Source organism: Phoenix dactylifera, chromosome 4 (assembly GCF_009389715.1).
Source record: "Phoenix dactylifera cultivar Barhee BC4 chromosome 4, palm_55x_up_171113_PBpolish2nd_filt_p, whole genome shotgun sequence".
Classification (NCBI taxonomy): Eukaryota; Viridiplantae; Streptophyta; class Magnoliopsida; order Arecales; family Arecaceae; genus Phoenix; species Phoenix dactylifera.
This window is the reverse complement of record NC_052395.1, coordinates 19,947,161-20,091,339: the sequence shown is the minus strand read 5'-3', so window position 1 is coordinate 20,091,339 and position 144,179 is coordinate 19,947,161. Positions and strand designations below refer to the sequence as shown.

General features: G+C 38.7%; 9 protein-coding genes across 23 annotated transcripts; 6 read left to right on the top strand and 3 right to left on the bottom strand.

Moving 5' to 3' along the window:
- Positions 1 to 47,199: 47,199 nt before the first annotated feature.
- On the top strand, positions 47,200 to 48,925 carry LOC103712823 (scopoletin glucosyltransferase-like). Its single transcript, XM_008799462.3, has one exon. It carries the CDS (start codon positions 47,200 to 47,202, stop codon positions 48,640 to 48,642), a length of 1,443 nt encoding a protein of 480 aa, XP_008797684.2. The 3' UTR covers positions 48,643 to 48,925.
- Positions 48,926 to 56,087: 7,162 nt separating this feature from the next.
- On the bottom strand, positions 56,088 to 57,579 carry LOC103713974 (protein indeterminate-domain 11-like). Its single transcript, XM_008801039.2, has 4 exons — positions 57,453 to 57,579; positions 56,954 to 57,341; positions 56,759 to 56,867; positions 56,088 to 56,663 (listed from the first exon to the last, which is right to left on the bottom strand). The coding sequence occupies exons 1-4, from the start codon at positions 57,577 to 57,579 to the stop codon at positions 56,088 to 56,090; spliced, it is 1,200 nt and encodes a 399-aa protein (XP_008799261.2).
- Positions 57,580 to 69,894: 12,315 nt separating this feature from the next.
- On the bottom strand, positions 69,895 to 71,341 carry LOC103713963. Its single transcript, XM_008801029.4, has 2 exons — positions 70,412 to 71,341; positions 69,895 to 70,292 (listed from the first exon to the last, which is right to left on the bottom strand). The coding sequence occupies exons 1-2, from the start codon at positions 71,171 to 71,173 to the stop codon at positions 70,227 to 70,229; spliced, it is 828 nt and encodes a 275-aa protein (XP_008799251.2). The 5' UTR covers positions 71,174 to 71,341; the 3' UTR covers positions 69,895 to 70,226.
- A 2,733-nt stretch (positions 71,342 to 74,074) lies between these two features.
- Positions 74,075 to 80,196, top strand: LOC103713962. Of its 2 annotated transcripts, XR_605132.4 has the most exons (4): positions 74,075 to 74,901; positions 75,012 to 75,075; positions 75,184 to 75,262; positions 79,737 to 80,196. XR_605132.4 is itself a non-coding variant. In XM_008801028.4 (3 exons), the coding sequence occupies exons 1-2, from the start codon at positions 74,227 to 74,229 to the stop codon at positions 75,072 to 75,074; spliced, it is 738 nt and encodes a 245-aa protein (XP_008799250.1). In that variant the 5' UTR covers positions 74,075 to 74,226; the 3' UTR covers position 75,075; positions 75,184 to 75,350. The 2 variants fall into 2 exon arrangements, 1 of the variants encoding a protein (XP_008799250.1); XM_008801028.4 differs by lacking the exon at positions 79,737 to 80,196 and having other exon boundaries at positions 75,184 to 75,350.
- A 2,710-nt stretch (positions 80,197 to 82,906) lies between these two features.
- Positions 82,907 to 91,353, top strand: LOC103713961 (V-type proton ATPase subunit G). Its single transcript, XM_008801027.4, has 4 exons — positions 82,907 to 83,006; positions 85,019 to 85,119; positions 90,838 to 90,938; positions 91,021 to 91,353. The coding sequence occupies exons 2-4, from the start codon at positions 85,032 to 85,034 to the stop codon at positions 91,162 to 91,164; spliced, it is 333 nt and encodes a 110-aa protein (XP_008799249.1). The 5' UTR covers positions 82,907 to 83,006; positions 85,019 to 85,031; the 3' UTR covers positions 91,165 to 91,353.
- Positions 91,354 to 93,158: 1,805 nt separating this feature from the next.
- LOC103713960 (mannose-6-phosphate isomerase 1-like) lies at positions 93,159 to 96,025 on the top strand. The gene is made up of 3 exons (XM_008801024.4): positions 93,159 to 93,667; positions 93,796 to 93,962; positions 95,486 to 96,025. Exons 1-3 carry the CDS (start codon positions 93,404 to 93,406, stop codon positions 95,502 to 95,504), a joined length of 450 nt encoding a protein of 149 aa, XP_008799246.1. The 5' UTR covers positions 93,159 to 93,403; the 3' UTR covers positions 95,505 to 96,025.
- Positions 96,026 to 97,846: 1,821 nt separating this feature from the next.
- LOC103712806 lies at positions 97,847 to 111,158 on the top strand. 14 transcript variants are annotated; one of them, XR_005511650.1, is made up of 13 exons: positions 97,847 to 98,189; positions 101,990 to 102,182; positions 102,314 to 102,399; positions 103,688 to 103,772; positions 104,447 to 104,525; positions 104,720 to 104,847; positions 104,940 to 105,026; positions 105,171 to 105,283; positions 105,436 to 105,566; positions 108,216 to 108,329; positions 109,249 to 109,447; positions 109,531 to 109,616; positions 110,870 to 111,158. XR_005511650.1 is itself a non-coding variant. In XM_039125800.1 (11 exons), the coding sequence occupies exons 1-10, from the start codon at positions 98,140 to 98,142 to the stop codon at positions 108,326 to 108,328; spliced, it is 1,065 nt and encodes a 354-aa protein (XP_038981728.1). In that variant the 5' UTR covers positions 97,847 to 98,139; the 3' UTR covers position 108,329; positions 110,046 to 110,424. The 14 variants fall into 14 exon arrangements, 3 of the variants coding, with proteins under 3 accessions (XP_038981728.1, XP_038981727.1, XP_038981726.1); XR_005511645.1 differs by having other exon boundaries at positions 109,249 to 109,616; XR_005511648.1 differs by having other exon boundaries at positions 108,216 to 109,447.
- A 1,025-nt stretch (positions 111,159 to 112,183) lies between these two features.
- On the top strand, positions 112,184 to 117,582 carry LOC103712807 (universal stress protein A-like protein). The gene is made up of 4 exons (XM_008799445.4): positions 112,184 to 112,538; positions 112,888 to 112,979; positions 114,995 to 115,113; positions 117,328 to 117,582. The coding sequence occupies exons 1-4, from the start codon at positions 112,346 to 112,348 to the stop codon at positions 117,404 to 117,406; spliced, it is 483 nt and encodes a 160-aa protein (XP_008797667.1). The 5' UTR covers positions 112,184 to 112,345; the 3' UTR covers positions 117,407 to 117,582.
- Positions 117,583 to 142,590: 25,008 nt separating this feature from the next.
- On the bottom strand, positions 142,591 to 143,151 carry LOC103712830. The gene has a single exon (XM_008799470.1). The coding sequence runs from the start codon at positions 143,149 to 143,151 to the stop codon at positions 142,591 to 142,593; it is 561 nt and encodes a 186-aa protein (XP_008797692.1).
- Between the last annotated feature and the right edge of the window lie 1,028 nt (positions 143,152 to 144,179).

Below are 144,179 nucleotides of genomic sequence, written 5' to 3'. Positions count from 1 at the left end.
CTATCCATGAAACTGAATTTAATAAAATCTCTGCATGCTTATCTGCTAAGAAAATCTGGGATACTTTAGAAAATATTTATGACAAAATTCAGATTAGCTCACATGTGCTTCAATTACACACTAACAGTGAGCCTGCAGAAAAAGATGTTGAATCTCCCAATCCGGAAGAAAAAACAACAAATGAAGAATTCGGTGATGAAAACAAGGACCCATACCCAAACACCGAAAATGCAATTCCTAAAGACAAAGAAGAAGAGGAAGCAAGAAGAAAGGAAGAAAGAGATAAAAAGCAAGAAAGCCTTGACCAAGGAAGAGTCAAGCAAGAAAATGAAAGTGAGGAGCAACAATAATGATACTAGCTCCAAAGAACTACAAGAGGTAACTAACTTTTGCCTTATGGCACAAGAAGATAAGGTAAAATCTGAATCTGATTTCACACCTAATGAATTTCAGGAAGAATTCTCTTATGATGAACTATTAAATGCTTTTCATGATTTGTATGGTGAATGTAGAAAATTAGCTACAAAAAATAAAAATCTTAAAAAGCTAAATCTGGAAATGTCAGAAGAAAGAAATTCTTCCGCTGAAATGAAAGATAAATTAAATTATGAGAATGAACACTTAAGATTAAATTCGGAAGAATTGATTCAGAAAAATCAGAATTTAATTAAAGAAAATCAAAACTTAAGTGAAGAAGTTAACCAATTGAAATCTTTTATTAACAAATTCACTGTAAGTTCAGAAAGATTAAAAACGATGTTTGAAAGCCAACATACTGTTTTTGATAAATCAAGACTTGGCTGGATTCCTTTGCTCAATAATAAACCCCTAAAGAAAAAGGTTATCAATTCGCCAAGCAAACCATCAAATAAGATAACTTATTTCAAACATAAAAAGATTGGGCATAAAAACTTTACCTATGGTTCTAATACGAATAAATCAAATGGTAAAGTTATTACGATTAAACAGATTTGGATTCCAAAAGGAACCATATGCACTAACCCTCAAGGACCCAAGCAAGCTTGGGTACCCAAAATGAAAATATGAGGGTGTAGATGTAGGTGTGCCAAGCTACCCATGGAATAAATGAAATTTTCATACAAATGGGTGCGTTGACACATAATTAAAGATAAGTCTCAATTTATTCATTAAATCTAGTATAAGGTTTAACATTCTACTTCATGTATTGAAATTATCTTTTTATGAAATTACGATACTCTCTGCATCAAAGCTTTTAATGCCTCATATATTAAATCTTATCTCAACGATTTTAGCATGAAACTTTCTAGTGCTTGCATCATGATAAGAAAACAATGAATGGATATATATATATAATCTTCTTCTTCAAGTTTACAAAATCTAAATTTTCTCTCTAGTATAAATGATTGATGCTGATTTCATGCCTTCATGTTAAAACTTCATTGAGCATAATCATTGTATCCATGATTAATATCTTTCTCTAAAATTATCTCAAATTCTACTGATTAATTGTAACATGTCATGCTTAACTTGATCATAAAAATCTTTTAAAGCATGAATATTAATTCTTTTAAACTATCACTCATAAGTCAAAATAAAATCCTAATTGCTCTAAAAGAAGATTGCTCAACTCCCTGAAACATGATTATTAGTGTTGAAAACTAAATCATAATCAAAATTTTTGATAGAAACAACTGTTTAAGATAATTTGATTAAAACTCAACTTGTATATCTTATTGATAATTATCTTAAGCAAATAGAATCTAAGCTAAATTAATTCTGAAAATAAAAAAAAAAAATTTGATTTGACCTTGATGAATCCTTCTATTGCCTCACATGCTTGTCCTTGAACCATTTTACTTATTGAAGTTATCTCTTTAGTTCAAGTGACTTGTGCTTGCTTATATTTAGGCAATCTCTTGAGTAAAGTGACTCAAATTCAATTATTATCATGTCTCATGTTGAGTCATCTAGTTAAGAAATATGTTGTATGAATGTTTTTGTATCCTAGAGAACCTAATGAATTGCCTTCAAGAAAAGAAAAAGATTTAGCTAATGATACAGGACTTATGAGCAAGAAATTTCAACTTGAAGGACACCTCGATGAAAGATACAATAAACATCCCCTTGCAAACAAAAAAAAAGAGAGATTTTCTTCAGCCAAGGATGTAAAGAATTTAAAAGATATTTGGCTTGAAGAATGCTAAATGCATTGGTAATCTAAATCCTTCTCTTGTGAGTTAGTTGAGCAAAATTAATAGTCTGAAATTATATGGTAGCATGATTAAACATTTAATTGCTAATCTTCTTGATATCATGCTTCATTCTCATGCTAATGATAATTGTTTCATGGTATGATTAAATTGAAGTTCACTTTTGCCTGTATAATGCATAACCATGAAATACACAAGTTTATGCCTCAAGTTTCTAATTCAAAATAACTTGTGATAAGCTATGAATCATTGGGCATAATGAAAATGCTGTTTGCATGATATATATTTATATGCAGCATATTAGATTAATTCTTTATTCTGCTCTCTCATGTAACTACTTGAAAATGACAAAAAGAGAGAGAGATAAAGAAAAAGAAAATGAACATTGCTCAGAAGAAGTAAAAGCTAAGTAAATACTCCAATCTTAAGTAAAAGCAGCGCAAGCATAATATATTCAGCATATTTGTGAGACTTGTGTGAACATTCTTTTGGAAGGAATAAAATCCGTAATTAATTATATTTAAATAGGGAGAGTTTGGAGTGAATATCTTGTTGCTAAAGAGAACAGTTTAACATTTCTACATTGCTCATTATAGGGATGGTGCCAATGGGGAGGCTAGTGGTAGTACCCGGCACTATTTGACCCAACTATTCGGTGTAGGGTATATTAGGGACGGCACAAGAGGGAGGCTAGTGGTAGTACCTCGTGCCCCTTCCAACTCCACCGGATAGGGAGCAAATAGAGTATAGAGCATAAGAAGGTAAAAATGAAAGTATATAAGAAGAATCAAGTCAAATTTTTAATCACTTGAAAACACGCTTTAAGGATGAAATCAGTACAAGATTATATTTAAATAGGAGGAGTTTATTTGAAAAGAATTGATTTTGATCATTGACATGCTTGCTCTTAATATTTTAATGCATGACTTAACACATAATATATTTTGCATATGGCATGATGTCTTGAATTATGGGTTCTCAATATTTTGTAATGCTCCATGCTTGGACAATTTGATTGAATGTTTGAAATACTACATAAAATCTTTATTTAGTATTATTGAAAAGAAATTTCAGAATTGTCGTTCACAATCATCTTTAAAATCTGAAAGTTGAATAAATTTGTAAAAAGGAGAAGAGAAGGATATCTCTATTTAGGCAAAATGAATTGATTTTGTTTTATCCTTCAACTTGCTTAACTTTGGTATATAATGTTCAAATTCATACCAAAACTCAACATAAATACAAATATTCTGAATATGCTCTTATATGTTTGAAATATGTGTTTTCAATCGTAATGATTTAAGATGAGTTACAATGTGAAGATACATATCTCAAATTACAACTTTGAAAGCCTCCTTGAGAATCTTTATGAAATTCAGAATCTGATTTTGTATAAAAGCTTAAACTCAATATGAATTTCTAGATAAAACTACAGTTTAAGAAAAATAGAATAATTCTGATGCCTTGATTGCTTGCCCCGATACGCATCTGAAACATATCATTTCTTATTTTCAAAGTGTACTAATATTGGTCTGAATGATGTGTCTTTCGATGATCTTGATTGCAAACAAATATTTTTAAATATGTGATTTTATTTTGATATTAAAAAGATTTATTGTGCTTCATATATACATTGCTGAAAAACTTTGATTAAGAAATTGAGTTTTATAAATATATATACTTCAATGATCATCTATATGTTTTTTTTTCCTCTCCTACATTATTAAAGACTTCTATCAAAATATATATGTATATATATATTATTAAAAGAGTGAATGATCTTAAGTTTAGAAATATTTCAGCTCACTCAAATGATTCTTAAAAGAAAGAAAATGTAAATGCTTTTGAAAGAATTTGAGCTTCAAATGAATTATTTTCTGATTAATATTTCAGTACATTTTCTCAAAGATTAAGAGGAAGCATAACTTGTTCTTAAAAGATTAAAAAGAGTGATTGCTATAAATTTTGAATAATTCTAGATCACTCTACATTCTTGATATCATAAAGTTTCAGTTTTATTCACGTTTATCATTAAAATCTGAAATTCAACAAAAGATAAGAATAATTAAAGAAGAATGCATCTTTTAAGGGGGAGCTTTAGATATTCAGTATCTTATCCTAAAGTTACTTTAATTTGATGCATACCTTAAATTTTATGGATTGATTTTGATGAACCTCCTTATACTGCAAGACTTGCTTTAATTATATAATAAGTTTATACCTTGAGATGAGTTCTATAAAGGTTGTCTTATCTCAAACCTTGAGTCTTATGAAAATAAAATATATTTTCGAGATTGACAATTTTATTGAACAAATTCTAAAACTCTCAAATGGAATGATTAATTAAGGGGGAGAAAGAAAATTTCAGAGGGAGAGATCATATAGAACTTAATCATGTAAATTCACAACTAAAGATGAGAGAAAGAATACTAAATGTAAAGTGGTATTAAACTTTGTGCTTCATTGAATATCTTTTGAAAGTTGGATTTTCATCTGTACTTAATTGGTAAATCACTTGTTTTGAAAACTAAGTGAAAAGGATTCTATTTGTCTTAGTATTAGAAATTTACTTTGGAATCTACTAATGAGCTCTTATTGGCTTGCACTTTAGTGTTTCAATCATGAGCCAATTCATTTTAATTGATTTTGATGATATGATCTTTAAAGAAGTAAAAGAAAGTCTTTGAGAGAGCTTTCAAAGAACTTTCAAAGCCCTGAATTTTATATATCCTACATTGCATAAATTCATATTTTGGTATCTATGCTCCAATACTTTTATATCATGAAAGAACTTTGAAGTCATTAAGAATTAAGGATTCAACATAATCTTATGTTTTTCGAGTATATAAGTTTTAATCTTTATCTGCTCTTATACTATACTCTAAAAATTAATTAGATTGCTCTCATGTTGCTATATACTTAATATATTAAAAAAAAAAGCTATTGAAGTTGCATTCGTGCTTTCTTTGAATATTATTCTTGATACTCTTTGAAATAACTTGAAAAAGATTCCATCTACACTTGATTTCAAAACTATCTTTGGAATCTACATTTAGAGATCACTTCTGGCTTATATCCTAAATATCTCATTCCTAAAGCCAAACACATAGAAATAAGATATGATTTTATTAGGGATCATGTGCAAAATGGAAACATATGTATTGAGCATATATGCACTGAAAAACAATTAGCCGACATATTCACAAAACCCTTGAGTGAAGATAGATTCTGCACGCTAAGGAGAGAATTAGGTATATGTGATCCTTTTTATTGAAGAAATATAAAAGGGAGCAAGTAGTCTCATGATACATTCCTCCAATTTCTAAAAATCCATGAAACATGAGTCAAACTTGTTATCTATAGATTCCTTACTCACGTATCATTGTCCCAGAAAGAATTTATAAGGATTGGAAGCAAGGAAAATTTTTAGAAGCAAAAAGAAAGAGAAAAGAAAAATTCTGCACTTGGGTCAACCCAACCCAGAATAGGGTCGACCCAACGTTGAGTCGACCCAAGAAGTTTCTTGAGTCGACCCAACGTCGGGATCCCACTGTTAAAAGGGGGACCCGTGAGCTATCTAGGGCACTGTTTACCCTTTGTCCTCTTCCGAAAACCTTATTTTCCACTCTCAAATCTTCTCCAATCATCTCCAAACAGTAGATTACTTCAAGATCTTGGAGAAATAGGACCCGAGAGAGCCGTAGCCAAGCGATCCGGGAGAGTCTCACAATCTATGTTTAGAGCCTAGGCTAGATATCTAGTTCTCACATGTATCTTGCTTTTCTCATATGTATCTTGCTTTCTCTCATGTATCTTTAAATCTTGATTAAGGAACATTGTATCTATTTTTGTTTTTAATGTATGAAAATGTTCCTATTTTGATCAATGAAGATTGAAGTTTATGGTATATTGCATCTTTCCCATGTATCTTTTTGATGATAACAAAAAGGGGGAGAAGAAAAGAAAGAGTATTTAATTTGAGAAGTAAAGAAAGAGTATTAATTTTGGGAGAAGTAAAGATATTGTTTAGAGAGTAAACAAAGTAACAAAAAGGGGAGAAGTAAAGATGTCTTAAGAGTAAGTAAAGCAAGCTAAAGAAAGGATTATGTAAAGAAAGAGAAATAAGAACTTATGCAAGAAAAGAGAAATAAATGGGCAAACAAATTGAAAATCATATAAGAAAGCTTATACATCTAAGGGGGAGCAATTTGTAACAATGAAATTGATTAAATCAAAAATTTCTATCAAATTTCAGAATTTGGCACATATAAATTCAGAATTTGGCACGCACCTCTCGCACCCCGATACATAAGCTGAAACTCATATTTTATCTCAAATTTTTGAAGTTTCATCACTAATGAATTATAAATGAAAGGGGGAGCAATTCAAAGAGTCAAATTGGCAACATTTAAATGATATAGGGGGAGATTTCACTCTTATATATGAAAAGCTGAAATTCAGCAATTTAATCCCTTTTATAAACTGATTTTAAAGACAAGTATCAATAGGCTTATACTCTTTATTTTGTAATCATCAAAAAGGGGGAGATTGAGGATGATAGTGTTATTTTGATGATTAACAAGTAATTATCAAGAGTATGTTATAAGTTAAATTGATACTTCATTTATAAGTTCATTACTCTCAGTATATTTGTGTGATTGATAATAGATACATGCTTTGTTCATTTGAATGAATCTAACCTTGAGAATGCAGCAAAGTGTGGATTGAGTCGACCCAAAGATTGTTTGAGTCGACCCCGGCACATCAAGAAATCATTTGGCACACTCCTGCAAAAATGGCACAGATGAACAGTTGGTTGGGTCGACCCAAGGTAAGCATGAGTCGACCCAAACTTCAAGAACCTCAAAATATGAAGGAAATATGTTCTCTGGATTTACTGAGAGGGTCGACCCAAACAGTGGTTGAGTCGACCCAAGCTTGAGTCGACCCAAACTCTGAGAGGGTCGACCCAAAGGCAAGACAGAAAGACAGACAGAAAATGGTTCTCTGAAATTACTGAGAGGGTCGACCCAAGAAGAAGTTGAGTCGACCCAAGTGAACTTTGAGTCGACCCAAAGAAAGGATGGGTCGACCCAAGTGAAGGAAGGCTGAAATCAAAGTTTCTGTATTCTCTGAGAGGGTCGACCCAAGGAATGTTTGAGTCGACCCAAGGCAAAGTTGGGTCGACCCAAGGACAGGTTGAGCCGACCCAAACACGGGCTGAACAGTAACGGCTAGTTCTGCAGATGTACTTTTTTGTCCTTCCCAAGGTCAGTAACGGCTAGTTTTTGAATTCTAACCATTGGGGCTTGACCAAAGAAGGTGGGAAGCTATTTAAAGGGGCACTATTCATCAGAGAGAACAACTTTTGAAAGATATATCAAAGAGTACTCAAGAACAAAAAAGTGCCCTAATCTTCTTCATCAAGAGCTTCATTCAAGAATCAAAGAAAGGGATTGAGCAGATTCAAAGAAGCATCAAGAGCTCCATCCCCCCTTGAAGAGTGAAGCATCCTTGACAAAGAAGAGCAAAGCCACTTCAAAGCGATAAATACTTTCTAACTCTTCTTTGTAGTTTATATTGTTTCATATGCTCATTTAGGAGTTTGAATCTTTTCTTTTTGTTTGTCAAACACTTTGTAAAGGTTCGTTGGTTAGCCCGCAAAACCAACAAAGGTTTTTGGTGAACCCGGAAAACCAAAGTGTAAAGGTTCGTTGGTGAGCCCGCAAAACCAACAAAGGTTTTTGGTGAACCCGGAAAACCAAAGTGTATAGGTTCGTTGGTGAGCCCGTAAAACCAACAAAGGTTTTTGGATTGTGAGCCCGGAAAACAATCCAACTGTAATCCGCGGGATTATAGTGAATTCCCAAGGGGACGCTTGGGGAGTGGACGTAGGTGCTAAGGAGAGCACCGAACCACTATATATTGTTGTGTTTGTGTTGTGCTTGTGCTTACGTTTATTCTTGCATCATCTTCTATCTTTGCACTAGTTTAAATCATTCAAATAGTTTAAGGAAGCATCCACCGCACTTAATTGAGAAAATGTTTAAAGCACCAAAATTTAGAAGAAACCAATTCACCCCCCCCCCCCTCTTGGCTTGTCACCTTGGGCAACAGCTTGTTCATTTAAGATCTTTTGCCCAATATATTAAGTATTTTATCAACATGAGAGCAATTTAATTAATTTTCAGAGTATAAGATCAAAACTTATATACTTGAAAAACAGATCATCATGTTGGATCATTAATTCTTAATGACTTCAAAGTTCTTTAATGATAATAAGAGCATTGGGGCACAAATACCAAAATATGGATTCATGCAATTTTTGATATATCTTAGAGCTCTCTTAAAGATTTTCTTTTATTCCTTTAGAAAATAAGCACAATTTGATACATAAAAATAGGAATTGGCACAAAATTGAAGTTCTAAGGAGCAAGCCAATTAGAACTCATTAGTAAATTCCAAAAATAGATTTTCTAAGAGATACTCAAGAACATTCAACACATTATTCTCCCTTTTTTTCATTAAGTTAGAGGCTCTTAAGATCAACTGTTTGAATTGCAATTTGGTTCATGATTTATGCATAAGATATATTAACCAAATAACAAGCCTCAAGGTGTACCATAAAGATTTTCAGATTTAAATTTCAGATGATACATATTGGAGAGCATTAGGATCACTTTTCATTATGTTTTCTCTCTCCTTTAGTTATAGATTTATGCGGTTAAGTTTCATAAAATCTCTCCTTCTGAGATTTTCTTTCTCCCCCTCAATTGATCATTCCATTTAAGAGTTTAGAATTTGAAGATAATGTTCAATAAAATTATCAATCTCAAAACAAATATATTTTCTATAAGTTTCAGCTTATTTTCATAAGACTCAATGTTTGAGATAAGACAACCTTTATAGAACTCATCTCAAGGTATAAACTTATTATATAATTAAAGCAAGTCTTGCAATATAAGGAGGTTCATCAAAATCAACCAATAAAAATCAAGATATGAGATACTGAATCTAAAGCTCCCCCTCAAAAGATGCATTCTTCTTTAATCATTCTTTTCTATTGTTGAATTTCAGATTTTAGTGATAAACGTGAATAAAACTGAAATTCTATGATATCGAGAATGTAGAGTAATCTAGTATTATTCAAAATTTGTAGCAATTACTCTTTCTAATCCTTCAAGAACAAGTTATGCTTTCTCTTAATCTTAGAAAAAATGTATAGAAATATTAATCAGAAAATGATTCATTTGAAGCTCAGTTTCTTTCAAAAGCATTTACATTTTCTTTCTTTTAGAATCATTTGAGTGAGCTGAAATATTTCTAGCTTTAAGATCATTCACTCTATATATATTCTGATGGAAGTCTTTAAGAATGTAGGAGAGAAAAACATATAGATGATCATTGATGTATATATATTTATAGAAATCAATTTCTTAATCATAGTTTTTCAGCAATGTATACATGAAACACAATAAATCTTTTTAATATCAAAATAAAATTATATATTTAGAAATTTTTGTTTTCAATCAAGATCATCGAAAGACACATCATTTGAACCAATATTAGTACACTTTAAAGATAAGAAATGATATGTTTCGGATGCGTATCGGAGCAATCAACCAAGGCATCAAAATTAATTCTGTTTTTCTTACATTAAGATTTTATTTAGAAATCATATTGAGTTTAAGCTTTTATATAAAATCAGATTCTGAATTACATAAGGATTTTCAATAGAGGCTTTCAAAATCATAATTTGAGATATGTATCTTCCACATTGTAGCTCATCTTAAATCATTACGATTGAAAACACATATTTCAAACATATACGGGCATATTCAGAATATTTGTATTTATGTTGAGTTTTGGTATGAATTAGAACATTATATACCAAAATTAGGCAAGTTGAAAGATAAAACAAAATCAATTCATTTTGCCTAAATAGAGATATACTTCTCTTCTCCTTTTTACAAATTTATTCAACTTTCAGATTTCAAAGATGATTGTGAACGACAAATCTAAAATTTCTTTTCAATAATACCATAAAATAACTTCATATAGTATTTCAAACATTCAATCAAATTATCCAAGCATAGAACATTACAAAATATTGAGAATCCATAATTCAGAACATCATGCCACATGCAAAATATATCATGTGTTAAGTCATGCATTAAAATATTAAGAAAAAGCATGTCAAGGATCAAAATCAATTCTTTTCAAATAAACTCCCCCTATCTAAATATAATTTTGCACTGATTTCATCCTTAAAATGTGTTTTCAAGTGATTAAAAATTTGACTTGATTCTTCTTATATACTTTCATTTACTTTGTCTTTCATTTTTACTTTCGTATGCTCTATACTCTATTTGCTCCCTATCCGGTGGAGTTGGAAGGGGCACGAGGTACTACCACTAGCCTCCCTCTTGTGCCGTCCCTAATATACCCTACACCGAATAGTTGGGTCAAATAGTGCCGGGTACTACCACTAGCCTCCCCATTGGCACCATCCCTATGATGAGCAATATAGAAATGTTAAAATGTTCACTTCAAACTCTCCCTGTTTAAGTGTAATTAATTACGGATTTTATCCCTTTCACAAGTCTCATAAATGTGCCAAATATATTATGCTTGTTTTGCTTTTCCTTAAGATGAAGTATTTGCCTTTACTTAGATTTTTACATCCCTTGAATAATGTTCATTTCCTTTTCTTTATCTCTCTCTCTTTTTGTTATTCTCAAGTAATTTACATGAAAGAGCAGAATAAAGAGATAATCTTATGTATCATATAGATGTATATCATGCAAACAACATTTTCATTATGCTCAAGGATTCATAGCTTCTCACAAGTTATCTTAAATCAAAATTTTAAGCATAAACTCGTGTAGTTCATGGTTATGATATAGGCAAAGATATATTTTAGTTTGGGCAAACCATGAAATAATTTCTAAAAGCATAAGTCAATCAATACATATATAGACATGATATCAAGAAATTAATAATTAAAGACTTTAATAATGCCATAGTAAAATTTAAGTTAATGACTTTGCTCAGCTAATTTATGAGAAAGGTATCTAAAATTATCGAATTATTCTGCATTCTTCAAGTCAAATACCTACTAGATTTCTTATGTATGAACTTTTGGCTGAAGAAGGTCCTCTCTCTTGTTTGCATGCGAATGTTTATCGTATCTTACATGGAGATATCCTTCAAGTTGAAATCTCTCATTTTCTTGCTCAAAGATCCTGCATTATTAGTAAAATTCTTTTTCTTTCTTGAAAGAAAGTCATTAGTTTCTTCAAGATACAAAACATTCATATAGCATATTTCTTTTAACTAGATGACTCAATATAAGATATGACAATAGTTGAATATTGAGTCACTTTACTCAAGAGATTACCTAAATATAAGCAAGCACATATCACTTGAACTAAAGAAATAGTTTCATTAACCAAGATGGTTCAAGGACAAGCATGTGAGGCAATAGGAAGATTTATCAAGGTTAAATCAATTTCTTATTTTTAAAATCAATTTAGTTTAGAATTTATTTGCTTAAGATAATTATCAATAAGACACGCTAGCTCGGTTTTAATCTACTTATCTTAAACAGTTGTTTCAGATTATGATTTATTTGTTATCAATAAAATACGATTCATTAAAGTTAGAATGAAGTCTTTCACGAGGTCACATAATGAGCATACAATCTGGTCTACTAGCTGTATGATAAAATAATTATTCTATCATGCTTCAATACAGCTTTAAAACAATAGATCTACTTTGCTCATCCTTTTTAAATTCTACAAGATGGGGTCATAGACATACCTTCTTCATGCCAATCTTCTATAAGAGTTGTCTTGTGGACTAACTTTGGTCAATGAAGATTTCCTTTCTTGTTTGGCTTAATTTGGAGTTTGAGAGAAAATGTTAATTCATTCATCATACATATTTCAAACTCACCTTGCATGAGCTTAGTAAAATCTTCATATAAATCTCCATTAGTAGAACCAAAAATGATATCATCAATGTATACTTTGAGCAAGTAAGATATCACAAATTTTTCTTTTGATGCATAGATTTATCACTATTACTTTCTATCAAAAAGGTTGCTTAAGCTTTTATATCATGCTTTTGATGCTTGTTTCAAATCATATATTGCTTTATCATATTTGTAATGAGTGTTTTCAAATATGGTGGTTATTTAACATATATCTTCTTTAATAAAGTAAGCACATAGGAGTCCATTCTACACACTCATTTGATAGAATATAAAGCTCATAAAGCAGGCAAATGATAATGGTGATCTTTACTTCTAATCATGCAAGAATTTCATCAAGATCTATTTCATCTTTTCTTGATTTAGTCTTTTAGTAGTCATCAATTTTTCTTCATTAATTCTATTAACCCTATTTTACTTATGGTGTCCTTGGAGCTGAAATAATTGAATTTAATATTATTTTCTATATAAACTTTATCAGGATTTTAGTTTTCAACACTGTGCCATGATACTCTTTATCTTCACAGTTTGGAAACCTTTTTCATTTGAAACACTTTTACAAGATTTAGCAAATACAGAAAATACTTCAATTTTATTTGCCAAGAACAAAACCAATGTAAGCTTTTGAAAACTTAGTGATGGAAACAACATCTTTAGATTTAGAAATTGATTCTTGTTTGTTTCCTTAGTTAACATGCATAGCAAACTTTGACCTTTCAGAAGATAATCTAAGTAGGCCAATGGCAAGGTCTTTTGAGATTAAGTACATACTAGCATGAGTTGATTTTATATGCCAAAGATGGTTTCTTTAATCTTGGTATTCATAGTGCATATATTCAAAAGCATACCAAGTACACATTATCATATCTATGATCAATAAACAATAATACCATGGATAAAAACTCTCAATCAAGCATATAGAGAATTCATAGAGTTATTCTTAATAAATTGATTAATCATTTAGCAACTTATCCAATAGTGAGTAAAGTATACTATAAAATGAAGTGATATGATTATATTTCCAAAAGTATTTTCTATATCACAAAATTGATCAATACTTGCAATTCATATTTTAATCAAATCCTAAAGCAAAAATAATGATGAGATGCAAGGGTTACTGATTTCATTATTTCTTTCATTTAAATCATTCTTCTTAATTACATTTTAAATTTAATTCTTTAACACATGTCTAGAGCACCCATTGTTTAGATAACATCTTTCATTAGAACCTTGGATAGCTAGACATATTTGCTGAAAAATAATTATATTTTCAACTTAGGAACCCAAGCTCTTTTGGGTCCTTGTAGGTAAGCTATAATTGTTCCTCTTGGAACCCATATTTTCTTAATAGCTATTTTGTCTATGAGTTTACAGATTTTAGGATTACAAGGGATGTATTTCTGTATCCTCTTGTTGAATTTAACACACATAGATCTAACATGAGTAGTAAATAAACTTTCAGTTTTCTGTTTTTGCCTTTTAGGTTCATCAAATTTGTAATGTATAGATTTAGGAACAATAGAAGAGATTTTACTTAGCTTTTGTTCCTGTTTATTAGTATTATAAGAATCTGTTTTAGAATAATTAAAAACTGTTTTAACCAACATATTCTTGAAAGATTTTTGGGTGTACCAAGGTTGATATCCTAATTCAACTTTATCAAATTCAGCTCTTTGATTATTTATCATTAGGTTTAATTTTTCGGAGCTGAAGGTAAATCTTTCAACAACAGGTTTTAATTCGTCAACTTCCTTAGTTAATCTTCTGTTATCTTCTGAAAGTAATTCATTGTTTTTCTTAAGTTTATCATGACTTTCAGTAAGAAGTTGATTTCTTTGATTTAGTTGTTGATTTTCTTTAATTAAGATTTCAGTTTTACTCGTTAGTTTCAGTTTTTCATCTATTAGAGTTTGATTTTCTTTTGAAATTTTCAGATTTAGTTGCTTAAGATTTTTATTCTTCACAGCTAATTTTCTACATTCACCATACAAATCATGAAAAGCATTTAATAATTCATCATAAGAGAATTCTTCTTGAAAATCATTTGATGTAAGAGTAGATTCAGATTTTACCTTGTCTTCTTGTGCCATAAAGCACAAGTTAGTTACCTCTTGTAGTTCCTTGGAGCTAATATCATCATTGTTGCTCCTAACTTTTATTTTCTTGCTTGACTCTTTCTTGGTCAAGACTTTCTTCCTTTTTATCTCTTCCTTCCTTTCTTCTTGCTTCCTCTTCTTCTTTGTCTTTAGGAAGCTTTTGAATTTTTCTTCCTGATTTAGAGTGTTTCCTGCATGCTCAATGTTAGTCTTGCAATTATCCTCAAGTAAACTAACATGGGGTTCTTCGAAAATATCATAAGTTGCTTCAAGAGTATCCCATATTTGTTTGGCAGATGAACATATACAGATTTGGTTGAAAATATTTTTATTAAATGTACAGTAGAGAAGGTTCATAGCCTTAGCATTTAGTTCAGCCAAATTTTTATCGAACATACTTTCAATTAGTTTTGTGGGTGTGTGTAGGCCATTTGTTATGACATTCCATAACTCATAGTTTTGTGATTGAGTAAAGATTTTCATTCTAGCTTTCCATTGAATATAGTTAGATCCATCAAACAGTGGAGGTCTGTTTGTGGAAAGTCCCTCAGCAAGTAATACGTTATGTGGGGTTGTCATGATCTTTGGCTCTAGTCGGTTAAGACTACAAATAATATTTGAGCACCTGCTCTGATACCACTTGTTGCCCAGTAGATACAACCCAAGAGGGGGGGTGAATTGGGTCTTTTAAAACTTTTAGACTACTTCTAAAACTTTTCAATTAATTATGCTAAGTTGTATAGTTGCACAGTGAAATTTAAACTTAGCAACAGTTTGATGTATAGAATGTGACTTGATTGAATATGCTTGCAACTAAAGGATGCGCGGATAAGAGTTAAGCAAGCAATTTATCTAAGTAAGTAAGTGAGTAAGTTAGACAATGACAAGAGGCATTACAAACACAACAAACATATAGTGGTTCGGTGCACCCCAGCACCTACATCCACTCCCCAATACCTCTTGGGAATTTCACTATAATCCTACAGATTACAGCCGGTTGTTTTACAAGCTCACAACCCAACTTGTTGTTTTGCGAGATAACAACGAACTCGGTCGGTTTTCACAGGCTCACCGACTAGAACCAACCGATTGTTTTCCCGGGTTCACAATCAAACCCAGTTGGTTTTCCCCACAGGCTCACCAACCTCAACCTTACAACGATTGTTTTCCGGGTTCACAATCAACCCAGTTGGTTTTCCCCACAGGCTCACCAACCTCAACCTTACAACGATTGTTTTCCGGATTCACAATCAACCCAGTTGGTTTTCCCAAAGGCTCACCAACCACAACCTAACACCGTTGGTTTTCCCTTTGGCTCACCAACAAACCTTAACCCCTTGATTCAATCCCTTGATTGAATCAAGTTACAAGATATTAAAACTAAGGTTTAAAGACAAATACAAGCTTCTCACTTAAGCAGATATAGCAAATATAAATAAGTAAGGTAAAGAGAAGAAGCCCTCAAACTAATTCGTAGATGGAGGAACTCGGCTTCTTCTTCACTTGACCCTCTTCTGATTTTGCACGAAGTAGAGGATCACCGAGGCAGCACACAGTTGAAGAGAAAGCTTTGGGATTCACTTGGATGCTCTTCTTCTCTCTATTTTGCTTTGAATGGCCCTTTTGTGCTTATGGGAGATTTTCCTTGTAATCTCTTTGAAATCTCTTTCCTAAATGTTCTCTCCCACTTCCATTCCTTCTCCCCTAGCTCTCCTCTTGATTTTATAGCTTTACATGTCGTGGAACCAGAAATCTAGCCGTTAGAGACAAAAATAGAGCCGTTGTCCACAGTCTGCAACTCCTGACAAAGTTCCCGTTGGGATCGGAGTCGACTCGCGCGATCTGGAGTCGACTCGACTGTAGCAGGAGTCGACTCATGCTTTTCTGGAGTCGGCTCGGCAACTGTTCCAGATTTGAATTAAAGTGGTCTTCTCGACTGGGAGTCGACTCGACTTAACCCGGAGTCGACTCGCCAAAATCTGGAGCTGACCTTGCACTTTTGGAGTCGGCTCATCCCAAGGAATCCATGGATGCATTTTTCAACTTTGCTTACTCGAGTCGACTCGAAAATTCTGGGAGTCGACTCGGTGCTCAGAGTCCGAACTCCCGAGCTTCTGTCTTTTGGCTCGTGCTGTCTCGGAGTCGACTCGGCCCTCAGTATCCAAAAAACAGTCTTCTGTCTTTTGGGGTCGCGCTGCCTTAGAGTCGACTCGAACTATCTTGGAGTCGACTCGCCTCTCAGAGACGAAAATGCCGTCTTCTGTCTTTGGGGTTGCGCTGCCTCGGAGTCGACTCGGATTTTGCGGGAGTCGACTCGGCTCTCAGTGTCTGAAATTGGCTCTCTGACTTTTTGCTTGTTTTCCTCTGGGAGTCGACTCTAGCTTCCTTTGGAGTCGACCTGCCAACCATCGGAGTCGACTCGAGTTCCTCAGGAGTCGACTCGGCTCTCAGGGTCCAAAATAGCTTCTCTGTGTTTCTGCCTTGTTACTCCCTGGAGTCGACTCGTACTATCCAGGAGTCGACTCGAGGACTATTCTTTTGGATTTTCCTTTGAATTTGCTCTTCCAACTTGAGTCCTTTGAACTTGAAACTTGGGCCAATGAAGTGTAACTTTCTTTCAACTTTTTTTGAGAGCTTTGGAGGCCTTCTTGTGTTCTTCCAGCTTGCTATGTTCCTTGCAAAATGAATATTTTTCTCCTTGCAACACAAACATTAGTATTTATACTTCAAGGTTTTTGTGATCATCAAAATCAATCTTTAAATCAATCTTTGGGTCATCAGTGGGCATATCGTACGGCCTACAAAACACCAATTGGAATGTCCCCATACAGGATTGTCTATGGCAAGGCTTGCCATTTACCTGTCGAGTTAGAACACAAGGCCTATTGGGCAATCAAACGCTTAAATTTCGATCTCGACAAGGCGGGAGAACATAGAAAGCTTCAGCTCGACGAGCTTGAAGAAATTAGGAACGATGCTTACGAGTGTGTTAAGAAGTACAAGGATCGCATGAAAGTCATGCATGATAAAATGATTACTCGTAAAGAGTTTTACCAAGGACAAAAAGTTCTCTTATATGATTCTCGATTACATCTATTCTCTGGAAAACTTAAATCTCGCTGGACTGGCCCATACACAGTAGAGAAAGTACACCCGCATGGTGCAGTAGTAATATGCAACATCAAGGATGGTAGGACCTTTCAAGTCAATGGACATCGTTTAAAACCATACCTTGAGTATCTAAGTCCAGAAGTTGAGGAGACACTTCTGACCGACCCTATCTATTATGAGTAAATCGGAATTGTCTGGCTGAAGACATAAAACTTAGCGCTCTTTGGGAGGCAACCCAACATGTAAGTTTCTTTTATTAAAAAAAAAATCATCAATAAATTACTAACATGCAGGTTTGGGGGATTTTGCCCCAACTTTCAATTAACCCACCCATATAAGGTACTTCTCCTCTGTCCTCTTACTGCTTTAAATTTTCTTTAACATTGAAGACAATGTTAGATTTAGGTTTGGAGGTATTTTTACGCATTTTATAAAAAAAAATGTTTTAGTTAAAATTTTTGAAAATATATATATATATATACAACACACAAGGTATATAAAATCTAAGAGCCCAATGACTAGTTGGAAGTAGTGCAAAGTGAGTTCTTTTTATTAAGTTCCTTTTAGTGAGTTGTAAGCTAATTAGTGCTTTGAATTTCACAACACATCTGGCCTGCATTTTCTAAGGTATAGGTTCGACATTGTGTTGAGAATATGGTAGCAACCTCGAATCCTGATGAACCATCTTTTTCTGATCCAAAAAAAAAAATGGTGGATTTAGTCAGGTACATCGAAAAGGGCTACCTACTGTCAAAGGTCAGCGGGCCTGTGATGAGGAACCCGAGCATAGGTCCGTAGGGGAGTCTTGATGCCCGACACCTCATGCCAACTGGTGTGAGAATTGTCGACTAATTGCTCGCTACATGGAGGAATCATCACAGGAGTAAAAGTGCACAATATATACATTATCATTTCTCTTTAATGCAAAAAAAAAGAAAAAAAAAGAAAAAAAAAATGTATATTGACCTTAAGAAAGACAATAGTGTGAAAGCCGTCGTTGTAAAAATTCGAGTAAACTGGAATATTACAGATAAATCTCATGAGGTATTAAAGTAAACATCCACAGCTCTCGAAATCCTGCAGAAAAGATGATTTTGAATCAGCAAATAGGTCTTGTCCGACCAATTCTTGGAAACTACTAATATTAGCGATATTTTGGAGATCCAAAACCTTAGCTTGTGCATGGTCCAAACTTCACTGAGCACTCAAGTATAAATAAGTCTTACAACTTCCTAACGGAAAACCTAATAACTTCAACTTAAATTGCATACTAACCTAGAAATTGGGCTACTTAGTAATTAAAATCTTGTGTGCTTTTGAAATTCTTATCAGTTATGTACTTGAAATTAGACTTTCATTTCACAAACCAAATTTTATTTTGGGATTGAAGTTTGTGGGTAACTTCACTGCAAACCCTCACGAGACAACACTCGTCCACTAGGGTAACCTAGGGGTTTAACGGCTTGTTGCACGTGCTAAGTGCAGTCGTAATGCTCTACAAAAGTGAGTATTTATCTTAGTTCATGTATATTTATATATATATAATAAATAAAACTTTTGCACTCTCATTTTATCATTGTCGCACTAAATTGCTAGAGACTAGCAATAAGCTGGTTGGGGGGTGTGATGAGAGCACAAAAGTGCAATCGTCTGACCATTTTAATTAGTATTTTAGCTAATCATTAATAATAAAATTAACTAATTAACGTGGTATTTGTGTTTGAGTGCAGTAATCCAAGAAACCAATTAACATTAGGTTTGAGCCTAATGCCCGGCAGCCCGAGCTCAAGTCAAGCCAGCATCTTCCAGGGCCTGCACATCCTGACTTCATCCCACTATACATCACAACATCGCGAGCACCTCCATGTCCGCATCCAATGACCCAGATCAGCGTCATCCATGCCTTCCTTTCTTGCACCCAACGCGGCTCCAGCCCCTCAACCGCGATCACAGCAGCATCCCAGCACATTCCAGCTTCACCCCGTGCTAAAGAATGAAAGAAGGAAGTAGGAAGCTTCCAGCGGCTGTCCATCTCCCGTTCCACCGCGTGCTAGATCCCGCACTGTTGCCCAGAGATGGTCACCCAAGAGGGGGGTGAATTGGGTGTTTTAAAAACTTTTTGACTATCTAAAAGTAAAAACACACAAATATAAGAGCTAAAGCAAGAATAAAGCAATGAAGACAACCAATCGCAAACACAGGCTTTTATAGTGGTTCGGAGCCTCCACTGCTCCTACATCCACTCTCCAAAGCACCTTTGGGAATTTCCACTATAATCCACGATTACAGTACGGTAGTTTTACGAGTTCACTACCCAACTCGTTGTTTTACACCGGGCTCACAACAAACCCTAAAACTCCCAATTTAACCTAGGCTTGGGACGCCTTTCCCTTGTTCCAAGTCCCTTGACTGGAACAAGCACAATGTTAAAAGAGTTTTACAAACAATTGGAAAGCTCTAAATAAGCAAATATGACAATGATAAACAATAGAACCCGGAAGAATCCTTTTGCCGTTGGAAGCGTGGGAAATGGTGATTCTTCCGATGTGGATCGCGTAGGTTTGAGTGTGAGCTTTGAATGCACGAGCGGAAGAGAGTAGTTGAGCTTGAAATCACTTGGGAAGCTTGAAAGCACTTGATTTCTTCACTTGAATGCACTAACTCCCTTGAACCTCTTTTTCTTTCTTCTCTCTTGAATGATTTTGCTTTGGGTTGGTGAAGAGTTGTTTAGAAGCACTTAAGAGGTCCCTTTTATAGCCCAAAAAGCAAATATAGCCGTTAGAGATAAAGTGAAGGAGATTTGAAATTCAAACCAAACCTGAAAAGTTGTCAGTCGCGTCCCAGGCGTTCCGGGGACGTCTCCGCTTCAACGAGAGACGTCTCGGCTACAAGATTTTACTTTTTACGTTGTCTGGGGACGACTCGGCTCTTTACGGGGACGACTCTGGAATTGTACCATTTGAATCCTTGCCTTTCTGATTTGCTGAGAGGGTCGTCTCTGCACTTTACGGGGATGTCTCGGCTTGTTTGCACTTTTTGAATGGGGACGACTCCGCTCCCTCGGGGACGACTCCGCTTCTTTATCTCAGAAAAACATGTCTTCTGGAATTTTCTGAGAGAGTCGACTCCGCTCCCTCGGGGACGACTCCGCTTCTTTATCTCAGAAAAACATGTCTTCTGGAATTCCCTGAGAGAGTCGACTCCGCTCTTTCAGGGGACGTCTCCGCTGCCTTATCACCGAAAAAATCATTCTCTGGAAAACCCTGAGAGAGCCGTCTCCGCTATCTAGGGGACGACTCCGGAGATCTGCTTTTTACTTGCGGGGACGACTCCGCGTATGGTGGGGACGTCTCGCGCATGTCTCTTGAAAACTGCCTTTCTGCCGCCACTGAGAGAGTCGACTCCGCTACTGAGAGAGTCGACTCCGCTATCGCGGGGACGACTCGGCAGATGCCGGGGACGTCTCCAGACGTGCCAGTTCTTCCTGTTTGTGCCAGAGACGTCTCTGAGACTATCAGGAGACATCTCGGCTGTCCCTGAACTTTTTCTTTCATCTCAAAAAAATTCTTCAATAAATTCATAAAAATTATGGGAACTTACCTAGACATTTCTTAACAATATTCTTAATAAAACACATGAATTTCTCAATTAAATTGTTAAGATAAATGGAATTATACTCTAGTGTTTTGTATTCATCAAAATCCATTAGGGGGTCAACAATCTCCCCCTTTTTTATGATGACAAAACACTGAGTATATGCAAAATTCGAAATTTAAACATATACACAGTATTTGCTCAGATGTACAAGTATAATGTTTTGATTAGAACTAGATACAATGTGAAATGAAATATTGATGCTAAAGATAATTGAAAGCTAAGTTCTTTTTGACTCCCCCTTTCTTTTCCAGAAGGGCAATTATCTTAAAGCCAATATTCTTCAATTTTATCTCTTCTAATTCAACTTTTAAGCATGAATTTTGTATTTTGCATTCCAATGTATCCATATTGGTTCTACTCCCCTTATCCATATTGGTTCTATGGGTTCTACTCCCCCTTTTTGTCATCAACAATGAAGGGGACAAATTATCTGTAGGTGCTTAAAGCATACTTCCTAGTAAGATTCAGCATATTTCCATGAACCACTTAAGAATATTCAAGTTGTGCTCCCCCTGTCCAAGTCATTTCTATTAATGAATTCAGTCATTCATATCACTCCCCCTTTGTTTTGGAATTCATTTCAGACTCATCTTTTTGTTTAGTATAGTTATCACAAGATGTGCTCCCTCTGTTTTATATGCATTGTTTCTTTGTATCAAATTTGAACACTCAAGGTATGTGATAAGATTTTTATGGCACATCACAAAATCACATACACAATCACATACACAGAGTTAGAAATGTACACAGGGTTTCAAAAGAAATTGTATGTCATTCATATGTCATTGTAAACCTTTGAAGTCAGTACATAGTCAAAAGAAGAAATCATTACAAGTATTGATTTCTAATACAAAAAGTGTTTCAAAATAGCCTAGGGTTTACAAAAAGAAGATCCCTAGATGTTTACAAAACGTCCCTTATCGGCGACGTTGCTCATAAACCCTACAAGCTGCATCTATAAAAGCATTGATTGAATCCATTAGGGTCTTAAATTGATCTCCCTGTGACTTGTGGAAGGCTGCCACAAGTGCTTCAAATTCTTCAGTTGCCATTTCAATCCTCCCTCTAAGTTGGGCAACTAGAGTGCCCACATTGCCTCCTGGGCTTGTCAACTCTTTGAGACTCTTGGAAATGGTCTTCAAGCTGTCCTTGAGCTCAATTGACCTGCAGGTTTGGGTGGCACCCACACCAATTATTTCTTGCGTTGTAGCTTCAATTTGAGCTCTAACTTCCTTCAGCTCTTGTAGAAGCCCTTCATGTGAAGCTCTGATGGGGGCCAACTCAGTGGAGATCATGGATCTCATCTCCTCCCTCATCTGCTGGCAAATGACAGATGCTAAGGTGCGCATCTGATCCTCTGATAGGAAGGAAGGCCCACTGACTGGAGGAGGTGGTGGCATGGATGTGGAAGGTCCAGCTGAGCTGGAGGGTATATCAGGGATATCCATGTGGCTAGGTGGAAGAGAGTGATGGTCAGACTCGTGATGTGGGATCTCAGGCTCTAGGGTTTGTGCTTTTCTTTTTGGAACCTTGACCCAAGATCCATCTATCTTATGAAACTCCATTCTTCTCATTGTGCCCTCATTATAGTAGTCGGTGTTTCTCAAGGGCTTTGCAGGTTCATTTTCGGGAATGTGAACCTTAAAGTGTTTGAAAACTAAGGTAAAGATCATGCCATAGGGTAAACTAAACCTAGAATACCTATGACATAGGGCAATGTGGTTTAGCATGAGTCTAGGTTTAGAGGAATCCCTAGTAGGATATGGTGCATTATAACTAAATCTCGCTCCAAAACAAAATCGAAGCGACCGGTTTTGGGAAACAAGACCCGGTTGACAATACTTAAAAGTAATCTCATTTCGGCGTTTAGGTCTTGGGAGTTGACAACATCAAGAGGGCCGCAGTCCTCTCGTCCTAAAAGTAAATTTAGGGCTGACTCCCTTTGGGGATGTGAGGTTGGAGCCTCACCGTCCTCAGGGATTTGCAAGACAGTGGATAGGACATCTTCATTGACTTCTACTAATGTCCCCCGGACATATGCAGTGTACCCTAAGTCCCCTAATGCCATATTGCTAAAAAGTTCTCTAACTAGGCCGGGGTAGGTCGAGGTATTGAGGGTGCAAAGGTGCTCCCACCCTTGGGCTCGGAGTCTCTCTCCAATAGAGAACTCCTCATTATCTAAAAAGGCAAAATCTATGTACCTACCGGTCGTGACTGTGCGATTTGCACAGGAGATGGTCGTGGTTGGCGGAGCAACCGGAGGAGACGGCGCGGAAGGTTCTTCCCTCCGTTCCTCACCGTCGGCCGCTGCCCTAGGTCGCCTTCCACGGGTCGTCCTAGCTCTTTTGGGTGCCATTGAGTGGAAATCCTAAGGAAATGTGGAGAAGGAGTCTAGGGTTTGTGATGGAGAACAAGCGGAGGCTAGGATTTTTGGTTTTGGTCGGGAATGAGAGAAGATAGCTCGGGTCGGCTCGAGCTGTTTCACTTATTTTAAAAAACCCTAGTTCGGTCCCCGAGACGTCTCCGCGACTAAGGCGAGACGTCTCGCCTAGGGGGACGTCTCTGCGATTTGCCAGAGACGTCTCCGGCACTGAAAAAATTTCAGACTGAACTCTATCTTTTTCCAATTTTTGTTTAATCACCCTAATCAACATGATCTCTTTTGATAAACTCAGAGTGAATTTGTTTGTGATCCTCCCCCTTAATAATACATCCTATAATAATTTGATAATGATTTTTGAATTATTAATATTGAAATGAGGAATGTTTGACCAAATTTCGAATACCTATGAAATAGGCTCTGAAAATATCTCCATGAAGAGTCCAAGGGAGGGTAACCATCCTCCGGAAAGTCAAACAGTTCGTCATTTAGCTTAGATGAATTCATGTTTTCACTTATGTTTACTTTGAGGTGGATTACTAGTTTGAGTAGCAAAGCAATGCAATACAAGTTCAATTCATTTACTAGGATCATACAAGCTCAAAGCATTCCTTAAGAAGTTGAATCTATCTTTACAAAGGGGCTTTGTAAAGATATCGGCCAATTGATTTTCAGTGCATACATATTCAATCATCACATCATTTTTCAGCACATGATCCCTAATAAAATGATGCCTAATCTCTATATGCTTTGACTTAGAGTGTTGAACAGGATTTTTTGTTAAATTAATTGCACTTGTATTATCACACTTAATTGGTATATTATCCATTTTGATACCGAAGTCTTCAAGTTGTTGCTTAATCCAAAGAACTTGGGCACAACAGCTTCCAGCTGCTATGTACTCAGCCTCAGCTGTGGACAAGGCAACTGAATTTTGTTTCTTGCTAAACCAAGAAACCAAATTAGCACCCAAGAATTGACATGTGCCACTTGTGCTTTTTCTGTCGAGTTTGCACCCGGCAAAATCAGCATCGGAATAAGCAATTAAATTTATGTCAGATTGTTTAGAATACCATAAGCCTACATTAGATGTCCCTACTAGATATCTAAAAATTCTCTTAACAGCTTGCAAGTGTGATTCCTTAGGACATGCTTGGTATCTAGCACACATACAAACACTGAATAATATATCTAGTCTACTAGCAGTAAGGTAAAGTAAAGAGCCTATCATACCTCTGTACAATTTGCAGTCTATACTTTTACCATTTTCATCTTTGTCAAGCTTGCAACTTGAGCCCATGGGTGTGCTGATTTCCTTTGCATCCTTCATCTTGAATTTTTCCAACATTTCCTTGATGTATTTGGATTGACTGATGAAGATGCCTTCCTCTGATTGTTTTATTTGTAGCCCAAGGAAGAAGTTGAGCTCACCCATCATGCTCATTTCAAATTCTCCCTGCATAAGCTTGGCAAACTCTTGACAAAGATTATCATTAGTAGCATCAAAAATTATATCATCCACATAAATTTGCACAAGCAATAAGTCATTTCCTTTTCTTTTGATAAAGAGGGTTTTGTCTACATTTCCTCTCTTAAATTTGTTTTCAATTAGGAAATTACTTAACCTTTCATACCATGCCCTAGGAGCTTGCTTAAGTCCATACAATGCTTTACGCAATTTATACACATAATCTGGATGTAAGTGATTTTCAAAACCTGGAGGTTGTCCTGCATAAACTTCCTCCATTATATAACCATTTAGAAATGCACTTTTTACATTCATTTGATAAAGTTTAAAATCCATGAAGCATGCATATGCCAAAAGTAATCTAATAGCTTCTAATCTAGCAACAGGAGCAAAAGTTTCATCAAAATCTATTCCTTCCTCCTGATTATATCCTTTGGCCACTAGCCTAGCTTTGTTTCTTATTACTATCCCATCTTCATCTAGTTTATTTCTATATACCCATTTGGTGCCTATAATTGAAACATTAGGGGGTCTTTTCATTAGAGTCCAAACTTCATTTCTTTCAAATTGATTTAATTCCTCTTGCATAGCATTCATCCAATTGTCATCTTTTTCAGCTTCTTCTAGTGATTTAGGCTCTATTTGAGAAACGAAAGCAAGATAATTACTAGTATTTCTTAGAGAGGATCTAGTTCTTATACCTTGTGAAGGATCACCAAGGATTAGATCCTTTGGATGACCATGTGCATACCTCCATTCCTTAGGAAGATCTTGATTTCTTGATGGAGGTTGATCTTCTTCACCTTGCTGATTTGTATCTTCTTTGATCTCATCCTCATGTTGTTTGTCTTGAATGGAGAATTCCTTCATTCGATCTTCAAGTATACCTGCATCACCATCTTCTTCTTTTCTAGAAGAATCTCCATTAGCTTCATCAAAAACAACATGAATGGATTCTTCAACAACGAGAGTTCTCTTGTTGAAGACCCTGTATGCTCTACTAGATGAGAAATAACCTAAGAAGATCCCCTCATCTGATTTAGCACTAAATTTGCTTAGATTGTCCTTTTCATTATTTAAAATAAAGCATCGACAACCGAAAACATGAAAATAGCTTATATTTGGTTTCTTACCTTTTATTAGCTCATAAGGTGTTTTCTTCAAGATGGATCTAACTAAAGCACGATTCAAAATATGACATGAAGTATTTATTGCTTCAGCCCAAAAATACTTTGGTAGATCCGATTCGCACAACATGGTACGAGCCATATCTGCTAGTGTGCGATTCTTCCTTTCTACCACCCCATTTTGTTGGGGTGTCCTAGGTGCCGAGAAGTTGTGATTGATACCATTTTCTTCACAAAATTTTTCAAAATACTGATTTTCAAACTCGGTACCATGATCACTCCTAATTGCTTTTAGTTTAAGATTGAGTTCATTTGAAACCCTATTATGAAAATTGATAAAAGCGGGAAAGGACTCATCTTTGTGTGCAAGAAATAAAACCCATGTAAAACGTGAAAAATCATCAACGATTACAAGACCAAATTTCTTACCCCCTAGACTAGCAGTTCTAGTGGGTCCAAACAAATCCATGTGAATTAGTTCTAAGGGTTTTGATGTTGAGACTATGTTCTTAGACTTGAAAGAACTTCTTGTTTGTTTTCCTAATTGACATGTAGCACAAATTTTATTCTTTTCAAAGTCTATTTTTGGTAGTCCTTTGACTAGATCCTTTGTAATTAATTTAGAGATTAAATCCATGCTAGCATGCCCTAACCTACGATGCCATAACCAACTAGTCTCATTGACTTTGGGATTCATGGCTACAAGACATTGACCATCCTTCATGGTGAGATCATCAAGATCTACCATGTAAACATTTCCATGCCTATGTCCTGTGAGTATGATCTCATTATCAATTGGACTACTAATTATGCATAGTGATGATTCAAATGATACTTTAAATCCCTTGTCACAAAATTGACTTATACTTAATAAATTATGTTTTAGTCCATTAACTAACAATACATTATCAATAAATGAGGAGGGTGATATGGAGATTTTACCAACACCAATGATTCGGCCTTTAGCATTGTCTCCAAATGTGACTACTCCTCCTTCTTTTGATTCCAAGGTGACGAAGAGACTCTTGTCACCGGTCATATGCCTTGAGCAACCGCTATCAAGATACCACATTCTCTTTTTATTTCCGGCTGCAAGGCATACCTGCAAAATGATCATGTGAAGCTCTTAGGTACCCAAGTTTTCTTGGGTCCTTCGTGGTTAGTGTGGTTGGTTCCCTTAGGCACCCATACTTTAGTTATGTTTTTGGCTTTCACAAATGTACTCTTGTTAGTTTGGATCTTTCTTTGAATACAAGAGTAGGCTTTATGTCCATTCTTTCCACAATGAAAGCATGTAGGTTTTTCAGTTTTTACATCTTGTGCTTTTATGAAGAAATTCTTTAGATACTTTTGTTGTTTGTTAGTTTTATATCCTAATCCGGCTTTATTGAAAACAACTCTTTGATTTGAAAGAATAAGATTTAGTTTTTCAGAACTTTGTGTAAATTTTTCAACAATTGGTTTGTACTTATGTACCTCGTTCTTAAGATTCAAATTTTCTTTAACTAGTTCTTCCTTATCCTGTTTAAGAGATTCAACATTTTGTGCAAGTGAGGTATTATTATTGAGTAGGGATTTTATTTTTAGATTTAATTCCTTAATTAGTGTTTTTGCCTTTTCATTTTCAATGCTAAGTTTTGAATTTTTGATTTCTAGGTCAATAGTGTTAATATTTTTAATGCTCTCTTTTTCAATTAATAGGTTCTCAATATCTTCCTTCAGTTTTTGATTGGAGACTTTTAATTCTTTATTCTTTGCTCCTAACATACTACAATCACCCATAAGTTCTTGAAAAGCTTCATACAATTCTTCTAAAGTAAAATTTATAGTTGGGTTTTGACATACCTCGTCGTCTTCGAACGCCATGAAGCATAAATTGGCGGTCTCTTCCTTCTCTTCCTCGGAGGATGATGTGTCACTATCATCCCATGTTGCCTTCAATGCCTTCTTCTTCTTCTTTCCAAAGTACTTCTTTTGTTGAGGGCATTCGGAACGAATGTGTCCCGGTCTCTTGCAATCATAGCATATGATTGGGTCTCTTTCTTTTTCTTTTTCCTTTTCCCAATTATTTCTCCCTCCAAACTTTTTCCTAGGGAAGGGTTTCTTTTTCCTCATAAATTTTTTAAACTTCCTAACTATCAAACCCAAGTCCTCGTCCTCACTTTCTTCCTCACTCTCACTACTTTCTTCTTCACACACACTCGAAGTAGCCTTGAGTGCAATTGTCTTCTTCTTTGGCAAATCATCTTCATGTTGCTTCATCGTGAGCTCATGCGTCATTAATGAGCCCAAAAGTTATTCTAGCCCCAAGGTGTTGAGGTCTTTGGCTTCTACGATCGTCGTGACCTTTGCTTCCCATGCTTTTGGCAAAGATCTGAGAATTTTACTCACAAGTTTCGGGTTAGTATAAGATTTATCCAAACTTTTTAGACCATTAATTATATCGGTAAAGCGTGTAAACATGCATGTGATGGTTTCATTGGGTTCCATCTTAAACAACTCATATTTGTGAACTAGAATGTTCACTTTGGACTCCTTGACTTGATTTGTACCCTCGTGGGTAACTTCAAGCCTATCCCATATTTCCTTAGCGGAACTACATGTGGAGACTCTATTAAACTCATTTGCATCTAAAGAACAAAATAATGAGTTCATGGCTCTAGAATTGAGTTGAGCCATCCTATCATCATTCTCATCCCAATCCTCTTCAGGTTTGGGAACTCGAATGCCATTAACCATGTGTGATGGTTCTTGTGGTCCCTTGACTATAACCCTCCACAAGGCATAGTCTTGTGCTTGAATGAAGATTCTCATTCTAGTCTTCCAATAGGTATAATTTGTCCCATTGAAGAGTGGAGGTCTATTGGTTGCTTGCCCCTCGGCAGGAACATTGTTAAAGGGTGTTGCCATCTAGATCTTTGGCTAAGACGGTTAGGTCTTTCAAGAATTACACAGAGCACCCGCTCTGATACCACTTGTTGCCCAGAGATGGTCACCCAAGAGGGGGGTGAATTGGGTGTTTTAAAAACTTTTTGACTATCTAAAAGTAAAAACACACAAATATAAGAGCTAAAGCAAGAATAAAGCAATGAAGACAACCAATAGCAAACACAGGCTTTTATAGTGGTTCGGAGCCTCCACTGCTCCTACATCCACTCCCCAAAGCACCTTTGGGAATTTCCACTATAATCCACGATTACAGTACGGTAGTTTTGCGAGTTCACTACCCAACTCGTTGTTTTACACCGGGCTCACAACAAACCCTAAAACCCCCAATTTAACCTAGGCTTGGGATGCCTTTTCCTTGTTCCAAGTCCCTTGACTGGAACAAGCACAATGTTAAAAGAGTTTTACAAACAATTGGAAAGCTCTAAATAAGCAAATATGACAATGATAAACAATAGAACCCGGAAGAATCCTTTTGCCGTTGGAAGCGTGGGAAATGGTGATTCTTCCGATGTGGATCGCGTAGGTTTGAGTGTGAGCTTTGAATGCACGAGCGGAAGAGAGTAGTTGAGCTTGAAATCACTTGGGAAGCTTGAAAGCACTTGATTTCTTCACTTGAATGCACTAACTCCCTTGAACCTCTTTTTCTTTCTTCTCTCTTGAATGATTTTGCTTTGGGTTGGTGAAGAGTTGTTTAGAAGCACTTAAGAGGTCCCTTTTATAGCCCAAAAAGCAAATATAGCCGTTAGAGATAAAGTGAAGGAGATTTGAAATTCAAACCAAACCTGAAAAGTTGTCAGTCGCGTCCCAGGCGTTCCGGGGACGTCTCCGCTTCAACGAGAGACGTCTCGGCTACAAGATTTTACTTTTTACGTTGTCTGGGGACGACTCGGCTCTTTACGGGGACGACTCTGGAATTGTACCGTTTGAATCCTTGCCTTTCTGATTTGCTGAGAGGGTCGTCTCTGCACTTTACGGGGATGTCTCGGCTTGTTTGCACTTTTTGAATGGGGACGACTCCGCTCCCTCGGGGACGACTCCGCTTCTTTATCTCAGAAAAACATGTCTTCTGGAATTTCCTGAGAGAGTCGACTCCGCTCCCTCGGGGACGACTCCGCTTCTTTATCTCAGAAAAATATGTCTTCTGGAATTCCCTGAGAGAGTCGACTCCGCTCTTTCAGGGGACGTCTCCGCTGCCTTATCACCGAAAAAATCATTCTCTGGAAAACCCTGAGAGAGCCGTCTCCGCTATCTAGGGGACGACTCCGGAGATCTGCTTTTTACTTGCGGGGACGACTCCGCGTATGGTGGGGACGTCTCGCGCATGTCTCTTGAAAACTGCCTTTCTGCCGCCACTGAGAGAGTCGACTCCGCTACTGAGAGAGTCGACTCCGCTATCGCGGGAACGACTCGGCAGATGCCGGGGACGTCTCCAGACGTGCCAGTTCTTCCTGTTTGTGCCAGAGACGTCTCTGAGACTATCAGGAGACGTCTCGGCTATCCCTGAACTTTTTCTTTCATCTCAAAAAAATTCTTCAATAAACTCATAAAAATTATGGAAACTTGCCTAGACATTTCTTAACAATATTCTTAATAAAACACATGAATTTCTCAATTAAATTGTTAAGATAAATGGAATTATACTCTAGTGTTTTGTATTCATCAAAATCCATTAGGGGGTCAACACGCACCGCTTCCTCCGCGATACCTCCAGTGATTCCCATGCCATGAACGCCCCAATCCATTGACCCAAAGAAGGAAACCTCTCTTCCGCACCAGCCCGCCTCTCAACCAAGGTCCAAAGAAGGAATCCCGAGCTGGAATCCCAGCCTCCACGCCATCAACCCGTTCACATCCAGCAAATCTCAGCTCCCAGCATCGCGGCCGAGCCGGATTCGAGATCCCAGCGCCTTCCTTCCGCATCAGCCCGTCCGCGTTCATCACGGATCCAGCAACCGTCCGTGGGCCAAAGAAGAAGATGGATATTCTTCCATCTGTGAAGCATTCCTCCCGGCGATCCCGCACCGCGTCGCCATCTTCCTTCTCCATTTGAAGATCCCGTGCCAGCATCGCTTCCAATCCGGTGATCTCCTTCCTCCGCATCGGAATCCCAGCCGTGATCCACTCCTTCCATAATCCGAATCCCAGCTCATCCCGCCTCTGCACCCATGGATCCACGGCATCCCGTAATCCACATGCTCCCAGCGCCCGGATCTCGTCCGTGATCGACTCCTCCCCGCGTCCTCACCGCGTCTGCCATCTCCCTTCCGCATCAGGCCCATCCGCGGCTATAAAAGGAGAAGGAGGAAGAGATGAGGGGAGTGCTCGGTTGGGGGTTGAGGCCGAGAGTCGGAGGAGAAGGAGAGCTCGATTGGAGGTGGAGGCCAAGAGAGGAGTCGGCTGGGTGTTGAGAAGAAGAAACAGAGCAAGTGCTCTGTTCTTGGGAAGAAGAAGAACATAAAAAAATTATTTTATGTTGGAAGTCCACCGTGGGAGTGGGAGAGAAAGAGAAGTGATTTTTTTTTCTTTGTTTTCTTTTCTTTATTTTATTTGCAAAATAGGGGAGTATTAGGCCTCTAATCTCCACTTTTATTTGTAATCAGTTTTCTTTTTATGAAATCCATCAATTTTCTTTTATGCAATCTATGTTCTAAGTTTCAGTTTAATTCCCGCAATTTATTTTATTTGTACTGAAAATCTTATTTAAATATTTTTCTTTGCTGCTTGACCGCTACTCTGCATTACATTCTCAATTACAAAGTTTTCTTTCTTTTCTTTGTTTATTTTTCGAATAGAAAATATATTCTCTAATAGACTAGAGAATCATTCCACATCTCCGAAGTAATGTTTTTCTTTTATTATTCAAAAATCGATTTCAAAACCGAGTGAACGTTCTAATTTTTATGCAACTCCAATCGCCTCCCTGTGGATCGATCTCTTACAACCGCTATTTTTCGAGTAGGAAAGGTAAGAGTAAAATTAAATTTAAACTTTGTTTGTCGGTTCTAACAACGATCTGTTTAGCATATTTTTAGTTAGACAGGAAAGGACGAACAACCACCCAAATCAACTTTGTGAAGGATATCTCTTTGGCAAGCAATCAAGAAAAAGCTTTCCAAAAGAAGCCAGCACAAGAGCAAGGAAACCACTACAACTTGTTCATTCAGATGTTTGTGGTCCATTCAATCCACCATCTTTTGGTAAGAACAAGTACTTTCTCTTATTTATTGATGACTTTAGCCGGAAAACTTGGGTGTATTTTCTTAAAGAAAAATCGGAGGTGTTTGAAGCATTTACAAGATTCAAGGCACTTGTTGAGAAACAAAGTGGTTTTGATATAAAGGCTATACGATCCGATAGAGGAGGTGAGTTCACATCAAATGCTTTCAAAAATTTTTGTGAAGAAAATGAAATTCACCATCCTTTAACGATTCCAAGATCCCCGCAACAAAATGGGGTTGCGGAGAGAAAAAATAGAACCATCCTTAATATGGTTCGGAGTATGTTAAAAAGCAAGAATATGCTTAAAGATTTTTGGGCCGAAGCCGTTAATTGTGCAGTGTACTTATCCAACCGGTGTCCTACTAAGAGTGTGCCAAATCAAACACCACAAGAAGCATGGAGTGGAAGAAGACCAAGTGTCGATCATTTGCATAGTTTTGGAAGCATAGCTTATGCACATGTGCCGGATGAAAAGCGCTGCAAGCTAGATGTCAAGAGTGAAAAATTGGTCTTCATCGGTTATGATGCAATGTCCAAGGGCTACAAGTTGTACAATCCAAGAAGTCACAAGATCATCACTAGTAGAGATGTTGAATTTGATGAAGCAAGTTCATGGAATTGGAATTCTCCAAAAGAAGAGTATGACTTTTTTTCTTTCTTTGAAGAGGCAGAGCTGAGGATGATAGTGTTATTTTGATGATTAACAAGTAATTATCTAGAGCATGCTATAAGTTAAATTGATACTTTATTTATAAGTTCATTACTCTCAGTACATTTGTTTAATTGAAAATATATATATGGTCTTGTTCATTTGGATGAATCTAACCTTGAGAATGCAGCAAAGTATGGATTGAGTCGACCCATAGGTTGATTGGGTCGACCCCGGCATATCTAGGAATCATCTGGCACACTCCTGCAAAAACAGCACAAATGAACAGTGAGTTGGGTCGACCCAAGGTAAGCATGAGTCGACCCAACCTCCAAAGAACCTCAAAACGCAAAGGAAGAATGCTCTCTGGATTCACTGAGAGGGTCGACCCACACAGTGGTTGAGTCGACCCAAGCTTGAGTCGACCCAAACTCTGAGAGGGTCGACCCAAAGGGCAAGACAGAAAGACAGACAGAAAACGGTTCTCTGGAATTACTGAGAGGGTCGACCCAAGAAGAATTTGAGTCGACCCAAGTGAACTTTGAGTCGACCCAAAGAATGGTTGGGTCGACCCATGGGAAGAAAGGCTGAAATTGAGGTTTCTGTGGTTACTGAGAGGGTCGACCCAAGAAATAGTTGAGTCGACCCAAGGCAAAGTTGGGTCGACCCAAGGACAGGTTGAGCCGACCCAAACACGGGCTGAACAGTAACGGCTAGTTCTGCAGATGTACTTTCTGTCCTTCCCAAGGTATGTAACGGCTAGTTTTTCAAATCTGACGAATGGGGCTTGTCCAAGGAAGGTTGAAAACTATTTAAAGGGGCACTATTCATCAGAGGAAACAACTTTTGAGTGGGATATCAAAGAAAACACAAGAAAACAAAAGAGCCCTAATCTCCTTCATCAAGAGCTTCATTCAAGAATCAAAGAAAGGGATTGAGCACATTCAAAGAGGCATCAAGAGCTCCTTCCCCCCTTGAAGAGTGAAGCTTCCTTGACAAAGAAGAGCAAAGCGACTTCAAAGCGATAATTTCTTTCTAACTCTTCTTTGTAGTTCATATTGCTTTATATGCTCATTTAGGAGTTTAAATCTTTTCTTTTCATTTGTTTTAAATACTTTGTAAAAGTTCGTTGGTAAGCCCGCAAAACCAACAAAGGTTTTTGGTAAACCCGGAAAACCAAAGTTGTATAGGTTCGTTGGTGAGCCCGCAAAACCAACAAGGTTTTTGGTGAACCCGGAAAACCAAAGTTGTATAGGTTCGTTGGTGAGCCCGTAAAACCAACAAGGTTTTTGGATTGTGAGCCCGGAAAACAATCCAACTGTAATCCGTGAGATTATAGTGAATTCCCAAGGGTACGCTTGGGGAGTGGACGTAGGTGCTAAGGAGAGCACCGAACCACTATATATTGGTGTGTTTGCATTGTGTTTGTGATTTCATTTTCCCTTGCTTTATCTTCTATTCTTGTATTAACTTAACTCACTCAAATAACCTAAGAAAGCATCCACCGCACTTAATTATGAAAGTTTTTAAAAGCACTAAAATTTAGAAGAAACCAATTCACCCCTCCTCTTGGATTGTCACCTTGGGCAACAAGTGGTATCAGAGCAAGGTGCTCTAATAGTACTCATTGATCTCACAATCAAGAGTTAAAGATCATGACAACCCAAGTGGAATATTCTATGAGTGAGGGACAATTAATTGATAGACCTCCACTATTTAATGGCATAAATTACACATATTGGAAAGCACGCATGCGTATTTTCATTCAAGCACATAACTATGATTTATGGAGTATTATAGTCAATGGGCCACACACAAGCACTAATCATGATAATGAAATGGCTCAACAAAATTCAAAAGCAATGAAGCTGCTATATTGTGCATTAGATGAGAATGAGTTTAATTGCATATCTTCTTGCATAACTGCTAAAGACATATGGAATATGCTTGAAGTTAAGTATGAATGCACTAACAAATCTGAAACATCATGTGTAGAAGAAGAGCAGCATCATATTGCAAATTCATGCTTAATGGCACATGAAGATGAGATATATGAGGTACATGCTAAAACTAAAAACGATTTTACATTTGATGAACTTCATGATGTCTTTTCTGATTTGTATTTAGAACATAAGAAACTTATTTGTAGGAACAAGAACTTGAAGAATGAAAATCAAATCCTAATAGATGAAAAACTAAAACTGACTAATGAAATTGAAATCTTAATTAAAGAAAATAAAGAACTAAATCAGAGAAATCAACTTCTCACTGAAAGCCATGATAAACTTAAGAAAAACAATGAATTGCTTTCAGAAGATAATGAAAAATTAACTAAAGAAGTTGATAATTTGAAACCTACTGTTGAAAGATTCACTCTCAGCTCTAAAAAACTGAATTTAATGATAGAAAATTTAAGAGCTGTATATGACAAAGTTAGATTGGGATATCAACCTTGGTACACTCAAAAATCTTTCGAGAATATATTTCTTAAATCCTCCACTATTCATCCTAAAACAATTTTTCACAAATCTGGTGAAACTAATAAACAGAAACAGAAAACTGAAAATTCATTATCTGTTTTTGCTAAATCTATGTTGTTTAAATCTAGCAAGAGTATGCAGAAGTATATTACTTGTAATCCTAAAACCTGCAAACTAAGAGACAAAATAGCTATTAAGAAAATATGGGTTCCAAAAGGAACAATAATAGCTAACCTACAAGGACCCAAAAGAGCTTGGGTTCCTAAGTTGAAAATCTGAATATTTTCTGCAGGTGTGTCTAGCACTCAAGGCTCCAACAAAAGATGTTAATTTAGACATTGGGTGCTCTAGACATATATTAAAGAATGAGACTTAAAATATAATTAAGAAGAGTGACTAAAATGGAAGAAATAATGAAATTAGTAATCCTTGCATCCTCTCATATTGAAATTGTAGCTAGTATTAATCATTTCTGTGATATAAGTGATACTTTTGGTATGAAAAGAAAATATATCTAAATCACTCCATCTTTCTATATTATGCTTCAGTTATTGATGGATAATTTGCTTAATCAATACTCTTAGAATAACTCTTTGAATTCTCTATATGCTTGATTGAGAGTTCTTATCCATGGCATTATCTTCTATTGAATGTCTACTTGGTATATTTTTTTATATATGCATTAAGAATACCAAGATTAAAGAGTCTAGTTTTGGCATATAAAATCAACTCATACTAGTATGGACTTAATCTCAAAAGACCTTGTCATTGGTTCACTTAGATTAATTTTTGCAAGGTCAAAGTTTGCTATGTATGTCATCTAGAAAAATAAACTAGAATCGTTTCTAAATTTGAAAATATTGTTTCCACCTTTTAGCCGTTGAAAATTCTCCATAAGAACTTATTTGGATCTCTAGGATTGTGAACCTAGGAGATAAGCTCTCTAATTTTATAATTATGGATGATTTCTCAAAGCTAATGTTGGTTTTATTCTTGGCACTTAAATTGAAATATTTTCTGCTTTGGCATAAACTTACAAAAGGTTTCAAATGAAAAAGGTTTGCAAACTATGAAAATAAAATTGTATCATGGCATAGTTTTGAAAACCAATTTCTTATTAAGTTGTGCACAGAAAATAATATTGAATACAATTGTTTCTACACCAAGAACACCATAAATAAAATAGGGTTGATAGAATCCTTGAAGAAATGAAAAAGACAATGTTGTATGATAGTCATCTACTTAAATGATTTCTGTTAAAGGCTATCATCATTGCTTGTCATACATATGGTTTCTATTAGAAAACTCCTTTTGATCTTCTGAAAAATAGAAAATGATATATTGTATATCTTTTATATTTTTCAGTCATACATGTCATGCTTGATATGTTCTTATGAAAATAATGTCAAATCTGATAAAACAAATATTTCTTTGGATATCACTCTTCAAGCAATGTATATTGAAAATTCAATGAAAAGATACTAGTTGTAGAAATATCAATTCATACTATTCTTATTAAAACTAGATCCTTTATTGAGAATATAGTTTATTATTTTGATTCTATGTAACAATCTGAATTTTGATAGAAACAACTGTTTAAGATAATTTGATTAAAACTTAGCTAGCACGTCTTATTGATAATTATCTTATGCAAATAGAATCTAAGTTAAATTGATTCTGAAAACAAAAAAAAAATTTTTTAACTTTAATGAATCTTTCTATTGCCTCACATGCTTGTCCTTGAACCATTTTACTTAATGAAGTTATCTCTTTAGTTCAAGTGACTTGTGCTTGCTTATACTTAGGCAATCTCTTGAGTAAAGTGACTCAAATTCAATTATTGTCATGTCTCATGTTGAGTCATCTAGTTAAGAAATATGTTGTATGAATGTTTTTGTATCCTAGAGAACCTAATGAATTGCCTTCAAGAAAAGAAAAAGATTTTGCTAATGATACAGAATTTATGAGCAAGAAATTTCAACTTGAAGGACACATCGATGAAAGATACAATAAACATTCCCTTGCAAACAAAAAAAAAGAGAGAGATTTTCTTCAGCCAAGGGTGTAAAGAATCTAAAAGGTATTTGGCTTGAAGAATGCTAAATGCACTGGTAATCTAAACTCTTCTCTTGCGAGTTAGTTGAGCAAAATCAATAGTGTGAAATTATATGGTTGCATGATTAAACCTTTAATTGTTGATCATCTTGATATCATGCTTCATTCTCATGCTAGTAATAATTGTTTCATGGTGTGATTAAACTACCTTTTTCTATATAATGCACAACCATGAAATACACAAGCTTATGCCTCAAACCTCTAATTCAAAATAACTTGTGATAAGCTATGAATCATTGGGCATAATGAAAATGCTGTTTGCATGGTATATATTTATATGCAGCATATTAGATTAATTTTTTATTCTGCTCTTTCATGTAATTACTTGAAATAATAAAAAGAAAGAGAGATAAAGAAAAGAAAATGAACAATTATTCAAGGGAATACTCCAATCTTTAGGAAAAGCAAAACAAGCATAATATATTTGGCACATTTGTGAGACTAATATGAACATTCCTTTTGGAAGAGATAAAATCTGTAATTAATTACATAAAAAGTTTGAAGTGAACATTTTAACCCTTCTATATTGCTCATCATAGGGATGGTGCTAATGGGGAGGCTAGTGGTAGTACCCGGCACTATTTGACCCAACTATTCGGTGTAGGGTATATTAGGGACGGCACAAGAGGGAGGCTAGTGGTAGTACCTCGTGCCCCTTCCAACTCCACCGGATAGGGAGCAAATAGAGTATAGAGCATAAGAAGGTAAAAATGAAAGTATATAAGAAGAATCAAGTCAAATTTTTAATCACTTGAAAACACACCTTTAGGATAAAATCAATGTAGAATTATATATAAATAGGGAGAGTTTATTTAAAAAGAATAAATTTTGATCCTTGACATGCTTGCTCTTAATGTTTTAATACATGATGTTATGACTTAATGCATATTATGTTTTGCATGTAACATGATGTTATGAATTATGTGTTTTCAATATTCAAATAACAAAGATCTTTCCTAAATATAACTTGTAATGCTTCATGCCTATAAAATCTGATTGAAACATGTTATTACCAACAACAACATCATTTTGTTTTAATGAATATATTTTGAAAAATAAAAGAAAAGAATAATTTGAATTTGCAAATTAGGCAAAATGAATTGATTCTGATTTATCTTTTATCTTGTCTAACATTAGTACATAATGTCCTCCAATTCGTACCAAAATTCAATATGAATTACAAAGATTCTGGATGTGTTCTAATGTTCTTGAAATATGTGTTTTCAATCTTAATAATTTAAGATGAGCTACAATGTAGAAGATGCATATCTCAAATTATAATCCTGAAAGCCTCCTTGAAAATTTTTATGAAATTCAGAATCTGATTTTGTATAAAAACTTAAACTTAATTTAAAAAATGCTTCTATCATTGCATTTTTGTAACTTTCATTATATGCTTCAATGATTGCATCATTTTGAGGAATAACTCAATATGATTCCTAGATGAAAACTACGGTCTAAGAAAAATAGAATTAATTTTGATGCCTTGATTGTTTGCTCCGATACGCATCTGAAACATATCATTTTCTATCTTATAAGTTTATTAAAATTAGTCTAAATGATGCGTTTTTCAATGATCTTGATTGCAAATGAATGGTTCTAAACATATGATATTATTTTGATATTAAAAAGATTTATGGTGCTTCATATATACATTGCTGAAAAACTATGACTAAGAAATTAATATTTTGAATATACACTCCTACATAATTAAATGCTTCTATCATTAAAAAGAAAAGCTATTTTTAAGAAGAGAGTTAATGATCCTAAAGCTTAGAATATTTCAACTCACTTCAATAATTCTTATAGGAAAGAAAATGTAATTACTTTTGAAAGAAATTTGAGCTTCAAAAGAATTATTTTCTGATTAATATTTCCATACATATTCAAAAAAAAAAGAGGAAATATAATTTATTCTTGAAAGATTAAAAAGAGTGATTGATATAAATTTTGAAAAATTCTAGATCACTCTACATTCTTGATATTATAGAAGAACAAAAAAAAGGTTTGAAAGAAAATGCATCTTTTGAGGGGGAGCTTTAAATACTCAATCTCTTTATTGAAAATTATCTTCAAACTCTAAACTCTCAAATGGAATGATTAATTAAGGGGGAGAAAGAAAATTTCAGAGTGAGAGATCATATAGAACTTAATCGTATAAATTCGCATCTAAAGATGAGACAAAGAATACTAAATGTAAAGTGGTATTAAACTTTGTGCTTCATTGAATATCTTTTGAAAGTTGGATTTCCATCTGTATTCATCGGTAATTCATTTTAATTGATTTTGATGCTATGATCTTTAAAGGAGTAAAAGAAAGTTTTTAAGAGAGCTCTAAAAGAACTTTCAAAGCCTTGAATTTTATATCCTACACTGCATAAATTCATGTTTTGGTATATATGCCCCAATACTTTTATATCATGAAAGAACTTTGAAGTCATTAAGAATTAAGGATTCAACATAATCTTATATTTTTTCGAGTATATAAGTTTTGATCTTTATTTGCTCTTATACTATACTCTGAAAATTAATTAGATTGCTCTCATCTTGTTATATACTTAATATATATATATATATAAAGATGTTGAGTTTTCATTCGTGCCTTCTTTGAATATTATTCTTGATACTTCTTGAAATAACTTGAAAAAGATTCCATCTACACTTGATTTGAAAAATATCTTTGGAATCTACATTTAGAGATCACTTCTGGCTTATATCCTAAATATCTCATTCCTAAAGCCAAACACATAGAAATAAGATATGATTTTATTAGGGATCATGTGCAAAATGGAAACATATGTATTGAGCATATATGCACTGAAAAACAATTAGCCGACATATTCACAAAACCCTTGAGTGAAGATAGATTCTGCACGCTAAGGAGAGAATTAGGTATATGTGATCCTTTTTATTGAAGAAATATAAAAGGGAGCCAGTAGTCTCATGATACATTCCTCCAATTTCTAAAAATCCATGAAACATGAGTCAAACTTGTTATCTATAGATTCCTTACTCATGTATCATTGTTCCAGAAAGAATTTATAAGGATTGGAAGCAAGGAAAATTTTTAGAAGCAAAAAGGAAGAGAAAAGAAAAATTCTGCACTTGGGTCAACCCAACCCAGAATAGGGTCGACCCAACGTTGAGTCGACCCAAGAGGTTTCTTGAGTCGACCCAACATCGGGATCCCACTGTTAAAAGGGGGACCCGTGAGCTATCTAGGGCACTGTTTGCCCTTGTCCTCTTCTGAAAACCCTATTCCCCACTCTCAAATCTTCTCCAATCATCTCCAAACAGTAGATTACTTCAAGATCTTGGAGAAATGGGACCCAAGAGAGTCGTAGCCAAGCGATCCGGGAGAGTCTCATGATCTTGTTTAGAGCCTAGGATATGTATCTTGCTTCTTCTCATATGTATCTTGCTTTTCCCTTATATCTTTAAATCTTGATTGAGGAACATTGTACTTATCTTTATTTTGGGCATTAATGTATGAAAATGTTCCTATTGTGATCAATGAAGTCTGAAGTTTGTTCTTAATTGCATCTTTTCCCATATATATGTTTTTGATGATAACAAAAAGGGGGAGAAGAGAAGGAAAGAGTATATAAAGGAGAAGAGAAGAAAAGATAGAATATTCACTTTAGAATATATAAAGGGGGAGAAGAAAAGATAGAATATTCACTTTAAGAAAAGAAAGAGTATTTCATTTGAGAAGTTAAGAAAGAGTATTAATTTTGGAAGAAGTAAAGATAGTGTTTAGAATATGTAAAGATAGTGTTTAAAGAAAGAGTATTAACTTTGTGAGAAAGAGTGAGTAAAGAAGTTATGAAACGAAAAGAGAAATAAATGGGTAAACAAATTGAAAATCATATAAGAAAGCTTATATATCTAAGGGGGAGCAATTTGTAACAATGAAAATCATCAGATCAAAAAATTTCTATCATAATTCAGAATTTGGCACGCTCCTCTCGCACTCCGATACATAACCTGAAACTCATATGATATCTCAAATTTTTGAAGTTTCATTGCTAATGAATTATAAATGAAAGGGGGAGCCATTCAAAAAGTCAAATTGGCAAATTTTGAATAATATAGGGGGAGATTTCACAAGTATATATGAAAAGCTGAAATTCTGAAATTCAATCCCTTTTATAAACTGATTTTAAAGACAAGTATCAAAAGGTTTATACTCTTTATTTTGTAATCATCAAAAAGGGGGAGATTGAGGATGATAGTGTTATTTTGATGATTAACAAGTAATTATCTAGAGCATGCTATAAGTTAAATTGATACTTCATTTATAAGTTCATTACTCTCAGTACATTTGTTTAATTGAAAATATATATATGGTCTTGTTCATTTGGATGAATCTAACCTTGAGAATGCAGCAAAGTGTGGATTGAGTCGACCCATAGGTTGATTGGGTCGACCCCGGCACATCTAGGAATCATCTGGCACACTCCTGCAAAAACAGCACAAATGAACAGTGAGTTGGGTCGACCCAAGGTAAGCATGAGTCGACCCAACCTCCAAAGAACCTCAAAACGCAAAGGAAGAATGCTCTCTGGATTCACTGAGAGGGTCGACCCACACAGTGGTTGAGTCGACCCAAGCTTGAGTCGACCCAAACTCTGAGAGGGTCGACCCAAAGGGCAAGACAGAAAGACAGACAGAAAACGGTTCTCTGGAATTACTGAGAGGGTCGACCCAAGAAGAATTTGAGTCGACCCAAGTGAACTTTGAGTCGACCCAAAGAATGGTTGGGTCGACCCATGGGAAGAAAGGCTGAAATTGAGGTTTCTGTGGTTACTGAGAGGGTCGACCCAAGAAATGGTTGAGTCGACCCAAGGCAAAGTTGGGTCGACCCAAGGACAGGTTGAGCCGACCCAAACACGGGCTGAACAGTAACGGCTAGTTCTGCAGATGTACTTTCTGTCCTTTCCAAGGTATGTAACGGCTAGTTTTTCAAATCTGACGAATGGGGCTTGTCCAAGGAAGGTTGAAAACTATTTAAAGGGGCACTATTCATCAGAGGAAACAACTTTTGAGTGGGATATCAAAGAAAACACAAGAAAACAAAAGAGCCCTAATCTCCTTCATCAAGAGCTTCATTCAAGAATCAAAGAAAGGGATTGAGCACATTCAAAGAGGCATCAAGAGCTCCTTCCCTCCTTGAAGAGTGAAGCTTCCTTGACAAAGAAGAGCAAAGCGACTTCAAAGCGATAATTTCTTTCTAACTCTTCTTTGTAGTTCATATTGCTTTATATGCTCATTTAGGAGTTTAAATCTTTTCTTTTCATTTGTTTTAAATACTTTGTAAAGGTTCGTTGGTAAGCCCGCAAAACCAACAAAGGTTTTTGGTAAACCCGGAAAACCAAAGTTGTGTAGGTTCGTTGGTGAGCCCGCAAAACCAACAAGGTTTTTGGTGAACCCGGAAAACCAAAGTTGTATAGGTTCGTTGGTGAGCCCGTAAAACCAACAAGATTTTTGGATTGTGAGCCCGGAAAACAATCCAACTGTAATCCGTGAGATTATAGTGAATTCCCAAGGGTACGCTTGGGGAGTGGACGTAGGTGCTAAGGAGAGCACCGAACCACTATATATTGGTGTGTTTGCATTGTGTTTGTGATTTCATTTTTCCTTGCTTTATCTTCTATTCTTGTATTAACTTAACTCACTCAAATAACCTAAGAAAGCATCCACCGCACTTAATTACGAAAGTTTTTAAAAGCACTAAAATTTAGAAGAAACCAATTCACCCCCCCCCCCCTCTTGGATTGTCACCTTGGGCAACAAGAGCCACCTTCTCCACCTTCAACACCTCCATCATCCGCTCAAGTGCAATCATCTCCATCATCAAGTGAGGCAAGCTCAAGTGAAGGACCAAGAGGCACAAGGAGTCTTCAAGACATATATGATACCACGGATGAGGTAACGGAAAGATTAAGTGATTTAACACTTTTTTATCTTTTTGCTGGTAGTGAACCTCTAAGCTTTGAAGAAGCAACTCAAGACAAGAAGTGGAGAGATGCTATGAATGAAGAAATCAAAGCCATAGAGAAGAATGAAACTTGGGAGCTCACTACTCTTCCAGAAGGGCAAAAGGCAATCGAAGTCAAATGGGTGTACAAGGCAAAGAAGAATTCAAGAGGAGAAGTCGAGAGGCACAAGGCAAGACTTGTTGTCAAGGGATACAACTAAAGGCCTGGGATCGACTATGATGAGGTATTTGCACCCGTTGCTCGTCTGGAAACTGTTAGATTAATTATTTCTTTGGCGGCATAAAACAATTAGAGAATCCATCAAATGGATGTGAAGTCCGCTTTTTTGAATGGTTTTCTTGAAGAAGAGGTTTATGTGAAACAACCTTTGGGATATATTGTGAAAGGGCAAGAAGACAAAGTTTTGAAATTAAAAAAAGCCTTGTATGGCTTGAAGCAAGCACCAAGAGCTTGGAATACCAAAATTGACAAGTATTTTCAAGACAACAAGTTCACCAAATGTCCTTATGAGCATGCCCTTTACACAAAGGTCAATGATAATGGAGATATATTTGTGGTTTGCTTGTATGTAGATGACTTGATTTTTACCGGCAACAATTCTATTATGTTTGAAGAATTCAAGCAAGCTATGTCTCAAGAGTTTGAGATGACGGACATTGGCCTTATGGCTTACTACCTTGGCATTGAAGTGAAGCAAATGGAAGATGGAATGTTCATCTCTCAAAAAGGTTATGCTAAAGAAGTTCTCAAAAAGTTCAAGATGGATGATAGCAACCCGGTGAGCACCTCCGTGGAATGTGGAGTCAAATTATCAAGATATGAAGATGGAGAAAAGGTAGATCCTACATTCTTCAAAAGTCTTGTTGGAAGTTTAAGATATTTAACTTGCACAATGCCGGATATTCTATTTGGGGTTGGACTTGTTAGTCGGTATATGGAAGCTCCTACTTCATCCCATTTGAAGGTGGCCAAGAGAATTCTCCGCTACATCAAAGGTACCCTTAATTATGGCCTATTCTATTCATTTGTTGATAACTTCACACTTGTTGGATATAGTGATAGTGATTGGGCCAGAGATGTGGATGAAAGAAAAAGTACGATGGGATATGTTTTCTTTATGGAAAGTGCGGCTTTTACATGGTCTTCAAAAAAGCAACCTATTATGACACTTTCTACTTGTGAAGCGGAGTATGTTGCCATCTCAAGTTGTGTTTGTTAAGCTATTGGCTAAGGTATTTGTTGAAGGAGCTTCATATGTTATAAGAAGAACCAACGAAGATTTTTGTGGATAACAAATCAGCAATAGCATTAGCCAAGAATCTGGTGTTTCATGAGCGAAGCAAGCATATCGATACAAAGTATCATTTCATTAGAGAATGTATGGCTAAGAAGGAAGTGAAGCTCAAGTACATGAAGTCTCAAGATCAAATTGCCTATATTTTCACTAAGCCCCTCAAGAGTGAAACATTTTGCAAGTTAAGGAGTTTGCTTGGAGTTGCAAAACCAAGTTTAAGGGAGGGTGTTGGTTATTAAACTTGTTTTTTAATATTAGTAACTTATGGTTTTATTTTGTAATTGCATATTAGTATGGTGAGGAGTTACATGTCTTTTGGATTTTTAGTCATGTGGGAGTTACATGTCTTTTGAGTTTTTAGTCATGTGGAAGTTACATGGAGTTATAAGGGATTTATTTAGAGGGAGTTATTTGAGATTTATTTGGAGTTATGAATGGTGTAATGATCAATTCAATTAGGAAGGTTAAAAGACCATCTAATGATGCCTATAAATATCCATGTACTCTAGTTGTTTTAAAAAAATAAGTGGAATACAAGTTATTCATGTGTGCCTAAAATCCTCGCCACTTTTCTTACATAGAATAATTTGTGAGTGTGAATCCTCTTGATTTCCAACAAAGGTACATTGCCCATCATGCTTGGTAGTAAAATTTCAAGACAATGAAAGTTGAAGTGCTCAAACGTCTGATGTCCTAACAATGAGTTAAAACTTCTGACTTCATAGATATTGCTCTTGTTTATCACAATTGAATGAAAATATTCCTATTAGTCTAAATCTTTGCTTCAGAGCCACTTGATAAGTCTAATTCTGGTCATATATGATGCAAAATTCTCCTTGAAAGCAGTCCATTTTTCATTATGTAGCCAAAACTCAATAGATTCTGCTTCAAGCCTAAAACTAAAAAAACATCATTGTTGCTCCCTTCCTTTCTTGATGGCAATGTCATTGATCCTTTTATTTATTCACTATTAATGGGCAATCAAGTGAATTAATTGATATATTCATTTTGTAAAATATCGTATGGTTGATATAGCAGCTAGTATGGTTGATATAGCAGCTAGATATGTACCATTTATCATTGATATACTTTTTAATTAGTGCAACTTGACAAGTGTAGAACAACTATCACTATCATCATCATCATTTTTATTTCAAGAATAGTAGAACAAATGATTATTCTGAAATGGAAAGCATTTTTTACATGACTAAATCTTCTATAATTTTGGCATTGTGCCTTTCCACAATGCCAACTCTGCTTCTCTAGATGACTCGTCTTCTTGCATAAGCACTTGGTTGGAAATCTCTCTTTTTTTTTGGCCTTTCCTCTTATCTACATTCCAATATTCATCTCCATATTGTTTCAATTATGCATCCTTTATCTCTTGAATTTTGGGATTGTATCTTGAGCTCAGATCGAAAGACGCTTTCTATGGAGAATTCATTACGTCTAATCAATCTTTGTTCATGCGCTTATAGAGAGTAAAACAAGTTGATTACTAACAGAGTTGTTTTTTTGTTGAAAACTAGCAGAGTTGTTTTCCCCTTTGGCTCCTAAAGGCTACAAATTTGAATCAAATTTTTAACGAGATTAATTGATATTTTCCTGCAGTTCTATGATTACTGATATTTTCTACATGAACCCTTATTTAATTCACTGTCTTAATTGTTCTAGAAAAATAATCTACAGCATTCTTGAATTTTTGAGATTTTCAAATATTGTTAATTCACTAGTCCATTCCTTGGCCTTTCCGCTGGAACTCCTCCTCTAAGGCATTATTCTTTCTTTGCACTTGTAGCTCCAATAATTCGTGAAAATATAGTCCACAATAAAGAGAGACCCTTTCGTCCTTGTGTTTATTTTATTTTTATATCTTATGTGTTTTGGAAAGTAAATGGATTCATGAATGAACTATGTTTCATTGTTCAAACATGTTGATGCATGTTTTATTATTAGCTTGCTGTTATCTTACAAAAATGTCGTGCTATTAGGTTACTATTGCTTGTCACCGAGGCTAGCATTGTAATAAAATAGGGACTGTTCTAGATGCGGCTTAACTAGAAACAAGGAATGATAACGTCAAAAGACTCCAAATCCCTTGTTTCTTTCCCCCTCATGAGGGAGAAGGATAAGCAAGAATCCTGGTTCGTCGCAAGTTACTGATGCATGGAGACCTGGTCAAGAGATTCCTAAACGTACTCCAAGTATTAGATGTCATGCCTTTAGTCCTTGGGAGCCCATATTTCCAGGAAGACTCCCTGTAAAATCTCATGAACGAGTCGTACGTACGACTGATTTTTGGTGCCATGACTCTCCGTTCATACTCTCTCTCTCTCTCTCTCTTCGAATAGATTACAGAAAAACTCATCCAAGTATCAATCCCTAGCCCTTTAGATTTCTACAAACAAGGCATCAAATTTCAATAGATTCAACAAGGTCATTAACTCACCCCACCAAAGACACCCAATGGGCTCAGAAGCCGCCCCCCACCAGCTCCGCATGTTCTTCTTCCCCTACATGGCCGCCGGCCACTTGATTCCCATGCTCGACATGGCCAAGCTCTTTGCCTGCCGTGGTGTGGCCTCCACGATCATCACCACCCCCTCTAATACTGCTCTTGTCACCTCCGCCATCCAACGCGCCAACTCCAATTCCATCTCCCTCCTCTGCCTCCCTCTCCCTCCTCCAGCCGACACAGGTCTCCCCGACGGCTGGGATGCCTCCGCTTCGATCGGACGCCTCGATTTCCAAAGCGTTCACCACGCCATCGCCCTTCTGCGCGGCCCCCTCCACCACCTTCTTGCCGGCCACCAGCCGGACTGCCTCATCTCTGACATGTTCCTCCCATGGACTGCCGACATCGCCCATGAGCTTGGCATCCCGCGCCTCATCTTCCATGGCATGGGTTTCTTCTCCCTCTGCGTGCTGCACCTCCTTGAGCGCTACAGGCCTCAAGACAACGTTTCCAGCAATGATGAACCATTCATCGTGCCCGACCTACCGCACCCGATCGAAATGACACGATCGCAGCTCCCTACACCACTCAAAACCAACACTGACTTCAACAGGCTCTTGGAGAGGATGCATGAGGCCGAAGCCCAGAGCTATGGCGTGGTAGTTAACAGCTGCTACGAAATGGAGCTCCACTATGCCGAGCATTACACCAAAATCATTGGAAAGAAGGCGTGGTGTGTCGGACCGGTTTCCTTGTGCAACGGGAGCACCACCTATGATAAGGTGGAGAGAGCTTCTGCAGACCACCATGGTGGCTGTCTGGCTTGGCTGGACTCCAAGAAGCCCGGCTCGGTCCTTTATGTTTGCTTTGGCAGCCTTACCCAATTTACCACGTCTCAGCTTCGGGAAATCGCACGGGGCCTCGAGGCCTCCGGGCGTGCATTCATTTGGGTGGTGAGGGCGGACGGTGCTGAGGGGGTGGAGTGGCTTTCAGAGGAATTCGAGGAGAGGAGCGAGGGGAGGGGCATGATCATAAGAGGATGGGCACCGCAGATACTGATACTGAACCACGAGGCGGTCGGAGGCTTTTTGACGCACTGTGGATGGAACTCGGTGCTCGAAGGGGTGAGCGCCGGCGTGCCGATGGTCACATGGCCGATATTCGCCGATCAGTCGTTCAACGAGAAGCTGGTGGTGGATGTGTTGGAGATCGGGGTCCGAGTTGGGGCGAGGATTGCAGGAGAAGGGGAGGAGGTGGTGGTGAAGAGTGAGAAGATTGAGAGGGCGGTGGATTGGGTGATGGGGAGCGGAGAGGAGGCGGACAGGAGGAGGACGAGAGCGAGGAGCTTGGGGGAGGTAGCAAGACGAGCCGTGGAGGACGAGGGTTCATCTTTCAAGGACATGAGCAGGCTAATAGAGGAGTTGATGCTGGCACCCAAACGGGTGAGAGAGTGACTTGGTTTCTTCAGCCTAAGCTCATGATTGGCTGGGCTATGCTTCCCGTGCAACATAGAGCATGATAACCATTACACGTCTGAGCTCCTGCTAATGAATTAAGTGGCATGAAATTAGAAGTATAATTTCTCGCGCGGAAATGTTGTTTCTTTTGTAGACCAGTAGCATGTAATGAATAACTTGTGAACTTGTTACGTGCCTTGCCTCTTCATGCAAAATTATCCCTATGTAATATGTGATTCCTATGAAAGTATTTCAAGAAAGGAACTTTGTTTCACTTAAATATGTTGAAACTTCCTTTCCACCCGCAGGAGAAGGTACAATCCATCAAATTGATTCATGAAGACAGTCAATCTCAATGTGCTGGTGAAGCAAGCTATTACAGCGAGCGGCTGGAGCAGTAGGGATTATTTTAAAATTTGAAAAATCAAACATTTGACTTGGTCAACGATTAAGTGGCAAGCATCCGCCCACAAGTAAGAGAGCAAACATGGAAAGATCCCCAAAGGAAGCAGACCATGACGAGTTTTGCGCATCCACGCGCAAGAGCAAGGATGGAAAGATCCTCCGAAGAAGGAAGGAAGCATGGGCGGCCAAGATGCAACAAACTGCAGGATCAAAGGAGTACAAGAAGATACGTCATCAATCTGCAGGAGGAGAGTTTGCTTCTTTTGACGCGCCTGAGCCTATATAAAGGGTTCTAGAGATCATTTTAAACACAATGAAAATTTTCTCTACTCTCTATTTCAGGAGCCTATATAAAAAGGGCTCTAGAGATCATTGGGGAAAAAAATAAAGAAAAATTTTTCTTCTTATAATTTCTCTAAGTTTCTTTTGAGCTATCTGCAAGTGTGAACGTGCTCTTATTTCTTCCCTTGAGGCGCACTGATGGGAAAGACGTGGTTATTTTTCTTCTCTTTATAATTTTTTAAAAGTTTTTTTTGAGCTATCTGCAAGCGTGAACGTGCTCTTCTTTCTTCTCTGGAGGCGCACTAACGGAAAAGACGTGGTTCTATACTGGGTCATCGTAACTTTAGGAGATCTGTGCCAGCAGACCCGTGCGTGGGAGGCATAAACTTTTCTGTGACAACGCATCAGCATATTTCGATCCACGGACCATCTTCTTTCTCTTTCTTCATTTTATTATTCTATTTTCAAGTTAATTATTTGCTAGTTTATTCTTCTTATTTACTGTTTTTGAATATTAGAAATATTTAATTATTGATTTATTAATTATATTTGTGCATCTAGGCTAACAATCTAGAAAAATTTATGTACTGTTAGCACTAAATTTTAAATTACAATATTTATTATACATTTTGCCACATATTGCATGCACAATCGGTGTATGATATCACAATTGCCACATATTGCATGCACAATCTTGGTATGATATCACAACTGCCGCATATTGCATTCACAATCTTGGTATGATATCACAACTGACACATATTGAATGCACAATCTTGGTATGATATCACAATTGCCATATATTGCATGTACAATCTTGGTATGATATCACAACTGCCACATATTGCATGCCCAATCTTGGTATGATATCATAATTGCCACATATTGAATGCACAATCTTGGTATGATATCACAGATTAATCTCCAAAAATCATTAAATCTGATTATCATATTCAAAATTAGTATTTGTATCAAATCTTAAGATTTAGTATATTTTAGTTGTTACACTTTTTTGCTAGTTTCACTTTAGTGTTTAATTTTTCAAGCAAAATATTAGATTGCCTAACCTCTAAGAGGTTTATTAGTACCTCCATTTGGACTCCTTATAGAGTAATTTCCAGATTCCATTCAAACGAAAATTCGAAAATTAGTTAATTCATACGAGCTAGCTTAATATTGTATTTAGGATAAAATTAAACAATATCTAGTGAAATCATCCATTGAATAACGGTGTCTAAGAAAAGCTTGTCAAAAAGGCCTACATACCTAAGAGAGGCTAGTACTTAAGTAAGCTAAGTACTCCACTACCGATCTGGAGCAAATCTGGCTGTTATTCTTTGGATTTTTCAACTAGACATCTAAAGTTCAAATTAGATATCAGTACAATTATTTGACATAAACCTTCTCTCCTAATCAATGGCTTCCCACGCATCTGAAATCTTTAGTACTAAATCTGAGAAGTTTGATTTTGAATTTGAATTTTCCCTTATGTGGCTGATTAGGAACTTATTTCATGCTCACCTTCCCCATTTGATTTTCAGCATGTGTTCCGCATGAGAGAAGTTTAAATTTGAATTTGAATTTTCCTTCCATGTAGTTGATTAGGAGTAGTTTCAATTATCCCGCCAACAAGCCATGTATGGCACATGAGTCTTAGGTCTATATAAGAGAGTCATAGGCCTTTTGCGATGATATATCTTTGATCACTGTATTTGCTCTTTAATGCACTTGAATTTAATCACAAAATCAGAACTTAAGAATAATGATAAATAAAAGATATGTGTAGAGAACCAAATTACCTAAAAGACCCTTCCACTCTATAAGTAGAGATTTCGATCTTCTTGAACTCATACATAGTGATGTGTGTGACTCAGGGAGAACCTCAAGGGGTGGAAACAAATATTTTGTAACTTTCATAGATGATATTTCTAAATATTGTCATCTTTATGTTATCAAAGCTAAAAATGAAGTCTTAAATAAATTCAAAATCTATAAACAGAGGCTGAAAACCAATTAGATAAAGAGATTAAAACCTTAAGGTCTAATAGAGGAGGTGAATATACCTCATTTGAGCTAACCCAGTTCTGTGAAGAACATGGAATAAGTCATGAAGTGACATCTTTCTATTCACCCCAATCTAATGGAGTAGCTGAAAGAAAGAATAGAACCTTAATGGATATAATTAACTCTATGCTAATTAGTTCAGGTACACCATAAAATCTTTAGGAGGAAACACTAGTAACTGCATCTTATATCTTGAATAGAATTTTATTTAAACATAATGATAAAACTCCATATGAAATCTGGAATCATAGAAAACCTAACTTGAAATACTTAAAAGTGTGGGTGCTTAGCTAAAGTAAAAATTTCAGAAAAAAAAAAATAAGATTGGGCCCAAAACAGTAGATGCAATATTTATAGGATATGCAATTGAGAGTAATGCTAATAGATTTTTAGTATTTAACTCTCAAATAAATAAAATTAATAATAACACCATAATGGAAGAAAGAGATGTAATCTACTTTGAAAGTATATTTTTCTTTAGAACAAGGATAAATGATCAAATAAATACCAATAATAATTTAGGGACTAGTTCAAACAGAACCAAATTTAGAGAGGAAGAAGAAGAAACTAAACCTAGAAGAAGTAAAAGAGCTAGAGTTGAAAAATTTTTTGGAAAAGACTACTACACATTCCTAATAAAAGACTCTTCCACTTCTTTAGAGGATGCCTTGAAATCTTTAGATGCCCCCTTCTGGAAAGAAGCAATAGATAATGAAATGCAATCCATAGTTCAAAACCATACTTGGGAATTGGTAGACCTATCCTAGGAAGTAAACCCATAAGGTGTAAATAGATCTTTAAGAAGAAACTTAGGCCATATGGAACTGTAGACAAATACAAAGCTAGATTAGTAGCCAAAGGTTTTACTCAAAAATCTGGGATTGACTTCTTTGATGTTTATGCCCCTGTGGCTAGAATCACTACCACTAGGATCCTTATTACCTTGGCTTCTATTCATAAGCTAGTTATACATCAAATGGATGTTAAAACTGCTTTTTTGAATGGGAACCTAGATGAAAAGATCTACATGGACCAACCCAAAGGTTTCATTATCCTAGGTCAAGCGAAAAAGGTATGTAGGTTGATTCAATCTCTTTATGGTCTAAAACAAACCCCCAAACAATAGCACCTTAAATTTGATGAAATAATCCTAACTAATTGATTTAAAATTTATAATACAGATGAATGTGTGTATTATAAAAAAAGAATAACAAAATTATAATCTTATTTCTATATATAGATGATATCCTAATATTTGAAACAAACTTAGAAATTATTAATGAAGTAAAATAATTTTCATATCTAAAATTTGACATGAAAGGTTTAGGAGAAACAGACTTAATCCTAAATACTAAAATCATAAGGAATGAAAATAGAATAACTTTGTCCCTAAGCCACTATATGAAAATGATTCTTAAAAAGTTTCACTACTCTGATTGTCATCCTATATCTACTCCCTATAATCCATCTTTTTATCTAAAGAAGAACTTAGGTGATCTAGTCAATCAAAGCTTGTATGCCTAGATTATTCGTTCTCTAGAGTTTCTTGCAAATTATACCAGACCTGATATTACATACTCTGTGAATCGACTGAGTATATATACTCACAATCCTAATAATGATCATTAGATTGCTCTAGAAACAATTCTCTGATACTTTAAAGGTACCATATCTCTGGAATTATACTATTATGATTATCCTGCTGTTCTAGAAGGCTATAGTGATGCAATTGGACCAGTGATATAGTTGACACCAAATTTACCACTGGTTTTGTCTTTCTTTTAGGAGGTGCAGCTGTATCATGGAAGTCTACCAAACAAACTGTAGAGACTAGGAGCACTATATAATCTGAAATGATTGCCATAGATACTACTAGCATTGAGGCCGAGTGGCTTAGAGATCTACTGGTAGATTTACCTCTTTTGACTTCACCATTACCTTCTATATATATCTATTTACTGTGACTGCAGTTCTGCTATAGATAAATGCAATCAAGAAAATGCAAATGTGAAAATGAATAGGTACTTGAAAGTGCATCATAAATCATTGAGATACAAATTAAAAAATAACTTGATTGCACTAAATTTTGTAAGATCCAAAAGAAATCTAGCTGACCAGCTTACCAAAGGACTGTCTAGAACAGTAGTTCTAGAGTTGTCGAAGGGGATAGGGCTAAGCCCATAAATAAAGTCACCACGGTGGAAAGGTTCAATAAGTAGAAACAAGCTAAATAGGTAACTAATAAGGAGCACTATTTATTTTTTCTATCCGTAGGACATCAGTGCTCATAAAAAGCAAGGGTTAGGTTGAGTTTTTACTCTTAATGAATCCGAGACCCATGAGACAGAGCACCTACTTGCTCGTACCCTTTTGAAGATTCACCTATATGCATGTAGTCGCGAGGCCGCGACTGTGGAAAGTGGGTTGTTCCCTAATAACACACATGAAGAGATACCTGCGCATGGTTGTAAAGCGTAAACCCGATTTGAACATTATTCACGCTATATTATGTGTGCTGTTGATAAAATCTGAGCCATGGACCAAGGTTCAAGGCATAGTCCATCTTGGCTCCATAGAGGTAATTAATTATTACTAAGTAAAGGTTCAAACCGAAAGGTACCTACACCTATTACATAATAAAAGATACTCAGCACTTTATTTTGATTTTTAAATTTATTTTGATTTTAAATTTTTAAAATATTTAATTTATGTGGGGGATTGTTGAATTAAATCAAATATTTCAAAATTTAAAAATCAAACGTTTGACTTGGTCAACAGCCAAGTGGCAAGCATCCGTGCACAAAGAAGGGAGCAAACATGGAAAGATCCCCAAAGGAAGCAGGCCATGGCAAGTGTCATGCATCCATGCGTAAGAGCAAGCATGGAAAGATCCCCCGAAGAAGGAAGAACGTATGGGCGGCCAAGATGCAACAAGCCGCAGAATCAAAGGAGTACAAAAAGACACGTCATCAATCCGCGGGAGGAGAGTCTACTTCTTTTGACGCGTCTGATCCTATATAAAGGGCTCTAAGGATCATTTCAAATACAATGAATATTTCTCTTCTTCCTATTCCAAAAGCGTATATAAAAAGGGCTCTAGAGATCATTGGAGAGAAAAGAAATAATAAAAAATTTTCTTCTCCTCATAATTTTTCTAAGTTTCTTTTGAACTATCTGCAAGCGTAAACGTACTCTTCTTTCTTCCCTGGAGGCGCACTGATGGGGAAGACGTGGTTCTGTTCTGGGTCATCATATCTTTAGGAGATCTGTGTCAGCAAATCCGTACGTGGAGGGCATAAACTTTTTTGGGACAACGCATCAGCGTGCTTCGATTCACAGGCCATCTTCTCTCTCTTTCTTCATTTTATTATTTTATTGTCAAGTTAATTATTTACTAGTTTATTCTTCTTATTTACTATTTTTAAATATTAAAAATATTTAAGTATTGATTTATCAATTATATTTGTGCATCTAGGCTAACAAAGTATATAGATTTGATAAATTGCTTTTTATACAAAGTCTACTTAAGAGTTGTTTGTGAACTGAGGACAGATTCATGTGATGTTTCCCATGAATGTTAGTGGCGAAGAGTTGCAAGACAAATCAAATAAGCAGGTTGGATTTTAGGGGTCAAATCATTCTACACTATCAAGAGTCTAGATGATGATCAATTTCTTAGATGGGACATAGGAACTAGGAGAACAGGAGAACATGGAATTAGGGGCAGGAGTTTCATCAACTCATTGCAAAAAAAAAAATCACTAGGGGCTCCTTGCAGTTGTTTTCTCATTTCTCTCTTTTTGATGAATTGGGAAGCAGCAGGGCTGCCGCCTGAAATTTATTAAATAAAACTGTACAAGAGAGTCAAAGTTACGAGCTTAACCAGCAGAGAAGTCGCTGACCAAAAAAAAAAAAAAAAAAACAGAGAACGGCAGACAACACAGGAGATTTCAGAGATTACAGAGCTTCTTCCTTGTTTTGCTAATAAGAAGAGCAAGAATCCAACTTTCGGCAGCAAGTAAAGACATCAAATGAGAATCCAAACCATCTGCAATCAGAATTTCCTATTCAGTGTGCAGCAATCTGAATCAGTTCTTTTTCAGCGTCAGGAGGAAAAGTGAGCGAATTCAGAGCATCTACCATCTGAAGAAAAAAAAAAGAAAAAAAAGAAGAAAAAAACAGCAAGGCTAGTCTTCCGAAGGCTCCTCCATGACAATCAATCAGTTTCTTCGGGCATAGATGTTGTCCATCTTTTGAAGCGATTCAGAATTTTCTAAAGAACAGCAAAAACAGAGCAGTTTTGCCTAAAAACCGACTTGTTTTCTCATCTCTACGTGGAGCAAGCTCCCCATAGACAATAAAAAAAACAAAGTTTCACATAGACAAAAAGTTTCTCACAGATATGCTGATTGAAAGTCCAAAAAGTTTCTAAGTGCATAGCGCATGCACCATGCATTAGATGGCCTGAAGAATAAAATTATGAACCCATCACATCTTTCTTTCTTTACCCAGTTCTACTTGATGATTATTTTTTGGGTAAAACTTGATTATTTCCTAATGTCTGCAAAATGTTTATAAGCAAAATATTTGGTAATAAGTCAGCACCATTAAGACAACTTCCGCATAACAAAGTCCATCCACAAAAGGTTCAAATGATATAAATAATCGCCACCTCCTCGAGTCGCAAGAAATCAATCTTCCATGACCAGACGCTCAAGCTCATCGAGCTGAGAAGGGCTTGGCGACGGTATTGGCAGCAGAGCCGCTGGTTGCACCTCCGGGCCACTAAAAGGCACGGTCATCAGTCCTCCCTGATCGGGCTGTACCATGCCACTGGAGTATATCGGTGGATCCATCCTTCTTCCTTGGCCCTCGGTTGGTGCAGACAGTCCGACAGAAATAGCAGCCACATAGTCAGTCTCCATATTCGGAATCTCGAAAGGAAAGGAAGAACTTACGACTGGATCCTGCCCAAAGAATTGCAACCCAGGCCCAAAACACTGCAACTCATTCCCCTGTGACTGCTCCGTTAAGTTGATCACCTGATGGAAGTACGAGGGTGAGGAGGAGCTGTATGGTGTCTCTTGCGCAAAGCTTTGGAACTCGTTCTGCTGCTGTCCGTTCATCGAGCCTAATAAACCACCGAAGAATGATGAGGACGATGGATCGCTTGCGGCCGCACCCGTCGCCACCTCCTCATGCTGCACCGGCGGCGTCGATATTAAGTCCGTCCCGGACACCATGCCGGGATGGTTGGAAGAAGGATTCTGCAAAAACTCCATGAATAAATCCCATGAAATGATGGCTCAGAAATCAAGATGATCAGGTAGCATGTCAGTGAAGAGGACCGGTTATATCTTACCTCTTCAGAAAGCCATAACAGGAGATTGAGGCTGTCATTAGGGGATCTCATTTCCTCCCTAGTCGTTCCGCATTGCTGTAGTTGTCTATGAGCATCACATTCCTCTCTCCTGCATTAAATCACAACAACACTTGATTGCAGTGTAAGGGTCATGGAGTCGCAGATGGAATGAACTGGAGAGACTGGCAGCCTCACCCCGGGAATGGACGGCCGCACTCACACCGGTATGTGCTGCATATCTTCCTGTGCGCCTTCAAATCCGCCTCCACGGCGTACATCTTGCGGCACTTATCGCATCGCCACTTTGGTTCGCAGTGCTTGCGGTAGTAATGCTTCTTTATCCCGGTAATGTCGCTGAGTGCGCGAAGAGGGTTGTGGTGAACGCAGGTGGGCTCGGGACAAACGTACACAGGCTTGAGATCATTACGGTCGCTTGGTTGAAATATCCATGGGATGCTGTGGCTCCGTTGATGGACTTGGAGCTTTTGCTGTGTTTGGAACACCCTAGGGCACATCTGACAGAAGTAGTCAGCTTTTGCCAATAATTCCCTTGGTGACAGAGCGATCACCTTGGCCCTTGGGTCTATTTCAACAAGTGGAATTAGTTAATCGTATTAAGAAGGAACAGCAATCCACAATTAAAAAGAAAACAAATAAATGAATCAAGGGTAAGTCAGCATATAGAGAGAAGCACCGGGGTTTCCTGGTTTGTTTCTCCTCCTCCTGGGTCTCTGTTGATTTTCTGGAGAATCGTGACTCCGGTTTACGTCTTCATCTGGAACTTGGGCTGGAGGGACAATAGTAGAATCATCTCTAGACATCCTTGCGAAGATAGCGCTGGAAGAAAAAAATTCCGAATTTAATTAGCTGAGAATTCATAAAAAGTAGCTAAGAAGGGCGTTTTTTTAGCAAAATGGTGCAAAAGACCACTTACATTTCATTAGAAATGAAATGGGTACAAAAAAGAAAGAAAAAAAATGGAAACTAGAGAAATTAATAGACAATTGGACATGAGATATTTACTTTTCAATTTTTTGACTAATTAGCAAAACTTAGGTGAGGAATCTACTTAGACTTTGCTTGGTAGAGCTTTTGGTGGACTAGAAATCACTTTCTAACCCTCTAAAAATACTTTTGGATGGAATATAAGTGTTTGGTAAAAAAATCAAAAAGTTATTGTTGCTTTGCGAGAAAACTAAAATAGTTTATTGGGAGTTCCTTTGAAAAAACACTTTTAACATGCGTCGGAAAGTTATTTTGATTTATAAATTTTTTTTAGACTAAAATACCCATGACAAAATATTATAATTACAAAAATTAGTTCCTAAAAATATTATATTAATAAATATTAATATATAATGATAATAATTATAATATTTTATACCTTTATTATCGTATTATACTATAAATATAAAATTTTATATGTATTATATCATAATACATTGATACGTTATGTTACATAATATCAATTTATGTTATATTATTATGCTACATTATATAATATTATATACTATATTATAATAATGTTATATTATAGTAATATTATACTATATCATATATTTATGTATTAATACGTACTATATTTTATTATATTCTATTGTATAATACTATGCAATATCATTTATGGTCATTTTGTCATACTAAAAGTACTTTCTTAGTTTGTTTACCAAATATATATTAAAGTTCCACATTACTCTAAAAATATAGTTACCAAACAGCAAATAGCTTTTTATAAAAGTTTTACTTTAAAAATCTCTACTTTCGAAAGCTGTACTAGCAATAACTCTACCAAATGATGCCTTAGATAACCTTGGAAACTACAATAAACCCTCTCCACAAGAACAAAGATATAAGCACCGAAATCCCTACCCATCTCCTTTTTGTTCTCTTTAATCTCCCTATCTCTCATCAATCTCACAATCCTTTTAGCTGTTTCATACTCAAATGACACTTTTGAGTTCAAAAGGAGAATATAGTAAAATTATGAAGGAGAAATAAAAAATGCAAATAGATTGAAAATGGGTTTAATATCTCTTTTATCTCCCAGCCTTGAAGGTGCGGTTGCCGTACTGCCTAGATTACACCGTCACAATGCTTCCTCTGATGTATTACATTCGTCTCGAAATGAGATAGCTCCAACGCATTACATGTTATAACCTTTGACTATAAAGTATAAACTACCAACTGCTAAAGATCATGTGAGGTTTAACCCCATATTGAGTAAATAATATCTGAAGAAAGAATTCATATGCATGGTTGGGCTTAAAAAACTAGTAGATTGAGCTTTTAAGTCTCTTATCTTATCTTAGACTCTCTGTCTCCCTGACAAGTGGTTTCTAAAGTGTTAAAGATCGAAGATTCTGACAACTCTCAGTAGTTGCAAGGACACTGATATTGGTGGATATAGTGAAGAACAGTATGATGTGGGCAAGGCATTGTTAAAGGTAACATGTAAGTTTTGTCTCACATGAACTCAATAATGTGAGAAGAGTTTCTGGGTCAAGTTTCAATATGCACATAAGAGCATCCTTTGTCAAGTACCACATTGCCTTGGTAGATAGTATCATGATGCTACCACTATGTATTGCACTCTTATTCAAAATGAGATGGCTCCTGTAAATACATGTGCCCCATTAGCTATAGGCTATCAACTATTAATTAATTTTCTAAATTTTAATAGATGCATGTCAATTATCAAGACCAGCACATACCTACCTGGCAACACTTGCAAAGGGACAATATATAGCATCTACCATGCTACTAAGTTGCATCTAAACCATTACCTTTGGCCTTTTGACAAAAATAATTGTTTGAATATCAGTACCAATTTTTTGAAAGATATAGATACTTCCCTAATAAAGAGTTCTACCTAAAGAAATAGCAAGATATATAATATTTCAAGAAATTTGCTCCACAACCATATAATAGAAGTCCATCCTATAAGACATTTACCTTGAGGGATTATCCAAATCATTAGATATTTCTCGCCCTTAATTTGTTAGCAACTTTTCTTCTGTTTGATAAATCTAGGACCTACTAGAATTCTTAACTTCCCTTTTGTTATATGTGTGCAAAAAAAAAAAAAAAAAAAAGATCAGGAGGTAGCACTGCAAGTCTAATAAGAATGATCGCCTTATTAAGAATATAATTAAGAGTCCAATTTACTAGACATATATTGAGATGTGGTCAAAATTTCTTTTTTAAAACATGCATTTCGTTTCCTAATTTACTTGTTTCTGATCCTTCTATTCCTTATCTATGGAAACTTCTCCATCATGACTCTATTTGTTTTTTATTTCTCTAATATCTATTCAAATGCTACATGTGTAAAAATTTAACTTAAATCGCACAATTGTTGAAGTTCTTATCTACCAACAAATATTGCTACCAATAAGAACACATGTAAGTTGAACCTCATAACTTTATGAAGCTTCCTAATCTTACTAAAAATTTAGCAAAAACAAGAGACATTCTAAAGATTATATTTATGAATGAGAATAGTTATTAATAAGAACATAGGTAATATGAACCTGATAATCTTATAAAACCCTGTAATGAAATAACGGTTATTAAAATAGAATATGATTTGATATCTCAAGTCAGCACACATGAACATACCTTATTGTAAATTCATTTCTTTCCCTCAATGAAAAGTAATATCTAGACGAAATAAAGAACATGCTTATGAAAAGAAAAAGTCAAATGTATGAACAGACATATAAGCAAATAAGGTTTATTTGGACATACCTGAGACAAAAAGAAGATATCGATTAGGACCAAATGTAACTCTAGTTAATATGGGTGGGACTCCTTTTCTTTCTCAAGAAAAATATCCTATACTCTTTCTAATCTAACATGCAAGATTGAGTCAACAAAATTAAAAACAATTATGACCATTCTTTAAGGTACAAAAGGTAACAAGAAGGTGATATAAACTTAGTCTAAATATTTTAGATAATAATAAATATATTTGGTTTTATAAAAAATATGGATGGCATCTTATATAAATGTGATAGTGATAAATAGCCATCTGCTTCTAATTAAAAGCAAAAAACTTTGATAGATTTATGAATTTTTAGACTTGAATGCGAAACTACCTTTTCACAAGACAATCACTCTAAAGTTAGTAGAACTAAGATAATTTTAGCAATAAGTATTTACATGCAAATCTCTTAGCATATAGTTTGAGCTTATTTCCTGTCATTTTTGGATTAGTATTGTCCTAGTTGTTAATGATTAGACTTTACTACTACATAAAATTGTGTTAGAACTCAATTCCACCACTTAAATAAACAATTAGGTTAGAAAAGATCCAAATAGTAACAAATATGTATTGATTTATGTTTGCTCAATTTAAATAGTGTCTACAAAATTTACCATCATACAATTTTTATATGACAACAACTCTTGGTATGTGAACATCTATAAAAGATAAAATAGTTGCCTTTTAATATTTATAGAAGAATAATTGTTATGCCTCAAGATGGTTATAAGTTAACTATAGCTAATCTAAGGGTGTTAACCCTATGTTTCACAAATTCTATTCTACTAACTATAATGATATATATCAGTTCAAATATTTAGTTTTTATTCAAAACGATTCATACAAGTACTGGGAATAAGTATGCTTTCAAATTCCTCATAGATGAGGCATGCATCTTAACATGAATACACTAAGATCTTTTATGGCTTGCAAACCCAATAATCCAAAAGATATAAATCCAACTAAAAATTGTTTTTAAAAACCAACTAAAAATTATATATACATTTCTCATAAATTAATAACTATTATTGATTCTTAAAAAGTTAAAAAAATAATAGAAGTACAACATATACAAGTAAGAACAGTTTTCAAAATTTTACATTTATAAAATAGACATGGAACAATGGGGCAACTTTACATGAATTTCAATTGTAAACTATTTAGGTAATTATTGATAAAAACTCCAATAGAGAAAGAACCCTTTTGTTCTTAAAAATCTCATTTACTCATAAAATTAAGTTGAAATCTTGTATGAACAAATTTAATAGTTTCAAAAAATAACATGCAAGTAGAAAAGCAGGACTTAATAAATGAAAGGAAGAAAATTATAGAACCCTCATTCTTTCTTTATTTAGAATATACTATTGTAAGATTAATAGAAAAATAGAGAAGAAGAAGAGATCTGATGGGAGGAAGGAGTAAAAAAGGTGGGTCCTCTCTTCACTTGTTCCCAGAGGTAGCAAGGAAAGGGCAAAATATATTATTACTTTCAACTTGATTTGCTGAAGTTGCCACAGGATGCTTTAAAAATAGAACTATTGCATCCATATAGCCACAGATCAATTCTATTTGATGAAATGATCTATAAAGAGAAAAACCATAAACCAATATAAATATCATCACATGATAAAATTTTAGCTAAAAATTTTTAATTCCAAATATTGCACAGGCATGCGAAGATGGCAATTCTATGTTCTGCAAATCATCGATTCGTAACCAATGAATGCAATCACCAACTAATTCAATTTTTCAACAATTTTTCTTGTAAATTTGTAATCAAGGCCAGTTGATTGAACCCGTACTATCAGCGCAGTTGTATTTCTAATATCGCTAAGGATTTACAAAACAAAAATAAAAATAAAAATAAGAAAGATATATTAGTTGAGGATTAGGGCTAAGCTAAGGATTTGCAAAATAAAAATAAAAATAAAAATAAAAAAGATATATTAGTTGAGGATTAGGGCTAAGCAAAGACTATTACCAAGCTATCTCTTTCGTCTACTTCCTTGGCCCTGGAGACTCCTCACTGTGTTACGGCTTCATACTTTCATTCCTAACACTATACTACGACTATAACAGCGGTCAAAGTTAAAGAAAGGAAGAGTTGCAAAGTATTTATTTGATAAGAAAAGAGGGATTGAATAGTATTTATCAGGGGAAGAGAGTGTTTATTAAGATAGCCTGGCCTATGATGCATCTTAGGGCATTAGCTCTATCCATATATATTATCCCTTTCAACATAAATTGATGTATATAGACAAGAAAATTTTGGAAAAGAAAAAAGAAACCTTAGTCGACATATAATTTAGAGATTATAGATTCAATAGTTTGGATTCTTACTTTGCAACCCACATCTTCAAATTTCATCCAATTGGATATGGCTTCAAATCATAGCAACCTTATTAGCATATACCTCACACATACCTTTGGTTTATGTACATGCTACATGTATATTGTGCTCATGCATAAATACATACATATATATATGTACACACACATGCATGCACGCACACACATACATACATACACATACATATGTCGACTTATTGTCAATTCAAGCAATAGAGGACTATAATTGCATGATCATTAATTTATGAAGGGATACTTGGACCACATACATTTAACTGGTGCTTTGGAGGAGTAAATTGAAGCATAAAAGCCAACGGTTGCAATTTAATATTGTAACGTGTTTTTGGTATTTAATAGGGTCTAGGGGTAATTTAGAAAGTTTCCTTTAAATGAAATACAAGATTACTATATGGCACTATTCATGCTACAATATCAAAAACAATATCATCCAACTAGTGAAGCTGCTTTTCTTGCTTTCTTTTCTTTCATTAGTAAGATTTGATAAAAACTCACATTTGTAGAAGTAATTTAAAACTAGGGGTGGCAATTTACTCCGCCGGTACCCAACTTAACCAAGTCCTAATAGGCCGAGCTTTACCTGACTTGTAGAGGATTTGGGTTGGGCACGAGTAATGATAAAACCCATCTTGACCCCGATTCAGATATATATATATATAGCTCTTCAAAAAATTTCTTCTTAAGGTAAAAAAATTGATTTGTATGCAAAAAAATAATAAATTTTGTAGTTTTACTTGACCCGATCCGTCCAACCTGTCTCATTTAACTCTACCCACCCCACTCCAAGACTACAATAAAAAATAATATTTTGATGAAAAACATCATCACCAAAAAAAGTCAATCTCATCATAAAAGAATTTTGGTGACAAAAAAAATTGATAAAATGCTCGTTAGGAAAGTATGTCGCTATAGGTGTATAGTGACGATAGAAAATTTCGTCAACAAATATATATTAATTATAATAAAAATATATTCAACACAAAATGGTAAAGCATTTAGTGATGATAGTTTCTATCACAAGAAATTAAAAATTTTATCACGATATGGCATATTTTTCATCACCAAAGACTTATTTGTGGTGATGCAAACAAAACTCGTCATCAAAAAATTTCATATTTTTGTGATAATATTTTTTGTTATAAAAAGTAAAAGAATTTTGTCGATAAATGGTACTTTGTCGCTAAAAGATTTAATAATGGATTTTAGAGTTGAAAATGAGTCAGATATTATTCGACTGTATCCATTTCAACATTTGGTTCGGATTGAATTTAGATAGAAAACCTTGCATCTGATCAGACTTGGATAAAAACTAAAAATTAATATAAGGTGACGTAAACAATCTCATCGTCAAAAATTTATATTTTTATGACAATATTATTCATCATAAAATGTAAAAAAATAATGGATGGCACTCTTCATCACTAAAAGATTCAATAATGAATATTAGAGTTGAGAATGGGTTGGATGTTGTCTGACTGAGTCTATTCCTTTTATGTACTCCTATACAATGGATCGTACCTAAAATATTTTAGATTGTTGCTTGCTAGAAGCCACTATGACAATATTAATTCTAATATATAATTATAGTTTATTTTACTTATTCAAACTTGTTCACATTGTAAAAATATGGTCATTTCAAATATATTAGGATAATTCATATTTTAATAATTAATTATTTTCATAAAAAAATCAACCCTCTTTCTTTTGATAAACAAAATGATTAACTTTATTTTCTTATCTATAATATTTTGAAAATCTTTTTATTTAAAATATTTAAAAGTATCAATAATTTCATATACTCCAATATTCAAAAGTATCAATAATTTATGATTCTTTTTATTAATGCTTCAATTAAAAAGTAGTAATCTCATTTAATATAGAAAAACTTAAATAATTTAAATCATTTAATTGTTAATATATTTTTAATTCAAATTATGTTGGATAAGTGATTCAAACTCTTTGTTGAATCAAACTCTATGCAAGTTTAATAATTAATCTTAGATCATTAACTTGTTACCATAACTTTTGGTATCATATTTATGGCGATAAAATTTTTTCACAGATATAATTTTTGCTGCTAAAAAAATCACTAATACTTATTTGATGACAAACCTTTATTTTTGTTAACAAAATTACAGTTATTGGTGATGAAATTTTATTGTCACCAACAATAGTTATATATAATTAATTACTATATATTTTTAATGATAATTACAGTAATATTTTGTCGCAACAATATTTTGTCATAGTATAGTAAAAATCTTCATAGAAAAGATTTCTCAAAACTATGTAAAATTAGTATCATACTTGTGATGCCAAAAAAATTTTGTGAAATTTTTTTTATTAATAATAGTTTGGTGATGAGACATTACTATCGTCATGAAAATTGCAACCATTGGTAAAGTTATTATTTTTGTCATGAACAATAATTATAATAAAATTGTAATTTTTTGAAATAAAATAAGAATAGATGAAGAAAAATTTAAGTCTGTAACGGCATACATATTTAGTAATTAAAGATATTTTATCATGAAATTTACAAAATCTTATTGATGATAAACTTTGTCATAAAGATTGTCATAAAAAAATTCCCTCCATATGGTGAGAATTGGCCCTAGATATTTAGTAATACTATTATTTTTGTCACAAAAGCAATTATAGATAATTTCTAGTCTTTGTAAATAAAACATGAATAAGTGACGAGAAATTTAAGACATCAAAACTAAACATATGTAGTAACTCAAGATATTTCATCATGAAATTTATGAATTGTTAGTGACGATAAACTTTTGTCATGATATCGTAAAGATTGTCACAAAAAAATTCTCTCCATATGGTGACAATTTGTACCGGACATTCGGTGACATAATTTTCTAACAAAAATAATTTTCATTATGAAAAATTGCTAATTCTAGTAGAATGATGAAAGCTACTTTTTGTCGCCAAAGTTTTAGTTTTATTGACAAAATTTCTTTTATTATCAAATTTTTTGTCATTAATAATCTCTTTTATTATAGTGATATATATTGACGTACTTTATCCGCCCCATCCCGCACTAAGGCATGTATGGGGAGGATACAAGAAGGCATGATAAGCCCCCAAAATAAAGAGAAATAGTAGTCTGTTGGTTTTGGTTATGAATTGATAAGCATCCAAAAATATGGTACATGGAATTTTATTGAAATTTCAATAGAAGGCATGATATCCTTCCCCTATTCTTCTTGTATTCATAGAAAAGTGTATCTACTCTTCTTAACTCTAAAATCAATAATGGGGTATCCAAATCAAAAATTCTCACCATTGACCCCGGCATTTGTACTAATTTTTTTTAAAAAATCATGTATTTGGATTGACTCTAACTTATGCATCATGCATACACAAAAATGGATGATTTTTATTGTGCTAATATGGATTATATTCCTATTGAGAGAAAAGTGTAACTATTCCTCATAACTCCAAAATCAATAATGGCATATCTAAATCGAAAATTCTCACCATTGACCCTAATCTTTGCTACTAAATATTTAAAAAAATCATGTATTTTGATAGACTCTAACTTATTTTTATTGTGCTAATATGCTAAAATACATGCTAAAATATTTAAATTGAGAATCCATTTATTAATCATGATTTATATATGTACACAAAAGATAGAAAATCAATAGATTTTAATGCTTGGATCATAGCAATATATAGTTTTATAACATTTTAAGCATTCATTTTTCTATCCTATGATACATAGCTTAGGGATCATCAAAATATGTAATTTTTATTTTTTAGATATTTTTAGTGGTATAAATCATGATCAATGATAGATCATTAATTTGGATATCCTATTATTGATTTTAGAGTCGAGATAAGAAAATACACTCTTTTCTTGAAAGAAGTAAAGCTCATCTCTCTCACTCTCACTCTCTATGTATGTGTATTGATCTTTTAGATTTATTTAATGCACGATAAGATAGACTTGGCTACACTGAAGTATATCCCCACTCAGATGGTCAAATATAGATAGGACGATAAGGATCCTATATCGGTGATTCGAGCTATTAGATGTGATTTACTATCTATAAATGGTTTACACATAAAAATTTATATGATTAGGAGATTGCTAGTCTATACATCAATGTTAAAAAATTAGACGGCTTAAACAGCACGAAATACTACATTTTTTTGACTATATGATACATAGACCATAGATCTTCAAAGCTTATAATTTTTTATATGTCAGTAGTTTAAATGTAATAGCTCCCATCTAATAGCTCAGATCATCGATGTAAGATCCTCATTGTCTGATTTAGATATATCAGATATAAGTAGAGATCTACTCGAGTATAGCCAAGTCTATCTTATAATATATATAAATATATGTGTATTTGTACATGCATATGTATATATATATATAGCTAAATATTAAATCTAATTCAAAAACTAAACTTTCATCTTTGCTTTAGTTGAAAAGTAATGAAAATGAATGATTGAATGTTAGAGCCCATTAGTTCTAGTCTATGGATCAATCCAGCCTCATGCCGATGCTTAACTTTCATTGAAACAATTAGAGCTCGTCGGAGGTTTTCTCAAACCTCTTGACTACCCTTAGAATAAATTTGAGATAGGAATTTTTGTTTTGGTTTGTTTGTAGAACAAAGTCATGCTTTCGAGGCCCTTTGCATATGCATTAAAACATCTAATTTAATATTTCTAATTCCCTGACATAATGTTTTATTTTAAGACAACTCCATACTACGTGCGTGATGCCAACTTACAAATGTACATGTGTGAAGTATATCTATTTTTGTATGCACATATGCTTGTCCCATTAGTTCACATATTTGTCATTGTCGCACTTCAAATCACACGATTTTTTTGTACATAAGCAATTTAGAGATAGTAGATCATATTTAATAGCTCGGATCATCAATGTAAAATCTCTAACATTCCATTTAAACATATTCAATTGGAGTGGAGATCCACTTGAGTATAGCCAAATCTATGTCTATATAATATTTAACTATATATTTAGAATTAAATCTTAGTAAAATATTTAGTGATTTAAAACTAATGATGGACCTTTTAAATTAGATATCTATATTGTCGGCTATAATGTACATCATTAAAAATCTAAAAATCAAAAATTACATGTTTTGCTTATCTTTATCCTATGCATCGCATGCATACAAAACTCATAGGCTTGATACATATAAGACCATGTTTTGGAATGATCTAAACACAAAAATCTGTTGATTTGCAATCCATGTTTTAAAATATATGGATTGTAATAGATAAAGCGGATTCTCAACTTCGATAATCCATCATATAGTTTATCATACTAGAATAATGAGCACCATCCCTTTTAGGCTCACATGATGCACAAGTAAGGTAACTGCTACAGTTGTTTCTTTTTTTTTTTGTATTTTAGTTGTTTTTACTAGCATAATCATAATCAACATTCTTTTTTTTTTTGGTACAAAGTCATAATCAACATTCTGGATTGTGATACGAATATTCCATCATTAATCATAGAATTGTTAAAGTTTTACAAAAAATTTAATACTGATGATATATTAAATCCATTTTGAGCCTTATCAAGCCAAGCTCAGCTAGGTCGTGTGTATTTCTAGTTCGACTTGAAATCAATTTTGAACAGATAAATCAACTTCGAGTCCATCATATTTATATTAAAATCATTCTTGATTTAAGCTTGTTTCAAATTAAAATCATACTGCTCAAATCAATGGATAGCCTGCCCGCACCAAATATAGCTTGATTTATGCCTGCTATATGGATCAACTAAGCCGCAGCCAAATCATGCTATATTACCCGAGTGGCATGAGTCGCCCGCTTACGTGGCTAGCCATTTTGTGAGTACGCTGTGGACTAGAAAGAAGAAGCTGCTTAGGGCATTTCGAAATATTTTGTTTTCTAATTTTATTTAAAAAATTCGTACCGAAGTGGTATAAATCGTCCACTTAAGCAGCAAAAATAAAAAAAAATAATGCTATATTACCCAACCCAAACCTAGATTATGAAGTCGAAAATCGAAGCAAATACGTTAGAGAAGGGTCCATATGATTTTTACCAATCAATGCCCTTTGTACGTAACACGTGGTGGTGCAAATAGACGTAATATGCACGCAATATGCACGTAATATGCGCTCATAGTCCATGCCCGAGGGCAGGTTTGGTGATTGGTTTCGGGCCAGATGCGACGCGTACAGCTTACGCAAGGGTTTGGTGGAGAGATTTGTTGATACAATCTGTCACGTCGGATGGAAATCGTTCGACATTTGGACCACCTTCTTGACGCAGCACCAGTTCGCCTCACGGAGGTACCAGCCCATGGGGTGGGCCCGAACCCCGTGCGTCGTCGGGACCCTGCCTTCCTGTAGAGGGACGCGGTCGTGGGCATTTGCTCACCGAAAAAGACTCCAGTGCCGGTTTTAATGACTCGCCGCCGGGGAACGCCGGCGCTGACGCCCTCAGCCGGCCTTCCTAATCCTTCATCTCATATTATTTTATAATAACGTCCTAATCAATGGAGACGGGAATGACTAAATCCAGGTGGCAACAAAATTTCAGTTGAATAAAATATTAAAAAAATATATCAGAAATTAAAGAAATTTTGAAATTTAGGACAGATGTTAAAATCCCAGTTAATAAGAATTATAAGTTATAGTTTAGTCAACGAAAAGACCGGTTATTAAATATATCTAAGATAAAATTATATTGATATTTCAGTTTATTTCAATATTGATATAGTAAAAAATTGAGATTATCTACTATTTGGGGTGCTAAAAGGGATATCATAAAAAAAGAATTACTTTCATACGCTATATCAACTGGTCTGACCTGATATTAATTTATGTCAATTGAGATAATAAAGTTTTGACTGACGTATACTCTCCTCTAGCGAGATTCCAACTGCGATAAAAACCTTTCACCCCTCTTTTCGACTCTAATAACGTTCCACCACGACAGTTTCAACCACCAAGATAAATATAAGCCATATCAAAAACAAACTCTACTAAGCTCTGCATGAAATAATTTTACATCCAAACCCATGTAATGTTGTTTAATTCAAAACGCAATATAAAGGAACATCAACTAGATAGATACTTTTCAGTTTTCTGAGCTAACACCAACGTACCAAATCCAATACATCCCTCTCTAAGAACCGCAGAGAGAGAGAGAGAGAGAGAGAGAGAGGACTGGGCGAGAAGGGGGTTTTATTTATATTTGCTAACCGGAGGTGAACATAACCGCATTTGAGAGGAAGAAGTGGGCGGGGAGGAGGGTTTCCTAACCGGAGGTGTACATAACCGCGCCACCGTCCTTGGGCTAATCATCAGGAACCTTGTACAAGTCGGCGGTGATCTCCGATAGCCACAGGCCGGGGAAGAGCGACTGCCGAAAGAACAACCGCCATTTTAAATAATAATAAATTAATAATATAATAAAGTATTTTCTATATAAAAATAATAATAAAACGAATTGAGAAATTTTCAAAAAAAAAAACCACTTACATCCAACTGCTTCTGTACGATCCTAGGTCTCTTCTTTGGCCGCCGGCGAGGCCTGGATCCCGTCACGGCGTAGATGTCCTCCTCGATCTCCTCCGGCGTGAGCGCGACCGAGAGCTTAGGCCGCTCTCTCTTCCCCGCGCTCTCCGATCTCAGCCGGACCGTCCTCTCCCGACCACCTCTCTCCGCTGCTGCCGCCGCCGGAGCAGTGCTAGAGCTTGGTTGCCGCCCTCCGGTCCCGATCGGGCCCTTGCATGCCGCCCTCCTCGTTCTTAGATTCCACGGTCTCTCTGCCTCCGCCGCAGACGACGAGGGTTCCGGTTCCGGTGCCAACCCCGCCTCCATCTCCCTAGCCGGCGCCGGCGCCGGCGCCTGCACCGGCACGGGCACGGGCACGTCCCCCTCCGCCTTTCGTCCCAAGAGAGGCGGCAACGCCCCGATCTTTATCCAGTCCGCCGCCTCGCGGAGATGGCCCATCAGTTTCGCCCTCAGCTCCTCCAGCCCTCCGTCGTCGCTGCCGCCATCGCCGTCCTCCGAGTCCTCCACCGGCACCCGGATCCGCGCTCCGTCTGGAAGAGCTCTTCGTTCGCTGGCCGCAGCCGGAAGCGAAGGCCTCCGATCGCCCTCGATGATCTCACCCTTGCGGTTGACGTTGGCGCAGCGGAGCATCCGCTGGTTGCCCCATCTCTTCAAGATCGGGAAGGAGAAATTGTCGAGGGGGTTGGAAGACTGGGGCTTCTCGCGCTCGCCCGCCGCCGTCGCCATGGAATCTAGTGGCCCCTACACCGCGGGAATACCATGCACCGGCCAACCTGGAAGTGTCCGGATCCGGCCTTCTAGAGGTGAGAGATCGAAGACGAGAAGCAGACGAGGTTGAGAAAACCGCCGGTGGGCGAAAGAGAACGAAAGAACGGGGAAGAGAACATAAGCGGAGAGCTCTAACGTCCTGTTTCTTGAGGACGGGGAGGGGCATTTTAGAGAATCTATAAAATAATGGACCCTCGTGCTAGAGAAGTCGGGGACCTAGACGTAGACCCCAAATGAAACCCAGGCCTTTCCCTAGCCTTGTCGTCCTGGCGTTGCAGCGTAACGTGCATGGGCTATTTTTTGGGGGTTTGTTTTCGTGTTTATTTAGGTTTGACTAGAGAATGATATGCCGTACATCGTGGGCCAGCACCGTAAGCCATCCGAATGTTGAGCGCGCCGGTGTGGCGCTTTGGTCCTCGGCTTCCCTCGCCCCGGTTTGAAAGGACAGCTCCTATCACGTGCTGCTCGTGTGACATGGCAATGGAACATGGCTATATCACATTATGATGAGCCTTCACCCCCGAGAAGGTTGCTCCGGGTACTTTGCCCGCAAAGGACCGTGCAAAGCTGGATAGCCGCTACGTGATTTATTTTGAAAAAAATAGACTACATTTATCTCAAAAACAGAAAGTAATGCTGTCCGCAGCCCCCAACTACATTTTATTTTCAGATTTTATTGAATATATACTATTGCCATCTAAGGAAAGAAAAAAACACACACAGAAAGCAATGTGTTATATTACCTTTAAAGGTCTCTTGCCATTGGCCATTTAAGTATGAAAATCTTGATTAGACATCTTGTTACTTTATTCTATTATTTTTTTATTTATTTTTTTCTCGTGTCGCCAACTCGAGTTAACAATATTAATTGTGATTCTATTCCTTAATCTTTGAACCATCAAATCCCTTATCTTGAGTTGAGTTACTATGGGGTTGTAACTGCGATGATAGAAATCCTCATAGGAGTGTAGAGTTTCTACCATTGCGACATGATTATGGAAGCTTTATCTTATAACAAATTGTTGGTTGAGTATTTTGTCAGAGGTTGGGGTTCAAGAATAAAGAGGCTTCGGGGATATCAAAAATATCTTTGAGAAGAAGAGTTGGTTTATCCAGACTGCTACTTTGAGAATCTTCAGGAGGTGCAATTTTAAAACTTTTGGGCTTTTCCATCTTCACATTCTCCTCTCTGCATTCTTGAGAAGGTGTCAAGGAGAATCTTATTGCTCCAACTCGCTAGAGGATAGCCCTTGTGCTGTAATTTCTATTGGACGTTAGAAAGGAAGTGCAAGTTCTTTAGTCTTAGAATTAGAAGACGAATCTCTTGACTATGTTGCAAGTAAAGGTTGTGGGCCTCGGGGATATGAGTCACAACCATCGATTTTTCAGATAGGTGATATGATAGATATTTAAGGATGCAAAAGTTTTTGGAATGAATAACATGCAATGTGAAAATCTTGGTTCAGGTTGCTCCAATATCACATAGTGGTCACGGGTTGGAACCATACATCTTATGATCGAATTCAAATCTATTTTATGATCAGTTTGAAATATTATTATGCCTTACTGTCAACCTATAACTACAGTTTTTTATCAATATTGGAACCAGTGATGGCAGGCTGACCATATAACTCATATTTTTCAAAATCAAAGCATGCATTTAAGCTTGAAGAATCTTATATAGACTTACAATGGAATATTTGAACATACTTATCTCTTCCTCGTTGAAATTCTGATGGGGGAAGAGCCGGTCACTTGAGGATCTAAGCCCGTTCTTACTTTGGAGTGCTGCTGAACATTCTAAACAAGGCCTTTGAATTTTTAGCCACAATCCAATCGATAGTCGCAATCGTCTTCTGACTCCATATAACAATACAAAGAATGAGCATGAGCTATACTCCTATTCAAGTGCATGTCACGTCCAGAAATTATTTCCAATTTCCTATGTATTTCAATTAATTCCAGTTAAACTATCATTCCTGGAGGAAGACTCTTCTATGGTGATCGAGTGGATTCATGATGTCGGGTGCTAGGGAGTTACCCATCCCATACTTAGGGACATCTAGAAGCTAGTGGCAGGTTGTTGTTCGATTGAGCTTGCCCATGCATTTCGAAAGGAGAATAGGGCTGCAGACTAGGTCACCTCCTTTGCTGCTCACAATTCGGGAGAGGTTTTTTGGACTGAATCTGACTCTGCCATCTTATCTATATGTCGTCTTTTTTCTTTTGATGTTGAGGATAGTGTTCATGCTAGGTTGACATGGACTACTGTTACATATTAGAAGATGAAGGAGAGAGAGAGAGAGAGCGAGAAAAAATTACCTTAAGCCCAGCTGTAAAAAACTTCTACTAACGAAAAAAACTTACAGCTATAACAAAAAAAAAATACAGCTAAGATAAAAAAATCTATTTACCAGTCATTGCCCTCCCCATAATAACCGTCTACTCAGCAAAGTATTTCCCCCGGTCAACGCCCTCAGGGAGAGAAGAAATTTGACAATCGCCTCACCGGCGGTTCCCCGATCCCCCGCCCTTCAAATATCTAGTCCGTTGTTTTATTGAACACCGATACACCATGTACAAATCCAGCATAGGTCTCCAGATCGGGCACCCGGAACGGCTAGATTAATGGAGATTTAACGTAATCATGCGGCTACAATTGACAATGATCGCTAGGGCCCACGGGAAACGTAAGCTCATCAAATCCGTTGGCCTACAGCAAAAAGGGACGGCAAAGCGGGACAAAACGAAAAGGAATCGGATGGAAGCAATGCCTTGGTAGGAAAAACGGACGGACGATCTACTCCCTTGTAGCAACTTAAATGCACGATGTATTCAAAGCGTATCTTGAGTCCAATTCCAGGTTCCAACGTTATATTTAGTCACACCTTCCTCTCTCTCGTCGGCTTCGATTTCTTTCCCTCCCTCCTTCCGTTCTTCCCCTTCTCTTCTTCGTCTTTCCCTGCGACGAAGCCAAGAAAGACCCGGAGAAATCTCTCGATCCATCTCGGATGGTAATGGCAGCGGCGGCGGCGGAGGAGATCCACCAGAGGCCTGACGAGCCCGCGGCAGCGAAGCTGGAGTCTCCATCTCCGTCTCCTTCTCGCAGTCTCTCCCAATCCCGCCTCCATAATTTCTCCTTCCCGACCCTCAGCTGGGGGAACCAGCGGCTCCTCCGGTGCATGAAGCTTCCCGCCGGAGCCAATGGCGAGATTGCCGGGTCGCTGGCGATCGCGAACCGGGAAGAGCCGCGGGTGATGAGGAAGCGGTCCTCTCCCCTTTCGTCTTCGCCCGAGATGGAGGGATCGAAGCGGAATCCACCTCGGATCCAGGACCCCAAGGACAGGGAGGCGGGAGGGGGAGAGAAGACGGAGGAGTCCTCTCCGGCGGCGGCGAGGCCTTGGAATCTGAGGTCGCGGAGGGGGGCCTGCGTCGCTTCGGTGGAGATCGGGCGAGGACGGAACAATTTCTCTTCTTCTTGCTCGCCTTCTCCCGTGCAGCTGGAGAGGAGTGGCCTGGTGAAATCGCTCGGACCGAGATCAGAGGTTTTGGAGAAGGGTGAGAGGCAGAAGTTCTCGATTTCGCTCACTCGTGAGGAGGTTGAAGAGGATTTCCTCGTGATGAAGGGGAAGAAGCCCCCTCGGAGGCCCAAAAAGAGGGCCAAGATCGTGCAGAAGCAACTTGATGTAAGAGGATTTCTTGGAAAAAGAGTCTTTTTCCTCTTCTTTTATCTCTTGTTGATTGATCCCAATGTTGTGAATCCTTAAATTTATCTTCTTTGTGATCTTTTCCGCAGTCAATTTTCCCTGGCTTGTGGTTGTCCGAGATAACACCAGACTTATACAAAGTTGATGCTTAAGGTGATCATCTCTGCTTATTTTGGTTATTTCTTTGATTTTTCTTCCTTTTATGTCGGTAGGAATTTTAACTGAAAAATAAATAAAAGGCTTTTTTTTTTGCATTTGCAGAGCTAAGAGGGCAATATTGCTTAATGGCGAGTTTTTATTGCAAGAGAGTTCTCAGGGATTGCAGATGCTGACTATACATGTAATCTTAACATATCATTGAGTATTGATATGCAAATTGTGAAATTGAATAAAAATGCCTAATGCTTTTTGGTTTTGTTGAATTTTCATTTAGCCTCCAAGATCGTGTTTCTTGCATCATTGTCTATCACCTGTATTCTTTTGATCTCTATTTCTTGAATTTTTAGAAACTTTTATGTCAAAATAAACCTAACTTCTGGCCTACCTGTATAGAGAGAAAAGTAAATTTAGAGCCACTTGGGAGGGAAAATGGCTTTAAAAGTTTAAGCCTATCTGCAGGCAAAGTGGTTTTGAAAATAAATTTAAATTGCTATGTTGATGGATTTGTCTTGATTCAGAATAAACGGTGGAAAGAACTTCCTGAAGGAAATCTCCAGTAGTAGGACGTGGTTATGGTCTGCCTCTTTCCTATCTATAGAGATTTGCGCAGTTGACGGATGCTCCAGAAATCTAGTTGGTTAGCTCCATATGGATGTCTGTAGTATCTATTGTTCTAGGAAGAAATTATTTTAATATGAGTTTCTTGCTTGTCCGTTATCATGTTTGTTAAAAAATGAAGCTGGTTAGTATTGCAAAAATGATGGTTTATTGACCATTACTGCATATGAAGTTATATGAGAGCTTCATTTGATATAGCTTTATGAGCTAATGATATTGCTCCAGAAGAACCTGGTAAGTAGAGAATGAAGCAACGGTGTTTTTACTTTTGCATTCTTTCTCTTGATGCAAGTTTTATTTGTTAGTCTTCGCTCAAAATTACCATGCATAAATTGCTTTTATATGAGTTTAAAAAAATATACATTGCTATGCATGTATTTACCATTTTAGGTCTTGTAATATTTAAAATTTAAGTATTCTTATATATATATATATATATATATATATATATATATATATATATATATATATATATATATATATATGTTTGTATATATTGAATCAAGTATTCGTCAGTTTTTTGTCATAAAGTTGCAGCTTTTGCATTTCTTTGACGTAAAATTCGAAAGTTATTTGTTCTTTTTTTCATACTGATGCTCTAATTTTTGAGAGCATCAAAGTGGTTTCTACAGTTAGGTTCTGGTGCATAATGGTACCAAATCAGTTTTTAGCAATTCACGGAACTTGTTAGACCTGCTTTGCACATTGCATAATGTTAGTTTGTTAATTTTCATGCCTGTACTTTGTTTTCTACTTTGAAGTGGCAATGCACTTGAACTCAGAGGGTTGTATTTCATAATTTTTATGCATATGTATATGCAAGTCAAGCATAGTATCAGCTTTTGATATTGTTGATTTTAATGTTTGTGAAATACGTGCATCTCTTGCAGAGTGTATTGAATTTTTTTCCAATTGTCAGTCCATGATACTAAAGGTTACCTTTTAAGTCTGCTCTTCAGGAGTTTCTCTAGGAAGAGTTCATACCTGTAAATTCTTATCTTTTTGCTATTCAGTTGCCACAGCTCACCTTATCATTCTTGATTTTAGTGTAATATATTGCAAATCAGTACTGCTATCTTCCAACAGTTGTATTATTATTTTTTGAGTGCCTTCTTTTAGTATAATAGCAGGTAATTTTTCCTCTTTGATGTGAGCGCATCTTGATTCATGAGATCTGTACTGATGACTTTATATAGTTTACAAGTAAAAGCTTTTCAAGAAGTTTGCCAACCAGGTTGTTGCTTGTCCCATGATGTAGTAGTCTAGTAAGATGTGGAACATTTACAAGATTAATTCTTAGTTCTAGTGGGTTAGTATTCAATTCTTCTGATGAATAATAGCATTAGAGTATGGTAAACATATTTGAATTTGGACCATCCACCTTAGTTGCTACCAAAAGATTGGGAGAATTAACTCTGTGTTCAAGGGATACATCTTAGTTGTTCTCAGGTCTAGCAACACTATTTGAGTCCTGGAAGCTCCTCAAGATGTTTTTCCTTCATTGTGAGGCTTTGTGTCTGAGGGTTCTGCAAAAAAAGAGAGGAGATACGTGCCAGTATCGCATAACATGCATTCTACCATCGGGACACATTGGTGAATGGTGCCTAGATAGGAAGTAGTGCAACAAAATGATGGGAATTGTCAACCATAAATGTCACCAAATATTGCAAGTCATTGAGGACTGTAATAAATGTATGTCAATAAAATAATGTTATCAACGCTCATTTGTTGTTGGCTATGTTACTTTCTGATTTTAGGTATAGGTAACTGTTAGAAGTTTACTAGAGCGAAGGATAGAGATAATCTGGATGATTACATAAGGTGAACTTTGGCATTGTAACAGGTAATGATGTACTATTTTCAGTTAATTGCACCAATGCCTACTGACTGGCCAATCCACCAATGGCTCACTTGGGTTACATTTAACAAGTGGCAACAAGCTTAATGTTGATTCAGCTGCATGTTTGTACTTTCTTGTGCTCATATTGAATTTTTATCAACTAACATATTATAACTGGAAGTACTTCTAATGTCTGCATTGTGAGAAAATCTCTTTAGTAATTTAGTTTGCTCGTTAACTATAGACATATAGATTTTGTTTTTCCATTTATTACACTTTATTCATTGACCTAGAGGATCTTCTATTTTATCTTTTCCCTCTTGACCAATTTTTCAAAACCTATAGGATATTTGTGCCTTCTGTTTGAATGAAATGCATGAAATGGTCCACAAACAATTACTAGCAAGCAGGCACATTTCATTTGGATAGAAAATCCCTTACATCTAGATATAAACTGAAATAATGAAATATCATTCAAGTAAAAAGTAAATATGTAACTTAAATTTGCAATCACATCCAGAAAAAAATTGAAATGATATAGGGTTTGAAAAGCCAAGAAAAGTTTTTTGTCTCTTCTAATAAGCATACTTTCTTGATATGCATTGACATGTTAAAATTATGAAACTCATCGTCGATTACTCAAAGTCCCTCCACACGTCTTAGATGTCTTGGTAAGAAATTCATCTTATCCATTAAATTTTACTACCGATTGTTCTCCATTTTACGAAAAAAAAGTAAACTAAATAAGTTATATTTGACCATATTATTTTCGTCCAAGGTTTGAAACTCTGTTTTTTGTTTTGATTTCAAACTTTGAGGTGGAGTTTCAGTTTTGGCAATTCAACTGTTTCAAAAATTATGCTCCAAGTGTCAGAATTTTAAACAATCAAGAAAAATTCAAAAAATGAAAAAAAAAGGAAAATAAAAAAGAAAAGAAATGTCATTACATAAAATTTGAACTATAGTTATTATATAGGTTCTTTGTTTCTGTAGTTTTGATAATTTTAGGCTGAAATTAATTTTGAACATAAGTGAAAGGAATTTGCACTATGAATGTATGTGTCTGTGTAATTTACTTCTTGAGTTTCAACTGTTCTGAACTTCATTATATTTCATTTTTAGTAGAACTCACGAATATATTGAATTTGGGTGTTTTGTTATTATTTTTGTGGCTGAATGGCTATTTAGTTAAATGCATGTAATTGTACATAAAAATATCTTTTTGAAAAATTTCCTATATATACTAATTCACATTAGTCTTTTGAAAGTATTGTACAAGGCTTTTCTTAGAGGCTTTCGCTTGTCAAGATTTAAAATTTGTTACTCTATCCCATTTTTTAGCTCAAGAAAAATAAAAAAAAACCATCGAGAATTAACAATATATGCCTTATGTACTTAAACAAATAAAGAAATGAACCCAATATAATCATAAATACCAAAATAGATGTAAAAATCCATGCATGGCTAGCTTTAGTCAGTTTTGGCCGAAATAAGTTGGAGATACTACAGGTGGACTAAAACTAGCCAGTTTTAGCTGAAATTGACTGAAATTGCCAAAATTGACCAAGTAAAAGTCGGTTTGGTTGATTCTTGGCCGAAACTGACCTGTTTTGGATGAAATGATCAGTTTGGCCAAAGCATAGAATCTTGGTTTCACATATGAATAAAATTACTGTAACTTTCTTGTGCATCCAAGAACAATCTCTACAAAACTGTTAAACAATATGATAGTTGTTGGGAACTGTCAATTCATTACTTCTAATTAGGCCACACACTTATAAATCATAATTCTAAAAGCTGACATGATATTTTTCAGAGTAATGCAAAGACACATTTTGTGTCGAGATACACAATTGCATCAATGTTAGAACAACTTGACACATATATAGGGAAACTGCATTATTGTCTTCTTATTTTTCTTGCAAATAATATATGATAATTACTAAAAATCATTGTTCATGACACATGAAATCTGTGCACTTAAAATATTCATCGTTCAATGTATACAATTTTACAATGCCGTGGCCAATGCCTTTGTCTATTTCTTATGTTTCAAGTTAATCCTTTCTTTGATGACCTGGAGTGATGTACTTAGAAGCAGTTTTGCTGGAAAAGAAGTATGTTCAAATACTTTTAAGAAACAAGGAAGCTTGTGTGTCTGTCTCTCATCTATTTGTGAATCTTTGAAAAATTACAGTTCCAATTATCTGTGCTCCTCTCATAGTGGAAACAGCGCAATGAAATAAAAAAAGGTCTCCTGAGATTGATCACCCCTGTAACAAGTTGCAAACTCCTGGTGTTTCTGTAACCATAATCACATATTTCCAAGTAACAAAAAGGGTCTCAACTTTGGTGGGATGCTGTTTATATGAACCAAAGCAGGAAGATATGAAATGCAGTGAACTTGTTCTGAAGTAAACCAGAAGTAAAGCTATGATTGCTCACATGTTTGTGCTTGTAGAATGAACTGGTTCATGATGAAAGTGAAGCCCCAATCAGCTGTATGTGGTGAACCTCTGGTATAAGCAATTAAAGCCAACTTTCTAATGTTCCCCTGGATTGACATATCTGTGCAAACCGTATTATCATTGAAATCCTATGATGTATCATACCATGAAATTCTATTCAATATATTCTGCAATTTTTTCATGATAAAATATCATACAAGTTTGCTATTCAGAGGTTTTTACTTTGCTTATCTTCCAAGTTCTGCTTTGTGACGAATCCATCTCTAGTGAAGGAGAATGAAAATTAAGCAAGCATGGTGCCAATATATGATTCTGTGACAATAGATGCTAAGTGCAGGTGCAAGGGTGAATAGTTAATTGTTTGGAATTGCAAAGAACTAGTATACAACAACCCCTTTGCCCTTAACTGGTCTTAGCCTGATCTTGCTGGTGGCCTTTGAATTTCTTGCATAGACTGAGCAAGGCCGAGAGGTCGACCATTTGCATGCTTTTCTGTAGGGGACAAGGTAAAGATGGAGAAAAGTTGTAAACTGAGGCTTCTGACAAATTAAGTTTTACGCCTGGCTCAAGGTTATCAGCATGAGCCTCCTTTTTGTGGTCTAGAAATCAATAGATTGTGAAGAAATTGATTCCAGAACAAAATGGGCACACTTATCAAAGATTGTTGTGAGCCAGGTTTGAAGCTCCATGTATCTGTTTTTTGGTCCAGGTTATGCAAGAAACCATTAAAGCTCCTAGAACCTTAGCCATCTGATCAAACACATTAGCTTGAATGTGTTAGCTCATTATCTTGTCTCTACCAATGCAATTAATTCTTTTATATAATTGCTAGAATTTCATGTCCTTCCTCTTTTTGCGGGGTCATATATCACCTGCGTTCCAGAATAGCACCTTCATGCATTAAACTTTGGTTTCCTGTTCATGAAACTTTTTTTTTCTGCTCACCCAACATGCTTAGACCGAATCACATTATTTTTATTTTGTTGCTTCAAAGGCCATTGACATTGTTCTCATTCAGGGTTGGCTCCGAACCACAAACTAGGTTTACCTTGTTACCATTTCCAGTTATGTGTCAAGTTCCAAACCTGGAACCTCTATTTATTTTTATCCTAGTGATCTGGCTTATTACATTTGAAATTGATTTCCCTTTCCTTGATTTTTAGTACTCTAATTCACATAGCCGGACTTGGAATGGTTTAAGTCTCAAGGGCAATCGCCGACTTGCAAACCATTTTTACTCTGCCTTCAAAAGTATTCACTCAGTAATCAGTATATGGATGAACATACCACTCATTCTTTTGTTGGACCCATGCTTGGTGCTGCTTTTAGCTTGTTTATGTGGATAATTAAAGATTAGACACACTGCATTCCTTGTCCTTAGCCCCCACCTCTCTCTCTCTCTCTCTGCGAGTATGAAAAATAGAGGCCAATAGATTGGGTATATTGATAATTGTCTCAGTACATTTATCAGAAAATAAGGAACTCTGGAAACGTAAAGAGGAGAGATGTGGCTTTCTGATTGTTTGGAGTTGGGGAGCTGGGTAATTTCTCAGCCATTTCTTTTGCATGTTAGGTAGTGTGGTCAAGCTGAGATAGCAGTATAGCACTACTGTTCTGTCATCAACTAACAATCTGAATTGCAGCATAAGGTGTCCCAATCTGCTCTTTTGATCTCAAAATCAGCAAGTGGAGCAAAGTAGAGGATGTGGGAATCAGTATGCAACAAATTAATTTGCTAATACTTGGTGTTTAACTGGACTTGTTTGTTCATCTCCACACCTGTTTTACGTTCAGTTCTGACTCATGTGAGTCTTTGCAGGTGAAACCAAATAGTTGAATTGATCAGCCATCAGCAGTCAACTTTATATTTCCCCTCACATGCATCATATATGTCCAAAATTATTAGCTTCCATTTCAATGGGAAGGCTTTGTAGGCGAACTTTGTAGTTGCGGCATGTGATCCGAAGGCTTTCTGCACAAAACTTTATCACGATCCGAAAATGAGAGCATATTTATCAATTTAGATACATAACCAAAAAAATCTTTATTTAAACAAGGAATCAAAACCATCCATATCTTCTTTCATGTTCATTGCATGTCTCCAAGATTATTTGTTCTATCTATGTATGCATTCATGTGCATTGTGCCTGCTTGGCATTAGTAAATATTACATATATGATGCAAATGTTAGCTAGATATTTGCAACTCGGGCTAATCTTTCTCACCAAGAATTAGGTGTTCATATGTATTTAGTGATGCTAATGGATGAAGTTGTTTATAAATTTGGGGAGCTCACTTGACTAGGAAACCAAAACCTGGACATGCTCCTCTTTTTTTGGCTTTTCTTTTTCTTTTTTTAAAAAAAAGATAAGGAACATTCTAAGCTCTAAATAGAAGATCGGGTCTGATTTTGTAATACGAAAGCTAACTCAAGCTTTATCAACTAGAGAAATCCCTATTCACCATAGAACATCCATAGCCCAATTTATATTCCGTAATTACAGTGATAGAATTATTGGTCATGCTCAAAATAGGAGACAAATAGTATGTGGTATTAATTTTATAAATATCAAGCTTAATCAGGGAGCTCATTTTTGTATAGTTATGTGTACGTGAAATATTTATTTTGTCATGCGGTGCATGGTATTGGTATATAAAAATTAATACGTTACGTTACACTGGAGGTGGGTGGTTATTATCTTCTAACCATAATTGGCGCCCCATATCATTTTGCTTCACGGTCGCTGATGCCGTCTGCTTCAGCAGGTTACGGCGATCCATCGACCGTGGGATCAGAATCCGGCGGCTCCAATGATCCGGTCCGCATCGTCGCAGAAGAGCCACACTCGTCATTGAGGGCATTTCAGTCATTTTCTTTTTAATTTTTATTCCCGTAATACCCCTGCCTCCCCTGGCCCTTTAACGGACGTATATTAGGCAACGCCGATGACCTCGAATGAACCCAATCAACCCAATTCGGAAAGGGCCCGATTCCGTTGGTACGTGTCCGTCCCCCAATCCCTCTCTCGTCTCCGAAACTTCCGTGCCCTGATTTTTCTCCAATTTTTCTGTTGTAATACTACTTCTATGACCGCTAGTTTGGTGTTGTTGGCTTTGATTTCTCCTTGCTGATCCATCGATCTGTGGTGTGATATAGATCTTGTTCTTTCTCTGATTTGTTTTGCCGCCTGAAATTTTTTGGGCGAAGTTTCTTAAAAAAGTAAAAAAAAATCTTGTAAGATGACGAATTTATGTTTTACTGATTAAAGGCACCCTTTTGTCCCGGCTTTTGCTGCCCAAAGTTTTTGGGGCTTTTTGGTTAATGGGAAGTGTTTTTACTTCCGTTGTTGTTTCTGAAGTTTATTTTCAATGTAGCAATCGTTGATTCTGAAGTTTATTTGCTTGAAACTCTGTTTTTTTATTTTTTTTCTTGATGTTGTTTTAACGGAGAATTATCTTACTTTTCTTCCTGCCTATCAGAAATTACTGTTGTTCCGATGGATCTCAGTTTAGAACCCTATGATAGTAAATCCTGTCGAAGTATGTGACTATTTCTGGCCGGGCCCTGATTTTTTTTTTTTTTACTTTTATCCCCACTGGACTTTATCTTGGGTGTCTATGTCAATCTGTTCTTTGTCTTAGGGTTTAGTAGGATGGTGGATCTGGTGGATTATTCTGCTCAACAGTATGTCCTGATGGTGAGCTTTGGTTGGTATAGTGAGCTTGTCTTTTCCAGAGTCTTTTAGGCTGAATTCCTTGGTAAAACCTTTTTTTGGCAATGTACTACACAGGGTCCGGTTCGTTATTTCCATCAAAAGGGAAAAGGTTGGAACAGAAAGATAGTGATGGTATTGACTGAATCATATTGGGTTTCATGAGTTGGGAGTGTTGTCACCCATGTCTGATTTTGGTTTCATCTTCTTCTTCTTCCTTTTATTTTTCCATTCTTCTTAACACTTCTTTGCAGAAAGTAATTTATCTTGTGGGGTTTTGTGTGCCTTACATGTGCTTACCCTGTTGATCAGATATTGAAAACTGTAGTTCCTTGACAAGAAATCAAAGAACTAGGTGAATTATCATTTTGTTTTAATTGGTTTGGATGTTGATGGTTGGTGTTTAATAACTGCTACAAATTTTGGGGTGCCATCTTAACTTCAGTATTAAAGATTATGAGATTTAGAGCGTTTTACCACTGAAATTCCAATAGGTATCCTGTCTGTACATTTAATCAATGTGCTACTTTATTTAACAATACTTCTGCTGCCTTCCCCCCTCTAATTTAGTGGGTGTGAATTGATTTCTGATTAGTAGATCACGAGTTTAAATGATATATGAAACCTATTCTTTTGGAGGGTAGCTATGATGCTTTAACAGTGTGAACCCATACTAAAGATAGTTCCTTTTTCACATCTATAATTTGGGTTATCTTTGTCATCAAAACAATCATGTGATCGTCGAATATGGTGATAAGGCAATCATTTCTTTCTTCTTTTTTTTTGTTTATTTTCTTGTTTTCTTGTTCTACATTGGAGTTGGCCTTTCGAATCCGTATGGTGATATGCATACCACCTTGCTCAAAGGTGAAAATCATCTGTATATAATGATAATTTTTTAGACTCATTCAAGATGGTAGTTTCGCATCTGCATGATGGCAATTACCTGGATTATGCTTAGCATCATTGGGTGCTTTTAAAATCATTCTTCTCCACTTAAAAGCTTGCAAATTGTCATCAACAACTCTTAAGACTTTTGAGTCCAGATATACTTACTATGCAACAAAAATGACTTTGAGGACAAAGACATCAAATTGACTACATTGTCTCACTGCTGCATGGCTAAAACTCTCTGATTCTTCTGCAAAATGATAATTTTTCGTGTTAAATATCCAGTATTCAGAGTCAAAGAGTGTCAAGCTTGAATTGCAGAATTATTATGTTTCTACATTAGCTTTGGTATACTCCTTTTCTCTTTTCTATGATATTTAGGCAAATTATGCACTTTTACTTTTCAGCTAGCTACCAAAAATGGACTCAAGCAGGCGTCAAGGTGGAATCCAGCAATTATTGGCTGCAGAGCAAGAAGCTCAACACATTGTAAATGCTGCTAGGAATGGTAATTACTCTGAAATATTATGTTACTAGCGTATAACCCACGGCAAGTGTAGGGTATAGTTTTTTCTCCTTTTTCTAACTGTTCTTGAAATGCAATATGGAATAAAATAGATAATAGAATAGAATAAAATAGATATAAAAGCTCTGCTTATTATCCTAAATAAAGAATTGTATTAATGACATCATTGCTACGGGCTTCCACATGGCGAATTGAGAGGGCAGCACAAGCTGAGCCTCCATTATATATATATATATAGACTATTGTCCCTAAAATAGCATTTTTTTTTCATCTTACTATTTTATGACTCATAATCATATCTTGTTAAAGAAATATTTGCTACTTGACAATTTTAATAGACTTTCCAAGTACTTAAGTACTGTTTAATAGATGAAAATAGGAGGATTTATAATCCCAATCCATGCAGTTTATTTTCGGCATCATATACATCTTTAGCACATTCGTCATAGTTAGCAGCTCCATATCAAGGAGGACGATTTATAATACCGATCCATATGGTTTATTTTTGGCATTATATACATAGTTAGCACATTCGTCATAGTTAGCAACTCTATATCAAGGTCATCATCGATATCATCTTTAATATATATATATATATATATATATATATATATATATATATATATATATATATATATATATATATATATATATATATATATATATATATATATATATATTGCATTTTGGTGCACCATTAGACAATGGAGACTTGGTGTTCAGCTTAATTATGTTGTAAATCTTTTAAGTAAAAGTGTTCACAGACGCCCTGTTATGTAGCCCTAATGTTATTACTCATACTCTGCTAAATCATTTGCCTTGCATATTTACTAGAATGGTCCAGCAGGGGAAGCAGGTGGCTCACATGCTTTGCATACAGAAGAATGTGTTTATGTTATTATATTCATTCTATTTCATAACAGAAGTCATAAACAAATTTTTCAACAAACAGAAATATAACTTCTTAACTAAGTCACAATTTCAGGTAGAGTTGCATATGATTGGAGATATTGTGTCCATGGTTTTAGAACCTAACATAAATAGAGTTATATAAGAGCTTGTGACTTAATGAAATAGTTTTGTGATATAATAGGTAGCAGATACATAAACACTCACTAATGAAGAGAAACATGTATGTGCAAACATATAGATACTATGCTTCTACACTAGATTGATGTATACTTGGAGATTGTCATTAGAATGAAAGATGGTGGCTTGCAAGAATTTGCAAATTGTATGCTCCATATGCAATATATCTTCAATCTTTTCTTTTAACTTTTTATTGGATGTTGAATCACTTGTCATAATAGTCGAGTTTCTTTTGAGTTGTGAACAAGAGAAGTATGTATGCGTGTGCTGGCTTGATCTGGCTTCCTGTAAATGATTCCTATAGATTACACTTTGTTGCAACAACAAAGGCTAATGGACTCTGTTTTAATCTTTTGGTTAATGAATATGTGCAAACCTTCTTACCTTGCAAACTGGATCGAGCTGTGGATATTTATTCAGGATTTTCATTGGGTAAAGAATATAACGCAAAAGCTATAAATCATTTGTTGCTTAAGAAGGCACTATTAAAATCTGTTACTTCTTTCAGGCAGGGCTGAAACAGTGGTCTACTAAAGAGCTCATTATTTGGAGGATTGAAATTATTAGCCTCGTAATAAGTCAGTCTGGCAGGGAGCATTTACAGATTAGCTACAGGTCCATCAGTAATTTGAAACAAAGTACATACCGATACAACTGGCCCTTTTGTTTTGGTGGTGAATGGTCTGATGTTTCTGGTTTGCACCTATGTTAGTTTACAATCTTAACACATATAGGGGCCTGATCAGAAGCATTTTGCTGATAAGGGTCAAGTTTTGTGGCATAGAGAGGACAGTTACATAACATTGACTTGACTATGAGTAATTCTTGGTGCTCTTTTTTATTTTCTCTGTTAAGAGCTAAATAGTGGTATACAGAGAACAAAAGCTCCATAACATGTTAGAGGGATGTGACATGGATATGAAGCATTTTAAATAGTGGTATACAGAGAACAAAAGCTCTTTTTTCATTCTCATTACTCCCATTTATGCTATAATCAACGCATTTTAAAGCTTGTATGCTATTCAAAAGAGTTTTGTCCTGTTTTCTTCACGAACACTACCAACATCTTGATATGGATATGAAGCTTGAAAAATCATTATTGGGATGCCATGGATTGGATCTACTTGTTGATAGTGTGTTCTCCTCATCATCACATGTAATAACAGAACTCGTCTCAATACTTGAGATGCTATGTTGGTTGATGACTTGATTTTTCATTGTAGACGATATGAAAAAAAATAATGATTAAAAGGTTTTGTGGATTGTCAGCTTTAATTTTCTGGCTTAATAGATTATGGGGGTACATGCAGTCTAACACAGTGGAATATATGGGGTGCTTGTACTTCATTTCAATTCATTGCTTTTCAATGAATTTCAAATGATTGATGCATCCTAAAGTTTGTCATCTTGAAGAGTATGGAATGGCTATGGTGACTAGATGCAGTGTGTACAAGAAGTCTTCTTCTCTGCAAGTTTGTGCACCGAACATTGCTGGTTTTTTCTTCTTTTTTTTTTTTAATCATGTTCATTTTTAACAACATGGTCTAATGTATTCTTTAACATTCAAATATTGGTAGGAGGCATTCTAATGTAGTGTTATCTAACATAGAGTTATCTTCAAGTAAACTTCGCTGGTTGTTGTGGCTCAAACACAACTGCATGTCCTATAACTAAAGCACAATCTGAAATGAGGTGATTGCTGTCCATTTTCCTGTAACTTTTGGGTGAGATACGTCTTGCATAATGGGGTGATGAGTTGTTCTCCATTTTATGCTGTAGAGTTTTCTGTTTTATTTTTTTTTCATTTTACTTTTCTTGTTGGTTTCTAATAGTATCTCGTAATAGATAAACTGGTTTGGGATGTGAGATATACTATCTTCTTCATTGTTTCAGACCTTTTCATGAATCACTGATCCATGTGGTCATGCCTCCATATTGCATGCAAAGAATATAGTCATCTCATGCATAAACCTAGGCACTATTCCATGTCGGTTGAGACACATAGATATTTGGATTTCCACCAGGATGAGAAGTCCAACAGTCAGCAAGTATGGTCGACATGGTAAATATCTAGGCATTCTTTGAAGCTTGAGTTATGTTTCTGAGTATTTAAAAATGCTAGTAAAATGGACGCGTGCATGTGCATGTTAGATCTGAAAACTGTTTTAATATTAAACAATAAATGCATGAAAACCATCAAAATAAAACTAATCACTTGGTATGTTAACACAAGACTTGATCTTACTGGTTCTACAAAAGAAATGAGCAATGAAACATTTATAGTGACATGCTAAGTGTATCAGGAAAGTAATATAAATATCTTACAATTATCTCTCTCCTGAAACAGTATGGTAGCTTCGAAGCTTGATGCTGTTTCTAGAGATGGATAACAGATTGACATTGAACTTATCAATATAGATAAATCGAAATTATAATGAGCATGCCCAAACATAAAACAATGACTACCTATTAGACCAAACCTATAGTTTTGAAACAACATGTTGCACATGATGTCATCACACTTGGTCATTGTGTGCTCTTCCTCTTGAGCTAGTGCATCAAGCTACGTGGTTGCATGTTCTTTTATTTGAGTCACATCACATGCATCATATATGTGGTATAAGTCATGCGGGTTATGTCTGTTTTTTTTTTCTTTCTAATGGTCCATAAGGCATGTGGAAAAGACCTATATTTATTCCCAAGAAAAATGTATTTCTTGTATTTCTTAGGAAAAAAAGGTACAAAGAGGGGCCACTTTAGTGGACTTTGGCATGCTTTGCATGCTGTTGCAGTTCTTTTGACTTTACTCTTAGTCACTATTAGTTTTACAGTGTTTGCCTATATATTCTGTTCTTAGAAAGCTTCAAAGCATATGCATTCTGGAACTTAACAAAAGCTGTAGTTGATTTGTCCATCTGTGCACCAAAAAGATCCAACTCGAAAAGAGTGGGTAATGCTGTAGTTGATTCTTGCTGAAATGCATATTGGCTCCATTTGCTTTTTTAGGTAAATTATTTGCTGCAATTGCCTTTATCCACTGTTCTATCCCCTAAGAATTACTCAATGTATGGAATTCCTGGTATTTGAGAATATAAATGATTGCCTTTATCCACTGGTTCGTTAGTGCTTTACTAGGTTATTTCTGAAGTTCCTATGGCCGAGCTATCTCATTTTAGGTGATTTCTTTCTTGCAATTCCCTTGATTGACCATTTCATTTGTTTCTTGCTTTTCTTCCATGCTTTGTTTATTTCTGTATATCATAGTCGTCTGATACCTTTTGTAAATTTTCTATACTTGACACAAAGCTCCCTCATTCTAATGATTTTCCAATGGTAGTTATGTAATTTGATCTCCATATTTGGTTATCTATTGTTTAGGTAGCTGTTTAAAATTCATGCCAGTGAACAACCTGCTCTCTCTCTCTCTCTCTCTGACCTTTTTGTTATAGAATTATATATTTCATTCAGGCTTATGAGTATACAAGAATCATTGATGCCTTGCATTCCATTAGTGTCTAAAGAAGGCATGCTATTGCACGAGACTCCCGCCACTATGGGGTCTAGGAAGAGTTAGCAGCATGGTCGACAAAACTATCCCGAACCTTCCGGTTTGGGGCGTACCAAGCCGTATCGATGGCAAATCGGGATGATTTTGACAACCAAAACAAGAAATCGGCGTTAGAGGGGGAGAATGAGAAGAAAAGAGAGAAACACACACACACACACACACACATAGAGAGAGAGAGAGAGAGAGAGAGAGAGAGAGAGAGAGAGAGAGAGAGAGGTGGAGGCCGGCCGGTGGAGCGTCGGGGAGGCGCCGCATGGAGGAGGGGCTCCGTCTCCGGTTCTCCTATTTTGTTCGAAACAAGGGTCCTGGAGGGGGCCTCTTTTTATTTTTGCTATTTTTAAGTGAAAGTCGGCAAACTTTCCGACTTCACTTAAAAAAAAATTCCCTTGTTGACTTCACTTAAAAAAAAATTAAGTAAAATCGGCAAGGTGTTTGCCGACTTTCACTTAAAAATTGCAAAAATAAAAGGGTGTCTCCTCTGTTCGAAACAGGGGAACTGGAGGCAAAGCTCCTCCGCCTCCTCTTCGCGGCTCGCCAACCCTCTGTTGGCCTCCCTCCCACTCTTCCCCTTTTCTCTCTCTTTTCCTCTCTCTCCCGTTCTCCCTCTCCCCTGCCTCCTCTACTGTGTCGGTACGGGCCTGGCACGAACGACACGGGGCTGTACTGACCGTGCCGCCAGGTAACCAGTCTGGGCTCCAGTTCCGACAGTAATCCTTGGTCAGAAGTATGCAGTTTTATGTTCGGAGAGGCTGTTACCATGTTTCAAATATGTAACACTCAATTCCCAATGGAGCAATCTTACCATTGCACCAAGACCCGGCTTCGTTAAAAAAATAATAATAAAAGGATCTGGAGCACATTCATGATAGACATTGTGTTGCACATTGCATTTGTAGAAGTTTATTTTGTTGATCCCTCCCCCGTCCGGTCTTTTTTTTATTATTTTTTAAATTTCTGGCATCACAACATGATGAAAACGGAGCTCTTTGATCTACTTGCTTCCTTGATTGAGAAAGGAACTGATTGTAATATTTTTTGAGCAGCAAAAATGGCCCGGCTAAAGCAGGCTAAAGAAGAGGCTGAAAAGGAGATTGCTGAATATCGTGCCCAAATGGAAGCTGAATTTCAGAGGAAGGTTGCAGAGGTAAATACCAGTCCAACTTTTATGTTGTCTTTGGATTTGTCGGTCCTCTAACTTAGCTTTGTTATTTTCTGAAATCAAACAGAGTAGTGGGGACTCCGGTGCCAATGTTAAGCGCCTCGAACAAGAAACTGATATGAAGATCCAGCACCTGAAGTCACAGGCAGCAAGCATTTCCAATGATGTTGTTTACATGCTTTTGAAGCATGCGACTACTGTTAAAAATTAAGCTGTCACAGATATGGCTGCAGGGTTGCTATGTATGATACCTTGAATATTTTTGAACTATCTTATATTGTTCCTTCTTGTTGTTTGGGAACATCTTATGGGCATTCTGTTTCATGTAATGCTTGTAGTCATAAACCTTGGTTCTATTCTTAAAATAAGTTGCCTATGCAAATCTGAGACTTGTTATGCAGTGCTGATGGCTTGATGCTATGTGTCTGTGTTTATACTCGGCAACATTTTCTGTTTGCTGGTTGTCATAACTTCCTGTTGTTTTAGGTATTTGTCCATTTTTTTTAAGCACATAAATTTGGATACTTGACATGAGGTTGTCATTGGAAGCTCGATTAACAAGCATTGACAATGTTATTGGAAGATAAAAGTCCGATTTTATAATCTTATTAATAACAATACTTGATGACGACACTTTGCAAATTATTTGATGAAAATCCGGCACAAAATGCAGGCAAGGGAAATCCATAATTCAGCATCCTCAGCCAAAAAAAGTGGGAACATTAGCACGATGATGAACACTGCTTCATGATTTTTTACTGTCGTTTTCATTTTGATTTAACTATTGGCATATGACCTTGTGCATATTGTAACTGTTCACGATTATGGAGGCAAACTTGCACATTGAAATTGAGATATGTACAAAATGAAATTGCCATACTTACAGCTCTCCATTTCCACCCAAGGAGAGAGCCCTTCCACCAGCTCGCTGCCTGTCCTCTAAGCAAAACATTGAAGCTGGTGGCGCAGCTAAAGAAGTTGCTTATGAACTGCTGCAGCTTTTGCACCAGGAAATTTTTACTGCTTTATCTAGAAAGCGGGAGAGAGGCTTGTTGTTTGCCTAGGAAATAGGGCAAAGAAGTTCTACAGACCAGTTACAGGGAAATTATCTTGCCAACGGTGGTAACAATGAACAGGGATTTTTTAGCAAGGCACAACAAATGTTTCTATACCTCTAGGCTTGCTCATACACCACAGCAATATATTCTTATTTCCTAATGATATCAGTTCCAGTATCTAATAGAAAAAAAGCATAGAAAAGCTATACGTTTAGCATTCATTAGGCAAACTGTGAAATGCCAATGATCAGAACATTGATGTTATCAGGGTGTCTTTTCATGTCAAAGTACTCATCAGAAACATTATCTTGCCTGGTTGCAATTGGTTTACTGTTATTCCTTAATCAGTTAAATATATGTTCTAGTATGTCTTGGGCATTATTAATTATTGATTAGTAATTTTCACGTCATCTGTGTAAACTGTGTTATCATTTATTGGATGGATAGATACTTTGTTATTGAATCATAGAAATCATCATAAAGATTAGCGCACTCAAAGCTAGAATCAAACTGCATCTGCCCAAACTAACAATGAAAACACCCAGACCTCTCTTAAAACACTTGCTCTCCGAGAGTCACAAATGGAAACTAAATTAGATACTCCATCTAACAGTTATTTATGATCTTTATCAAAAGTATCAATTGTTGGCTGAGTTGCCTCCTTGACTGCTTAACATTCAAGAAAAATTCTTTGGTCTTATCAGGAGGATATCCTTGCACCGCTTTCTCTTTTTTTTCACTTAATTTTACTGATTGCACTCATGCTAGAATGGTATATAGAAAAAAAAAAAAAGAAAAGATAAAAAGGTGTAATCTCCAATATGTGCATTGGTTCGTAGTTCAGGTAAGTCTAAACCGAAGACTTTGATTCGAAAAGTAGAGACACGACACTATGGTTAATGTAACAGAAGAGATTATTGGCGGCAAAAAGTTGTAAACGCCAATGTAAATTATGACCAATTCACCCGAAGACGTCATTTCCGATTGATCTAAACATGAAGTGGAATAGTAGATGTATCATGAGTTAAAAATTGTACATAGTACTTGTAAGCGTCGCAAGATTATTTACATGCATGTATTTGCTTTGAAGTGATTTAATAATTTTTTACCAAAAAATTATATACTAATTTTTCCCATTTTTATTTCCATATGGCGAGTGGAATCAGGGCCGGCATTGCATTGGAGGAAGTAGATCAAAATGATGAGGGGCGGAAAAGTTCTTCAGGGTTCCAAGGGGCAAAAAAGGTGGCGGAACTTCGCATAAAGGAGCTTCCAAAAGGGTATCCTCCTCCGCTTCTTCTCGCTGCCGCTTTCTACTTACTAGGGTTTTAGGCGTCTCGCTTGAGCAGAGGACCCGGAAATGGAGGCCTCGACGAGGCCCCTGCGGCTGAGATGCTCGGTCCAGGGCGCCTCGGTGATGAATGGGTCGCGAGGCCCGCCTCCAGGATTTCCGTGGCGGAGATCGAGCCGAACAAGCCCTATGCCGAGTTCTGGATGGGAAATCACGAGTCTGGGCCGCCCTTCGTGGTCCTGCACGAGCCGGAAGGTCCAAACCTCGATCTTGTTGCCTTGAAGTCGTGCATTGCGGAGAACCCTAGCATGCTGGGAGAGAAGGTCGTGGAGAGGTGGGGGAATGATCTTCCCTTCTTGTTCAAGGTAGTTTCTTTCCTTCTCCTCTATCCTAATTTCCAAATTCCTGTGTTTCTTTTTTTTTTTTTTTAAATTCATTTTTGTTTCTTTATTCTAGGTTTCTTTGAATTTATTGTGGTCAGTTTGTGATCCAGGTTCTATCGGTAGCCAAGGCATTATCGACACAGGCCCACCCCGACAAGGAATTAGCTACAATGTTGCACAAGACAAGGCCAAACCCTATAAGGATTGTAACCATAAGCCCGAGGTGGCGATTGCTCTTACAGAATTCAAGGCCCTTTGTTGGTTTGTCAGCATTGAGGTGCATTTTGTGTCTATCTTGTTCAATCTACAAACTTCTTGCTTTTAACCCTTAGATCCACACTAGATAATTGTATAAAATCTGCTTTCTTGCTTTCAAATCCACTTAGAAAGGTTCTATTTTTAAGTTTACTCTGCGAACTGTCCCCATGAATTCTTATTAGTACATCATGAATTGTTGGAACTTGAATGGGGTACATATTATGAAAAATGCTGCTTTGGGTATGAATCTTTTTACCCTCTTGCATCTTTAGTTAGGTACAAAGCAAGCAGCATGAGTAGCCGAGGACTGGACTTAACCATGGAGCAGCCTTGTTGCAGACCACATTCTAGACCTGCAAGTGGTTCAGACATTATTTGGACCTGCTTTCTGACTTAATTTAGGTTTACTGTTGTATTAGGTTCAAGTTGCTAAAAGTTAAAACAAAGTATCCGCGTGATTGAGAATGCATTGTGTTATTGCTGGAGTCTCAAGCTTGCAATGAACTCACCTGAAGCCATGCGCAATCTATGTGCATGTACACAAGTGCTTCAGGCACTTTATTCATGCTCATGCATGCAAACCAAGCACACAATTCTGGACCTATTTGGCACCACAAACTGTACTTCCCTTTTGCTAGAATATCGGCATCCGGATATTGTATATCTGTACATGTGTGATTGGGAGGATGGATCTAATGCGGAAGCTGAAAATTGGGCAACTGCTTTAGCTATGCACAAGCCGATTTGGCTCATATCACTTCTGTTTGAGATTGGCATTTTGGTTTCACTATCTATCCCTTTTCTATTTTTCTATGTTACAAACAGGTGTTGTTCACATGGCTAGCAACCGGGTCTTTTGTACTGGTCTGTTAATAGATTACTGCACCTTGCCATGTCTGATCTCAGTTGCTTGATATGCTAACTAAACCTGTTCTGTATGTATGGTTGAAGATTATTAGTTTCAAACTGAGCATAATTGATTCTATTCTACAGCTTGAGAGGGGGTATTAGTATGTATGACGAGTAAGTGAAGATGAATGTCCATGAGACTATGACTGATATAATTATGCATCACTAGAGGAATTCACATGTCATGTTACATTGTTATTGTGCCATTAGTTAAGCGTGAGTCAAATAGAATCAATACATTTAAATATACATTGGCAATGACGTAATATCACCTGTTGATTAATGATGGAATTCTTTAAAACTTAATTAGCTGTCCAGCCACCACATACAATAAAGTACTGTCACATGCTCTGAAGCTTAGAGACGTATTGGAATGATGTCTCTTGGTGAATGATATGAGGATTCAGGTTGTAGTTGTAGTGCTTTCTTGTTTCCAAGTCAAACTAACATCTCTATTATTTATTTTCATCAGAACATAAACTTTCTTAAGCTGAAGTAATGAGGTTCAAGTCTGCATCCTAGCGAGCCACACCACTTGGTTCTGTTATCTTTATGCATGCAAATGGGATTAGAGCTGTCCTTTATTTTTCTTTCTTCATCATTATTATCATTTGTTAATTTTGTCATGTTCAGTTCATGTACGGAGAACTAGTGGGCAAAGAAGTGTGGAGCTTGTTGACGGGGCAAGCTGCTGATGCTGTAGTTCTTCATTCTTCTACTTATCCTTGTTTTCTGTCATCCTGCCCGAAGTGTATCTTTTGAGACCTTTGAGATGGGGGAGATCACAACATAGAATAAAAAAGAAGGAAAAGTGGGAAGCTACTTGTAGAGCAACAATATGACTTCCATGGGATAGCCAGCTTAGCCAGCCAACTAGTGTTGCATCTTGGAAGGCTGAACAAAGTAGTGTTGCATCTTGGAAGGCTGAACAAAGTAGTGTTGCATCTTCAAGGCTAAGCTAAACTATGTGTTGCATCTTGGGAAGCCAGAGTGGCCATCGGCCAGTGAATCTATGGAGGGACTACCAGTTCAAGGAGTTCTCTATATTATAATACAAACTACTCTCTGTATTCATCGGTGGTATTGAGCTTTCATATGTACTGGGATGTTGTCACTTGTTCAGCCCTCGATGCAGATCCTTTTTTAATGAAAATACGTGTTAATTTGTCAAGCTTTTATCCTGTTGATTTGCTTGTTCTTTTTTTGATCTTCCACAGGTACTCCAGAGGTACTCCTTAAATCTTTGAGTATGGAATAATGATCCTTTATCCCACAGTGTTATTATTATTCTTAGAATGCCCTACTAAGAGTGCCATCCTCTAAAGAATCAATGAGATAGGGGAGTTCGAGTGTAGAAAGAGCCTATGAATACGAGTTTCCTAGAGATTTGGGGAATTCTAAATGCTTGATTAGTAAGATTGTAGGAGTTTTAACCCAAAGATATATTGGTATTCTAAAAATAATTTCTTCCAAAGAACTGTTTAGTTTAGTTGGGACATTCTAAGAATAAATAAGTGTCAAATATATTTTTATATCTCGCATTGAAAATCCTCTTTTTTTTATTGTAATATATATATGTATGGTCAGATATTTAAGTTCAAGATCGTTTGTATTTTTTTTACTTTACGCGGAATTTCTATCTAAAATAGATATGTACAATGAATCAGAGATTTTTCAATCCCTAAAAAAGAAAAAGATTACCCCTTCTTCATGAGTATTGAGGATGGGGGAACGTTATTCCTGTGCATGTCCCTGCACATTGTTTGCTCATCATTATACTACGAATATTACAAATACTTATTGCAAACATCATTATACTACCAATATTACAACTATTTATTTGATCCCTATAACGGTCACTTACTCTCTCAATGGTACAAAATGAGCATGACATTGCCGTTGCTTACAAAATTGCTTGATTATTGCATGCTATTGGTGGGGTGTCGATTGTCCGGCTTATCAGTTTTCATTATTCTCGTCTCATCATCAGGAGCAGTGAATTGCACATGACTATCATAAATAACAAATGCAAATTATGGATAAAATATTAAGTTTGCAGCATTTCTTTTAAGATTTTTGGAGTATTATGTACGTTTGAGAGTTGTGGACTATAGTTGTTGAAAAGCCAGGGTCAATTATGTAGAATATCGCAGAAAGACGATGCCAAAGCTTGCACGAGATCTTTGAAGTATGGAGCGACATGGTTCTATTTTCTCAGTAGTTATTGAGATCTCTTCGTATTGAAGCCAAGTTGATCAATATTACAGCATTTCAAAATATTACCTGCATAATTCTGGCGCATAAGCGTGTGCATTATAACCAATTGGAATAAGAGTTGCACCTATTTGTGATCAAGACTAATCTAAATGTGATATATAATATTTTAAAATATTATCCTGTCACGTCGCCCCTGGTTACGTCCTGCATGAGAGGAGATGCGGGCTTTGTTGTTAGAGGCCCAAATTCAAGAATGATTGCTGTTTGAGGATGCCGGTTATTTGACACCTCGGTGCTAGAGGCGGAGTTGTGAGCGGTTGGATCCGGATTGTGTTATATTAGGCGTGCTTTATGGGCGAGGAGGATCCTTTTGAAGGGTGACTCTGCAACGATCATTAGGTGGATTTTGCAGATGTTAGGGGGGTCGGCGACTACTACCCGCTGCTGAGGAATATTCGAGTCTTGGTTCAAGATGGGATGGTCATTCAGGCGGAACATGTATTCCGTGAGGTGAATGGGGCTGTGGATTGGATGGCCTCCTTTGTTGCTAACCACTTAGAGGCGCATATATGAATGGGCGAAGCGGAGTTGCCTAGTGCTCTGCGTGATGTTTTATTTTTTGATTTTTTTTGGTTATATCTTTACACATTATATGTGATACCACTGTTAAAAAAATAAAAAAAATAAAAAAATAATAATAAAAAGAAAGAAAGAAAGAAAAAAAAGGTGACATGGACTCGAGTTAGCTTTCATGCCCGCAAGTATCTCGTTGAAATGTAGGGTTTGTTTTTTTTTGGATCTCCGGTGGCTTACCCCTGAAGAAGGCTGAACTCAGAGCATCTCACGTGCTACAGGATTCACTTTACATGGAATCGGAGAGGCCTCGCACGCGAGATTGGCTTCGCGTGCCCGTTTCTTGAACCCCGGGCCATCCTCGGGTCTTCCCCTCGAAATCGTCCGAAGAAGGCCGAGCAGCGGCAGCAGTAAGGAAGAAGAAATCCAATTGTTCTGCTGTCTTCTCCTTCGTTTGATCTCTCATTAAACCCCTGGGAGCAGACGGAAATCTCAATATGATGTCTCCGAGGCCGTCCGTCTCTGATTCCCGTTCCACTTCCATCAGGCAAATACCCAATTCCTTCTACTTCCTTTTCCTGTTCCTTTTAGTTTAGTTTGTAATGCGCTTTTGCTTGGATCTTTTCGTTCTTTTTTTGTTTTTGTTTTTTTTTTTGCCCTTAGACCTAAACATGGAAAATTCTAAGTTAGACAGTCTAAGATTTGTACAAAGGTCCATTTCTTGGCTCGTCGTCGCCGCTCCTCTTTTAGTTTTGAATATGCCTAAATAGGGTTGTAATATTTTTCCTTTTGGTAAATCCTAACCCAATCCTGCGGAAAATCCCAACAGGCAGGATTACCGGTACGCAATGAGATAATTGGCTGCTGATTTCTGATGAGATTTCCATGGACATTGGATTAATGATTCTGGGAGGTTTATGGGCTTCGCATGATCTTGAATGTCTCTTTTTTAAGGAAAAATATTACGCTAACTTTTTCGTTCTTGTATCAGTTAGCTGGGAAGAGATTTGTGAGCTATCATTTTTCATGAAAGTTACCATTTTTTGCCGGACTGGAATTGGGGCTGTACATTCAGATGATTATAATATTTTTCATATATTGAGCTCAAAGGGCAGCCTATTTGCTTGGAAAACTTTTCCCTTTGTATTATATCAATATATATTTCTTTTACCCTTAAAAGGTTGTTTGTATATGTGGAGAATGAGAGCCTCAGTCATGTGGGTCTTTTTTCACCTCGAACGTTCTTTGGTACATAAATGAAAAATAGATGCCAAGGCATCCACTAGCTAGCTGTGGAGATATATGAGTTTCAAGAGGAGAGTCTTGAGACCATGATTTGGATCCTGAAGGGACTAGAAACCATAAGTGTGACAAAATGCCCATCATTGTAGACCTGTAGTTGACCCTTTGATTGGAAAGAATTTTTTAGGGATCAAGGATGACAGTTGATGCCCATTGATTCCAATAACTGAACAATCCAAGTATTACCAATTGATTCCAATTACATTAGGCTTTTTACCTAAAAATCTATCATTTGGGTGTTGGGGCCATTTGCGTATTGGGAGGATGTGCTGGTGGCTACATGTTCAACAAATCTGGCCTATTGTTAGACCAAACATATTTGGATGGAGCATTGCTTCCTTGTATGAAAGGTTGAGCCAAATCAATCCATTGATACAGTAATTGCATTCATAGGGGAAAGTTTATCTGATGTAAAAAAATGCAAGGTGAAAAACAGAGAGGATATTCTTGCTTAAGGTGATGGCAAAGTGAAAATTTAGGAGGTTTGAAGCACTAAAAATAATCGGTTAGTGCAAGTTGGTGCTCTAGATGTTTTGCAATATTGGTGTTACATAAGGTTGTCATCGTCATCCGTGTGTTGTCCCATCAGCATGGACCTGGAAGAAAACAAAGCGATAATTTATGCATATATAATTACATGCAGGACATATCAACTAGAAGTAAAAATCTATAGGTCCTCTAGATTTGCTTAAGTTGTTTCCACTTCTTAACAAATTACAAAATGGTTGTGTCTGCAGTAAATTATTGTCGAAAATAGAGAATGCTTGCTTAATTCCATCAACATTTCCGCAAGCTGTTTTACATGTCGCATAGGTTCGTTTGAAAATTTCTATCTATAATATGCAATTGACTTCTCACTATTGTGTTGCCAAGTTCTTTTGACTTTAGGGGATTGCTTGGAATAGGAGTTTAATTGTTCAAATTACTATCCTCAAATAAATTGTCAGTTATGTATGTAATTCTTCTTTTAAATTTCACCTTGTCAACCAACATGTTGGAAAATCACTTCCTGGAAATGGATACTCATATCACTGTTTTAAAAGACTGCATTGAGCTTTGTCTTGCATTGTATCTTGAGTTACTCTTGATAAATACCTTGAGGCTTGTGGGAGTGATTATGCAAAGTATACACATCACGTAGGTAGTCTTGTATTGAGGTCATCCTAGATCTTTTATTATGCCACTAAAGGAGACCAGCATATTAAGCTTTGATTATTTTCATGTATAATGGGAGGAAGGGACAGATTTTATATTATCTTTTCATTCTGATAAGTATGGACTTTCCATTATTTTTATCTATTATCTTATGCAATAGACTATAAGCATAGATTGGTATTTAGAAAAACACTGACATTGAAACAAAATTGACCACTTCGTTGAGCATTTGCTTAAAGTTTGTTGCACACTGTCTATATATGTAATGAATAGAAGGAATGGATTTTTTTCTTCTAAATGATACTATGTAGAGACTTGTCATTTGAGCAATATCTTTTGCTATGAACTTTAAATCATACATTAATATTAAGAAAACAAATATTAGAATCTCTCCAAGGTTATTTCCTTTGCGAATTGGATGTTTGTAAGAGTGAGATCTTTGCAGCCTTTTCTCATATCCTTTGTTGCCAATTTTGGAATTTTAGAAATTTCTGGTCTTTCTTGACTTTCAGAAATAAGAAAGTGAAGGATCCAAGTAGTGGATAAGCATTGCCACTTATGTTGTTTTTTGGAATTTTTGGAATGACAATTTCTAAAACATGGTTACATATTCCAGATTCCTTTAGATTATCTATCGCAAGATGGTCTTTGGACAAGCTTTTGATTGGGCTGAAGGAGAAAGATTTTTCTGCTTGTACTACCTTGGACCACATGGTGCTAGGATTTGGCAACTTTAGGGATTTCTTCTTCGTTACCTTATATTCTGGCTAACCTGGGAAAGCTTCTTACTGTCTCATTAACCAACTTTGTTTAGCCTCGTTTGAGTTAATAGAATTTCCTTTTTATATTTTCAATAAGGGGTTTTGGGATGTATGGAAAGGGAGAGCAAATGTGAGAAAATCAGAGATGGAAGATGAGAGAGAGGAAGTTGTTGGCTTGTTTTTGTCCAATCTTGTTTAGCTGTTAGACATTTGCAGGGACTTATTGTAGCTTGAGTTAAATTTTTGTCTGCAGAACTATTATGGGTATAATTTGATAATAAAGAACTTGCAAATAGGAGGCCCAACTAACTTGGGAGAAAATGTCATGCCTTGTTAAGGATGAACCATCAGACCAGCTGCTACTGTTTTTCTGACTGTTTGGACAATCTGGTGCCTGTAAGTTGACCAGGTTTCTTTAACCCACTTTTATGTACAGGACTAAATATTTGCCTGGAACTGACTAATTTCTGGAATAGAAAGTGTAGCTATCTAGAATATCTTCCCTCATGCAACTTTGGGAAGTTTGGAGAGAGAGAGAGGGAGAGAGAGAGAGAATAATTTTTATTAGTAAAATTTTGATGTTAATGATATGAGATTCACTGGAAGGAGAAACATTTTCTACTCTGGGGAGGTCAGGTGACTGCACTGATAGTCAAGGCTTAAAAAAGTGGCCATGGTATTTATTTTTTATTTGAACTATTACATGATGCTAACTGCTAAGTTATTCCTCAGCACTACAACTTTGTTTGATCATGTACAAATCCATCTGTTACCCTTTCTGTGTCTCTTTTTTATTATTGCATATTATTTTTATGAACTTTTATCTATGTTCTAGAATGTCATAATTAGACTCACATTACAATGGTAGCTTGTATTTTTCTGTTACCATATAGACTATTATATACTGACACCTAATTTCTTGGATAAACTATCTTTTTCATTCAATTGAGACTTGGTGAAATCATGCCTGCGAATAATATTATGTCTAAGCTCTTGTAACATTTTTTTTTGATTCTTATGAGCAAGCATTTTTTAAGTTTCTTCTGTGACACATTTCACTTTATTTTCCTCAAATGCTGTACTTGTGGATCATTTTGAGTAACATTTGTCATATTTATTTATTTTGTAGGCACACTCCATTGCAAATAATACATGTTATTGGCAATTTCATGAGGATCTGGTCCGTCTACTCCATGTACCACTATCTATCCCATCAAGGAGATTCAGTAATAGCTTTTATTTTCAGTTGTCTGGTCCCAGCTTCTATCATCTTCCTGGTTCTGCAGAAGCCTTGGAAAGGGAGGCCCCTGCCCAATTCACAGGTTACCTATGATTCCTTAATTTTACTTCTTGTGTAAAAGGATTATGTGCCATCATTGTAGTTTGTAGTGTTATCAATATAAATTAATTTCTGGAATTACATGTTTTTCCTGAAAGGACATCAGTTTTTCAGGTTGTACCTACTGTAATAAATGGAGGAATAATGGCATTATACTATATATTGTGGGGGAAAGGCCTTTCATCATGTGGTCCACTTATGTAAGTCTACTGGTACATATTTACATCATGGGGTGGAGTACAATGCCACCCCTATCGTAACATTTGTTTTTTCAGAAACTTATTGTATTTAAGGCAGGAAAATACTTGACTATGTAATACATTTGAAGAAGAGTATCTTTAAGAGTAAGTAATAGTTTATCCATAACCAGACTTGATATTAAATTTTACAATACAAGACTCTTAGGTATATATATTTTTTGGATTTATTGAGTTTTAGAAAAACACTTTTCTTACTGTAATTATAGTTAATGTTGCTTTGATTCAAATACTGAAGCATCAGTTTGTTGAAGAGTCTATAAATTTATGAACATTTCAGTGCACTTAGTTATTATAAATTAAAAGTTGCCTATGTTATCTTTTATTCAAAAAAAGTTTTCTTTCTTGAATTGTTTGATGAATGACTGTTGGTTTGTAGTTACTGCTGTGATTCAGTTTTTATCAGCATGCAAATGACTAATAGAGGGACTTGAAGGAGAAAACAAGTTGCTCAGAATCTGCCTGAATGAGATGATGCATTTCATGTTTGAAGGATATTTTACTTCAATACCAATTATAGGCCATGTATTTGAGTATGTCAGTGCAGTAAGCCACTATTGCTAGACATAAAACATTACTTAATGTTAGGACTATTTATAATATCGAACAGTATGACATGGAGCAGCCTTTCAGACCTTGATCACTTCAGAACTAAAACAAGACTTTGCACTTGGTAAGTATGCTCCAATAACTTGTGCAGGATAAACCCTGTATTTAGAGTAACTCTTCAGGAAACTGATGTGCCGAATTGGACATAAATCTGTTTACCTTTCCACACTACATGGTGACCTTGCATTCGAGTAATTTTACTTGACCATGTCTGTCTGATGTTTGCCAATAGTTGTGGCATAATAGACTATTATGACAAGAGATATAAAATGGGAGAACTATGATTAGCAATAAAATAAGTTATGCTCACATTTAAAGAGCATAAGTTTACATTTTTGCTCTCTACTGTGTAGCAGTTGTTTACACAGTCAATTTCTATTCTCTTGGGAAGCCTGCTTTTGAACATAAAAGAGCCTCCTCAGGGGATTAATACTTGTGTCAGCTATGAAATTTCTTGCATTCACTTTGTTTCTCTCCACCTTCCACCAAGCAAACCTTGTAATCTCTCACAATATACATAAAGCTGGAATAATCTGCAACTGATATATCACTTAATTTATTACTTTCTTTTCTTATATATTCATATTCTGAGGTTTAATTTACCTTTCTGTTGAGGCTGCAGAACTATATCGGCAGAGTATGCGGGTGCTGTCCTTGGAGTTTTATCTGCGGTATTGTATGGACGAAGAGCTAATATTTGGAAAAAAGTAAGTTGTCATGTACTATCGAGCATAAATAAATTTATTAATTTCTTGAAGAGGAGTTTTTACAGTGCTGGCTGCAAGCATGGCATCACGTGTGCAGCTGTCCGGTCGTATATCTAAGAGCTAAGCTTTGGCGAGAGTAGCACTGATATGGTTGACTTTGGTATTGTAAATCTTACTTAGATGGGAGGCAAAGAAAAAGAATATTGTAAATCTTGTTGGTCATGACCATTTTACAGGGCTATTAGATATCCATTATTTACATTTTTTAGGTCACAAATAGTTGTGACAAGCCCCATGAATTCCTGCATGTAAAACACATGGAGTGACTGCCATTCAAGCGGGCCTGGGATTGGGGTGGACATCGCAGGGTGGTATTGGGCTGGGATCATGATCTGCAATTGCCGTGCAGCCATCTGCAATGAGTTGTGATCTAAATCATTTCTTTTTTCTTAGGCCTGCATATTTCAGTTTGATTTAATCTTTTGTGGCATGCTAGTTGATTTAAACGGTCAACATGCAGAAAGTTCTGATTTGTTTTATGATTAGAGAAATATCACAAGGAACATAATTTAATTCTTCTGTGTACTATTCTATCATTTTCCTGCAGCATTCTGTGAGAAGACAATCACATAATATACGGATATAACAACAATATCTTCTTATTTTTTTTCTAGGTGGGTGGACTTGTTGCTATGGTGGCAGCATATTATTTCTTATCAGAAGGATGGGCCACAAGAACAAATTCACCCTTCTGTATCCAATATGTAATGGAAATTTAGATATGCTGATATGAGAACCCAGCATCTTAAGTACTGTGAACTGTGAAAACTTGCAATAAGATAGCATAGATATGATATTCTTAATTGTGGAAGAATTTACTATTTTTGTTATAGCAAAAGGACATTCTAGTAATTACATGGAACTTGACTTGATAATGCTATATATAGATAGCTTTGGTTCAGAACCACTGGCACAGGAAAAGCAAATTTTAGGAATTAAAGAAATAGCAGTGCCCATCTCTGCTGGAATCTTATCAGCTTTAAGAAGGGTAATTGCACGGCGTGTGTCACTCAAGGTATTATTACCTTTTTAGGAGATATTCTATCTTTCCTACTACTTGGAATTTGACACATATAGTAGCTAATGATCACTTGCATTTTCTTATAGAATCAGCTTAAGAGGAGACTTCATGCAATTACTGTTGCTTCGGCTACATGCTTTCTTTTCCCTCTCGCCATGTGGGATACAATCTTGGTAAGTATAGGTTGACTTGTCTTTATACATGCAATAGTTGTTAACTTGTGAAAATTATGTTTGCCCTGCATGAAATTTTTTATTGTTAAGCTCTATAGCATTTTGCTTCATTATATGTTTTTAATTTGTTTTCATTTATTGCAGGGATCAACAACCGATAGCATCGCCAAGTTCCAATTTCCAAGTTGGGCTTATTTGAGTACAATCCTCTTTGGAATTATTTTTATATTCTATATTGATAATGTTGCTGAGGAAAGGTAACTTCCCACAGTGTTGCAAGCACATGTTTAATGAACTTAGCAATTTTACATAGTTTGAACCCACTTATTGTTTCCCTTTCATGCTTTGTGGAAATAAATCAATGTATATACTGAGGGTTTTAGCTTATGTCAGATTCACCTGTCTGCAGATTGCATCTTGTTTTCTCTTCTCCAAGACATTTAATGATTTCAGGAGGATGCATCATTATTATGGAGATGTTATACAAAATGGACTTCTCACTGTTAGGTTTTCTGATTTGCTCCTTGATTCTGGGATTTGGTACATTTCATGATTCCTCCCTTTTATTTTAGCTTATCTTTTTCGGATGATTCACATGTAGTGGTTTAGACATTAGCTAAGTGATGCAGAAGCCTATATCACTTGTCTTTCATGTTTAATTGAAATAAAGAAACTCTAATTTACCAAATTCTAACTTCTAAGAAGCCAGAGCAGTTATTGTTCGTAACTATTATTTTGTGTTAAAAACTTTAGGAAAATCTTGATGATGCACACAGCCCGTGCTTGGACATTTTTCGTTATATAGAACTAACACTATTGCTTGCCTGGTGTACTTGACATTTGCATTAATTATCAAATGTCATTTAGTACGTTTGTAGATATGTACATTCCGGTATGTGTTTACCAAAAAGCAATGTTCAAAAATAGTGTGAGACAATGTTTTGCTATGATCTCAACATTAGAATCTATTGATTTTCAATCTATATATGTTTTAACATATGTCGATCATGATCAATAAGATAGATTCTCAATTTAAATGCTTGATGATATATTATAAATTATAACACACTATCATAGAGACAGCTGTCCATTTTTGTATTCATATGATGCATTGGTTATAGACCACCAAAATATGTGATATTTGGTTTCTAGGCAATTTTAGTAGTATTGATTATAATCAATGGTGCAGATCTTCGATTTAAATGCCCTATTATTGATTTTGGACTCGAAAGAAGTAGATATCCTCTCCTGTAAAGAGGAGCATAGTCCATCCTTATGTACACATTATAAATTCAAATTATGATCTTGATCAAGCTTGGCCAGGGTAGTTTTCAATCAGCTTGGTGCCAGGTTGAAATTTGATCAGGCCTACCTGATTGGATTGGGCAAGTTTGGCTGGCCACACCTAAGTCAAGCATTTAGTGCCACTTTAAATACACGAGCATATAATTTTAAGGCAGTAGAATAAGCTGCAGGATAGCAAGCTATCACAGGAAGTATTTGGGTTTGATTTACATATCTTAGTTTTAAGGACATAGTCATAATGAAGCCAAAATTTTTTAATTAATACATTATTAAAGCTGTTTGAAGGACCAGATTTTGGTCATCATGTTTGCCTTGATTATTGTGGCGAGCATTCTCTGGATTTGATGTTAACTGTTGTATTAGATATTTCTCATTTGCTGTATATTGAACTGAGTATGTTAATCTCCATGCAAGGCACTGATTTTGCGTAACTTATATAGTCCTAGTGCTAGTTTTTCCCTTGGAAGCAATTTTCCTGTCAGAATATTTGCAAGAAATAGACTGATGAACCTTCTATTTTTAGATGTTATTTTAGAATGACTAGTATGCACTTACTATGTGCATCAAATGTTTAATAGTCTCAAAATTGTTTTAATTGGAGGTGTCCTGAGATTGGAGCCAAAATCATTGGGGAACTTAATATTGGGTCCTTATGTTGACTGCTATTTTACATCTGGTCCTTATCCGAACCGGGCAGTTCTGGCCAACTCGAGCCGTACCGGTATCTCACAGGTACGGTTTCGGCAACAAAAAGGAGACCCGTTGCTAGAGCCAGAGAAGGAGAAGAAAAGAGAGAGAGAGAGAACGGGGGAGGGAGAGGGAGAGACCGCGGGGAACCGGCGGAGGCTGTGGCTGATTTTTCTGTTTCATTCGAAACGGGGGTCCAACCATGGCTAAAAAATTTCGAAATTTTTAAGTGAAGTTGGCAAATTTCAAAATTTTTTAGCCGCGGCCGGACCCCTGTTTCGTTTGAACAAGGAGAACCAGCCGCCGCCCCGCCCGCCGCGGCCACCACCGGCCCCCTTGTCGCCCTCCGCTGGTGTTTGCCACCCTCCGCCAGCCTCTCTCCTCCTTCTCTCTCTCTCTCTCTCTCTCTCTCTCTTCCACGGTAGCCCGTATCGACTCGTCCCGCCGGAAAACCGTTATAGTGCCCGATACCGGTTCCTCCGACCCTAGCTTAGTCCTTTGCACAGTTACACCAGTGTTTTACTCACAATTATGTCTCTTTTCCGCACGCTTAACTTTATGTACACAGTTATGTCCATTTTTCAGACAGTTATGTGTCAGTTTGTACAGGGCCAAAGGCTGAACATTAAACAGCCTTCAAATCAGGGGGCAGGTCAGTGAACAGGGATTGAACATTGAATTGCAAATTTAGCCAAACAAAGGGCTGGGTGTCAATTATCCCAAATTTATTTATATTAGTAAATAATCAGAGTCTTATCTCCTACTGTTTGATGCTGGTCTTATGAATCCTTTTTCTTATTTATTCCAACTAGGGCCATCACCATTTGACAGTGAGTTTTTGAGTTCTTTCTCACCAGTTTTATTTAAGGTTATTTGGTCCTCTCTTGTTTTCTGATTCTTATTCAATCTAAGCTCCTCTTGTTCTTATCAGACCGTTGTTGCACAACATCCTGGTCTTTCACCTCTTCTCTTAACTGTTCCAACCTTTTAATTTGCAAGCGAATGTGTTCACTTGGATTTAATCTTTATGTATGTCCCAAGGTTACAAGTTATGAATTCGGAGATTTTGATGCTAGCCATTGTGTTTTTTCCAAACCTGTATATTGAACATGTATTCATGCATTTGATTTATCTATTATAAATAGTATTCTTGCATTTCTATGTATCTGATGTCATTAAATATGGTCCATTTACTAGGCATTTTTGAAGCAACTTCTCTGGAGCGCTCAAAAAAGGACCATTTAGATCCTCAAGAAATACCAGATGGAACATTTCAGAGTCAATTGCAGATGTCCCCACTTCCAAGCTGATGTATGTGCTCTGATTGTTGATTTACTATTTAAGCTAATCCATCTAAATATTTGTATCTGTAGAGTAGTTTATTTACCATATAAAGTAGTCTCTTTCATAAATGCTCACCAATTAGCTTTGTTTAATGTTCTTGGCACAGTAATATAGAGATAGAAAGTTCTTTGGGACACGTTAATTACTGATTACCACCACAATGAATATAACCAGTTCAGCATTCCTGGTTTACCTTGATTTACCATGTCCAAGTTGGTAGATAGGTGATCCATCAAGTTTGATAGGTGAACTTATAAGCTACTGATGATGGTAGCCCATAAGAGCAACTGTGACATGACTAGAGTAATTAATGGTGATCTGTCACAATGAATTGAAATGATTCTAAATTCTGAGATAATTTTTTTTCATAACTCAAATATCAATAGTTGTGCTCTTGGCAACCTAGGTTTCACTGTCCTGAGGTGCATCCATGACTATTAGTGCAGCAAGGTCACATTCTTCTCAACAGTTAAAATTATGATGAAGTCCTAAATAACTCTAATAATAGCTCCACGGAATAATCAACTCCAAAGCAGGCCATAGCAATTCATACTGGCTGGTTCTTTCTAATTCTATGCTTTTGGCCTGTATATAGCCAATCCACCAGAAGAGCTGGCTGGGGATCAGTCAAACTTCTTGTTGAACATTGGTACAATCAGATTCAGTCTCAGGAAATGCCACAAATTATGATGAGGCTTTTTCTTTGTTCTCTTTTGATTGTCAAAAAAAGGAGATAAGTGGAGAAACATAAAAAGAGGATGAAAAGCCCAAAAAGTAGATCATCATCTGTATCATTGTCATCATTACAGCTCAATCCTTTCCCTATCAAATATTGGGTGAGATACAGAGCAGAACTTGTTGTTAAGAAGGCTTTATGTATGAACAGGAATTGCAATTAGTTGTCAACCTTATGCCAACCCTCTGGAAAGCGGTGCCAAATTCATGGTCAAGGCAAATTTGGTACTCACTTCTACTTTTGTTTTGCAAAGTAAGATCACGAAGGAGACCATTGCTGCTGCTTATGTGTAGTATAATGCAAGGAACTAATTTTTTCTTGAGTCATTATTTCTTAAACAATCTCCGCTGTAAGTTCCACACTAGTCCTCTCAACTTTTTATTTTCTGCTAATTCAGCATCAGAATAATTTGTATCTTCTATTATTTTGTAGGACTCAGCATGAAGCACGTTTCTTTGTAATTAGATCAATGAGAATGTGGACGCAAGTTTGGTGCATGAAATTTTATTCATAGAAAGGTAGCCAAACAAGGATGTTTGTTTTTTAAAATGGCATCAATATATTACATTATAGGTATATTTGAACATATGTTTAAAATGCTAGTCTGCAGTTCAGTTACTATATTCTTAGATTACTAGTAGAGTTCACTCTAGTGAAAAGAGCTACAAAAGTTCTGACTACAGTAATCAAATTGGTACTACTGCTGCTGGATGGCCTCTAGTGCTATGTGCTGCTACACCCATGCTATAGTAGTGCATTAGCATGTGGCTTATTAGAGTTCTATATAACCATCTCCGTGACAGTGCAAATAAAGGCTACTAGGTTTCAGTTTTAGCAGAGTATTTCAAATTAAATGCATGTATTGTAGCATCTAAAACTTGTAAATCCCTTCACCTGTAGGGTTTGAGTAACTGCTTCTTTCCCAGTTTGTCTTGCTGTAATTGCAGATCCACATGAAACTGTAACTTCAGCAAGCAGCCCAATCATTACAACCCAACCTTTGGCCAAAACAACTATAGGTTGAGACGAGGTACTGCTAAGCCTGGCTGGGTTCATTCTTTAGCTACAACAAAGTACTGGAGTTTCAGAAATTGCAGGCTTCCAGCTACATGCAGCTCCATTAGCATGTTCAGTTTCTACCAACTGCTGGCTTTGATTGAGCTATGGATTGTTAAATGTTTGAATAGTAATATGACCTGACTTATACCTTTGACAAATATAAAGGGGTATTGGTTTGATTACTGAATGCAAACCTAAGCAACAACCAATCTTGCATTCATTCAGATTCAGAAGGGACTTTTGATATAGATAGAGATTTTTGTTATATGTATGGTTTTCCAAAGTGCCAAATTATCATGCCAATTTGATCCACAAGGAAACATTTTTTAGCCTCAAAATACTGAGGATTCATTCTTATAGCATGATGCAAGGTACTGGACAGTATCAACTATTCAATGCCATTCTGCATCATCCATGCAAGTGCTTTTCATTGAAAATAAACAAAAGCACGAGACATATTGATTTTGTTTTTGTAATTCTAATTTACTATATTTTATATCAGTTTAGTTACAATGTTCCACGGGTGCATTTCTCCGGGCTATTCTTTCTTCTCTCTTTTTTTTTTTATTAATCCTGATGAATGATAGATTGTTTAGTTTTGAAAGGGTCTTTGGATTTATTTCTGCATTTGCTTTTTCAAAAGTGACCATGATTTTTTTTTTTTGGCCTGCATCGTTTATCAACTGATCTTGCTCTAATGTTTGTTTTGCAGCACTTAAAAAGTTTAGAAACCCATCTCTCAATACCTCTACTTTTGTGGAAAATGAAGCTTAGAGCGGTGTTTTCCTTTCTATGAAAATCGTCTTTTCTCCTCTAACTCAGTTTAATTCATTGAAGATTTATTACAGCAGTTGCTCTGATTGTACGCAAACAATCAACATGGCATGCCATGGCTCATCATTTACCTGTCACATTGTATTTGGAATGTTTGTATGTTATATCCTGCACCATTCTTGTATTGCTTGCTGATAAAGTCACCGGTGTGTACATTGGCTGCCGAATTGTTGCTGATATGGTCAAATGAGCTACCATGAAGAAATGTAGTTGCAAATGGCAGAGGTACTAGGATGCTAGGACGAATTGTAGTTATTCAAAGGTCGCTATATAAACTGCTGTGTAGGTGTTTCTCAAAAAAGGCTTTGGCCGACCAGGGAGGTGGCTTTGTCAGCGGTAATTTTTTTTTGCTTCTTCTTAGAAGTAGATTTATAAGCTTAACCTGCTTTATCATTAACATCAAACTGAAAAAGTCTTCATGATTATTATTTTTCATGCTTTTAAAACTTGATGTACAAGAAAATAGAGAAGGCGTGATCAGTGGTGACTCGAAGGCCTCCATGGATTTCAACTCTAACGTTTTCTGTTTCCTCACCCACCATAATTATACAGATCTCATTCTTTTTCAAGTTGTGCCATCCAACAATCAGATCTAATACCTCTAAATTCTAAATAGAGAGGTACGAAGGTGTGAGCGACCGAGCGCGGGCCCGAACCGAGCGGTTTTTGCGCGATGCTGATGGGCTCCGTGGCTGGTCGGTCTGCCGACAAACAAGGCATCGCCGCTGGATTTACTGCTTAAAAAACCACTCAAACGGACGTGTTAGTGTCCTAATTGTAAGGACCGTGCGGACAGGTGTGTGTTAAATTTTATATTAATTGTTTGTTTAAAAAATTAAATAATTATGTAAAATTAAAAAAAATTAATTTTTTTTGACTAATTATTTTGGTTGAAAATTTGAATTGTGACAAATAATAAAAGAACTCGGCCAATGACTTATATAGTTTGAGAGATACTGTAGCATGAATTCACATAGGCTAACTACTGGTTGATCATGATATATGAGAATCATAAAACATACGAAGATTCCAACATATATGTGTATAGTCTCACCTAGATTTAGGATGTCTATCCGGATTGTTATACTAGTTCTGTGGGCAAAAAAGCGGTCCCACCGCGGTGCCAACCAAAAGAGGCAAGTCCCGGCACGTTTATCCGACTCTAGAACAATCCCCAGCATTTACTTCCCGTGCGTTACGCTTTCCATTTCCCCTTCCTTTCCTACAAATAGCGTAAAAGAAGGAAGCTACCTCCCTCACATGGCACATTGGATAGACTGAGGAAAAAAAATAAAAGTAAGAAGAAAGAACGCGAGAGCGAAGGCAAGGTAAGGTGAGCGGAAGGAATCGATCAATGGCAGGGGGCGAGGGAGAGAGCACGAAGAAGAGGGCGATGGTGGCCATCGACGAGAGCGAGTGCAGCCACCACGCCCTGGATTGGGCCCTCGCCAATCTCCGCGATTCCCTCTCCTCCCCTCTCATCATTTTCACCGTCCAGCCCCTCCAGAGTATCAGCATCCTCGCTGCTGCATCCTACGGCTCTCCCGGTGCGTTTTCTTCCCCCCTTTTCTTTCTTCTTTTTTTCCCCTTCCCTCTCTCGAAAGAATCTTCTTGATTCTACCAAAAACCAAAATAAAATTAATAGAAGCACTTCTTGTTGCTTACCGGTAAGTTGCACGGTTGGTAGAAAAGATTTTGCCCTTTCCGTTTAGCAAAAATTGCAGCTCGATTGCATCCGATCGTCGGTCGGTTCCAATATTTGGAAATCGAGAAGTCTTTCTCAAGGAGTTGATACTCTGGCTGGTTTGAATTTCGAACTGTTTATATAATCTGCATGTTTCTTTTGATCCGATCATGCGAATGACTCTTTTTATCGTCTCTGCGGGTTGCGTGTAGCCCCCGAGTTGATTCGGTCGGTGCAGGAACACCAGCAGAAGGTTTCGGTTGCTCTCTTGGAGAAGGCAAAGGAGATCTGTTCTGAGCGCGGGGTATGACCATGAGCTTCCATCTCTTTATCGATTTTTCATTCTCTGCACTCATCTTGGATCCAGCTTCGATGAAATTTGGACGCAGATTATTCCTTTAGTATATCTATCATTCCTTTTTAGTCCTTCAATTTTCTACTCCGTTATAAAACAACTTGAATTTATAGTTGATTGTAAATCACTGAAACTGTTAACTTCTTGATTAATCATAATGACAATCTTAGGTCAGTTAAGTTTCCCATGTTTAGTAATATTATGTCCACCTAACAATGGATCATGTTGAAGTTGATTATGGTATTAGGACGGGCAATTAGCTGTAGTTCATCCACATTGTTTAAGGTCCTACTTAGTGTCCTCAATGGTATCGATAATTATTTATTAATTTTAGGAAACATGGTTAAATGAATACACAAATAAACACTTGAATTTCAAAATGGATGATTCAGTCATTTCTATTTCAAATGCTGTCCTTGTTATTTCAGTTTTTTGCATTAAAGTACAGTTTCTTAGATCTGTTGCATGTTTTCTACAAAAGATCTGCTTCTCGTGTGTTCTTGAAGTGGCGAAGTCATAAAGCATGGATGGTTGATTCTTAGCAATTCGCTATCTTGTGTCTTTTGCCAAATCTTCTTTGAACCTTGGTACACTGCACTCATATATGCACTGGGTGCTTTGTGGCACATATCACACTTGATATGCCATCTCATCTTGTTGTGCAAACTAGCATGCACGCAAATTTACTGTTTCTTGGACCAAGGCTTAGTGGTTCTATGGCCTTGCTGTGAATCATCGTGCAAAATGGGGTAAGTTGTGCTTTTAGGTTTGTATCAGCTTGCCTTAAGTCAATAGCTCAGTTCAGAAGAATTGGTGCTTTCATTCTAGTCATGTGTTACCTTGGGACCTAGTCTCATGGCGTAGGTGCAGAAAGCTGCATACTCTTCCCTTCTACACGCGGGCATGCTAAGTGCTCAGGGAATATGCAAGTATGCTCGAATGGCTCATATAATTGTGTGAAAGGGATCCTCAGATGCACATATCTGAGGAAATTGAGGCAAGCCCTTGCATGTATGAGTGACTTGTGGGGTCCTTTTAATTGGCAATGAGGAGCTCTGTGATCTGTGTACCTTTTCTGGGCATCCTAGTTGTTAAGTTTTCGAGGATGAGATCACTAAGTACTGTAGTTGTTCATCTTCTCTGGGCATTAATGTATAAGGAGCACTAGGATTAGAATTTTGGTTTTGCTAAGATGATAGAAGAATTGGAGGCTCTTGCTAAATTTGCAACTCTTTGTTTTGCAAGGACACAGTAGAATAAAGAGGCGGAAACAGATCTTTCTTCGTACAAGACAAACAAAGAAGCACCATTAAATGCTAAATAAGTGCTAAAAACTGAAAGAACGGTTAGTTTAATTGAAGACCAAAGAGAAGGATTTAAGTGCAGTCTTAGGGATTAAGTTGAAAAAGACTGAAGTAAGTGCAGTCTTTTTGAAGAGGAGCGAAAAAAAAAAAAAGACTGAGGTTGAAAAGGAATTAGTTGCTGCATTAGAAGACTATTTCTGTGACAATACTAAAGTGATGGCTCCATTACTTCTCCATTGCTTTGTTTGAAGCTTCGAAGGAGAAATTCAAGGACAAGATTCCATGAAAAATTGTTTCCTTCCTTCTGTTGCTGCAATGTATTTTTCTTGTTTACTTTAAGCACCATATGGAGAATAATTTCCTTACTTCATTTTAGTACAATGTAATTTCTTTTCTTTCAAACAAAATAAAAGTGACAATTTCTATTTTCTTCTATATGATTTTTGTATAGAATAAATACTGTTCTCTAACTTTGGACACGAATGGCAATGGTAATAACTATAAACTTTAGTGCTTCTAAGGCTGTATCAGCTTGTCAAATTAGTTCAAGTTATACAGAATGTGACATTTTCCATAAAAATTTAAACATAACACACACACACACATATACATCTATATATATATATGTACATATGTTTAAAATATATTATGGCATTACAGGTAGTAGCAGAAACAATTACAGAGGTGGGAGATCCTAAAGAAGCCATATGCCAAGCAGTTGAAAAGTTTGATGTCAATTTGCTTATTTTGGGTAATCAGGGTAAAGGAACCTTACAGAGGTTGGTGTCCTTTATTATTCCTTCTGGTCTTTTTCTTTAACCATTTTTATCTTTAAAATTACATAGGTTTTGCATGTGTTTAACCCTTTTCCTCTGAAATTGGATGATCTTTCACCATAAATAATTCCATTTGAGGCATTAATGCGGAAGGTGCTAAAGGGGACAATATGACCCCTCAATTTGATGTTAAAGAAAGGAAAAAGAACAAATAATAGTGCCACTCATATATTTAAAAAAAATGGCATACAAAAAACAAAAACTGTCGCATGATAAGATTTTAGTTTTTTCCAAAGGTGATGTAAACAGAACTGACTAATTATAGTAGAGCTTAAACATAAAACAGTTATTATATTTATTTATCAACTCTTTCATATTTCTTCATGATGTCATTTTTCTTTCAACTTTAGTTTGTTTATTCCTATTATTCAGCTTGTTCTTGGGCTGAAACCATTCAAGTCATATGAACTAAATGGCCAAAGCATCTTGACGAACGGATAGCGATTGCTTTTTTTAAAGAGGAATTGTCCTTTATTCTAACCTTACATGTTTTTCGACATCTCTAACTTTTGGAATAAGTGCTAGTGCCTGAGTAGCATCACACAGGACACAACATTAATGTGCTTTTTTTCTAAGCGGATATGTTTCGTGGTTTCAGTTTCTCCTCAAGCCATTCTCTCTTCTAGCATTTGTCTTGCTGAGTGACTGAACATGGCTGTACCCAAGTTTCATGAATTTGGGGCCTATATGTTATATTCTCCAAAATAATCTACTCTTTTAGCATAATTATATTGAACATCTTATTTCTTACGACAGTTCGACCCATCCCCTAGTTCCTTGGATATGGGATTAACATTAACTGGATTCTAACACTTAAGAGGCCAAATTAAACTACTGGAGAGAATGCATTATCGATAGCTAAGTTGCCTAAAGCAAACACTATGAGGAGATTGAGAATAATAAAAAATCTTCATAAGATCGCATTCAATAGATCAAGTGAGGTGAAAAAATGGCTGAAACAAAGCATGAAAATGCAAAGTGGCTTCAAAGTTACTCCCAATGTATCACGAGTTTGCTAGGACCCATTAATTTCATCCTAGGTGGATAATAATACTCTAGCCAAACGTGATGGTAGGACCAATCCAGGAGTCCATAGTAAATGGTCACATACAATTTTTTTCAACAATTATTTGCTCCCGCATAACAACAAGGCTGCAAATAGATCAGGTTCGCATCCTGCTTGACCCAGACCCTTCTGAGCTAGCTTTAGGTCTCCAATTTAGTAGCAGATCGGATGCATTCGCCAAATATACTTGGGACTGATCAGTCAGGTCCAAATCTGCATGGTCTATACCAAATTTCATTTGAGTTTTTCATGGATAGGTCTAGATTGGGCCAGTTCCAGGTTGTCTGTTTCCAATAAACCACTAATTATTGGACGATGAACTCCACCAAATAAAATAAAATAAAGAATCAGACACTATAATGTAGCATTTTCAAGTGAAATTGTACAAAACCTCTCGCTTGATTTCTTCATCCGATCATTTCTCTAACCAGCCCTTGTGATTATATCACCAGATCTTATGCCATCCTGAATAGGAAGATGGTTGCATCATAGACTGGTCATCTCAAACAGAGGCATGGCCTCAAAGGCTACGTTATAAGACCAGGCGACCTGTGCCCTGAAAAATGATTCCTTTCGTTCCAGGTGACCTGTCCTGAAAAGTGATCCTTCCGCAAAGCTTGAGGAACAAATGTCTGACAACATGCAAATGTCTTTTAATACACTCTAGAAAGCCCAAGATCCTATTATAGCAGCCCTAGATCACTACTGGTAATATAGCTATGCCATTCCTGGATAGACAAGGTATATGCATACATAATCTGCCAATGCTAGCTCTAGATACAGTATAATTTCTATTGGCCATCTTAGCTATTTGTATCTATCATGTTTTACTTGGGCAATGGACCCTTCCTGTTTTAGCTAAAAATTTACTCACTGTATATAGAGAAACTATATAGAAATGTTTGATTTCTGGAGTTATCTAATTACAACTACAAAATTCATTTCAGTAACATATAGAAATTCGTTTTGCTTGAAGATGCACAAGATCTTGATTTGGCACAAGGATATATTTTTCATGTATTCACCAATATCAAGTAGTGGGCATTAGTTTTTTAAGTATCAGTTATTGATTGATGATATCTGATAAACAGGGCTTTCCTTGGGAGCGTGAGCAACTACTGTGTGCATAATGCCAAGTGTCCTGTCCTTGTTGTAAAGAAATCAGAGTAAATATTTCTTCTTTCTGAGTTAAACTTTGATGTAATGTCATGGAGAACTTTCCTCCAGCATATTTGATGGGAATAAATCTTCTGTGATTTGGTATTTGCCATTATCGGCATGACCATCCTTATCAATGTTTTACATTGGATTAAATTTGATTCAATCACATAGTTTTTCTGTGTTCACCTGATGTTTATCTTATCCAGTTCTGGTACTATTTGTTATTTGGTTTTGTTACTGTTGTACTTACATTCAGGGGCGGCTCAATACATTCTGGGGCCTAAGGCGAATCCAATGAACGGAGCCTCTTTTTTTTAATAATAATTTTTAAAATAAATATAAAATACTTAAAAAATATATAAAAGTAGATAGCTATCAAGTATATTATTTCAACGAAGATACATGAATTTAACAAAGATAAACAAGAAGCCTTTTTAATTTAATATAATTCTTGAATGGAAGCTTATTAATTTTTAAAATAAATATAAAATACTTAAAAAATATATAAAAGTAGATAGCTATCAAGTATATTATTTCAACGAAGATACATGAATTTAACAAAGATAGACAAGAAGCCTTTTTAATTTAATATAATTCTTGAATGGAAGCACATAAAAGTAATTACTTTAAATGAAGGGCCATGAAACTGATTAAATAACTGAGATAATACTTGGCAATACTGTTTACCATGAAAAGGTCATCCCATGGCACTTCATGGTCAAGGTAAAGAAAAAAATTTGTCCATAAAGGATCCTCTCTATAAGAGAAAGTAGGGTCATTATGGAAAATTCACCCCATCCCACCATCTCCCCTTCAAGTGAGTACCCAAGCGGCAACTGCAACATCACATCACAACAGCCATTCAACCCCCTCCCTCCTTTTCTCCCAAGAGAGGAGAAGAAACCGAGAGGAGAAAACTAAAAGAATCTCCACCCTCCAAGAAGTCCATCTCCAATCCCCCTATCTTTCTTCCGGATGGCCCAGCTAGATCAGGAGTAATGTGAGGGAAGAAAAACCAAGACCAAAACCAAAAAAGAGAAGGGATGAAAGATAAGAGTGGCTTCAGGCGTCTATCAAGCCAACCAAATCCCTCCTCTCTCTCTCTCTCCCCCCACCCAAAACAAAACTACTGTTCCCAACTTCCCAAATTGCCCCTCTACGGGCCTGGAAACTCTCCATCTCCCTTCCATCAAGGGGGAAGACTCGTAGCCAGCTCCAAATCCCGTTTTATATGGGGCCTTTGCTTCCTTTTGGTCAGCCTCCCAAGGCCTTCCATTGGCCCGGGGCCCTAGGCGACCGCCTCGGTCGCCTAGGGCTCGGGCCGGCCCTGCTTACGTTGGGTCTGGATCTGATTCTAGTCTATAATGGCAAGTTATTACTGCATATGAAGGGGATGCATTATTCTTGATTTGATCGCACTGACAATATTGCATGGAAGGGGCTATATGGTTATATGCCCATGACTAATCTTGAGAACAAACAAATGAATATGGTGTTCCTGATCTAGGTCATATCTCAATATTCTCTTTGTAAGTTTCTTCATCAGTTCATCGGATGATAGTTCACACAGTCTGATCAATGGATATCTTTAATATCCTTAAATAAATTTCTACTTAATTCTTTCATAGACCCATATTAGCTAAGACTTTTACTTTATAGACTACTCCATATTTGAGGGAAAGAAGCATGGATGATGATGATTGTATAGTTTACAACGTATTCTCGAAACACTACTATTGGGGGGAAAAATGGATCACCCACAAATTAAAGCATCCAAATTAGAAGGCCGAGTCGAGCTCATGCAAGCCGAGCTCAAAAGGCCGAGCTGAGCTCATGCAAGCCGAGCTCAGAAGGCTGCCAAGCCTAGAAGGCTGCCGAGCAAAGAAGGCTGCCCAGCTCAGAAGGTCAAGCTCATGCAGGCCAAGCCGAGCTCAAAAGGACGAGCCGAGCTCATGCAAGCCGAGCTCAGAAGGCTGCCAAGCCCAGAAGGCTGCCAAGCTCAGAAGGCCGAGCCGACCTCAGAAGGCCGACCTTGTCGTCCACATGCTGCGGCCATGCCCTGCAGCAGCCTCACCTCACCATGCTTTACTTGCCGGCCACGCCACGACATATCAACCAGGGACCATACCCTGCTACAATTGTCAACGTCTCACCATTTCCAAGAATGTACTGCACTGCGCGCCACAAGCAAGCTCTGGCTGCACGCCATCTCCTCCCATGATGGGAATGGGCCATCCACGGCAACTCATTACTTCCACGCCCATGTCGAATCGTGACGGTAACCCATTAATTCGTCCAGTCACATCACAGGTAACCCTGGCACTCCCCCTATAAAAGGGGAGCTTCTCCCTCTAAAAAGGGGCTTCTTCCTCCCAAGGAAGGGTTTCGGACTTCTACATACAGTCCATCTCCTTCTCCAAAATTAAGCCCCCTTCTGACTTAAGCATCGGAGGGCCGGCGCCGGAAACCCCGGCCACTGACTTTTTGCAGGTCTCCTAGAGGACGCTGCCCGCCGACGGACCGCCGCCACCCGCCGTTCCAGCACCGGGGCTCCTCCTCCTCGGTCCGCGGCCGCCTCCGGGTCCAATTTTCAGCAACAGTTGGCGCTGGAGGAAGGGTCCGAGTTGCGGCCATGAAACTAAGGAGCAGAGGAGTCTTTAATGCCTCTCGACATCATGCTCTAAGTCCCGAACGCTCAGTCTAGAATTCACCACCAAGATCTCCGGTAGATCAAGTTCCACAAGTCCAACCCGAGCACTTCGACGCACTAGTGCAGCAAGTCCAAGCACTAGCCATTGCAGCCCAAAGCCTGCAACAAGTGGAGGCCCCTCCTGTGCCGCCTCCACGGGTTCATGTTAAGCAGAGGAAGAAATTTTCTCCCGAGCTATCTCGAATCAGGCATGGCTCCCGCTGCAATGACGTATGTGGGGGCAACCAGTGAGAAGTAGTCGCCCAAGTCTCACGTCAACGAGTTGGAGGGAAAAAGAAATAAAAGCTGAGGTCTGGAGAAGGAGAGTTATGGAGCTTTAAAATGAGATTGTAAGCCTCTGTGGCAAAGGGTACAGCCCCATTAAATTTCATCCAAGTCTTCTGTCTTCCGGCAGCAAATAAGAAACCCGCATGTACTCCCTCCTCACGGGTGCAAGTCCTTAGGACGGCGTCCGCGACGTTGCTTTCCTTCAGAGCGTCGCCATCACCGAAGCCCCTGTAATGTCCGGGCCCAGAACCTACTAGGCCCAATAAGAAATGGGCCCAGTTAAAGGTTTGGGCCCAAATTTCACTGTGGGCAGTGCTGTATAATGATTGAAAAAAAAAAAAATGAAGGGATAAGACCGACAGGGGGGGTTACCGCACCCCCTGCTGGCAGCCGATGCCGGCGCGCCGGAGACAAGGGGGGCGGCGGCCAGTCCCGAAGCATGGTGGAAAGGAGAGGATGGGACTTCTCAGAGGGGGGGGTTTCATCCTCTAAACAGATATTTAAGCCTCTGCCGGCAACCCCAAATCACAGACCCCCCTAAACACCGAATGAGAGAAAGAGATAGGGAGCCGAAGCCTAGAGCCGGAGGCAAAGAAACCCTGAACCTCTGAGAAAGGAGGGACTACTAGGGAGGAAGCACTGCCCGACTGCAACTGACCAAGGTAAGGGTTTTTAAGGTTAGAGTTTAACAGAAGTAAAGAAACCCCTTTGTGGGGTGCTCTCCCCCTCTGTGTCAACAGTGAAACAGAGGGGAAGAGGCCGGCACAGGAGAGGGAGAAAAACCCACAAGCCCCAGGTCGGGCCGGACTCACAGGCCGCGTACTCGACGACCACCCGGGCCGAACCCAACTGGGCTCGGCCTGCGGACGAACCGGACCCCGCGGCCTCGGCCGCGGGTACCCTGGGGTTCGGGGGGGCAGCCCTGGGCCGCCGGTCGGGCCGAGCCGGCAACCGGCGTGGCCACAGGGCTGCCAGCCCCGGCCGGACCACCACCTCCTCTCTGGCAAGAGGTGGTGGTGCCGGAGGGAAGGACCAAAGAAAAGAAAGAAAGAAAGAAAGAGAGAGGAGGAAGAGGCCGTAGATCCGGCCGGAGGAGAAGAAGAAGACCGGAGGACCGGCCGAAATGGCTAGGGCTTCCGATCGGAACCAAGGAGAGAGAGAAAAAGGAGAGGAGGAGGGGACTTGCCCGTGTACGGCCGTGAGCGTCGCCGGTGCGGGCTCGGCCGGGGAAGCCGAGAGCTCGGCCGCGGGCTCGACCGAAGAAGCCGAGAGCTCGGCTGCGGGCGTCGCCGATCGCGGTCCGACCCCCTCCCCGTGAGGAGGAGACCATCGACCTCCCTTCGCCGGAGAGGAGAGGAGAGGAGGAATGGGAGATCGGGATGAAAGGAAGCTTCGGGAAGGAGAAGAAAAGAAGAAGGGAGGAGAGGAAGCTTCGGGAAGGAGAAGAAAAGAAAAAGGAGAAGAGAAGAAAAGGAAAGAAAAAGGAAAAGAAAAAGAAAAAGAAAAAGAAAGAAAAAGAGAAACAAAAAAAGAAAAGAAAAGAAAAAGAAAAGAAAAGAAAGAAAATGAGAAGAGAAAAGAAAAGAGTGGGTTAACGGACCGGAATCGGGTTCGGATCCGAAACACGTTAAGCCCAATAATAAGAAATTGGTTTAGCCAATTGAACCTGAACCCGAGCCCAATCAATTTGGGCTAAGTCTGGACAAGCCAGACTATAAATTTAACCAATTAAAGCCCAATTCAAGCCAATGTAATTAATTTGGGGGCCAAATTGATCCCGGATTGACCCTGACTCAGGCCCAAACGGGTCACAGTGACCCTAAACCCGAAATTAAACCCAATTAAGCTGGGAATTAAGCTTAGTGGCCAATTGGAAGGCCAATTAAGACTTATGAGCCCAGCCAAGACCCCAATACAGAGGAATTAGGCTTGGGCTAAATTTCAGGTAGAAAAGGAAATAACATATTGTTATTATGACATGATTTTAGGTGATTAAGGATCTATCACCTGGACTTGAGCAATTTGGAAAGCGAATTGAGGTAAGTAATCTATCTTAATCTTATCGTAGATCCTGTATTATGTTTTATAAGATGAACCAGTGCTTTTCATACAACTTGAATTGTATACATGATTGGTGAGAAAAGTAAGTAATCTGCCCTAATCTTTATGGATCATACATGAAATTTAACATGTTATGCATGTACTGTAGGCTAAGAACGATATGTGTATCTGACATGCTCTAGTTACACAAGATATGATGATATATGCTTTATATTCCGTTATGCCTACAAAATACTGGGATTACGTTACATGCTAAGATATGAGTTATGAAACATGAACATGAGTGGTACATGTCAGTCACATAATTCATAGTTGTGCACATATTATGTTTTCATAGCTCTTGTGATACATGCAAAATGAATGGAGTTCCATGTTATGATTTTTCTTAGCATGAGTGTAAAGAATGATAATGATTTGCCCTAGCTGCATATTGCTTGTAAGGGGGTACCTAAGAACTACTAATGCTACGGGCCGAATGCAACTGAGCCGGCCTTGCCAGTGGCCGATAATGACTGAGCCAGCCCCGCCAGTGGCCGACTAATAACTGAGCAGGCCCCGCCAGTGACCATTAATGAATTCGCCGTAGCATCTATGAGGTACTACCTATACTGAGCATTATTTATGAACTCTTAAGAGCTACTGACCCAATGTAACTGAGCCGGCCTTGCCAGTGGCCGAGAATGACTGAGCCAGCCCCGCCAGTGGCCGCCTAATAACTGAGCCGGTCCCGCCAGTGGCCAAGAATGACTTCGCAGTAGCATTTAAGAGCATGACCACGGTATGCCGGGGGCACGGTTTCATGTGCATGTTTTATGAAAATTTTGTGATTTACAATACTGTTTTGTTTAAATTGCATACTTTATGAAAATGATATTTGAAGCATGATCATGAGGCTTGTTTCAGAGATTGGGTATATGAGGCGGGTGCTTCCAAATCCTGCAGATGTGTTTTTGGGGAGAAGCAAAATCGGTGAGGGGTGAAGGACGCTTGCGTGAAGCCCCGGAACCGGCCAACATCTGGCAGGGGAGCCCCGTGTTTCCCCCTCATGTGGGCCCGATAGTCACGTGCCCTGCGCAGGCGGGCCGTGACATTTATGAACGTGCCTGACCAAAGCATACATTGTTTTTCAACGGGTTTTGAATATATCGTTATGAAATGTTGTATTTTGCTATAACCGATATCTCCTTTAAATTGCATACATATTATGCCATGAAGATGATTAGATAAATATGCATGTCAGCTTCTCAAACCCTGCATAAACATGGTTACCGTTATGTTCGATCCGGTAAGATTATGTATGATTACTTACTGAGCCGTGTAGCTCATATCCGTTCATTTACTTTTTCTTTCAGATCCTCACCACTGATAGCTGCCAGAGACACGTTAATTTGGTATCAGGGCTTCTGGGGTAAAGCAAGTATACTTTTGTGTACATAAACTATGTAGAAGCTCTGTATTTGGGTACTGACCAGCATGTTGTACTAAGAATGCTTTCATATGAAAAGATTCGGTTGGTTTGACTACCCTATTACCCAGGTATGAGGCTGCGTGCTATTGCGGGGAGTAGTCGGCAATAGCACGGCCGTGTCACGGATCCGGATCCGGGGCGTGACATTCTAGTGGTATCAGAGCAATAGGTTAATCATGAGTAAAAATTTCAAATTTTAATAAGGGAATGGGTAGTTAAGTCTCATTCGGTAAGGTTCTGCATCCTTGGAAAGAGAAAAAAAAAAAAAATTTGGTGTTTTCAAACAAAATGGTAGCGAGCCATGCCAAAATAAGAATAAGCTAGTTTGGAGATTTCTCGATAGAGTAATTTGTATTTTGGATTATGATTTTGACTGATATTAAGTGGAGTACTAGCCATGGAATGTTAAAGTACATTGTGATTATTTGTGTATCAGTATATAGGTGATTTTGAAAGTTTAACTTGATACTGAGTACGGTGGATGATACTTCTAGTTTGAAGTTAATTATTTTGATGGCAGGATAGGGTTCATCCATAAGTTGTTTAAGGCTTGGACAAGGAAAGCTTTTATGTTCTTTGAGGTTAAAATCTGTATGACAATTATGCATGAAACTATTGTATAGAAAGAAAATATATCTGAGAATGACATTTAAGAGTTTCTCCTTTGTTTACTTGGAATGTGACATATTAGATCTTTTCAAATTACAATGCAAGATTGGTATTTTGATTGGAAGTCATTTAGTAAATTCTGGGATAATTTCCAATCTTGAAGAATATTTTTGGCTCATTTTATATGAATGAAGTTGCTGAAAATGTAAAATTTATTTAAAGCATTGTCGCTTATTTAAGAGGATCTTATGTTGGGATACCCTTTCTTTGCTCGCTCATGGAAAAGTAAAAAGAAGTTTTGGCTAAGTAACATTCGATCAAGATGGAGGAAAGATTTGAAATGCAAATACAGATGAGAAATTAAATAGTTCTGTTTGTAGGCAAATAGTATGTTGATCAAAAGTTATTTGTGAATTCAAAGGAATTTGATCAGAATGCGCAGCGAAAACATAGTGATCGGAATTATTTATCTAAGTTGGCCAGAAGTATTATTCTTTTGATTCGGAAAGTTTTGATCTGTTTTCTTGTATAGTAAGATTTTTTTTTGGATAAATAAAAGGAGAATGTTCTGATTTCTGGATAGCACTGTGCTATCCTAGATTCTCCAGTTTTATGTCATGCTAAGAAACTTCTTAGCATCTTTTGACATGAATTAATAGATCATCGATTTTGATCTTGGATCTAGAATATGTTGGTATGAACCTTCTCCCTCCTAAATTTGAAGCTTGAATTTTTTTAATTAATATCCATCCTTTATTCGATTGAAAGAAATTAAGGTTGTCAATTGACTTTGATGAATATCTATCAAGGGTGGATTGAAGTTGTTTATGATCTAATCTTATGATAGATCGGGTAATCGAGAGCAGTTGATACTTTGACAAAGAAACTTGATCTTCTTATTCAGAATTAAGATGTTGATTCTATGAATAATCTGGAGAGAGAGCTGTATAATCTTCACCCGTGAGTTTTTCTATTATTGGTAACTCCCGGGAGAATCTTGGCATCTTAAATTTAGTATTAACGGATTGATGGTGCCTTGGTTGGGCTTAGACCTGAAATGTTCCCTACTCCTAGCTATGACATCTTTGATCTACCTATCTAAAAGGGGTTTGAAGTTTTGCTAGGATAAAAGTTGATCATAAAATTGTAGGCAAGGTTAAGAGAAGAAAGAAGATTATAGATTATGAAAAGTATGTGATGCTAATGCTCTCACCTATTTCTATTAACCCGATTACGACCGTTGTGTGGACTTAATCGAGAGCAATTAATTTCTTGGGCCAAGAATCATAGCATTTAAAATCTAAGGTAGGAAGATTAGTCCTCTTTTGAAAGAGATCAAAGAACTCCTACGTGTCATAGATGGAAAGGTTCAAGTTTTGAGGTGCCATGATTTTGCCAAAATCTTATCAGCAAGCATTTTAAGAGGGAGACTAACCGAGAACTAGAGGGTGACTCGATGGTTGAATACTTTTAAAGCCTGAACCTTAAGGTATGACTAATTTCGAGGACGAAATTTATTTTAAGGGGGGTAGGATGTAATGTCCGGGCCCAGAACCTACTAGGCCCAATAAGAAATGGGCCCAGTTAAAGGTTTGGGCCCAAATTTCACTGTGGGCAGTGCTGTATAATGATTGAAAAAAAAAAAAATGAAGGGATAAGACCGACAGGGGGGGGTTACCGCACCCCCTGCTGGCAGCCGATGCCGGCGCGCCGGAGACAAGGGGGGCGGCGGCCAGTCCCGAAGCATGGTGGAAAGGAGAGGATGGGACTTCTCAGAGGGGGGGTTTCATCCTCTAAACAAATATTTAAGCCTCTGCCGGCAACCCCAAATCACAGACCCCCCTAAACACCGAATGAGAGAAAGAGATAGGGAGCCGAAGCCTAGAGCCGGAGGCAAAGAAACCCTGAAGCTCTGAGAAAGGAGGGACTACTAGGGAGGAAGCACTGCCCGACTGCAACTGACCAAGGTAAGGGTTTTTAAGGTTAGAGTTTAACAGAAGTAAAGAAACCCCTTTGTGGGGTGCTCTCCCCCTCTGTGTCAACAGTGAAACAGAGGGGAAGAGGCCGGCACAGGAGAGGGAGAAAAACCCACAAGCCCCAGGTCGGGCCGGACTCACAGGCCGCGTACTCGACGACCACCCGGGCCGAACCCAACTGGGCTCGGCCTGCGGACGAACCGGACCCCGCGGCCTCGGCCGCGGGTACCCTGGGGTTCGGGGGGGCAGCCCCGGGCCGCCGGTCGGGCCGAGCCGGCAACCGGCGTGGCCACAGGGCCGCCAGCCCCGGCCGGACCACCACCTCCTCTCCGGCAAGAGGTGGTGGTGCCGGAGGGAAGGACCAAAGAAAAGAAAGAAAGAAAGAAAGACAGAGGAGGAAGAGGCCGTAGATCCGGCCGGAGGAGAAGAAGAAGACCGGAGGACCGGCCGAAATGGCTAGGGCTTCCGATCGGAACCAAGGAGAGAGAGAAAAAGGAGAGGAGGAGGGGACTTGCCCGTGTACGGCCGTGAGCGTCGCCGGTGCGGGCTCGGCCGGGGAAGCCGAGAGCTCGGCCGCGGGCTCGGCCGGGGAAGCCGAGAGCTCGGCCGCGGGCTCGACCGAAGAAGCCGAGAGCTCGGCTGCGGGCGTCGCCGATCGCGGTCCGACCCCCTCCCCGTGAGGAGGAGACCATCGACCTCCCTTCGCCGGAGAGGAGAGGAGAGGAGGAATGGGAGATCGGGATGAAAGGAAGCTTCGGGAAGGAGAAGAAAAGAAGAAGGGAGGAGAGGAAGCTTCGGGAAGGAGAAGAAAAGAAAAAGGAGAAGAGAAGAAAAGAAAAGAAAAAGGAAAAGAAAAAGAAAAAGAAAAAGAAAGAAAAAGAGAAACAAAAAAAGAAAAGAAAAGAAAAAGAAAAGAAAAGAAAGAAAATGAGAAGAGAAAAGAAAAGAGTGGGTTAACGGACCGGAATCGGGTTCGGATCCGAAACACGTTAAGCCCAATAATAAGAAATTGGTTTAGCCAATTGAACCTGAACCCGAGCCCAATCAAATTGGGCTAAGTCTGGACAAGCCAGACTATAAATTTAACCAATTAAAGCCTAATTCAAGCCAATGTAATTAATTTGGGGGCCAAATTGATCCCGGATTGACCCTGACTCAGGCCCAAACGGGTCACAGTGACCCTAAACCCGAAATTAAACCCAATTAAGCTGGGAATTAAGCTTAGTGGCCAATTGGAAGGCCAATTAAGACTTATGAGCCCAGCCAAGACCCCAATACAGAGGAATTAGGCTTGGGCTAAATTTTAGGTAGAAAAGGAAATAACATATTGTTATTATGACATGATTTTAGGTGATTAAGGATCTATCACCTGGACTTGAGCAATTTGGAAAGCGAATTGAGGTAAGTAATCTATCTTAATCTTATCGTAGATCCTGTATTATGTTTTATAAGATGAACCAGTGCTTTTCATACAACTTGAATTGTATACATGATTGGTGAGAAAAGTAAGTAATCTGCCCTAATCTTTATGGATCATACATGAAATTTAACATGTTATGCATGTACTGTAGGCTAAGAACGATATGTGTATCTGACATGCTCTAGTTACACAAGATATGATGATATATGCTTTATATTCCGTTATGCCTACAAAATACTGGGATTACGTTACATGCTAAGATATGAGTTATGAAACATGAACATGAGTGGTACATGTCAGTCACATAATTCATAGTTGTGCACATATTATGTTTTCATAGCTCTTGTGATACATGCAAAATGAATGGAGTTCCATGTTATGATTTTTCTTAGCATGAGTGTAAAGAATGATAATGATTTGCCCTAGCTGCATATTGCTTGTAAGGGGGTACCTAAGAACTACTAATGCTACGGGCCGAATGCAACTGAGCCGGCCTTGCCAGTGGCCGATAATGACTGAGCCAGCCCCGCCAGTGGCCGACTAATAACTGAGCAGGCCCCGCCAGTGACCATTAATGAATTCGCCGTAGCATCTATGAGGTACTACCTATACTGAGCATTATTTATGAACTCTTAAGAGCTACTGACCCAATGTAACTGAGCCGGCCTTGCCAGTGGCCGAGAATGACTGAGCCAGCCCCGCCAGTGGCCGCCTAATAACTGAGCCGGTCCCGCCAGTGGCCAAGAATGACTTCGCAGTAGCATTTAAGAGCATGACCACGGTATGCCGGGGGCACGGTTTCATGTGCATGTTTTATGAAAATTTTGTGATTTACAATACTGCTTTGTTTAAATTGCATACTTTATGAAAATGATATTTGAAGCATGATCATGAGGCTCGTTTTAGAGATTGGGTATATGAGGCGGGTGCTTCCAAATCCTGCAGATGTGTTTTTGGGGAGAAGCAAAATCGGTGAGGGGTGAAGGACGCTTGCGTGAAGCCCCGGAACCGGCCAACATCTGGCAGGGGAGCCCCGTGTTTCCCCCTCATGTGGGCCCGATAGTCACGTGCCCTGCGCAGGCGGGCCGTGACATTTATGAACGTGCCTGACCAAAGCATACATTGTTTTTCAACGGGTTTTGAATATATCGTTATGAAATGTTGTATTTTGCTATAACCGATATCTCCTTTAAATTGCATACATATTATGCCATGAAGATGATTAGATAAATATGCATGTCAGCTTCTCAAACCCTGCATAAACATGGTTACCGTTATGTTCGATCCGGTAAGATTATGTATGATTACTTACTGAGCCGTGTAGCTCATATCCGTTCATTTACTTTTTCTTTCAGATCCTCACCACTGATAGCTGCCAGAGACACGTTAATTTGGTATCAGGGCTTCTGGGGTAAAGCAAGTATACTTTTGTGTACATAAACTATGTAGAAGCTCTGTATTTGGGTACTGACCAGCATGTTGTACTAAGAATGCTTTCATCTGAAAAGATTCGGTTGGTTTGACTACCCTATTACCCAGGTATGAGGCTGCGTGCTATTGCGGGTAGTAGTCGGCAATAGCACGGCCGTGTCACGGATCCGGATCCGGGGCGTGACAGCCCCCGCCGAGCTCATGCAGGCCGAGCTCATGCAGGCCAAGCCGAGCTCATCATCTACATGCTGCAGCCACGACCTGCAGCAGTCTCATCCAAGCCGAGCTCATACAGGCCGAGCCGAGCTCAGCAGGCCGAGCTCATGCAGGCCGAGCCGAGCTCAGAAGGCCGAGCTCGTCATCCACATGCTGTAGCCACGACCTGCAGCAGTCTCATCCAGGCCGAGCTCATGCAGGCTGTCGAGGTCAGAATGCCGAGCTAAGAAGGCCGCCGAGCACAGAAGGCCGAGCTCCGCAGGCTGTCGAGCTCAGAAGCCTGAGCGCAAAACACCTCCCCCAGAAAATTGAACCAAAGAAAGCTAGTGCTGAGCCAAAGAAAGCTAGTGCTAGGCCAAGTCTTGAGGGACTTTGGAGCTCGGGAGCCGTCAAAATGCCTCCAAAAGGTACGAGACGTCACTTTGGCTTTAAATAATTTTAATATTCAATATATTTCCAGGTCGGAGAAGGTAAAAGCTGACCTGCAAAAATCTACATCTCCAACGTCGCCCCGATCTGAGTAGGGGCGCACGGTCGCCAACGGACAAGGTCCGTCGTCTCCGGATATCTACATCTCCAACGTCGCCTCGATCTGAGTGGGGGCGTACAGTCGCCAACGGACAAGGTTCGTCGTCTCCGGATATCTACATCTCCAACGTCGCCCCGATCTAAGTGGGAGCGCACGGTCGCCAACGGACAAGGTCCGTCGTCTCTGGATATCTACATCTCCAACGTCGCCCCGATCTGAGTGGGGCGCATGGTCGCCAACGGACAAGGTCCGTCGTTTCCGGATATCTACATTTCCGGATATCTATATCTCCAACGTCGCCCCGATCTGAGTGGAGGCGCACGGTCGCCAACGGACAAGGTCCGTCGTCTCCGGATATCTACATCTCCCTGCTGAGTCGACCACAAGCCAAAGAAGGCCACTGAGTCGACCTGAAGCACTTAGCTCCAACTCCATGAGAGGTACACCCTACTTGGAACGTACATCTCCATAGACATTTGGCTATATTACAGGATGATCGACGACTGGACTATTTCCTTCGCTCGAGCCAAAAAGTAGCTCGAACTCGGAAATCGGAGGGTAGTGTTGGGGGGAAAAATGGACCACCCACAAATTAAAGCACCCAAATCAGAAGGCCGAGCCGAGCTCATGCAAGCCGAGCTCAGAAGGCTGCCAAGCCCAGAAGGCTGCCGAGCTCAGAAGGCCGAGCCGAGCTCATGCAAGCCGAGCTCAGAAGGCTGCCAAGCGCAGAAGGCTGCCGAGCACAGAAGGTTGCCGAGCTCATTCAAGCTGCCGAGCTCAGAAGGCTGCCAAGCCCAGAAGGCTGCCAAGCTCAGAAGGCCGAGCCGAGCTCAGAAGGCCGAGCTGACCTCAGAAGGCCGACCTTGTCGTCCACATGCTGCGGCCATGCCCTGCAGCAGCCTCACCTCACCATGCTTTACTTGCCGGCCACGCCACGACATATCAACCAGGGACCATACCCTGCTACGATTGTCAACGTCTCACCATTTCCAAGAATGTACTGCACTGCGCGCCACAAGCAAGCTCTGGCTGCACGCCATCTCCTTCCATGATGGGAATGGGCCATCCACGGCAACTCATTACTTCCACGCCCATGTCGAATCGTGACGGTAACCCATTAATTCGTCCAGTCACATCACAGGTAACCCTGGCACTCCCCCTATAAAAGGGGAGCTTCTCCCTCTAAAAAGGGGCTTCTTCCTCCCAAGGAAGGGTTTCGGACTTCTACATACAGTCCATCTCCTTCTCCAAAATTAAGCCCCCTTCTGACTTAAGCATCGGAGGGCCGGCGCCGGAAACCCCGGCCACTGACTTTTTGCAGGTCTCCTAGAGGACGCTGCCCGCCGACGGACCGCCGCCACCCGCCGTTCCAGCACCGGGGCTCCTCCTCCTCGGTCCGCGGCCGCCTCCGGGTCCAATTTTCAGCAACAGTTGGCGCTGGAGGAAGGGTCCGAGTTGCGGCCATGAAACTAAGGAGCAGAGGAGTCTTTAATGCCTCTCGACATCATGCTCTAAGTCCCGAACGCTCAGTCTAGAATTCACCACCAAGATCTCCGGTAGATCAAGTTCCACAAGTCCAACCCGAGCACTTCGACGCACTAGTGCAGCAAGTCCAAGCACTAGCCATTGCAGCCCAAAGCCTGCAACAAGTGGAGGCCCCTCCTGTGCCACCTCCACGGGTTCATGTTAAGCAGAGGAAGAAATTTTCTTCCGAGCTATCTCGAATCAGGCATGGCTCCCGCTGCAATGACGTATGTGGGGGCAACCAGTGAGAAGTAGTCGCCCAAGTCTCACGTCAACGAGTTGGAGGGAAAAAGAAATAAAAGCTGAGGTCTGGAGAAGGAGAGTTATGGAGCTTTAAAATGGGATTGTAAGCCTCTGTGGCAAAGGGTACAGCACCATTAAATTTCATCCAAGTCTTCTGTCTTCCGGCAGCAAATAAGAAACCCGCATGTACTCCCTCCTCACGGGTGCAAGTCCTCAGGACGGCGTCCGCGACGTTGCTTTCCTTCAGAGCGTCGCCATCACCGAAGCCCCCGCCGAGCTCATGCAGGCCGAGCTCATCATCTACATGCTGCAGCCACGACCTGCAGCAGTCTTATCCAAGCCGAGCTCATACAGGCCGAGCCGAGCTCAGAAGGCCGAGCTCATGCAGACCGAGCCGAGCTCAGAAGGCCGAGCTCGTCATCCACATGCTGTAGCCACGACCTGCAGCAGTCTCATCCAGGCCGAGCTCATAAAGGCTGTCGAGGTCAGAATGCCGAGCTAAGAAGGCCGCCGAGCACAGAAGGCCGAGCTCCGCAGGCTGTCGAGCTCAGAAGCCTGAGCGCAAAACACCTCCCCCAGAAAATTGAACCAAAGAAAGCTAGTGCTGAGCCAAAGAAAGCTAGTGCTAGGCCAAGTCTTGAGGGACTTTGGAGCTCGGGAGCCGTTAAAATGCCTCCAAAAGGTACAAGACGTCACTTTGGCTTTAAATAATTTCAATATTCAATATATTTCCAGGTCGGAGAAGGTAAAAGCTGACCTGCAAAAATCTACATCTCCAACGTCGCCCCGATCTGAGTAGGGGCGCACGGTCGCCAACGGACAAGGTCCGTCGTCTCCGGATATCTACATCTCCAACGTCGCCTCGATCTGAGTGGGGGCGCACAGTCGCCAACGGACAAGGTTCGTCGTCTCCGGATATCTACATCTCCAACGTCGCCCCGATCTAAGTGGGAGCGCACGGTCGCCAACGGACAAGGTCCGTCGTCTCCGGATATCTACATCTCCAACGTCGCCCCGATCTGAGTGGGGGCGCATGGTCGCCAACGGACAAGGTCCGTCGTTTCCGGATATCTACATCTCCAACGTCGCCCCGATCTGAGTGGGAGCGCTCGATCGCCAACGGACAAGGTCCGTCGTCTCCGGATATCTACATCTCCAACGTTGCCCCGATCTGAGTGGGGGTGCATAGTCGCCAACGGACAAGGTCCGTCGTCTCCGGATATCTACATTTCCGGATATCTATATCTCCAACGTCGCCCCGATCTGAGTGGAGGCGCACGGTCGCCAACGGACAAGGTCCGTCGTCTCCGGATATCTACATCTCCCTGCTGAGTCGACCACAAGCCAAAGAAGGCCACTGAGTCGACCTGAAGCACTTAGCTCCAACTCCATGAGAGGTACACCCTACTTGGAACGTACATCTCCATAGACATTTGGCTATATTACAGGATGATCGACGACTGGACTATTTCCTTCGCTCGAGCCAAAAAGTAGCTCGAACTCGGAAATCGGAGGGTAGTGTTGGGGGGAAAAATGGACCACCCACAAATTAAAGCACCCAAATCAGAAGGCCGAGCCGAGCTCATGCAAGCCGAGCTCAGAAGGCTGCCAAGCCCAGAAGGCTGCCGAGCTCAGAAGGCCGAGCCGAGCTCATGCAAGCCGAGCTCAGAAGGCTGCCAAGCCCAGAAGGCTGCCGAGCACAGAAGGTTGCCGAGCTCATTCAAGCTGCCGAGCTCAGAAGGCCGAGCTCATGCAGGCCGAGCCGAGCTCATGCAAGCTAAGCTCAGAAGGTTGCCAAGCTCAGAAGGCCGAGCCGAGCTCAGAAGGTCGAGCTGACCTCAGAAGGCCGACCTCGTCGTCCACATGCTGCGGCCATGCCCTGCAGCAGCCTCACCTCACCATGCTTTACTTGCCGGCCACGCCACGACATATCAACCAGGGACCATACCCTGCTACGATTGTCAATGGCTCACCATTCCCAAGAATGTACTGCACTGCACGCCACAAGCAAGCTCTGGCTGCACGCCATCTCCTTTCATGATGGGAATGGGCCATCCACGGCAACTCATTACTTCCACGCCCACGTCGAATCGTGACGGTAACCCATTAATTCGTCCAGTCACATCACAGGTAATCCTGGCACTCCCCTATAAAAGGGGAGCTTCTCCCTCTAAAAAGGGGCTTCTTTCTCCCAAGGGAAGGCTTCGGACTTCTACATACAGTCCATTTCCTTCTCCAAAATTAAGCCCCCCTCTGACTTAAGCATCGGAGGGCTGGCGCCGGAAACCCCGGCCACCGGCTTTTTGCAGGTCTTCCGGAGGACGCCGCCCGCCGACGGACCGCCGCCACCCGCCGACGGACCGCCGCCACCCGCCGACGGACCGCCGCCACCCGCCGTTCCAGCACCGGGGCTCCTCCTCGGTCCGCGGCCGCCCCTGGATCCAATTTCCAGCAACAACTATAATATCTCACTACCAAAAAGATTAGACTTTAGTAATGCATTTTTTATTGTACAAATAGCAATCCGGAAGAGCCTGCTCAAACAGTTTGCTGTGTGTCTGGGCCTGTCTGTATGCGCGTGTGTATGTCATGATCCTCAAGGTTCTACTTCTTAGTCATCTCTTGGTTCAATGTCCTGCCGCCAAACATAGTAGCGATAATGAAAACTACGGAGGAGAGCTTTGGCTGGAGACGAGAATCATCCAGAAGTGAAAACTATGCTCACTTCTCAAGTTTCAGGAGTTCAGAAAGAATCCTAACTGAGATGTACATTTGATTTTGATGACGAAGGAGCCAGATTTAGAATGTGCACCAGCTACTCTTAAATTGGGCCAACTATCTCAACTCCACATGTGAAACGATTTCGAGCGCCCGTAAACTAGTTTTGTTTATCTTTTATATTTTCCGGTGGCAAACGGATTTAACCCACTCCAAGACCAGCCTTCAGCCTCGTAGACATTACGTTTGGGCTCTATCTTTCCTCTAAACAATGATTGATCTTCTTTCATTTTCACAATATCAACTGTTGGATTGTGTTTTACATAATTCTAAAAAAAAGTTACATAAATATTCTTCTAAATATCAAATTTTATATGAATACTTTTTTAAAACTAATATTTATATGTATATTTTCGTAAAATACTTATTTTGTATTCTTTTTTCTTCTTTATTTTTTATATGTACCTATGCCATCTAATGTCGTTAAAAAATTAACGGTTTTAAATTAAAATGATTAAAATATTTTTAATGGATAAATGTACAAAAATTTATATAGCCATTGTAATGGTAGACAAAAAAATAATTTCAAAATTTTATTTTATTTTTAATTAAAATAAATATAGTTTTTATTAACGGTGTTAGAATAATTATTATATTATAAGTATTTGTATAAAAATAATATTTTATGAAAACACAGAAATAAATATAAATTTTAAGAAAGTATTTATATAAATTCGGATTTTTAAAAGTTGTTCCATTAAAAAAAACTTAAAAAAAAGTCCAAACTCCGTCGCTCCAGTTGCCGAAGTGGCATTGCATGATCCAACGGTAGATTCGACGAATCTTTCATTCGCGCGAAAGATACAACCCGAAGCTGTTCCGAAATCCTCCATCCCATTCCAACGGCCTCGCGGCCTCTACCATCCACTGCCCTCGAGCCATCCTGCACTCCTGCCGCCTCCCTCCCCTCGTTTATCTCCTCCATCTCTCTAAGATTATATTTTTTATTTTTTGCGTGGCCATGGAGATCTCGATCGATTACGAAACTACAACCTCATCACTCGCCTGTTCCACCAGCTCCCCGATGTCGGGAGCGTTTGGGCCTCGATCTTCCTCGTCGCCGCCGCCTCCGCGGCCTTCATCGGCGTCGTCAGGCATACCGAGCTTCTTCCGGCGCCAAAAGGGCAAGTCGGTAATTTCTCTTCCTGTCGCCGCCTTCTCCAACGACGACTCGTGCTCCTGTTCGTCCGATGACGACGCCGACGAGGATGACGACGAAGACAAGGATGAGGAATTACTCTCCTCGTCGGGCAAGTATGAGTGCAAGTACGAGCCGGCGTGGGGTTATGATATTTATGGAGACGATGATCGGGGACAGGATTGTAATTCAGGAAGCCGCCCATTCTGGCCGGAGCTGAGCTTGGGTGGAGCCATGGTGAAGACGTGGGAGGGATTAGGGTTAGGGCTCAATCGATCCGCTGGTGGTTTGATCTCGCTCCCGTATCTGAACCAGGAGGAGGTGCTGAGATCGCTCTTCTTTTTTTTTTTTGGTAAAAACGGTTACTCATTCATATAAGTCTAACCTGAATACAACCATCTAAATCACGTGGAAGTAAAGACAACAAAGCAGAAGGAACATCTGATCCAAACGTCCACAAAAAATCCTCGGAGTGTCGGGTGACATAGGAGGCGACCTAGTCTGCAGCCCTGTTCGCCTCCCTAAACACATGAACAACTTGAAAGCCGCCCATCGACTGAGCTATCCTGCGTGTCTCCCGGATAAGGGGGTGACCATCACCATACCTGTCCACCCCCCGGATCCAGTCGATCGCCACCGTTGAGTCCCTCTCAAGATGCACCCGCTCCACACCAAGCATCTGCCTGGCATAGGATAACCCCTCCCAGGCAGCTCGCAGCTCTGCCCCAACAACAGTGAGCCCAGCTGTCCGGCGCCCACCTGTAGCAAGCATCCTACCATAGTGGTCTCTGATCACAAAGCTAATCCCTCCAGTCACGCCATCCGCTGACCTGCTGCCGTCGAAATTTACTTTGAGATAGCCAAGGGGTGGGGGTACCCAAGAAATAAGGGCAAAATGGGGCGCTGAAATAGCGTGAGTACCCCAGGTGTCTCTGGCTATCCCAGAGGAAATCACAACGGAAGCCGCAATAACCTCCCTCGCGTGACGCGCCGCTCTGTCTACCACCATCCACGGAGGCGACCGCCTCCCCTCGAAAATACCAGCATTCCTGTCTAGCCATATATGGTAGGACAGGTACGCCCTAAGGATCCCATCCTCAACCGATCTAGGACTCCTCATGGAATCTCTCAATAGTTGCACCAGGTCCTATGCCGAGCCCACCGAGTCTAGTAGTGGGGCCGATGACCTTCGCCATATCTCATAGGCCCTGGGGCACTGCAGAAGGACATACTCGATGGTCTCCTCAGTATCACCACATGCCTCACAGTACTAAGGGACCCGCATACCGCGTCGGACTAATAAACTCCTGGTCGGAAGGCATCCCCAAGACTGCTTCCGAGGTCGAGCAGTCTCAATTTCACTACTGGATTTGCGAATGAATGCTGGGCTGGGCCACCTCGAATGGCGTGAGCCGCATGCGGGGAGACCCGCACGTACGGTTTTCAGGGGGATCCGGCCGAAAGACCGGCCGGCGCCCACCCGACTAGAGGGACTGAGAAATTAATAGAGTACAAAACTTATCTTCAAGCTTTACCTTATTCTAATCGTTCAGAGGGCGATCGCGGAGTCACTGAATGAAGTCCTCCGTTTCTTTCGGAGGTGCTGACCCGCAGCGAGGCAGATATTACTAAGTGACATATTTGATATGGCGACGACAACAGCATGTCGTAGAAGGAGATAACAGGTGGAGCCAACGACCCACTAAGACTCACGTATCTACAACTACATCCCCGAGCGGCAGTCAAACGGAGGCGTGAATGCAAGATGCCAGCGGAATGATCGGCCGGACAGAGGCTAGGGCTGCTTCCTTCCCACCGCGTCTTACTGGAGCGGAAATTTCTGAGGGGACGTCAATGTCTCCTACTATTGTAGCTGATGGAAATGCTGACGGAAAGGCTTCGGCTGATAGGATCTTTGTTGAAGATTCAGGGGGACATGAAGATCTACCAACCGAGATTGCTTTGCCTAATGAAGAATGGGAGAACCTCCTGCAGCAAGATAAAAAGAGGAGTGGTGAGGAAAGCAAGAAGAAAGGTAAGACCTGAAGCAAAACTGAAAGCATTCGGACAAGAGCCATGATGGAGTCCCTTGGTAGAAAGGGGAGTAATTCTACCAACCTTCCGGATTCTCAATGAAGTGCGTTATCTGGAATGTCCGTGGAATGAATAAAAGAAGTAGACAGAGGGTAATAAGATCTCTTATTAGATCTCAGAAAGTGGACTTGGTGGTCTTTCAGATGAAAAGTGCCACTCGGGGATAAATCCGAAGCCTCGATATCCAACCACCCGCAATCTGTCGGCCTAGCTCCCTACTGAACAGGGCGTGAAGATCTCTGACCCTCACTCGCGACCGTCCCGTCGCCCTCCACACTAATCTGTCAGACTCCCCCCCTCCCATGGGGACTGGCAAAGACAAGACCAACTCCGCCAACTGCTCCCCAAATGCCTCCCGAATCAACCCCACCCTCCAGTAGCCCCCCTCAGAGTCCAGTAGATCGCTGACCCTGTGCCCTAATAATCTCGCCGAGTCCACCAAGGTCGGCAAGCGACAGATCGGCCACTCGGTCACCCAGCTGTCCTCCATCACATCAATAGAGCGACCGTCCCTAATGGCCCATCTGATCTCCAGGAGCACCACCATAGCTCTAACACACACCTCTCTCCAGACCGGGGAATGATGACGCCCAGCTCGCACCCCAAGTTCCAACCCTCCATACTTGGCCCTCATCAAAGAGGACCACATACTCTCGGGCTCCAACACAAATCTAGCAACATGCCTCGCCGCTAGTGCCTCCCGCCTCGCCACCAAAGACTGCACCTCCAGACCGCCTACGCTGATCGGCTGGCACACAACCTCCCACGCTAGCAAATGGATACCGCCTCTACCACTGCTCCTCCCCCAGATAAACTTCCTGAAAAGCTGCTCAAGGGATCTCAGAGCTGACACCGGGATCACGGCATGGGACAGAAAATAGATGGAGACTGATGTAAGAACTGAGCGAACCAAGGTAATCCTACCCATCATGGAGAGTGAGTGTATCTGCCATCCCTCTAACCTGCGTCTGATGCTGAGCTCAAGGGAGGTGCAGTTCCTAGTCCTCAACCGTCGACCGCAGAGTGGGATCCCCAAGTATGTCAACGTACCCGCCTGCTCACCCACCCCCAGTATCTCCAATATGGAGTGCTTCACCGCCACTCTAGTCTTCGGGCTAAACATAACAGACGATTTGGACAAGTTGACCCGCTGACCCGACATAACACAATAATCCCGAAGTACCTGACTTATCACCCGGGCCCCTGCCTAGATGACTTGGCTAAAAGCAAGCAATCATCAGCAAAGAGTAGGTGAGAGATCGCAGGGGCCCCCGCCATCGGTCTGTAAGCCTCCAACTCCTGACTGGCCACCGCCTGCCGAAGAGATCTAGACAGCGCATCCGCACGGATAATGAACAACACTGGGAAAAGTGGGCATCCCTAGCGCAACCCGCCAGACGACTCAAAAAAGCGGGACGGCATACCGTTCACCAGAATAGCAAAAGAAGGAGCACTAATGCAGCCCATGACCCACCTGATCCATATCTCATGAAACCCATATCCCCGCAAAGACTGTTGCACAAAGTCCCACCTCATTCCGTCATAGGCCCTCTTCATGTCAAGCTTGATCCCCATCAAGCTTCTCCTCATCGGCGCCCTCCGAAGGTCAAACATAAACTCCTGGGCAATGAGTACATTGTCAGATATACTCTGCCCCTCCAAGAAAGCTCCCTGCTCTGGGCTGATGAGCCTAGGAAGAACACCCCTCAACCTGACAGCAAGAATCTTCGTCGTGACCTTGTACAGAGTCGTACAAAGGCTAATCGGACGAAAATGACTCGGCTCCGAAGCATCTAGCCGCTTCGGTAACAAGGTGATGATCGTCTGCTGCCACTCAACCGCCATCACAGTCGAGCTGAAAAACTGCTGTATGGCCTCCATCACGTCACGTCCAACTATCATCCAATATCTCTGAAAGAACACCGGTGGAAATTCATCCGGCCCCGAAGCCTTGTCCCCCCTGAGGGACCACACCACCTCCCTGATCTCCCTCTTCGAAGCCGGCCTGATCAGAGCTTAAGTCTCCTCCTCTGTAACCCCGTCCGCTGGCAGCGGAATATCTGCTAGACTCGCACCTGCTGACTGCTCTGTTCACTTGACCCTAAAGAAACTCACCAAAATCCTTTGGATCATATTCGGATCCTCCGACTGCTGCCCATCCTTACCTCTGATAGCTTTGATCCGATTTTGATGCCTTCTAATCACTGTCGCCTGGTGAAAAAATCTGGTATTTCTATCCTCCTCCATGATCCACTGTACCCTCACCTTCTGTCTCCAGAATATCTCCTATTGTCTGAGAAGGGCATCTTGCAGAGCCAATAAAGATCTGAGCTCCCCTACCTCCTCATCCAGAAGCCCCCCTCCTCGAACCTCATGAGCCTGTAATCTAGCAATGGCCACCTCTGACTCCTCAATCCTACTAAAAATATTCCCTACTTCCTCCCGGTTCCACCTCCTCAGTCGCCTCCTCGCCAACTCCAGTCTGCGGGAAATCCGATACATAGGATCACCCCTAACTGGGATGCTCCATGCCTCCCTCACCATCTCCCATGATCGCGGATAGCAAAGCCACAGCTTCTCGAATCTGAAGGGGGGATGCACTGGGGTGTATGCATCTGTACACACCAATAAAGGGCAATGATCGGACGCAATCCTGAGTAAATGCCTCACTCGGTGATCCGAAAACCTCTGGACCCACCCAGTTGTCGCACAGGCTCTATCCAGTCTCTCCCAAACTCTAGCACCACCCTGCTGATTGTTGCACCATGTAAATCTCGGGCCCACAAATCCCAGATCTATCAGTCCATTAGCAGTCAAGAAATCCTGAAACTCCTTCACCTTCCTCTCATAAGAGAAAGGCTTGTCCCCTATCTTCTCCTGAGGATCAACTATGCAATTGAAGTCACCAGCCATCATCAAAGGATAACCCTAACAAATCAACTGCGATGCTTCCTCCCAAAGCCTCCGTCTCTTTCTGAAATCAGTGCTAGCACACACCGCTGCAAGGACCTAAGGGGCACTAGTACCCTCCGAGATCACCATGATCATCTCTTGGTCACAAACATGAAAGATGTCCAATCTAAAAGATCCCTGCTTCCAAGTGACAATAATGCCACCCGACAGCCCACGAGACTCCACTGCGTAGAATCCCCACGATCTGGGAATCGCTCTTCTAGCCTTCTGTAGGCTCCTCCCGGACAAGCAGGTCTCAAACAGCACACATATGTCTGGACTATGCTGCTGCACAATCCTACGAAAAGCCGGGGCAAAGGAAGGCTTCTCCGCACCACGGCAATTCCATAGGAGAACTTTCATTGATCACTCATGGGAGTATCACAACCCACTATCCTGGGGTTGCAATCATGAAACACTGCCTCATCCGTAGTCCTGCCACTAGCCAAGTCTCCTGGTAACACCCTCTTCGCTACTACCTTCAGTTGGCTCAAAACCAGATGATGATCATCTCCACATTCAGGCTGTACCACATGACTAAAGCAAGAGGACTTCACATGGTCATTAGCACCCCCTACCACAGCCCCCCTCTGCCCACTGTCAGCCTCCAACCCGAAGCCCCAGGCCCCTTCAGCACACCTAGCATGCTCCTCTGATCTCTCCCCTTCACTGTTCAAACGTGCCATATGGCATGGTAGCAACACTGCTTGAGCCTTGGGGCAGCCTCGAGGATCATCCCCCACTCTGCTAGCCCCGGAACCATCGACCATCACCTCCCCAGCAGGCCCTTCCTTTGGCCCCAACTTGCCGATCAATTTGGCCGTCGACGTCTCCCCCAAGCCGGAGAGGTTAGCCGCCGCGGAGAGGGATCTGTCCATCTACTTCCCCACGGGTACCACATCCCCACACCGGAAGAGGCCACCAGCACACTTGGACTCCCGCACCGCCCGGGGGGGCCGATTACAAGCTGCCGAGTGGGGTGGAGGGAAACTCCTACTCCTCCGGTGATCCCCCAGCCGACCCTTTCTGGTTGAAGCAAACCCCCCTGCAGGAGAGAGATGGCGCATTGCGGTCGAGCCCTTGGGTCTACAAGGGCTCCTGCTTCGCTTCCTAGAGCTCACACCTAACCCACTGAGACATACCTTGGGTTCAGGTCTGACCCCACCCCGATCATGTCCACTGCCAGGTTCGCCCCCTTCCTCGACTGCAGCCCGAATCGGATCAGCGTCGTCCGATCCGAACCCAGCTCTTGGCTTGACTCAGTCCCCGTTTCCGCTCCATGGGAGAGTTGACTCGGTCCGGCCTTGCTCACACCCACACCGGCTGCCGAGACATCCTTCTCCGGTGTCCTCCGTCGGGCGAGCTTGGTAGGCTTTTGCCACCCCTCGGCGTCGATCGGAGAACCCTCATTTTCCGTTCTGTGTTCGGAAGGTTTCTTGCCGGAGCGAGGAGAAGTCGGCATCGAGTTCAACCTTGCCCCGGACTCACTTTTCTCCTTTCCCCGAGCCTGCTTCATGGCTGCCCGTGGATATCGAGAGTTACTTGTGACCATCCACGATCCAAACGTCGGCATTTCCTCCGGGATATCACCTTCCCTATTCACCTAGTTTGAGCTCTCCGGGAAGTTTGTCCCTTCCACTTCCTTACATTTCCCCCAGACCTCCCCCAGCTCCGCCACCCCACGGGTCGTCGAGTGGTAGAGACACTCCACAGCCGCATGCCCGATCCGACCTCACCGAGAACAGGGTGCCGACAGATTTTCATAAATGAAGCTCTGCTAGAAGAGCTCCCCTGCCCCCTCCGAACATCCCCTCACCAGAGTGCCCGGCTTGAGTGGGACGGAATAGTCCAGTTCGATCTTAACTCTGGCAAAGCCGTACCGCCGCCCCTGCTTTGTGACTCCATCCTTAGCCAGCGGGATCCCGGGACTAGATGCAATTCGAAGGATAGTGGGCTTCTTCCAGTAGTCCAATGGCAGCCGCGGCAAGCGGAGCCATACTACCACCCTTCCTACACCCTCCTCCCCAGGAATGAAGTTAGGGCGCCACCAATCCATAGCAAGGAGTTGTCCGGCAACCATCCACGGGTCATTCGCCATCGCGGCCTCCCGATCCCCTTCATTTGCAAACCGGACGGCAATGAATCCGTCCATAAGCGTAAAACACTCCACCTCATAGCCCAGACGCCCCACCCGCTTGATCTCCCTCGCTACCCAATCCACCGGGACACTTCTCCCCAGGCTTCGCACTAGTACCGTTGTGCTCCGCCACTCTGCCCGGTTCCTCTCCAGTTCCTCCTCGGGAACAACCACCACCTCAGTGAACTTCCTCTGCAACATCTCCAGCTCCAACGGGGAAGTCCGATGACACGTCCATGTTTGCCTCCTCGGCTCACCCTTCGCCACCTATGCCCATGTGCGACCCTTCGCACCACCCCCAGGAGCAGAGACTCTAGGTCCCTCGGCCTTCCCTGGAGCTGGCATTGTCGAGCCACCCCCATGGTCGGCCGTGACCCACACCCCCACACCTGTTCGACAGAATTCCCCAAAGACCCCCTAGGTAGCGCGAACTGCGCGACAGAATCCCCCCCCCCCCCCCCCCCGCCCCGCGCGCGCGATCTCTCCTTAGAAGTTCCCTAGGCACTCTTTATATAAAGTGAGGTTGGTTACTGAGGGAGGAATGCAGGCGTGTACCTTAATTAGGCAGTGAACAATAACCATTGCATCATGCACATCGTAGAGCTTAACTGGTTCAAATCGTACAATAATTGCTTCATGTATGTCACAAGCTGTAAGCATCCCACCACGTGTCCCATAAGTACACAAGGTCATAATCATCTTTATAACGAGCTTTAACCGTCTTAAATATGCTTTAATCTAAAGATACGCGGCTTGTTGCTATCGGTTGGTCGGTCTACTCAGATTGACATGATAGCTCAAGTCAACACAAGGTGCATAGTTCGGTTGCTTGTCAAGATCAATAGTAGTTACAAAATGATGAAAGCACTACTCGAACTTGTTTTATAGTCGAAAGATGCTTCGTTCCTCTCTTAAATCTCCTCCAACCCAAGATATACTAGGCACTAAGAAATTTAAAGGCAAATATAGAGACATACTTTATAATTTCAATATGCCTACAAGAGATAACAAAAGAAGAAGGATGGTAGAGAGAGAGGGGCTAAAGTGAGAAGATAATAAGCTAGGTCCACAAATTGATTGGGTCTCTTCGAGCACCAACTCAGACCCTAGCCGAGTAATGACCAAACACATATAATCCTGAGTTGGATTGAGTATATCTAAATCCTGACCCATTTTTCAGAATCAAGCTTGGGCTTTCTATTTTGTGACCAAATATATCCAATTAGCCT

Coding starts and splice junctions, on each gene's coding strand:
- LOC103712830 (XM_008799470.1), bottom strand. CDS start 143,151: ATGTTGCAGAGGAAGTTCACTGAGGTGGTGGTTGTTCCCGAGGAGGAA.
- LOC103713961 (XM_008801027.4), top strand. CDS start 85,032: ATGGACTCAAGCAGGCGTCAAGGTGGAATCCAGCAATTATTGGCTGCA. Junction 85,120..90,837: donor TGTAAATGCTGCTAGGAATG/GTAATTACTCTG, acceptor TTTTTTGAGCAG/CAAAAATGGCCCGGCTAAAG. Junction 90,939..91,020: donor TTCAGAGGAAGGTTGCAGAG/GTAAATACCAGT, acceptor GAAATCAAACAG/AGTAGTGGGGACTCCGGTGC.
- LOC103713963 (XM_008801029.4), bottom strand. CDS start 71,173: ATGGCGACGGCGGCGGGCGAGCGCGAGAAGCCCCAGTCTTCCAACCCC. Junction 70,293..70,411: donor TCGTACAGAAGCAGTTGGAT/GTAAGTGGTTTT, acceptor TTCTTTCGGCAG/TCGCTCTTCCCCGGCCTGTG.
- LOC103712823 (XM_008799462.3), top strand. CDS start 47,200: ATGGGCTCAGAAGCCGCCCCCCACCAGCTCCGCATGTTCTTCTTCCCC.
- LOC103712807 (XM_008799445.4), top strand. CDS start 112,346: ATGGCAGGGGGCGAGGGAGAGAGCACGAAGAAGAGGGCGATGGTGGCC. Junction 112,539..112,887: donor TGCATCCTACGGCTCTCCCG/GTGCGTTTTCTT, acceptor GGTTGCGTGTAG/CCCCCGAGTTGATTCGGTCG. Junction 112,980..114,994: donor AGATCTGTTCTGAGCGCGGG/GTATGACCATGA, acceptor ATGGCATTACAG/GTAGTAGCAGAAACAATTAC.
- LOC103712806 (XM_039125798.1), top strand. CDS start 98,140: ATGATGTCTCCGAGGCCGTCCGTCTCTGATTCCCGTTCCACTTCCATC. Junction 104,526..104,719: donor AAGAACAAATTCACCCTTCT/GTATCCAATATG, acceptor TGCTATATATAG/ATAGCTTTGGTTCAGAACCA. Junction 105,567..108,215: donor CTCCTTGATTCTGGGATTTG/GTACATTTCATG, acceptor TCCATTTACTAG/GCATTTTTGAAGCAACTTCT.
- LOC103713962 (XM_008801028.4), top strand. CDS start 74,227: ATGGTAATGGCAGCGGCGGCGGCGGAGGAGATCCACCAGAGGCCTGAC. Junction 74,902..75,011: donor TCGTGCAGAAGCAACTTGAT/GTAAGAGGATTT, acceptor TCTTTTCCGCAG/TCAATTTTCCCTGGCTTGTG.
- LOC103713960 (XM_008801024.4), top strand. CDS start 93,404: ATGCTCGGTCCAGGGCGCCTCGGTGATGAATGGGTCGCGAGGCCCGCC. Junction 93,668..93,795: donor ATCTTCCCTTCTTGTTCAAG/GTAGTTTCTTTC, acceptor TTTGTGATCCAG/GTTCTATCGGTAGCCAAGGC.
- LOC103713974 (XM_008801039.2), bottom strand. CDS start 57,579: ATGTCTAGAGATGATTCTACTATTGTCCCTCCAGCCCAAGTTCCAGAT. Junction 57,342..57,452: donor AAACAAACCAGGAAACCCCG/GTGCTTCTCTCT, acceptor TTGTTGAAATAG/ACCCAAGGGCCAAGGTGATC. Junction 56,664..56,758: donor TGTTATGGCTTTCTGAAGAG/GTAAGATATAAC, acceptor GAGTTTTTGCAG/AATCCTTCTTCCAACCATCC.